The sequence below is a fragment of the Triticum dicoccoides genome, chromosome 1A, assembly GCF_002162155.2.
Source record: "Triticum dicoccoides isolate Atlit2015 ecotype Zavitan chromosome 1A, WEW_v2.0, whole genome shotgun sequence".
Lineage (NCBI taxonomy): Eukaryota > Viridiplantae > Streptophyta > Magnoliopsida > Poales > Poaceae > Triticum > Triticum dicoccoides.
In genome coordinates, this window is record NC_041380.1 from 406,034,277 (window position 1) to 406,178,455 (window position 144,179).

General features: G+C 49.4%; 1 pseudogene; it reads left to right on the forward strand.

Annotated features, from left to right (window-relative positions):
* The first annotated feature begins 2,607 nt into the window (after positions 1–2,607).
* LOC119353390 lies at positions 2,608–61,945 on the forward strand (annotated as a pseudogene).
* Positions 61,946–144,179: the final 82,234 nt, after the last annotated feature.

Consider the following 144,179-nt stretch of genomic DNA (forward strand, 5'->3'; position numbering starts at 1 on the left):
GGCAGGCGCGGTCGACAGCAAGGGCCTCCAATCACACCGCGACCACGACACCGTACACCCGCCGGGAGCAGGCGAACTCGAGGGCCGCGCTCACGGTGGCCCAAGAGCTGCTGCAGTGCAGGCCGCTGGAGGGTGGCCGCGACGTGCTGCTGGAGCGGGTGGCAGAGCTCCTGGGCTTCGCCGCCTCGGGGGCTCACCCCTTCTGCACCCAGCTCCCATCTCAAGCCCAGGGCGGCCCGCGCGGGGGCTCCGCGCGTGCCCGCGGGCTCCAAGGCTACTCCAACGCCAGCGAAGCTGTCAGCACCGGACCGGCGGTAGCGCTGCCCCCACTCACGGTCTGCGAAGAAGAAGGACTCGACAGACTCGCGGCCCCAGTGGACAGCCGCGCTGCCACCCCACGGTGGGCGCGTCAGGCAGGACCGCATGGCACGCGGAGCACTACGGCATGGCCTTCGGGATGACGGCACCAGAGGAATACGTGCCCCTCATGATGGACCAAGGACACCCTCCCGAGAGCGAACAAGGCTCGCTCCTCAGCCCAAGCTGGGGGGACGAGGCGCCAGAAGCTGAGCCCTTCCAGGATTCCACGAACGGTCCCGCTGGACACGCTGGAGGCAACGATTATCGGGTACCGCTAATTCTTCAGGAGCAGGCATACGCTAACCATGGATCGCAGGAGGTGCAGGTTGCCACAACGAGCAGCTGCCCCGCTCCCACAGTCTCCTACCCCTCGGGAGGAGGGCGCAGGGGGCTGCAGGAGAGGGGCCGAGATCCGACATCACCACCGCGGTGTTTGGAGCAAGGTGTTCTTAGGAGGTAGGCCCTCTGCTGGGGAGGTGCCTCAGGGCCTGCCCCTGGCAGAGGACCCGTGGTCGTCGGGGGAACCGCTGGCGACCGCTCTACCCCATCGGCGGCGTCCTGGTTTCCGGTCGTCGTTGATGGCACTAGAGTGTGGCGCAAGGCAGGGCCCTCATCTGGCGATATGAAGCAAGGCCAGTTCCCGATGAGTATGACCTACGATCAAATGTTCTCATTTGACTCCCCAGTCAATATACTCATATATAGATGATCTAGTCATCGCAAATTGCATGATAGATGTTGGAGTGATTGTGCATGCCTTGTCACATATTTCGTTTGCCATCTTATTGTGTGAGCATGTTGGTTGCATATTTTACTCATTCGAGGACATCCATTTGTCGCTTTGATTTTTTGGATTTTTCTCTTTTGCCAAATGGATGGACAAGAATGCCTAAGAACCTCCTCTAGCTATATATGCTTTTCTCGTCTCAAACTCTATTCATGCTACATCACAAAGTTTGATCAAGTCAGATTTGAACCACTCTGTGTGAGGAGCACTCAGAGTCCCCGATTCGTCATAGACTTAAACTTCCAAAACCTCTTTGTGCATTTTGGTATGACCGAGGCATCCACTTCGGTCACACTGAGTTCATTAAGTTGATCTAGGTTTTCAATCTCGGTGCAACCGATTTGAACTTTTCGGTCACACCGAGTTGCTATGACCGCTCGTGATTCTGCATCTCGGTGCCACCGAGTTGTTCCACTCGGTCACACCGACAGGGTCGGGATATATATACTCACGGGTCGAATTTTGGAAATTTCTCCAAAACTCTTCACCCCACATGTGTCCTGCTCTGCCCCTCGGGTCTCCGGATCGTCTCCTTGCCGCCAGCGAACTCCCGCCGCTGGTCTTCGTCGCCGTCAACAGAAATCTTCCACACCGTTATCGCCGTAGCGAACCCCCACCGAACTAGGGTATGGGTTCGACCTTTTGTGCTATTCTTTTACCTCTGATTCATAGCACATTGTTTTGCCATGATCGTTACCACGTATACAAACACTCTATCCACTGAAAACATCCTTTAGGTTAAATTCGATTTGAAAATTTAGGGTTAGGTCTCCACCGAACTCATCCCGGACCGACCGAGTTGTAGAAATCGGTCTCACCGATTTGGCTTAGGCCATAGCACATGCATTTTCGGTCTGACCAAAAATGCAAATCGGTGTGACCGAGTTAGATTCTTTGTGAAACCGTAGCAGTCTCGGTGCCACCGAACCGTGACTCGGTCTGACCGAGTTCACTAGTTTAGGTTCCAAAAGCTGCTTCGGTATCACCAAGTTTACAAATCGATAGCTCCGAAATACTTTCTGTGGAGAACTAAAACTAAGTTTTTAAGTCATCCGTTTTGCAAAATCTCTGCACTTTGTGATGCTCATCCACTCTACCTCATCTACATCTATTCACATGGTTTGCTGCCAGTAAGTTTGCAAAGATGTCTGATCAGAGTGACAGTCAGAACAGGTCTGAGGAACATGTGCAGCTGAGTGAGGGTTCAGATCCCTCAAGCACTTCTAATGATGGCAGCAGGAGCACTCCAAGTAACTTGCCAAAGGCAGCCACCAGAACAAGGAAGAAGAGAACCTCAGATTCAAAGGATGATGACTATGTGGCTACTGAGGAGGAAGTAATCTCCAAAAAGAAGGTGCTAAAAAAGGAGTATGGCACAACTGCTATAGTTAAGGCAGGGATGAATAAGAAGGCTCCAGCAAGAAGGATTCCTATGTCTAAGGCCCTCCACTCAAGAGACAATGGAGTTCACTCTTGAACCCAAAGAAGGTGGAGAAGGCAAGAAGAGGAAGGAGAGGGTCAATAAGACCTTTGCCAGAGTCATTGGCAAGCCCTCCATGATGAGAGATCCCTCTGACGATGATGAAGAAGAAGAGGATGCTCTAGCAACCAAAGCTCAGAAGCTTATGGGAGATGCTATAAATTCAGGGGCTGCAACATCAAAGCCCAAAGCTGCTCCAAAAGCTCAAGCTCAGAACCCTCCTAAGCCCAAGAGAAACTGTCGGTGTCAAAACCGGCGGATCTCGGGTAGGGGGTCCCGAACTGTGCGTCTAAGGCGGATGGTAATAGGAGGCAGGGGACACGATGTTTTACCCAGGTTCGGGCCCTCTTGATGGAGGTAAAACCCTACGTCCTGCTTGATTATTCTTGATAGTATGAGTAGTACAAGAGTTGATCTACCACCAGATCGGAGAGGCTAAACCCTAAAAGCTAGCCTATGGTATGATTGTATGTTGTCCTATGAACTAAAACCCTCTGGTTTATATAGACACTGGAGGGGGCTAGGGTTACACAAGGTCAGTTACAAAAGAGGATATATACATATCCGTATTGCCTAGCTTGCCTTCCACGCCAAGTAGAGTCCTATCCGGACACGGGACGAAATCTTCAATCTTGTATCTTCATAGTCCAACAGTCCGGACAAAGGATATAGTCTGGCTGTCCGGAGACCCCCTAATCCAGGACTCCCTTAGTAGCCCCTGAACCAAGCTTCAATGACGATGAGTCCGGCGCGTAGTGTTGTCTTCGGCATTGCAAGGCGGGTTCTTCTCCAAAATTTGAACATTTGTTAAGCAGTGTCCGGTCCCATAAATGTTGAGCCTCTTGGCTTCTGCGCCCAATAAGGGCTATCTTCCACGCATCGAATGAATGCGAGGCGCCAGGTCATTTTTACATTCGCCCCCTAGCCAGATAAATAAATTTTCTATTAAAGGGATGGGGATCCTTAGATCCAATCCATACCATCCTCCCCCAACGAGAATCCATCGGAGCGTGCTTCGAAAAGACCCACTCCAGCATGGCCGACCTCCGCAGCTCCTCCTCCCGCCCCCGCAGCCCTAAGCCCGGTGATTGGGAGAGGTGTTCAGTCCCTCACAGTCGATTAGTCGAACTGCAGACCAAGGGATTTCTCCCTTCGGCGTATATGGTGCCCGTCCGAGCTGGGCTCGCCACCTATAATGGCGGGGAGCAAGCGGAGAGCTTCCCAAGCCCCTCTACGGGGGAGCGGGTATGCCTTGTCCCTTATTTATTGAGGGGACTCAGATTTCCGATTCATCTGTTCCTCCGCGGGCTCCTGGAGTTTTACGGCCTCCAACTGCATAATTTCACCCCTACTTCCATTTTACACATCGCCGGCTATGTTGCCCTCTGCGAGTTATTCCTGGGTTGCGAGGCTCATTTCGAGCTATGGAAAAGGTTATTTCGCCTCGGCCCTTGCACACAGAAGGGGTCAATTTATCAAGTGGGCAGAGCCGAAATATGGCGCATCACCGAAACCGGATACCTGTCCGGTACTCCGAAGAAGATGTCTGAAGACTGGCCTTTGGAATGGCTTTATATGGAGGACGTCCCCCTTCCGGACCCTCTTCGGCGGGGTCTTCCTGAGTTCAGCAATGCTCCTCTGAAGAAACACCGAAGTTAGCGCCTGCGGAGCCCCTGGGAGGAAGACAATGGAGAAGTCCTCTACCTGATGAATCGGATTAAAGCACTGGCTCAATCAGGATTGACAGTAATCGAGGTTATGTCAATATGCATAATGCGGGGAGTGCAACCGCTTCAATATTGAGGGCACCCCTTGTGGTGTTTTAACGGGGAAGATGACGCCACCCGTTGCGGGTGTAAGGGCTCGGACAATGCTGCCGCCTTAGAAAATTTTTTGTCCGAATTGTTTAAGGGAGATGAAGAGGAGTTCATCCGCCTCAAGCCATGAGATGGATTCTCCATATACAACCCACCAAGCTGGGTGAGTTATATCTCCTTACTCCTGTTATTCCCGCATTCTCTGTCATAGGTACTCACCTTGTCATTTTGCAGCAGGAACTGCGAAAAGCCATAAGGGAGGTCAACAGCCCATCTCCTCAACAAGAGGACCCTGACCGGGCCCTCGGTCCCGGACTCGAAGAAGATCCGGACATATTCGTGGAGCTGATAAACCGGCAGTTCAATCAATGAAGCTGTGATAACGCCATCGTGGCCATTAGGCCGACTATCCCGGACTGCTTCCTGCGTCGCACGTAAGAAAAAACAAAAATCCCAACTCCAAAAAGTAGGATCCCCTTTTAGACACTTCTCCTACGATATACACATGGTGTTTTTACAGGGAAGGCATTCGGGGCGCCATGTCGAACCCGCAGCAACTCGCCAATAAGAGGCACCGAGGCCGGGCAGGCCAAAAGGGAAGGCGGTCAGGACGGAGACGCCGGCGCAGAGGTATGACAGAAACCCTGCTCCATGGTTGTCGTCTTTCTTAAAATGTAATGACGTCCATGTTTCTTTAACAGAAAAAACACTCGCCGGAATATGTCCGGTGAGGCTGCCGATCGCGCTTCCACCAGTCGGGCTCCAGGACTGGACCTAGAGGCGGAAGCCGACATGGGGCGGACGCCGGATACTCTCCCTACAGAGGATGCGGATAGGCTATCCGCTAGAAATTCAGAAGTGGAGAGCGCCATGAATCATAGGCGCCGCCGGGCCGTACTCCGCGATGCTTGCTTTTCACCAGAGGCATTTGGTGCCTTCAATTCTGGAGAGGCGTACCTCCGTGCTGCTCAAGATGGTCTAGCCAGAGCCACGAACCAGTATGTAAAGGATGTACGGGTAAGTAAATCTGACGATTATATGTATCAGTAGCCCCTGAGACTTGAAACAGTTAGCAGAACTTATTTAAGGATCATCGTATTGTGCAGGTTCTTACCGAGAAGAATAGTCGACTGTCATAGGAGCTGGAGGAATGCAAGATCCAACTTCGGGCCGCTGTTGCCACATTGAAGGAACCGAAAAAGTCCGCATCTGGTAACGTTTCTTTCAAAGAATAACAGGTACCGTATAGCGTGCGGCATGGCTACAGGTCAAACAATAGATGTTTGCAGATGAATCCGGAGAGAATCCGGAGGAGTAGCATGCCGTACGACAGCTAAAGGCTGGCGAACGCGTGCTGACTGAGGTCAGGCGGGAGAAAAACAATCTCCAAGACACCAATACCAAGCTGAGTGTGGAACTGAAAGATATTCGAGCCCAGCTTGTGGACTTCGAGAAGGAGAATAAGCGGTTTTGACGTGGCATATTTAGTAAGTTCTTGAACGAACCCTTAATAAAGGGGACGGAGGAGAAGCCGGCTAACAGAGTTATGTCTGCAGGTATGCTGATGGGTCGTCCCACGGAGGAGATGCCCGGGTCTGTGGGTGATCTTCTATCCGAGCTCTCACAACTACACGAACAAGTTCGGCAGGTGATGCAAGGCATTGCCCAGGCCTTGTGGCCATCCATCTCCCTGCCAGAAGGCATTGGAGAGCTTGTGGAGAAGCACAAGGGAGCGCGGCGGCACTTCCGATTATGGAAGATATCTGCCTGCCGTCAAGGTGCCAGGGAAGCCTGGGCCATGGTGAAGACGCGGTATACCAAGGCTGACCCAAATCACATGGCCGAGGTCAGACCCGTGGGGCCCGACGGAAAAGAGATCCCCGTTAGTTTAGTGTATGGGCAAGTAGAATTATCCGCAAAATATTCCCAATAGGATTGTAGGCTAGACCGCCTGTTAGTTTGTGGAAAGAGATCCCCGTTAGTTTAGTCTATAATGTGCAAGCGAGGCAAAAGGTGGCCCTTGAAGGCCTAGAGAAAGAGTAAAAGAAAGAAAGAGAACAAAGATAGATAATGTATATGCAAAAAATGGACAGAGGAAGGAGATGAACATAGAGTCCGGCGCTAAGCATAGAATCTTCAGAGTCTGGCTGCATTCCATGGGTTCGGCTCAAGTCGATTATTCGATGCATCCCGCAGACGGAATGCTCCACCAGTCAGAACTTGGTCAATAATGAAGGGACCTTCCAATTTGGGCTCGAGCTTGGACTTTTTCTTCTCCGGCAGGCGTAGAACTAACTCGCCAACGTTATAAGTTTTGGCCCGTACTTCTCTGCTTTGGTATCTGCTAGCCTGTTGCTGATAAAATGCGGAACGGGCTTTTTCCACGTCGCGCTCCTCCTCCAGGGTGTCCAGACTGTCCTGCCGATCGAGCTCGGCCTCTCTTTCTTCGTACATGCGCACTCGAGGTGAGTCATGAATTATGTCGCAGGGCAAAACTGCCTCTGCGCCGTACACCATAAAAAGGGTGTATATCCGATAGTGCGATTCGGCATGGTCCGCAGCCCCCAGAGTACGGAGTCGAGATCCTCTACCCAGTGCGTGTTAGACTCCTTTAAGGACCGCACTAATCTGGGTTTAATGCCGCTCATGACGATACCATTTGCTCGCTCAACTTGGCCGTTGGTTTGTGGGTGATAGACGGAAGCATAATCGAGCTTAATGCCCATGTTGCTGCACGAGAGTTTTACCTCGTCGGCCTTGAAGTTCGTGCTGTTGTCAGTGATGATGCTGTGGGGGACGCCATAACGGTGTACAACCCCGGATATGAAGTCTATCACCGGTCTGGATTCAGCTGTTTTAACAGGTTTGGCTTCTATCCATTTGGTGAATTTGTCTACCATGACCAATAAGTATTTTTTCTTATGGGTTCCCCTTTAAGGGGTCCAACCATGTCAAGCCCCCAGACTGCAAAAGGCCAGGTAATGGGGATTGTTTGGAGGGCGGTGGGTGGCATATGGCTTTGGTTTGCAAAAAGCTAGCAACCAGCGCAGCGTTGGACCAAGTCATGCGCGTCTGCCCGGGCCGTCGGCCAATAAAAACCGGTACGAAAGGCCTTGCTTACAAGGGCCCGGGCTGCGGCGTGGTGGCCGCCGAGTCCGGCGTGAATTTCTGCCAAAAGCGTCCGCCCTTCCTCTTCGGAGATGCACCTTTGAAGGACTCCGGTAGTGCTTTTCTTATATAGCTCTCCCTCGTGGACCCTGTAGGCTTTAGATCGCCGTACTATGCAGCGTGCCTCATTTTGCTCCTTGGGAAGTTTCTGCCTAATTAGGTAGGCCAGGAATGGTTCTGTCCACGGGGCGATGACGGCCATTATTACATGGGCTGAAGGTGTTATTTCGGTGGCAGAGCCTCCGATTATGTCAGAGTGTTCGGTATCGGGTGTGTTGGCCGGGTCCAGACTATTGTTACCGTGTCCCCTTCCCATACCACCGATGGCTTAAACAACCTCTCCAAAAATATGTTGCAGGGACCGCGTCGCGTTTTACGCCAATGCGGGCGAGGATATCGCCTGATTGTTTTCCCGAGCCACATGGTGAAATTCGAGCCCCTCGAACGGAGCTAACATCTTTAGGACGGCATTTCGATAGGCCGCCATCTTCGGATCCTTGGCATCAAAGTCTCCATTTATTTGGGATATTGCGAGGTTTGAATCCCCATGCACCTCCAGGCATTGAATGCCCATGGAGACTGCCATCCAAAGACCATGCAACAGAGCTTCGTATTCGGCTGCGTTATTGGAGTCTGTGTACAGTATCTGCAGTACGTACTGAACGGTGTCTCCGGTTGGGGACGTCAGGACGACGCCAGCCCCTAGACCAGCCAGCATTTTAGAGCTGTCGAAATGCATGATCCAATTGGAGTATGCGTCGTACTCTTTAGGGAGTTCGGCTTCCGTCCATTCGGTGACAAAGTCGGCCAATACTTGCGATTTAATGGCTCGCCGAGGTTTGTATGTTATGTCGAATGGGAGGAGCTCAATGGCCCATTTGGCAATCCGGCCCGTGGCGTCGCGATTGTTTATAATATCATTAAGTGGCACTTCCGAGGCTACTATAATTGAACACTCTTGAAAGTAGTGTCGCAGCTTCCGGGATGCCATGAATACTGCATAGGCTATCTTTTGATAATGTGGGTACCGTGATTTGCATGGAGTGAGGACAGTGGATACATAGTATACCGGCTTTTGAAGAGGGAATTTATGTCCGTCAGCTTCTCGTTCGACGACGAGCACTGCGCTTACAACTTGATGAGTTGCCGCAATGTACACCAGCATTGGTTCGCCGATGTTTGGCACAGACAGGATTGGGTTGGTTGCCAGTATGGCTTTTATTTCTTCCAATCCGGCTGTGGCAGCGTCCGTCCACTCGAAGTGTTCGGTGCGCCGAAGGAGGCGATAAAGGGGTAATGCCTTTTCTCCTAAGCGGGAGATAAAGTGGCTTAGAGCCGCCACACATCCAGTTAGTTTCTGGATTTGTTTGAGGTCCATTGGGATAGCCAACTGTGACAGAGCTCGGATTTTGGCCGAATTAGCTTCAATTCCTCTACTGGAGACAATGAAGCCCAGGAGCTTTCCGTCTGGTACGCCGAAAACACATTTTTCCGGATTGAGCATGATGTCGTATGTTCGGAGGTTGTCGAATGTGAGCCTCAAGTCGTCTATTAGGGAGTCGACATGTTTGGTTTTAACGACCACATCATCTATGTATACCTCTACTGTTTTGTCGATCTGTTTCTCCAAACATGTCTGGATCATGCGCTGATATGTTGCGCCAGCGTTTTTGAGCCCAAAAGGCATTCTGTTGAAACAGAAAGGGCTGTATGGTGTGATAAATGCCGTTGCGGCTTGGTCGGACTCCGCCATCTTGATTTGGTGGTAGCCGGAGTATGCGTCGAGGAAACACAATGACTTGAGTCCTGCGGTAGCATCGATAATTTGATCTATGCGGGGGAGGGGGAAGGGATCCTTTGGGCAAGCCTTGTTGAGGTCCTTGAAATCGACACATAGGCGCCAGGATTTATCCTTCTTTGGTACCATCACGAGGTTTGCTAGCCAGTCCGGGTGTTTTATTTCTCTAATGAATCCGGCCTCCAATAACTTGGCTAGTTCCTCTCCCATAGCCTGTCTCTTAGGTTCAGAGAAACGCCGAAGAGCCTGCTTGACCGGCTTGAATCCCTTTAGGATATTGAGACTGTGCTCGGCCAGCCTGCATGGGATTCCTGGCATGTCTGAGGGGTGCCAGGCGAATATGTCCCAATTCTCGCGCAGGAACTCTCGTAGTGCGGCGTCCACGGCGGGGTTTAACTGTGCCCCGATGGAGGCTGTTTTTGTAGGGTCCGTTGGGTGGACTTGGAATTTGACTATTTCGTCTGCTGGTTTAAAAGAGGTGGACTTGGATCTCTTGTCAAGTATTACATCATCCCTGTCCACTGTGGAGTGTAGCGCAGTTAATTCCTCGGACGAGAGGGCTTCGGATAATGCCTCGAGGGTCAATGCGGCTGTTTTGTTTTCGGCACGGAGTGCTGTGTCCGGATCACTAGCGAGAGTGATGATTCCGTTGGGCCCGGGCATTTTGAGCTTCATGTACCCATAATGGGGTATGGCTTGGAAGATCGTGAACGCCTCCCTTCCTAAAAGGGCGTGGTATCCACTACTGAACGAGGCCACTTGGAATGTAATTTCTTCGGACCTATAGTTCTCTGGCGTGCCGAATACCACATCTAGTGTGATTTTCCCAGCATAGCGTGCTTCCCTACTGGGGATGATTCCTCTGAAGGTTGTGCTGCATTGCTCAATGCGGTTCCAGTCTATTTCCATTTTTGAAGAGTTTCCTCATAGATGAGGTTTAATCCACTACCGCCGTCCATGAGTACTTCCGTGAGTCGAAAGCCGTCCACAATTGGGATGAGGACCAGTGCAGCTGGTGCTCGGGCAGTTTGGAATTTAGGTTCGTCACTGGCATTGAAGGTAATGGCCGTGTCACTCCATGGATTCATTGCTGCTATGTGGCAGATTTTGGCGAGGCTGCGGAGTGTTCGCTTGCGCCTATTATTTGATGCAAAGGTTTCAAAAACTGTTAATATCGTATTGTTATCCACGGGATGGTGCTCTGTGGTATTTGGGATGAGAAGATCCTCACCACTTTTGGCCACCTTCCGGAGTATCCAACATGCTCTAAGGCTGTGCGTTGGTATGGTATCCGCTGTGCTATGAATTTTGCAGGGTCCGTTAAGCCATCCCTCCAATGCGGTTCCATGCCCTGTAGAGGGTTTTTGCTTCTTTGAAATTAACTCGGGTGTCTTATGATAGTGCACCCTTTTACCTCGGACTGGGTGTATATTCGGGGCCGGATTATCCTAAAATTTCGTTTCGGTTTTCCAGGCACTCTCCATCGCACAGTACTTTCGTACTATGGAGGCCAAGTCGGCGAAGCGTGATATGTCATGACGACTTATGGCGTTAAGGATTCCCTTGTCCGTACAGTTATTGCAGAAAAGTGAGACTGCGTCTTCCTCATGGCAGTCCGTAACCTTGTTCATCACAAGGAGGAATCTGGCCCAATAACGATGTACTGTTTCATGGGGCTCTTGTCTGATGTGGGAAAGATCGTTTATGTCTGGGTGGGAGGGTGGTTTTGAGTCCGAACCCCTACCCGATCTGAGACCTAGGGGCCGAGCAGTTTCCGATCTTGGAAGTTCGGTTTCCGGGATGTTGCCCGACGAGTCTGGCCCGCTGCCTGACTCTAGGTTCAGGGTTTGGGTGATGTCCTCCCGTAAACGGGTATCCGGCTCGGAGAGCTCAGGAATTCAGACATAGTTAGTCCTCAAGATAGAGGAAGAATCACCGCATTGTTCCTCCACCACCGCAACATGATGGGTGAACGGTGGAGAGTTAATCTCCCTTTGATCGGGTATAAGCCCAATCTGATCATAGTCCGTAGCGACTCCCAAGGCGGCGATGCGATCCAAGAGCTTGTTTAGGGAAGAGAGCTCCATTGGATCCATCTGCTTGGCGAATTCCGAGCCGACGTGGAGGCTGTTTTCGATGACCCGAGAAGTCATCGTCGATGCAGCAGCCGAACAGGCGGCCATGATGAAACTGCCTAGCCGGAGAGTTTGGCCGACAGCCAGGGCTCCCCCCGGCGGTAATGTTGTTTTTAACAACGACATGAGGCATCCTTCCTTACAGCGACGTCACGGAGGAACTCTCAATGAAAGCACCAATGTCAGTGTCAAAACCGGCGGATCTCGGGTAGGGGGTCCCGAACTGTGCGTCTAAGGCGAATGGTAACAGGAGGCAGGGGACATGATGTTTTACCCAGGTTCGGGCCCTCTTGATGGAGGTAAAACCCTACGTCCTGCTTGATTATTCTTGATAGTATGAGTAGTACAAGAGTTGATCTACCACGAGATCGGAGAGGCTAAACCCTAAAAGCTAGCCTATGGTATGATTGTATGTTGTCCTATGAACTATAACCCTCTGGTTTATATAGACACCGGAGGGGGCTAGGGTTACACAAGGTCGGTTACAAAAGAGGAGATATACATATACATATTCCCTAGCTTGCCTTCCACGCCAAGTAGACTCCCATCCGGACACGGGACGAAGTCTTATATCTTGTATCTTCATAGTCCAACAGTCCAGCCAAAGGATATGGTCCGGCTGTCCAGAGGACCCCTAATCCAGGACTCCCTTAGGAACACCAGAAGTATTCCTGCTGAAGAAAAGAACAAGGCCCCAGTGCCTGAAGCTGAAGAAGAGGATGATGAGTCTCTTGTTTTGAGAAAGTTGAAACCCAAGATCCCAGACCACAATGATACTCATCCAGTGGCTGAAGACATGCACATCAGAAAAGATGCTGGACTGAGATTGTGGAGACAGTCTGATCCCTATGCTGTGAAGAGAAGCACTGCAGTTGACTACAGGTTCCACACAAAAGAACAACAAGATTTCTATGAAACTATTTTGCTTGACAAGAAGCCCACTGTGTGTGACATGAGATGGGTTGATTAGGAATTCATCAAGGAGAATGAAGATCACTTCCCAGGAGTATATGACGGTTTCAAAGCATGTGGAGTAGATGAGTTTGTTGGACAAAAGCTCACAAAATGGAATGATGAGGTGATCATGCAGTTTTACTCCACTGCTCACTTTTACCCAGATGGGAAGATCATTTGGATGTCAGAAGGTACTAGGTACCAGTCCACTGTTTTAGAATGGGCCAAGATGATAAATGCCCCAGAGGAACATGAGGATGACTTGGATGTGTATGCCAAGAAGAAGAAAGACCACAACTCTATGACGAACATGTACAAGGAGATCCCAGATAAAACTTTGGAGACTCACAAGCTTGGATCAATACATTATCTGTTGTCTGGTCTACCTACCATCAACTGGATCCTTAGGCACACATTGCTACCCAAGTCAGGAGATCACAAGATGATCAGAGGATATTCTATCAACCTGCTACAGCTTTTTGATGTCCCTCAGAAGTTCAAGGTCATGAGTCTGATTGTAGAGACAATCAAGAGGACTGCCGCTGACTAGAAGAGAAGCTGTGGGTATGCTCCACACATTCAGGAGCTCATCAACTCCAAGATGGGCACATGAACATATCTGTTGGATAAGGAGCATCTACCCTTATATCCTGATTTTGAAGACAACACTGTAGTGATGAATGAGGAGGAACCATCATCAGCTCAAGCACAGGAGAAGAGAGCCAAAGAAAAGGCTGAGAAAGCTGCCAAGATGCCAAGTGTTGTAGAGGCATCTCAAGTTTTCCTGAAGAGCAAGCAAGATCAACTTGCATATCTTATCCAATCTACAGTGAGGATTGAGAAGGGCTTGGCCACCCTGACTCAAAACCAGGAGAGCTTGGAGAGGATCTGGAAACCAAATTTTATGATCTTGATCTGAAGGTAACTGAGATTCAAACAGCAGTTGAGCAGCTCCAGGAGGAAGCAGAAGGGAAGAGAGGGAAGGCAACTACTGATGCATTTCAGCGAGTGCCTAGAGGACAGGGGTCTGCTGTAGTGCATGTACCTAATACAAGAGCAACAACATCAGCACCAGCAGCCACAGCCTCAGTACCACCTCCAGTAGCCACTCCACCAGCTCCAACTACATCAACGGATGCCTTCGTCCTTGGAGTTCTCTCTACACCACCTCCTGAAGACCAAGCCTGAGAGACGCATAGAACTATGCATATTTGAACTTTTTGGTAACTTGTTGCCAAAGGGGGAGAAATATGTATAGATCATAGGCTTCAAGAGTGTTTTGCTTCTTTGCCTTTTGGTTGAACTCTTTAGTGTATGCCTGTGTGAGATACTTTATGTCCTTGTGTGAGATACTTGTGTGATCATGTGATTTATCATATGCTACATTAATGCTTGCTTGGATGATACTATCTTTTATATCTCTATATGATCATTCACTTTGCTTCGGGATGAGTGCATGCTTTTAAGTTATATCATTTTGAGCGCTCCACCAAGATGTATGTGACATGGAAGAGTGACCCATGATCCTAATCGATTGTGCATTTGCATTCACAAGCAAAATTTAAATAATGCAGAAATTTAGGGGGAACTCTTACTTATCACATACTTCTCAAAGCGATGATGTATTTCAATCTTATAATCATTTGTCGAAGCTTTGATCTATATGTTGTCATCAATTACCAAAAAAGGGGAGATTGAAATTGCAACTATCCTTGGGTGGTTTTGGTAATTCCTAACAACATATAGCTCATTGAGCTAATACTATTTCAAGATAAATATTTCAGTAAAGCTCAATGATTGGCATGGCATGGATTAGAAATGTGGACCCCTCAAAATGCTAAGGACAAAAGATTGGCTCAATCTCTAAAGCTCAAGACTCTACATTTTACATTTTAGTAAACCAAGATCACATTAAGTCCATAGGAAAATCCAATACTATTAAAAGGGGATGAGGTTTTGCTTAATGGGTTACTTGCTCAAAATGCTTAGTGATAAGCTCCAAAGTCCTCAACCACTTTCTCATATCCACATATGTCCCAAACCAAAAGTCAAACTCGGCCCCACCGAAACTTTCCATCTGGCACCACCGAGTTCAGTTGACATAGCCACTGCCACAAAACCCTAGTCACTTCTGTCCCACCAATAGGGATCTCGGTCTCACCGTGATGGGATTGCAAACTCTCTATTTCCCTTCATAATGTTTCGATCTAACCGAGATGAGCGATCGCTCCCATCGAGTTTGCAATGCAAACTCTCTGTTTCCCCTTCGTAACGTTTTGGTCCAACCGAGATGAGCGAATCGGTCTCACCGAGTTTGCCTGACCAACTCTCTGTTTGCTTATTGCCAAAATCGGTCCTACCGAGTTTGTGTAATCGGTCTCACCGAGATTACGTTATGTCCTAACCCTAATGAAATCGGTTCCACCGACTTGACATGTCGGTCCCATCAAAAATCCTAACATTCACATTTTGAACTGAATCGGTCTGAATGAGTTTTCTGATTCGGTCCCATCGAGTTTGGTAAATTGTGTGTAACGGTTAGATTTTGTGTGGAGGCTATATATACCCCTCCACCCACTCTTCATTTGGGGAGAGAGCCATCAGAACATGCCTACACTTCCATCATACATTTTCTGAGAGAGAACCACCTACACTTGTGTTGAGGTCAAGATATTCCATTCCAACCATATAAATCTTGATCTCTAGCCTTTCCCAAGTTGCTTTCCACTCAAATCATCTTTCCGCCAAATCCAATCCTATGAGAAAGAGTTGAGTGTTGGGGAGACTATCATTTGAAGCACAAGAGAAAGGAGTTCATCATCAACACACCATCTATTACCTTTTGGAGAGTGGTGTCTCCTAGATTGGTTAGGTGTCACTTGGGAGCCTCCGTCAAGATTGTGGAGTTGAACCAAGGAGTTTGTACGGGCAAGGAGATCGCCTACTTCATGAAGATCTACCCTAGTGAGGCAAGTCCTTCATGGGCGATGGCCATGGTGGGATAGACAAGGTTACTTCTTTGTGGTTCATGGGTGGAGCCCTCCATGGGCTCGCGCAACCGTTACCCTTCATGGGTTGAAGTCTCCATCAACGTGGATGTACGATAGCACCACCTATTGGAACCACGCCAAAATCTCCGTGTCTACATTGCGTTTTCTCCCTCCAAACTCCTCCCTTTACCTTCATGTGCAATGTTTTACATTCCGCTGCTATACTCTTAGACTTGCATGTGTAGGTTGTTTACTTGACTAGTGCTAAGTTGCTAAAATCTACCAAGACTTAAAATTGGGAAAAGGCTAGATTTTTATTTGGTCAAGTAGTCTAATAACCCCCCTCTAGCCATACTTTCGATCCTACAAGCACCTTTGGTAAGTGGAATTTGGCAAGCAAAAATTTATATAGTGTGTTGAAATTTACTGTCACTTGTTACTATGGAAAGTAATCCTTTGAGGGGTTTGTTCGGGGTATCTTCACCCTGAACAGTAGAGCAAAGAGTTGCTCCTCAACCTACTGAACCTACTGAAAATGTTTACTTTGAAATTCCTTTGGGTATAATGGAGAAACTTCTAGCTAATCCTTTTACAGGAGACGGAACATTGCATCTTGGTTTGCACCTAATCTATGTGGACGAAGTTTGTGGATTATTTAAGCTTGCAGGTATGCCAGAGGATGTTAACAAGAAGAAGGTATTAGGACCCCGATTCCATGTCACATCGATCTAGCTGGTAACACCTCATATCACTTTGCGGCCTCACGCACGGTATTGCCACGGGTGTTGCCTTACCATGGCCCGGGACCGTTTGCGCCTTTTGGCTCACGTATATGATAGTGTCGCTAGCATCCATATGACAGAGAACCCGGGCTGACATGGCTAGTCGTGAACCCAAAGCGACACTAACCCATGGGGACATGCATACATGAATCAACTTCGAGCATGTCGGTCAGCAGCGTGTGAATCCGGGCTGTAGCACTGGGCTAACAGGACTCCGGTAACCCGGGCTGTAGCAGGCTAGGCAGGACTCCGGATGTCACCGCGTGACATTTCCCCGAAGGGACAGACACAGGAACGAAGTGAAACACATGCCGGCCAGTCAAGTGTCCTGAGCAGTAGTGCTGGGCTAGCAGGACTCCGGTGAACCGAGCTGTAGCGGACTACTATGGCTCATGGAAGCACTAGACTACATTTCCCCATAAGAGAGGCTGCCAAGGATAAACAACTAGATTGTCGGATCCAACACATACCAAGCATTTCAATCATACACACAATATGCTCGATATGTGTAAATACAACATGGCATCACAACATAACTCTACGACTCAAGTATTTATTCATTAGGCTTCGAGGAGCGAGAAATTACAAACATGGTTCTCATGACCCAACAATCATATCATACAAATCAAAACACATGCGGAAACTTAACATGTCTGAGTACAGACATCTATAAATGAAAAAGGCTAAGAAGCCTAACTATCTACCAGATCCTGCCGAGGGCACAAGATCGTAGCTGAGGTATCAAGCTAAACGTCGAAGTCCACACGGAACTACTAGCGAGACCGACGTCTCTCTGCAAAACATAAAATAGGCAAACGTGAGTACAAATGTACCCAACAAGACTTACATCAGAACTAACTACATATGCATCGGTATCAACAAGGGGGGTGGAGTTCAACTGCAGCAAGCCAGCTTTGACTTAGTGGCTAACCTGAACTACAACTGCAAGCAACTCTTTTGAGGTGGCGCACACGAGTCCACGTATTCACCATTCAATACACCACTATGGATCCGCTCCCGCCTCCCTACGAGAAGGCCATCCATAGCACTCACACTTATCTTGCGAGTTTTAGAGTATCCACTTTCACTTGTCTATGAACTGTTATAGGTAACCCAGAAGTCCTTTACCGCGGACATGGCTATTCGAATAGATCATTTATAACCCTGCAGGGGTGTATTTCTTCACACACGCTCTCGCCACTTACCACCATGTACATGTCGTGTATCTCGGCAACCTTCAAGCGGAAGCCTGGCGAGGGAGTCGGCCATGACCTGACTAACCACACGAGTCTCTAGTCCAGGTTTATCGCCTATTCGGGTTCCATCCGCGAGGAGATCCAGCCAGAGTTTCGCTCACAGCCCCAAACGATGTGTGCAGGGTTCCCGAGACACCAAACGGGCGCCCGGTACACCATGCCATGGTGTATCTACCGCATCATAGCCCACCCCTAGGATCAGCGCTATGCACGGCCGCCAACACATATCCTACAAACACCAAAAACTAGTTGCAATTCCTGGACAGAGGACAAGGGCAGTTAATAAGTCAAGAGGGTCCATTGGTTTCGGGCCCAATGCGTGGTAGTAGCTGGTCATGGATCACAAACACAAAACTCAGTTCCTTTTCAATGAGACAACCCACCATGTACTCCTACATGGCCTCTCACTGCTACCTTTATCAAATCATGTTCACACACTTAGCTCACACATAGTAGGACATGTTCATCACTGTTCCAATTCATCCCCGATGAAGCAGACCTGACACAACTCTAAGCAATAGCAGGCATGACAAACAATCATGAATGAGTAGGCACATCAGTGCTCAAACAACTCCTACACATGCTAGTGGGTTTCATCTATTTACTGTGGCAATGACAGGTCATGCAGAGGATAAGGGTTCAACTACCGCAGCAAGTAACAGTTGAATCGTTGTTGTCCTAATGCAGCAAATGAGAGCAGGAGTGAGAGAGTGGGATTGTATCGGAATGAACAAGGGGGTTTTGCTTGCCTGGCACTTCTGAAGATAATATAGCTCTTCATCGGTGTCATCGAACTCATCGTCGAAACCACGTCTATCGAGAGGGGACAAATACCGGCAACAGAGAAAGAAACACAATCAATGCAATGCACAACATGATGGATGATCATGACATGGTAAAATGAGTGTGTTGGGCTAATGCAACTACAACCAGATGGGTTTGAGCTATTTTGAACCAAAGATTCAAAGTTCAAACTCATTTGTGATCTTAAATAGTGCTTATGATGTTTTTGCACTAAACAGCAAGTTAACTTGTTTAAACATGCATGAAACCAGTATAGATGGATAGATTGGATTTTTCTGATCATTTTTCATATATAAATCTTTGCATATGGAGTTACAGATTAATTCCTATGAATTTTTGAAGTTTGCAACATTTTCTGGAATTTCCTATATAAAAATAAATCCAGAAAATACTTATTGCGTCAGCATAGCATCACTGTGACGTCAACAGGTCAACTGCGGCTGACCAGGTCTAACCTGACCAGTGGGGTCCACTGGTTAGTCACACTGTGCTATCCGGGTCACCGACAGGTGGGGTCAGGTCAACAGCCACGTCAGCAAGTCAGCACTGATGTGTGGGGTCGGTCAACGTGTGACATGGTCAGGTCAAACTGACATGTGGGGCCAGTGTGGTTAGTTTAATCTAAACAAAAACTAAACCAGAGTTAATTAGGCAGCGGGGCCCACATGTCTGTGAGTCTGTGGGTCATTAGCTTAGTGCTAATTAGTTGTTAGGCCGGCGTTTAGCCGCCGGCGACAAGCAAACGCGGCGGCGAGGCTCGGGTTTCGCCCACGGGCGACCAAACCCGCGGCGGAGGGCATCTACACGTTGCTCGTGCTCGTGTGCATCGAGCAGTGCAAGCGGCAGTGGCTAGGGCGGCCCGTAGCGACGGCAACGGCGACAAGTGCGGTGGCCGGAGCTCGGTGGTGCACGAGCGTAGGGCTACGGCTCGCCCTCGAGGGAACCAGGTAGCTAGCCCGCATCTAGGGGGGCCTAGGAGCATGGCGGACGACACAGCTGGGCCTGGTAAGCTCAGAGGCGAGCAGGAGGTCGGCCATGGCAGACGGCGGCCTCGGGAGCTCATGGGGTGGACGCTAGAGGAAGATAGCGAGAGGGGGAGGTGAGGGGAAAAGCTCAGGGGCTGACAGCGAGTGTAGGGGAGCAAACGGCGAGCTCGGGGAGGCACGGACGACAACGGGGTATCTCCGGCGATCTGGGGAGGCAGAAAGTTGAAGACGACGGCGTCGGCAGCGTTTGGAGGCGTCCGGTGTTGCTTGACTCAGCAGAGAGGGTGTTGGCGATGCGGCGATGGCCGTGGACACGTCGGCGAGGCAAGGGGGAGGCGGTGGATGCGGCAGCAGCGAGCGGTGGCGACGGCTGCGCTCGATGGACAGAACAGAGGAGGGGGAGACCGTTCGGGGAAGAGAGAAAGGTCCAGGGGAGAGGGTGAGGACGAGGGAGAGAGAGAGAGCGTCAAGGGGGTCGCGTGGCGTCCTCAGGGCGACGGGGAGACATGCAGGGAGGCAGGAGGTGGCCGGCGCGTGTTCGGCGCGCGGCGAGCATGCGCCCCTGCCTTCTGGCGCGAGGTAGGGGTGACTGGCTGCTGCGGGTGGGCTGGGCCGCCAGGTGGCTGGACTGTCAGGTGGGCTGCACAGGAGGTAAGCGCTAGGTAAGGTTTCCTTCTCTCTCTAACATTCCTTTTATGTTTTCTATTTTCTGTAATTGTGTTTGGCTTTATTAAAAATGACAGGGTATCTCCAAAAATCATGAAACTGCTCCATGTCACTATTTGGAATATTTCCAACAGCAAACATTTCAGTTTGTGATTATTTGAGAATTTAAAATATTATTAGCAATTAAATGCCCAAATGCAAATACTATATAATTTAATTCAAAAATCCAGAATGGCCTAGAAAATGTGCACCATTTTTGGGAGAGGTTCTAGACCAATTCAAAAATGATGAAATTTTGTGAAGGGCATTTTGGATTCATTGAAATGTTTTTCAGTTGAACCTGGTATTTTTAGGGGGGTGCTAGGGTTTATTGATCCCCATTTCAGATTTAAGAGAAATTTAAACATGATGCAACACAAGACTAGCTAACCCAGAGCAGACCAGAAGTAGGGATGTGACAACTCATCCCCACTAAAATAAGAATCTCGTCCCGAGATTCAAGCGTAGGGTAAGATGAAGGGGGACGCAAACTTAACCCAATCTTCACGATCCAAGTTGCACTTCATAAGAACGTTGATTCGATCACCATCTTTGTCTCGATGTCTTGCTCTGAGAACTCCAACCAACATGACAACGAGAGGGAAGGGAAAACTCTAGAAGGATCGATCTTCTCGAAGATCGAACAACTCAGGATCAACTCATGGAGTGAGACATAGGAACATCTCTCCAATTGAGACACAAAGTTCACATCAGGGTGATGGAAATCAGACGACGAGGATTCAAGTTGGTAGGTAGCAATTCCACGCTTGAGCAAGGTGGTGCAAGGTTTCAAAGTTGTGAGGAGATAATTGTCATGAACCCATAACAGGGCACCTCGGGGAAGGTGACTCGTTGAACTGTTCCCTTAAGTGGCAAAAAGAATTACTTTTGATCCATAAATCATTGAAACTCTTCATACCAGCTTAAGGCAATTTACAATTGATTGTTGGAAATAGCTCGAAGAAATGGCATACTCGGACTAGGATGGATGATGTGGACTACCTTGTTGAAGACAACACAATGGATTATTTTGCTTGCGCGTGCTCTCAAGAACTTGAGCATTTCCATATTCATCAAGGTTCTACCAACATCCGTATCGAGGATCCTGGCAACACATCTTACTACCTTGACGAATAAAGATGGACAATGCAGATGCATAGAAAGACAACCCTTTCTCAGATTTCACCTTAGCGAGGCCAAGGAAATGAAATCTGGATAATCGACCGAGAGACATTTAGCACTCCGCTTCTAATGTTCTTCTTGATGTACTGGTTACTACGGTCATGCTTAAAGCATCAACATAGTCATCAAGTAGTGGTCGGACTTCAAAATACAAAGGATCCATAAGAAGAACTCCTGGAGTAAATCCTACGAAATCCTTATGGGGAGGTGGCCAACTTCCTCAATCAAGATACTACAATAATAGGTCTTCCGGCTGGGTGTGTTGGCCACGACATTCACTTCACCGGTTACACAAAGACCAATATTATAGTTCTTGGAGTGTGTTCCAACCATCATATCTACCTGAGATTCAAATCTAGTTGGTAACATGATACTTCAGACGACATGTCTGAAAAGGAAAGTTTGCAACACAAACCGACGAGATGACGTTGCGAGATTCTCGAGAAATGAACTGCGATAGCAAGCTCCAAAACATGAGCTGGTTCTGCTACAAACCTGTGAACACGCTGTCCAAGACAAGCATGACCATGTAGTAGTCTTATAATAAAACACTATCGAGTTCTGGTCAGGAACCATCATCAAGTATTTTGAAGTCTTTACGCAAGTCCATGGATTAGATCCCAAGCATAGACTTCTTTTCCTTGAACAAGTCAATCAGTGGCTTGGTGTGCTAGGAACACATATGGAGTGGAGGTAATTAATCTACCAAACCATAGAGTATTTCGCACGTATGCATGACTAATTTGGGATGATTCCAAGGGAAACAAAACAAACCTTTCTAAAGTCCATGGCGGCAACTTACACCTAAAGCACGTGAACTTGGAGAAGGTCACTTCTTTTATCCAAGCATAAGCTTCATGAACGGAACACGAAGGCATTGCTTACAAAGTTTTCAACACTAGGTTGATGTTCAACATGAATCATGGGGAGACAAAATGCTGCTGATGGGCTCAACAACAACTCATCAGAATTTTCCATATCACTGGACTTCCACCATCATGTGAACACGGTGATAGCATTGGTCAGACCAAAAGATGTAATGGTGTATGCTCGAGGGATCAACCATGAGTAAGACAACATTATGAATATCGTTGGTTTTAACTTGATTTGATGATAGCCCACACACAAATCAAGGTTTGGACAAGAGAATAGGTTCAACAACTGATCACGAGGACCAATTGATGGATATATCATCTTTCTTCAACACACATACAAACATAAGGATATCCCTTTGGAGATGAACTAAGCGGGACAAGCTTTCATCTTCCAACTCTCCAAGTTGTTGTGTAGCTCAACCAACTAGCTCAGGGATATCCAGCACAGATTCTTGGAGAAGGGGTGGTTTATAAGAAAACCAACTTGATCGCGAGCTCAACATAACGGTCAGGGGACAACCTGGTAACACTTCTGAGAATACATTCGGAAAATGACGAACCACCGATATGTTACTAAGCTCGAGAACAAACTTGTTTTTTTATACAAGACGATATGATCAGGAGAGCAAGGGATTCAACCCTAACTCAAAGATCGAGGAGTGCACCAGAAATAAGAACAAGGTAGCACGATCAATCCTAGAATAGTGTTTCGATAACCAACACGCTAAGAATGATATTAGTGTCCATTAACTACCAAGCAACACAGTTGCTAGGAGTATTGATTTCACACATCATGGTTCACTTGCCGGCATTCCGGTTGCGGCAACACGGGACCAAGGAATGAAAAATGATGGCAAGAAGTATCACTGCGTCAAGAATTCATGAGAGATGGTGCAATTCTCATGAAAATCCTTACATAAAGGGGGTAATACTCCAGGGTAGAACAGAGCAAAAGCTGGATTGGCATCTGATCTGCAGAACACAACTACTTTGACCCAATCCTGGATATGGATGAGGTACTGGAGTTTGTTTCTCCTAGTCATTCTAAAATGGAATGGCTTAACGGACCACAATAATAATAAGCATCGATAAAACAGATGCACAACTACTCCTGACTATCAATTGATAGGAGATGGTCGGAATACAAATGAAGAGGGACAACTCAAGAGGACATATATCTTTCTGAGTTGTGGATGCATAGATTAACATGTCGAACCAAGTTCAACAGGTTTCTTCCAGATAACCCATGCAGAAAGGTAGAACTGGCAGAATCACAATTATGAATGGAGGACTCCTCAAGAGTACTCTGATTGTGATATTTTGGTTCAAAGAACTTTTGCCTTAATGGTTCATGGTATTTGGAAGAAGGAAATACCACGGACCTTGAGGACTGTCGCCAGGTTACTAATATCCTAAAGGAACGAGCAAACACTATCAACAAGAGGTAAGTAGTGTGAATCTCGGGTTCAAGAACCCAGGAACGGAATACCTACTACTAAATGGCATCACGGGATGCTTTCGAGAATGGTAGCCAGAATCATCACACCGGGAACACAAAACATGGCTAGATTACTAGGTGACTCCCTAAAACACCTAGGGTCATAATAATAGCTCTAACATATATGTCGAGGCAATAGAGTACCTCAACTGACCGATAGTGTGATTAATCTGGCCCAATGGACATCAGGAACAGGAGGAAGGGGTTTGCAAATGCATTAGACTACTTAGAAACCTGGCATGACTCGGACAGCATAACGGCTGTAAATGCTCAAAATTATTTTAGACATCCTGCAAAATAGTGGCATAACCACTCAACAACACAAAATCAAGGTTCCGAGATCAACTGTCAACATACTAAAAGTAGTAGAAAGTAAACTGAATCCTGGAACCAACAATCCTAAGATTCTACGGATTAGCAACACGTGATCCTGATAGAAAGATGAGAAGCCTAGTTCTTAAACCCCGTAGAAAAGAAGAGGATGACTCAGATCAGAAGGCATAAGGTATAAGGAGTAAAAAGAGCCTTATGTTCCCTTCCACAATCAATTCCCTTACATAACTAAACCATTTCTAGACACAACTTCGACCATTTGGCTTGGTAATCCTACAGGCAGTCAAGCTCTGATACCAACGCTGTAAGGACCCCGATTCCAAGTCACATCGATCTAGCTGGTAACACCTCATATCACTTTGCAGCCTCAAACACGGTATTCCCACGGGTGTCGCCTTACCATGGCCCGGGACCGTTTGCGCCTTTTGGCTCACGTATATGATAGTGTCGCTAGCATCCATATGACAGAGAACCCGGGCCGACATGGCTAGTCATGAATCCAAAGCGGCACTAACCCATGGGGACAGGCATACATGAATCAACTTCGAGCATGTCGGTCAGTAGCGTGTGAATCCGGGCTGTAGCACTGGGCTAACAGGACTCCGGTAACCCGGGCTGTAGCAGGCTAGGCAGGACTCCGGATGTCACCGTGTGACATTTCCTCGAAGGGACAAACACAGGAACGAAGTGAAACACATGCCGGCCAGTCAAGTGTCCTGAGCAGTAGTGCTGGGCTAGCAGGACTCCGATGAACCGGGCTATAGCGGACTACTATGGCTCATGGGAGCACTAGACTACATTTCCCCATAAGAGAGGCTGCCAAGGATAAACAACTAGATTGTCGGATCCCACACATACCAAGCATTTCAATCATACACACAATATGCTCGATATGTGTAAATACAACATGGCATCACAACATAACTCTACGACTCAAGTATTTATTCATTAGGCTTAGAGGAGCGAGAAATTACAAAAATGGTTCTCATGACCCAACAATCATAGCATACAAATCAAAACACATGCAGAAACTTAACATGTCTGAGTACAGACATCTATAAATGAAAAAGGCTAAGAAGCCTGACTATCTACTAGATCCTGCCGAGGGCACAAGATCGTAGCTGAGGTATCAAGCTAAACGTCGAAGTCCACACGGAACTACTAGTGAGACCGACGTCTCTCTGCAAAACATAAAATAGGCAAACGTGAGTACGAATGTACCCAGCAAGACTTACATCAGAACTAACTACATATGCATCGGTATGAACAAGGGGGGGGGGGGTGGAGATCAACTACAGCAAGCCAGCTTTGACTTAGTGGCTAACCTGAACTATGACTGCAAGCAACTCTTTTGAGGTGGCGCACACGAGTCCACATATTCACCATTCAATACACCACTATGGATCCGCTCCCGTATCCCTACGAGAAGGCCATCCATAGCACTCACACTTATCTTGGGAGTTTTAGAGTACCCACTTTCACTTGTCTATGAACTCTTATAGGCAACCCAGAAGTCCTTTACCGCGGACACGGCTATTCGAATAGATCATTTATAACCCCGCAGGGGTGTACTTCTTCACACACGCTCTCGCCACTTACCACCATGTACACGTCGTGTATCTCGGCAACCTTCAAGCGGAAGCCTGGCGAGGGAGTCGGCCACGACCTGACTAACCACACGAGTCTCTAGTCCAGGTTTGTCGCCTATTCGGGTTCCATCCGCGAGGAGATCCGGCCGGAGTTTCGCTCATAGCCCCAAACGATGTGTGCAGGGTTCCCGAGACACTAAACAGACGCCCGGTACACCGTGCCACGGTGTATCTACCGCATCCTAGCCCACCCCTAGGATCAGTGCTATGCACGGCCGCCAACACATATCCTACAAACACCAGAAACTAGTTGCAACTCCTGGACAGAGGACAAGGGTAGTTAATAAGTCGAGAGGATCCATTGGTTTCGGGCCCAATGCATGGTAGTAGCTGGTCATGGATCACAAACACATAACTCAGTTCCTAAGAATGGTTTCAATGAGACGACCCACCATGTACTCCTACATGGCCTCTCACCGCTACTTTTATCAAATCGTGTTAACACACTTAGCTCACACACAGTAGGACATGCTCATCACTGTTCCAATTCATCCCCGATGAATCAGACCTGACATAACTCGAAGCAATAGCAGGCATGACAAACAAGCATGAATGAGTAGGCACATCAGGGCTCAAACAACTACTACTCATGCTATTGGGTTTCATCTATTTACTGTGGCAATGACGGGTCATGCAGAGGATAAGGGTTCAACTACCGCAGCAAGTAACAGTTGAATCGTTGGTCTCCTAATGCAGTAAAAGAGAGCAGGAGTGAGAGAGTGGGATTGTATCGGAATGAACAAGGGGGTTTTGCTTGCCTGGCACTTCTAAAGATATTATAGCTCTTCATCGGTGTCATCGAACTCATCGTCGAAACCACGTCTATCGAGAGGGGACAAATACCGGCAACAGAGAAAGAAACATAATCAATGCAATGCACAATATGATGCATGATCATGACATGGTAAAATGAGTGTGTTGGGCTAATGCAACTACAACCAGATGGGTTTGAGCTATTTTGAACCAAAGATTCAAAGTTCAAACTCATTTGTGATCTTAAATAGTGCTTATCATATTTTTTTCACTAAAAAGCAAGTTAACTTGTTTAAACATGCATGAAACCAGTACAGATGGATAGATTGGATTTTTCTGATCATTTTTCATATATAAATCTTTGCATTTGGAGTTACAGATTAATTCCTATGAATTTTTGAAGTTTGCAACATTTTCTGGAATTTCCTATATAAAAATAAATCCAGTAAAAACTTATTGCGTCAGCATAGCGTCACTGTGACGTCAGCAGGTCAACTGCGGCTGACCAGGTCAAACCTGACCAGTGGGGTCCACTGGTCAGTCACACTGTGCTGTCTGGGTCACCGACAGGTGGGGTCAGGTCAACAGCCACATCAGCAAGTCAGCACTAACGTGTGGGGTCGGTCAACGTGTGACGTGGCCGGGTCAAACTGACCTGTGGGGCCCGTGTGGTTAGTTTAATCTAAACAAAAACTAAACCAGAGTTAATTAGGCAGCAGGGCCCACATGTCTATGAGTCTATGGGTCATTAGCTTTGTGCTAATTAGTTGTTAGGCCGGCGTTTAGACGCCGGCGATGAGCAAACGCGGCGGCGAGGCTCGGATTTCGCCCACGGGCGACCAAACCCGCGGCGGAGGGCATCTACGCGTTGCTCGTGCTCGTCCGCATCGAGCAGTGCAAGCGGCAATGGATAGGGCGGCCCATAGCGACGGCAACGGCGACAAGTGCGGTGGTCGGAGCTCGGTGGTGCATGAGCGTAGGGCTACGGCTCGCCCTCGAGGGAACCAGGTAGCTAGGCTGCATCTAGGGGGGCCTAGGAGCATGGCGGACGACACAGCTGGGCCTGGTAAGCTCGGAGGTGAGCAGGAGGTCGGCCATGGCGGATGGCAGCCTCGGGAGCTCATGGGGCGGCGGCTAGAGGAAGCTAGCGAGAAGGGGAGGTGAGGGGAAAAGCTCAGGGGCTCACGGCGAGTGCAGGGGAGCAAAAAGCTCGGGGAGGCACGGACGACGACGGGCCATCTCCGGCGATCTGGGGAGGCAGAAAGTTGAAGACGACAGCGTCGGTGGCGTTTGGCGGCGTCTGGCGTTGCTTGACTCAGCGGAGAGGGTGTTGGCGAAGAGGCGATGGCCGTGGACACGTCGGTGAGGCAAGGGGGAGGCGGTGGTTGCGGCAGCAGCGAGCGGTGGCGACAGCTGCGCTCGATGGAGAGAACAGAGGAGGGGGAGACCGTTCGGGGAAGAGAGAGAGGTCCAGGGGAGAGGGTGAGGACGAGGGAGAGCGAGAGAGCGTCAAGGGGGTCGCGTGGCGTCCTCAGGGCGACGGGGAGACATGCAGGGAGGCAGGAGGTGGCCGGCGCGTGGCTGGCGCGCGGCGAGCACGCGCCCCTGCCTTCTGGCGCGAGGTAGGGGGTGACTGGCTGTTGGGGGTGGGCTGGGCCGCCAGGTGGCTGGACTGTCAGGTGGGCTGCACAGGAGGTAAGCGCTAGGTAAGGTTTCCTTCTCTCTCTAACATTCCTTTTATGTTTTCTATTTTCTGTAATTGTGTTTTGCTTTATTAAAAATGACTGGGTATCTCCAAAAATCATGAAACTGCTCCATGTCACTGTTTGGAATATTTCCAACAACAAACATTTCAGTTTGTGATTATTTGAGCATTTAAAATATTATTAGCAATTAAATGCTCAAATGCAAATACTATATATTTAATTCAAAAATCCAGAATGGCCTAGGAAATGTGCACCATTTTTGGGAGAGGTTCTAGACCAATTCAAAAATGATGAAATTTTGTGAAGGGCATTTTGGATTCATTGAAATGTTTTTCAGTTCTGGTATTTTCAGGGGGGTGCCGGGGTTTATTGATCCCCATTTCAGGTTTAAGAGAAATTTAAACATGATGCAACACAAGACTAGCTAACCCAGAGCAGACCAGAAGTAGGGATGTGACAGAAGGACTTCCCTTTATCTTTGAAGGGAAAGGCATTGGCATGGTTTAGGCTATGTGATGATATTAGATCATGGAACTACAACCTATTTAAATTGGAATTTCATCAGAAGTTTTATCCTATGCATTAGGTTCAACGTGATCCTAATTATATATATAATTTTTGGCCTCGCGAAGGAGAAAGCATCGCTTAAGCTTGGGGGAGGCTTAATTCAATGTTATATTCATGGCCCAATCATGAGCTCTCAAGAGAAATTATTATTCAAAAAAATTATGCTCGGCTTTCTCTCAGTAATCGCTCCATGCTCGATACATCTTGTACTGGTTCTTTTATGATGAAGACTATTGAGTTCAAATGGGATTTATTGGAAAGAATTAAATGCAACTATGAAGATTGGGAACTCAACGAAGGTAAGGAGTCAGGTATAACACCTAATTTTGACTGTGTTAAATCTTTTATGGATACCGATGCTTTTCGTGAATTTAGCATTAAATATGGACTTGGCTCTGAGATAGTAGCTTCTTTCTGTGAATCCTTTTCTACTCTTGTTGATCTCCCTAAGGATAAGTGGCTTAATATCATTCTCCCATTGAAGTAAAAGTAGTTGAACCTATTAAAGTTGAATAAAAGTCTATCACTTATAATGTTGATCCTATTGTTCCTACCGCTTATATTGAGAAACCACATTTCCCTGCTAGAATAAAGGATCATGCTAAAGCTTCAAATGTGGTTCGTAAGAGTAATACTAGAACACCCACACCCTCTGAGCAAATTAAAGTTTAACCTAGTATTGCTATGGTTAAAGATCTCTTGTCCGATAATATTGATGGGCATGCCATTTACTTTTGTGATGAAGCTGCTAGAATTGCTAGACCCGATACTAAAAATAAACATAGACCTGTTGTTGGCATGCCCGTTGTTTCTGGTAAAATAGGAGATCATTGCTATCCTAGTTTATGTGATATGGGTGCTAGTGCGAGTGCAATACCTCATTCTTTATATGAAGAAATTATGCATGTTATTGCACCTGCTGAGATAGAAGGTATTGATGTTACAATTAAGCTTGCCAATAGAGATACTATTTCACCGATTGGGATTGTTAGAGATGTTGAAGTCTTGTGTGGGAAAGTTAAATATCCTACTGATTTTTTTGTTCTTGGTTCCCCACAAGATGACTTTTGTCCCATTATATTTGGTAGACCCTTCTTGAATACTGTTAATGCTAAGATAGACTACAAAAAGGATATTGTTTCTGTTGGTTTAGGGGATATGTCTCATGATTTTAATTTTGCTAAATTTCATAGACAACCCCATGATAAAGAATTGCCTAGTAAAGATGAAATTATTGGTCTTGCTTCTATTGTCGTGCCTCCTAATGATCATTTAGAACAATATTTGCTAGAACATGAAAATGAAATGTTTATGAATGAAAGAAGGGAAATAGATGAAGTATTCCTTAAACAAGGACCTATTTTGAAACACAACTTGCTTGTCAAAATTCTAGGGGATCCTCCTTCACCCAAGGGTGATCCCATGTTTGAGCTTAAACCATTACCTGATACTCTTAAATATGCTTATCTTGATGAAAAGAAGATATATCCTGTTATTATTAGTGCCAATCTTTTAGAGCAGGAAGAAAAGAAATTATTGAAAACTCTAAAGAAGCACCGTGCTGCTGCTGGATATACTCTGGATGATCTTAAGGGCATTAGTCCCACTCTATGCCAGCACAAAATAAAATTAGAGAAAGACGCTAAACCGGTTATTGATCACCAATGACAGTTAAATCCTAAGATGAAAGAAGTGGTAAGAAAAGAAATAGTAAATCTTCTGGATGCAGGTATAATTTATCATGTTGCTGATAGTCCGTGGGTAAGTCCTGTCCATTGTGTCCCTAAGAAGGGAGGCATTACTATTGTTCCTAATGATAAAGATGAATTGATCCCACAAAGAATTGTCACAGGTTATAGAATGGTAATTGATTTCCGCAAATTAAATAAAGCTACTAAAAAGGATCATTCCCTTTATCTTTTATTGATCAAATGCTAGAAAGATTATCCAAACATACACATTTTTGCTTTCTACACAGTTATTCTGGTTTCTCTCAAATACATGTGTCAAAAGAGGATCAAGAAAAGACCACCTTTACTTGCCCTTTTGGTACCTTTGCTTATAGACGTATGCCTTTTAGTTTATGTAATGCACCTTTTACCTTTCAAAGATGTATGACTGATATATTCTCTGACTTTTGTGAAAAGATTGTTGAGGTTTTCATGGATAATTTTTCCGTACATGGAACTTCTTCTAATGATTGCTTAAGAAACCTTGATCGAGTTTTGCAGAGATGTGAAGAAACTAATCTTGTCTTGAATTGGTAGAAGTGCCACTTTATGGTTAATGAAGGCATTGTCTTGGGGAATAAAATTTCTGAAAGAGGTATTGAAGTTGATAAAGCTAAAGTTGATGCTATTGAAAAGATGCCATGTCCAAAGGACATTAAAGGTATAAGAAGTTTCCTTGTTCATGCCAGTTTTTATAGGAGGTTCATTAAAGACTTCTCAAAAATTTCCAGGCCTCTGACTAATCTCTTACAAAAAGATCTTCCTTTTGTCTTTGATGACGATTGTGTAGAAGCATTTGAAATACTTAAGAAAGCCTTGATTTCTGCACCCATTGTTCAGCCACCTGATTGGAATTTACCCTTTGAAATTATGTGTGATGCTAGTGATTATGTTGTAGGTGTTGCTCTAGGACAAAGAGTTGATAAGAAATTAAATGTTATCCAATATGCTAGTAAAACTCTAGACAGTGCCCAGAGAAATTATGCTACTACTGAAAAAGAATTTTTAGTAGTTGTGTTTGCTTGTGATAAGTTCAGACCTTATATTGTTGATTATAAAGTAACTATTCACACTGATCATGCTGCTATTAAATACCTTATGGAAAAGAAAGATGCTAAACCTAGACTTATTAGATGGGTTCTCCTACTACAAGAATTTGATTTGCATATTATTGATAGAAAAGGAGCTGAGAACCCCCTTGCAGACAACTTGTCTAGGTTAGAGATGTTCTTGATGACCCACTACCTATAGATGATATCTTTCCTGATGAACAATTAGCTGTTATAAATGCTTCTTGTACTGCCCCATGGTATGCTAATTATGCCATTTACATTGTTGCTAAATTTATACCACCTAGTTTCACATACCAGCAAAAGAGAAATTTTTTCTATGATTTAAGACATTACTTCTGGGATGACCCACACCTTTATAAAGAAGGAGAAGATGGTGTTATTAGACGTTGTGTACCTGAGCATGAACAGGAACATATCCTACGCAAGTGTCACTCCGAGGATTATTGAGGACACCATGCTGGAGATAGAACTGCACATAAGGTATTGCAATCCGGTTTTTATTGGCCTACTCTATTCAAGGCTGCCCGTAAATTTGTCTTGTCTTGTGATGAATGTCAAAGAATTGGTAATCTTAGTAGACGTCATGAAATGCCTATGAATTATTCACTTGTTATTGAACCATTTAATGTTTGGGGCTTTGATTATATGGGACTGTTTCCTTCCTCTAATGGGTATACACATATTTTAGTTGCTATTGAGTATGTTACTAAGTGGGTAGAAGCTATTCCAACTAGTAGTGCTGATCGTAACACCTCTATTAAGATGATTAAAGAAGTTATTTTTCTGAGGTTTGGAGTCCCTAGATATTTAATGACTGATGGTGGTTCACATTTTATTCATGGTGCTTTTCATAAAATGTTTGCTAAGTATGATGTTAATCATAGAATTGCATCTCCATATCACCCACAATCTAGTGGTCACGTAGAACTGAGCAATAGAGAGCTTAAATTAATTTTGCAAAAGACTGTTAATAGATCTAGAAAGAGTTGGTCCAAGAAACTTGATGATGCATTATGGGCCTATAGAACTGCCTATAAGAATCCTACGAGTATGTCTCCATATAAAATGGTTTATGGAAAAGCATGTCACTTACCTCTCGAACTAGAACACAAGGCATATTGGGCCATTAAAGAGCTCGACTATGACTTCAAACTTGCCGGTGAGAAGAGACTATTTGACATTAGCTCACTTAATGAGTGGAGAACACAGGCCTATGAGAATGCCAAACTGTTTAAAGAAAAAGTAAAAATATGGCATGACAAAAGGATACAAAGACGTGAGTTTAATGTAGGTGATTATATATTGTTATAAAACTCTTGTTTAAGATTTTTTGCAGGAAAAATCCTCTCTAAATGGGAAGGTCCTTACGTTATCAAAGAGGTCTATCGTCTCGGTGCCATAAAAATCAACAACTTCGAAGGCACAAATCCGAGGGTGGTGAACGGTCAAAGAATCAAACATTATATCTCAGGTAATCCTATAAATGTTGAAACTAATGTTATTGAAACCGTAACCCCGGAGGAGTATATAAGGGACACCTTCCAGAACGTTTCAACCTCCGAAAAGGAAGAGGTATGTGGTACGGTAAGTAAACCGACTCCAAAATAGTTCTAATAGCATTTTTTCTCCGTTTTGGAATATTTAAGAAAATAGGAAAATAAGAAGAAGTCCGGAAGGACACGAGGCTTCCACGAGGGTGGAGGACGTGCCCTACCCCCTGGGCGCGCCCCCTACCTCGTGGGCACCTCGTGTGCCCTCCGGACTCCGTTTTCTTGCAGTAAAAAAACATTATATAATCTCCCGAAGGTTTTGACCACCGTACCATGCAAATATCTCATGTTTTTGTTTCAAGCTATTTTTCTGACAGATCTAGATCACCATGACGTCTTCAAGTGCCCCCAAGGACAAGTTTTTTGAGAGGGTCATCAACCCCTACCTCGCGGAGGTGCTGCAACACCCTCAAACCATTGAGTTGCGTGAGGAGGTGCTGCACATCTGCGATGTTGAGGGACCAAGGAGGACCGGAAGCGTGGAGACAAGACTCAAAGCAATGGAGCAACAAGTTTTCAAGTGCCAGGGGATGGTGGAACACGGACTCGACACCAACCACATGATGATCACGGAGTTCGCCAACAACCACAAGCTGGATGCCAAGAACATTGGGGAGACCATATTCAAGCTTCACGAGAAAATCGAGCACCTCCAAGCCTAGATCTATGACCTGCAAAACCAAAACTGTGAGTATGAATATAGATTCAAGAGGATGAGTTTGGCTGAAGATTTGAGGATCCCGGAGACTCGATCATACTTCTATGATGGCGAGTCTATGCCTTGGAAGATGGACGACAAGCCTACATCATCAATAACTCCATCATCACTACCACTGAAGGAGAATTGAGTATCGGGTATGGGTACTCCCCTTGGCAACTACCAAGCTTGGGGGAGTACCCCGGTATCGTATCACCATCACACTTTTATCTTTACCGTTTTTCTTAGTTCGATCCTTTTGGTAATATCTTGATTTAGTAGAATAAAGTTTTAGTATGATCTAGTTTGGAGTTTTGCTTTATGATCCTTCCATGTAATCGAGTCCGTGAGCTGTATATATAATAAATATTAGTGTTGAGTCAAGGGCTTTCCTATCTTGCTATGATCTTAAGGGAATAAAAGTAAGAATAAAAAGAAATAAAGAGATCATATTGATCTTATGGAGAGTAATGACTTCACATATAAAGAGTATGATGAATAAAGGTTGTTGAGAGTTGACAAACATAGTTTTGGTCATCGTTGCAATTAATAGGAAGTAAAAAACAAAGAGATGTTTTCACATATAAATACACTATCTTGGACATCTTTTCTGATTGTGAGCACTCATTAAAATATCACATGCTAAAAAGTTGATGTTGGACAAGGAAGACAATGTAATGGGTTATGTTTTCTTATATCCGAAATAAATTATATTGTCATGGATCATCCAACATGTTGAGCTTGCCTTTCCCCCTCATGCTAGCCAAATTCGTTGCACCAAGTAGATATACTACTTGTGCTTCCAATTATCCTTAAACCCAGTTTTGCCATGAGAGTCCACCATATCTACCTATGGATTGAGTAAGATCCTTCAAGTAAGTCGTCATTGTTTGAAGCAATAAAAATTGCTCTCTAAATATGTATGATCTATTAGTGTGGAGAAAATAAGCTTTATACGATCTTGTGATGTGGAAGAAATAAAAGCGACAGACTGCATAATAAAGGTCCATATCACAAGTGGCAATATAAAGGGACGTTCTTTTGCATTAAGATTTCGTGCATCCAACCATAAAAACACATGACAACCTCTGCTTCCCTCTGCGAAGGGCCTATCTTTTATTTTTGTCCTATATTTTATACAAGAGTCATGGTGATCTTCACCTTTCCTTTTTACATTTTATACTTTGGCAAGCATTGTGTGTTGGAAATATCCTGATATATATAGCTAATTGGATGTGGGTTTTCATAGACTATTAATGTTAACATTACCCTTGAGGTAAAAGGTTGGGAGGCAAAACTATAAGCCCCTATCTTTCTCTGTGTCCGATTAAAACTTCATACCCATAAGTATTGCGTGAGTGTTTGCAATTGTGAAAGACTAAATGATAGTTGCGTATGTGGACTTGCTGAAAAGCTCTTATATTGACTCTTTCCGATGTTATGATAAAGTGCATTTGCTTCAATGACTGAGATTATAGTTTGATAGTTTTTAATGCAGTTTCTGATTCATACTTGAAATTGTGAATGAATTGTTACTTTAGCATAAGAAATCATATGAATATATATATATATGTTGCTGTTCTAAGTATGATCATGATGCCCTCATGTCTATATTTTATTTTATCGACACCTCTATCTCTAAACATGTGGACATATTTTTCGTTATCGACTTCTGCTTGAGGACAAGCGAGGTCTAAGCTTGGGGGAGTTGATACGTCCATTTTGCATCATGCTTTTATATCGATATTTATTGCATTATGGGCTGTTATTACACATTATGTCACAATACTTATGCCTATTCTCTTTTATTTTACAAGGTTTGCACGAAGAGGGAGAATGCCGGCAGCTGGAATTCTGGGCTAAAAAAGGAGCAAATATTAGAGACCTATTCTACACAACTCCAAAAGTCCTGAAACTCCACGAAAGTCAGAATATATAAAAAAATATTGGGCAAAGAAAGCACTAGAGGGGGGCCACACACCATCCATGAGGGTGGGGGCGCATCCTACCCCCTGGCAGGCCTCCGGTGCCCATCTTTTTCTATATGAAGTCTTATGCCCTGGAAAAAATCATAAGTGTAGCGACCAGACCTCAAACAGTCTGATCTCTGTGTATAAGTGTCATCCCTGGATCGGTAATGCTGACACACATAGTACTCAAAGGATTTATAACAGAGTGGCAATCACACACTTATTACATCGAATGTCTCAAAAGATAACTTATTACAATAAATATGGCTTAAGGCCATCTAAATACGATAACAGCGGAAGGATTGGAAGATAAAGTGAGTCCATCAACTCCAACGGCATCACTGAGTGAAAGACCATGACCTAAGGCTCCTTACTCGTCGTTTGAAAAGTCTGCAACATGATACGTTGCAGCCTGAAAACGGGTCAACACATAGAATATGTTGGCAAGGTAACACAAGAGAGTAATGAACAGAATAAAGCTATCACTATATGCATATAAGGCTGGTGGAGGCTGTATGGTTGATATGGTTTTGCGTAACGCCAATTTTCCCTACTTCAAAGGAATAAATTTTATTTAACTATCATGGTAGTTGTTAAACATTGAGAAGGTTCACCCAACTCAATCCTAATTAAAAGTAATCATCATTAAACCCTATCAAATTATATTAAGAGTGATGAGATCCACATGATAATCCAAGAACTAGATACTCAAGATGTCCTTAACCGGGGACACGGCTAACCATGATTAGTTTATACACTCTGCAGAGGTTTGTGCACTTTTCCCCACAAGACTCGATCTCCTCCGTTGGAGTGCTCGCACTACATGATGTTTGAGAAACGGATGCTCGAGACACAGTCTTGCCGAAGAGGTCCCCTTAACCGATAGATAGGCCGGTACACCTACAATCCCCTACATCTGCTAGCCCATCATGGAAAGGTTTCCCACAACTTACTCAACTATGGTTCCCAAAGTTTCATGCAACTGATTCCAAAACTTTGAAGTAAACTGGGTTCCTCTATCTGATACAATGGTCCTCGGAACTCCATGCAGACATACGATCCTAGTCATATAGATCTTTGCCAACTTAGCACTGGTGCAAGTGGTCTTTACTAGGATAAAATGAGCTACTTTTGTCAGTCGATCGACTACAACCCATATCGAGTCATAGCCTGAACGAGTCCTGGGCAATCCCGTGATAAAATCCATGCCTAGTTTATTCCACTTCCATTCGGGTATAGGCAATGGCTGTAGCAATCCTGCAGGCTTATGATGTTCTGCCTTCACTCTCTGACATACATCACAAACTGCTACATACTCCGCAATATCCTTCTTCATACCGGTCCACCAGAAACTGTCCTTCAAATCCAGATACATCTTGGTATTTCTTGGGTGAATCGAATATGGCGAATCATGGGTGTCGGTGTCAAAACCGGCGGATCTCGGGTAGGGGGTCCCGAACTGTGCGTCTAGGCGGATGGTAACAGGAGACAAGGGACACAATGTTTTTACCCAGGTTCGGGCCCTCTCGATAGAGGTAAAACCCTACTCCTGCTTGATTAATATTGATGATATGGGTAGTACAAGAGTAGATCTACCATGAGATCAAAGAGGCTAAACCCTAGAAGCTAGCCTATGGTATGATTGTTGTTCATCCTATGGACTAAAATCCTCCGGTTTATATAGACACCGAAGAGGGCTAGGGTTACATAGAGTCGGTTACAATGGGAGGAGATCTACATATCCGTATTGCCAAGCTTGCCTTCCACGCCAAGGAAAGTCCCATCCGGACACGGGACGAAGTCTTCAATCTTGTATCTTCATAGTCCGAGAGTCCGGCCAAAGGTTATAGTTCGGCTATCCGAACACCCCCTAATACAGGACTTCCTTAGTAGCCCCTGAACCAGGCTTCAATGATGATGAGTCCGGCGCGCAGATTGTCTTCGGCATTGCAAGGCGGGTTCCTCCTCCGAATACTTCATAGAAGATTTTGAACACAAGGATAGTGTCCGGCTCTGCAAAATAAATTCCACATACTGTCATAGAGAGAATAATATTTACACAGATCTAATCTGTTGACGTATTCTGTAGCGTGTCATCACGCCACAGCCAAGCCTTTATTTGAACCATTTTTACTGTCTCACCTTAGCGCGTTTTGCGAGGTGGTTTCCTTGGCACGTCTTGTCGAAGCAGAGATCGTGTCCCCTTATCCCGGGATTCTCATCAATACGGGCGTGGGTAACCCAAGCGCGCCATTGATTACGGCACTTGGGAGATAAGCGAGTTTTACCAGGCTGGTGGGGACGCATAGTTTCGTTCGCCCATATAAGGGGATAAGGATCCGCCTTTCCATCCACACCTTCTTCCTCCTTTGCTCATCCATTTTCGCGCACTCAAGATCCAGCGCCCAAGTCCGCATTCCCCACCTCAACCTTCTCCAGCCATGTCCGGAGCGAGAGGCAAGTGGATGGTCTCCTCCGTTACGGAGGGACACATCAAGAAGCTGAGGAAAGCCGGATACTTGTGTGACGACATCGCGCACTGGCTCCCAGATGAGGGGCAGCTCATCCCCACCCCCAGGCCCCATGAGAGGGTGGTGTTCCTCACCCATTTCCTTCACGGACTAGGCTTCCCTCTCCACCCATTTGTCCAGGGACTCATGTTCTACTACGACTTGGACTTCCACGATCTGGCCCCAAACTTCATCCTCAACATCTCGGCGTTCATCATCGTGTGCGAGGCCTTCCTCTACATCCAGCCCCACTTCGGCCTATGGCTGAAGACCTTCAATGTCAAGCCGAAGGTAGTGGGTGGCTGCCAGGTGGAGTGCGGAGGCGCCATGGTGGGCAAGATGCCCAACATCCTATGGCTCGAGGGCTCCTTCATGGAGACCATAAAGAGGTGGCAATCGGGGTGGTTTTACATCACCGAGCTGCGTGACCCTGAATGGGTCGCAGCCCCCGAGTTCTGATCCAGAATCCCTATGCGGCTCACCTCCTGGAAAGAGAAGGGACTGCCGTGGGGTAAAAAAGGAGAGCTGACCGGACTCCAAACATGCGTCCAAAACCCGGTGAGCAAGAAGCTCAAACTTTTTAACGTAGTCCAGGTCATGCTCATCCGCCGGATCCTCCCGTGCCAACAACGGGTTTTCAGCTTGTGGGAGTTCAACCCGGCCCAGCACCGAACTCTGAGCAGGCTCTTCGACACAACATATGAAGATGCCTGGAAGGTGCTATTCAAGGGCGCCGAGGCTCCCGCATCCACTACCGAGGATCGCGGATTCAGCGCGCAGCGTCAAGCCAACGCGGTAAGATGTTTTTACCTCTTACAGGATATTTGTCTTTCATAGTTTGACTCTATGTGGGATCTAAGCCCCCATGCCTTTGACAGGACTGGCAGAGGACGGCCGAACAGATCAACTGTCTGGCTCCTTTGCCCGAAGACCCAGCGGACGCCCACTTGGCGGAGCTGCTGGTTCCGGCACCTTACGTGGTGCCGGAGAAGAAGGCCAAGAAGAAGGCCACGGGAACCCAGAAGAGTTCCTGGCACTCGGTGGAGTCGGACTCATCGTCCGATGACTCCGAGGCGCACTCCTCCCACGAAGATGAGGAGGAGGAAAGAGAGGTCTCTTCCCCATCATGGGGAGAAAAGAAAAGGAAGGCCGTCCCAACTGGGGAGGCCGGAGGGTCCAAGAAAGGGAGGACCCTCCCTACGGACTACTCCACCAACGCCGACGACGGCAAAGAGGAGTGGACTCTCAGGGCCAAGCCCCTGGCAAAATCGTAAGTATTCAGATACCTAAGTGACTCATGGCGTTCCTTTATTGCACAGCTTCTCCTGATGCCGAATATAATTATGCAGTCCGCCCAAAGCCCGGCTCGACGTGTCGTCGAGCGGCTCCCTGGATTCGTCGGATGTGAATAGTTTTTCACTTCTGACCGCTACCTCCCCCCGCCCTACGGACGACGCCGAGGTGTTGTCCCAAAAGGTTCCAAGCCAGGAGGAGGTGGTCCTGGAGGCGCCGCAAGGCGACCTCCCGGACTCCAGGCGCAAAGGGGAAAAATCCCCAAGGGCTCCAAGTCCGGCCTTGGGCCGGACACCGCACCGGAACCATCAATGGTTCCGGAGTCCGGCAGGCGGCCCCCTAGTAAGAAGGGAAAGCCTACGACGCTGGTGACCTCCGCCCAACCGGAGGCACCGGATAATTTGTTGGAGGTGCTTAACGGCGCCTCCATCGACGAGGAGCACCGCACTATTATGAGTGCGATGATCCAGAAGGTTCAGTCCGCCAAAAGCGGGCTGACTGAAGCCTATGCCAGCCTGCTAACAGGCTTTGAGGTATGTGAAAAATATGTGAAAATATTACTGCATAGACAGTAGCCCCTGATGCTCTGTTTGGCGTTCGGAAAGAAAAGCCGAATAGAGGATCTAACAACATTCGCAGGAATCTAACATAATTAAGTCAATATGCATATGTAGGCTTCGCTGCTGGCCTCTACCGCACTAACTGCGGAGGTGGATGCGCTGAAGCAGAGCCTCGAGCGGTCCGAGCAAGAGCTCGGCCTTGCTAAAAAGGAGCTCGAGGAAAAATAAGGTAAGTAATACCGTGTGGAGTATATTTAAAAAGATGCAGTTGCAAAAAATGACAGGATCGCTATTGGTGTCCTAGGGGCCACGACTGAGGTGGCGACCCTTAAGCAAGCGCTTTCTGAGGCCGAAAAGAAGGCGGCCATGGAGCGCACCGAGCGGGAGAAACATGAGGTGCGGCTTGGCGAGGTGCAGCAAGAGCTCCAGGCTCTCATGAAAAAACATGAGAGTTTGGAGCTTGACTCAAAGACGCGAGAGTCCGAGCTCGCGGCGGCCCTTGAAAGCGCCAAGTCTGCCAAGGCCAAAGCCCAGAAAGCCCTCCAGGAAGTTGAGGCGATGAAGAAGATAGCGGCGGGTAAGGCATTCTTTATGCAAAGCAAGCACGTGAAAGTGAATTACTTATTACTTACCTGAATCCGGAGTTCTCCAGGAGCATTCACAGATTTTCCCTATAGCGTGTTAGATGCCGCCGCCTTCTACCGGGCCGAGGAGGGCAGCTCGACAAAGAAGGTGTTCTGGTCTTAGTATGTTGAGGCCGGACACTCGGTGCCCTTGAGAGACCAGCTAAAGCAACTGGTCGACCTCCATAAGGTGGCCGAACAGGCCATGAAGGGCCTTACAGTTCGGCTATGGCCTGGAGAGGCCCTGCCTGGGAGCTACTTCGGGCTGGTGAGGCGGCTGGTGGATGCCTGTCCGTGGCTTGAAGTCGTCAAGCGCTCCGTTTGCATCGAAGGTTCCCGTAGGGCGCTTGCCCGTGCTGAAGTGCACTGGGGCAAGATGGATGCGGAGAAGCTTGTGAAGGACGGGCCAATGCAGGGCAAGGAGCATCGCCACCCTGAGATGTATTATGAGGGCGTCCTGAAGGGCGCCCGCCTTGTGGTGGATGAATGTTCCAAAGATGTAATATTTGAGTGAACTTGTTCGGTTTATCCTGTGCGCTGAAAACTTGTTCATATGCGCTATGAAACGCTTGTTTTAATTTAAAATATTACCTTCTATGCGGCCGTTTATCGAGTCTGAGAGATGGCGAGTCGTCGGCTTCTGCCCCTATGCCACGAGTGCTGGGGTGTTCAAGATAAACCTGAGCACTCTTTTTCCCATTCTTGGGTCCTTCGAGGGAGGTGCTCAGCACAACGAACAAGGCAATCGGACTATAATGCGTTATCACTCTCACTTAGCCAGAGAATTCTATAATTTTAAATTTCGGCGAAGCCCCTAGTGTTCGGAAGACCGAGTTCGGGGCGCTATACACGCCTAGGCCAGACAAAGCCGACTCCTCGCTCTAAGCGGCATAAGTCTTTAGGGACTCGAAACCTCCCGAACAGCGACCAGCTCTCGCCCTATCATGACAGTTAGTTTTAGCTTTCTCTACTGAGGTGCTTAGCCCGGCTCAACCGGGGCACAATCGCAATTGTTCTCCCAGCGCTACCTTAGCCGATATAGCGGAACGTAAGGTACCAAAACATGGGAGCCGGGCAAACCCAACTATTGACCAAAGACATGATTCGGAGCTGATGCATATAATGCTATAAGTTCGGAGGGCCACACTTTGTGAAAGTGTTCGGATTTCTCACGCCGTATTATGGGGTGCTTGAGCCCCTGGCGTATGGATCGTACCAAAGTGTACGGGTGCTAAATGTCATAACTGAGCATATGTATTGAAAAAGATATGAATAGAGAATGCAATAATAAGCTGAAGCTAAGCATTGTTTATTTTAAAAGGCTGCTGTGAAAGAAGAACGATACAAATAGTGCGATAAGCAAGAGATGGGACTATTTGACATGTCCCCCTCTAGGGGCGAGCTGCAAGACGGTATGTAAGACAGGTATTTTGCTCGTTATAGAGACCACCTGGGAATTCGACGTAGCTTTCTGCCTCCTTGGTTGTTGAATCGTGTGTTCGGCAGTTGTACTGCCGGACAGGCCTTCCGAAGAGTGGAGTCCTGAAAGTAGGAAATAATGACAAAATCGGGAGCCCCTAGTGCGGTTGCGCCGCATTTTTGGGCGTGTCATGGTTGTGCCCCTCCCCCTGTGCCCATGGTATTTCCAGAGCGTAGTTATGTACGTGTAGTACTGATTTCGCAGTTTCGCGAGGGCTGGGGTTGGGGCCGTATTGCTACGCTTGCTCGGAACGTGCCAGGCGGTCTTGTTGTAGGTTACTTCGGGCGCGCTTGACGGTGTCTGGACGTTTAATAGTCGGACTGGAGAATTGCCTTGAGAGGCTGCTTTGTACTTCTGCTGCGAGGGCCGCCGTGTGCTCCTCCGTTCGGAGAGAGCGTTCAGTGTTTCCATTGACCGTAATGACTCCTCGAGGGCCTGGCATCTTGAGCTTGAAATATGCGTAGTGCGGCACCGCATTGAACTTTGCAAATACGGTTCGTCCGAGCAGTGCGTGATAGCCACTGCGGAACGGGACTATGTCGAAGATTAATTCCTCGCTTTGGAAATTATTCGGGGATCCGAAGACCACTTCAAGCATAACTGAGCCTGTACAGTTGGCCTCTACACCTGGTATGACACCTTTAAAGGTTGTTTTTGTGGGTTTAATCCTTGAGGGATCTATGCCCATTTTCCGCACTGTATCCTGATAAAGCAGGTTTAGGTTGCTGCCGCCGTCCATAAGGACTCTAGTGAGGTGAAATCCATCAATGATTGGGTCTAGAACCAATGCGGCGAATCCACCATGGCGGATGCTAGTGGGGTGGTCCCTTCGATCAAAAGTGATCGGGCAGGAGGACCATGGGCTGAACTTTGGGGCGACTGGCTCCAACGCGTATACGTCCCTGAATGCACGCTTCCGCTCCCTTTTGGGGATGTGGGTTGCGTATATGATGTTCACCATCCGCACTTGTGGGGGGGAAGCCCTTCTGTCCACTATTGTTCGGCGGCCAGGGCTCTTCGTCCTCGTCGCTGTGCAGCCCCTTGTCTCTGTTTTCGGCATTTAACTTGGCGGCCTGCTTGAACACCAAAAAATCCATGTTGGTGTGATTGGCTGGTTTTTCAGGGGTGCCATGTATCTGGCACGAGTGATCGAGTATACGGTCCAAACTGGACAGGCCCGGAGTGTTCCTCTTAAATGGCTTTTTCCGCTGACCGGGCTTAGAGCCTCTGAATCCGGCATTAACTGCCGTATCTTCAGCATTGTCGTTGTTAATGCGGTGCTTGTGCTTGTTGCGACGCGACCTGCCATTGCTGTCCTTGGTATCCGAATTACCAGGGCTCTTTGTCATGTTATTGCTATGAGCCAGCCATCTGTCTTCTCCCGCGCAAAAGCGGGTCATGAGTGTCGTGAGGGCTGCCATAGATTTCGGCTTTTCCTGTCCAAGGTGCCGCGCAAGCCACTCATCACGGATGTTATGCTTGAAGGCTGCTAGGGCCTCTGCATCCGGACAGTCGACGATTTGATTTTTCTTGGTTAGGAACCGTGTCCAGAATTGTCTGGCAGATTCTTCTGGCTGCTGAATTATGTGGCTTAGGTCATCGGTGTCTGGTGGTCGCACATAAGTGCCCTGGAAATTGTCGAGGAATGCGGCTTCCAGGTACTCCCAACAACCAATTAATTCTGCTGGTAGGCTGTTAAGCCAATGCCGAGCTGGTCCTTTAAGCTTGAGTGGGAGGTATTTGATGGCGTGTAGATCATCGCCACGGGCTATGTGGATATGAAGGAGATAGTCCTCGATCCATACCGCAGGATCTGTTGTGCCATCGTATGATTCAATGTTTACGGGTTTGAAACCCTCTGGGATTTGATGATCCATTACTTCATCTGTGAAGCATAGTGGGTGTGTGGCGCCTCTGTACTGGGCTATATCACGACGTAGCTCAAATGAGCTTTATCTGCTGTGTTCGGCCCGGCCGGATTTACTGTATCCGGCGTGACGGTTGTCGTCTCATGTCATGGGGCGCCCGCGCGATCCGTAGATCGATCTTGTTTGCCTTGCCCTGTCTTCCAACATATCTCGCAGGTCTAGCGCATTTCCCCGTGCCTTGGTATTTTTTGAGCGACGCCGGGGTGCGGCTTGAGTGGAGGGCCGGGAGGACTCTCTGTCGCGGCCGTGAGCTGGCCGGTCAGCCGCATCATGCGCTGGTGATGTAGGCTTAAGTGCTTCCTCCTCTAAACGGGGTAGCAACCTACGCTTTGGGTAGCTCTTGGAGGGGCGTTCGAGTTCGTATTCCTCGGCCGCAAGGACTTCTGTCCATCTATCGGCTAGCAAGTCTTGATTAGCTCTAAGCTGTTGCTGTTTTTTCTTAAGGCTACTCACCGTGGCCATAAGCCTGCGCTTCAAGTGCTCTTGTTCGACGGGATCCTCAGGCATGACAAATTCGTCGTCTCCGAGGCTTGCCTCGTCTTCGGAGGGAGGCATGTAATTATCATCCTCTTCTTCTCTGTCTGCCGCTCTCTCAGGGGGGCTGGCTTCTCCATCCTCCTGTGCTGAATCTTGCTGGAGGGAATTGTCTTCGGCACTGTCTGGGGTGTTATTATCTCCCGTGCCGGCATCACCATTTTTGCTTTGGCGGGACTTAGAGCGGCACCGCTGACACCGGCGCTTGGGTTGCTTCTTGGAGGGGTCGTCCCCCGTTGTTCCGTCTCCATTTCCTTCTTTGGGTGTATCCACCATATATATGTCATATGACGAGGTGGCTTTCTAGTGCCCTATAGGCGCTGGTTCATGTTCGTCTCCAACATCGCCGTCCATACCGTCGATGTCTTCGGAGTCGAAGTCGAGCATGTCGGTTAGATCATCGACAGTGGCTACGAATTAGGTGGTGGGTGGGCGTCGAATTTCTTTGTCGTCCGCATCCCAATCCTGTTGGCCATAGTCCGGCCAGGGCTCTCCTGACAAAGAGAGAGACCGTAGTGAATTCAGAATGTCGCCGAAGGGCGAGTGCTGAAAGATATCCGCGGCGGTGAATTCCATGATCGGCGCCCAATTGGATTCGATTGGCAGGGGCGCGGAAGGTTTGGAGTCCGGAAAAGAGTCCAGCACCTTGTAGTCACGGGCTTCGCAGAGGATGAGGCTGGTGTTCGGCTCGATCACCATTGAGACTGCAGCCCCCGAGGCAGTGTCTAGCCACCCGTCCTCGATCAGCGCAGTTGGCTCCGAGCTAAGGGTCAGAGCTAATGCGGGCGCGGCCTCTAGGGTAATGTTCGGCGGCAGAGCTAGGTCATACCCATCGTGACAGTGTGGCGCGCCCGACTGTGGCTCGAATCCGTCGAGATCAAGTCTCCGCGGATGTCGGTCGTGTAGTTCAAACTTCCAAATCTGACCTGGTGGCCAGGGGCGTAGCTTTCAATCTGCTCCAGATGGCCAAGCGAATTAGCCCGCAGTGCAAAGCCGCCGAACACAAAGATCTGTCCGGGGAGAAAGGTCTCACCCTGGACCGCATCGTTTTTGATGATCGGAGGAGCCATCGGGCCTAAAGGTGATGAGACAGAGGAACTCTCAATGAAAGCACCAATGTCGGTGTCAAAACCGACGGATCTCGGGTAGGGGGTCCCAAACTGTGCGTCTAGGCGGATGGTAACACGAGACAAGGGACACAATGTTTTTACCCAGGTTCGGGCCCTCTCGATGGAGGTAAAACCCTACTCCTGCTTGATTAATATTGATGATATGGGTAGTACAAGAGTAGAGCTACCACGAGATCTAAGAGGCTAAACCCTAGAAGCTAGCCTATGGTATGATTGTTGTTCGTCCTATGGACTAAAACCCTCCGATTTATATAGACACTGGAGAGGGCTAGGGTTACACAGAGTCAGTTACAATGGGAGGAGATCTACATATCCGTATTGCCAAGCTTGCCTTCCACGCCAAGGAAAGTCCCATCCGGACACGGGACGAAGTCTTCAATCTTGTATCTTCATAGTCTAAGAGTCCGGTCAAAGGTTATAGTCCGGCTATCCGGACACCCCCTAATCCAGGACTCACTCAATGGGCCTCCTGCAGAATAAACTTCCTGATCTCCTGATCATTTGGTACATATACGCGGTCCTCAAACCATAAAGTATTGTGCTCAACCTCACGAAATCCCTTGGCTTTTCCTTTGCTCATCCTTTCCTTTATCTCGGCAATCTCCTTGTCCGTCTTTTGCGCTTCTCTGATCTTATCCATCAAAGTGGACTGAATCTCCAAAGCTGCTACATAACCTCTCGGAACTATCTACAAACATAGCTCACGAAGGTCTTCTGCTAACTCCCTGGGTAATCCTCTGGTCATGAGTGTATTGACATGACTCTTGCAGCTCAATGCATCGGCTACTATGTTAGCCTTTCTGGGATGATAGTGCAACTTCATGTCATAATCCTTAATGAGTTCCAAACATCTCCTCTGCCTGAGATTCAACTCCTTCTGTGTGAAGATATACTTCAAACTATTGTGATCCGTGTATACCTCACAATGGTTTCTGATGAGAAAATGTCTCCATGTCTTCAACGCATGTACTATGGCTGCTAACTCCAAATCATGTGTAGCATAGTTTAACTCATGGGGTTTAAGCTGTCGTGAGGCATATGAAACAACTCTTCCCTCCTGCATAAGTACGGCTCCAATTCCTCGATGAGAAGCATCGCAATACACTTCATAATCCTTGCGTTGATCTGGCAGGATCAACACTGGCGATGTAACCAAGCGTCTCTTCAACTCCTAGAAACTGGCCTCACATTCCTCAGTCTAATTGAACTTGGTGTCCTTCTTCAACAACTCCGTCATTGGCTTTGCAATCTTTGAGAAATTCTCAATGAACCTCCAGTAGTATCCCGCGAGTCCAAGAAAACTCCGGATCTCTCCAACTGTCGTGGGTGCTTCCCAATTTGTCACGGTGACAACTTTGTTGGGGTCTACAACTATTCCTTCTCCGGATATAACATGTCCAAGAAATCCAACTTCCTTCAACCAAAACTCACACTTGCTGAACTTGGCGTATAACTGATGTTCGCTGAGCTTCCCAAGTACCAAACGCAAATGTTCCTTATGTTCCTCTTCATTCTTCGAGTAGACCAGAATATCATCAATGAACACTATGACGAACTTACCCAAAAACTCCATAAACACTTTGTTCATCATGTTCATAAAGTAGGCAGGTGCGTTAGTCAGGCCAAATGACATAACGGTATACTCATATAGCCCATACCTTGTGGTAAAAGTTGTCTTAGGTATGTCCTGCTCTCGAATCTTCAACTAGTGATAGCCTGATCGCAGATCGATCTTGGAAAACACCTTAGCTCCTTGCAGCTGATCAAACAAATCATTGATCATTGGCAGTGGGTACTTGTTCTTGATCGTTACTTCATTTAATCCACGATAATCAACAACCATCCTTAACGATCCATCCTTATTCTCCACTAGAAGTACTAGTGATCCCCAAGGTGACGAGCTTGGGCGGATATATCCCTTATCCAGTAACTCCTTAATCTGCTTCTTAATTTCCTCTAAATCCTGTGCGGGCATCCTGTACGGTCTCTTAGATATTGGCCCAGTGCCTGGAAAAAGCTCTATCAAAAACTCTATGTCTCTATCCGGTGGCATGCCTGGCAACTCTTCTGTAAATATATCCGGAAATTCCTTCACCACTGGTACTTCCTCCTGTACTACTCCCGATAACCAATTTACTTGAGTCCTATTCGGCACATGCCGGGATACATACTTGATCCTTCTTCCTTCTAGGGTGGTGAGTAAAATCGTCTTACTAGCGCAATCGATGTTTCCTCCATACATCAATAGCCAATCCATACCCAGAATCACATCCAAAACTTGCGATTCCAAAATTATTAGATCGGAGGGGAAAACATGCCTACCTATGGCCAATGGCATCTGAAAACATCCATGGCTTGACATATACTCTGCTCCGGGTGAGGTTACTAACATGGATGTCTTAAGTCATCTAGTGGGCAGGTTATACTTATCCACAAATCCCCCTGATATGTATGAATGAGATGCACCAGTATCAAAAAGAACGACTGCAGTAAATGACGTAACCAAAAACTTACCAATTACTGCATCTGGCTGGGCTTCAATCTCCTCCACGTTAACGTGGTTCACTTGTCCACTGTTGAAAGGGTTTGGTTTCTTCCCAGAGCTTCCATTGCCATTTCCATTCTTAGCTTCAGGACATTCATTGGCGTAATGTCCAGTCTTCTGACACTTGTAGCAAGTAACGTGGCTTAGATCCTTCTTGGTGGGTGTTACTGGGTTGGAACGGTTCTGTCCGCTACTTCCTCCATTACCATTGCCGTTCTTGGGGCCACTATGATTGTGCGAACTTCCTCCATTATGAGTGTGGCCTCCATGGTAATGCACAAGTCCTCCCGAGTTCGGTGTGAAACGGGGTCTCTGCTGGGCTCCGGAATTATACTTCCCTTATGCATACTTCCTCTTGCGGCTATCAATCTGCTGCTGCTTCCCTTCAAGCATGAGAGCTCTATCCACCAACTCCTGGTAGTTATTGAAATTTGCTACCATCAACTGCATGCTCATCTCATCATTTAGTCCTTCCAGAAACTTCTCCTTCTTAGCTGCATCCGTAGCAACGTCATCTGGGGCATAATGTGCTAACTTACTAAACTCATCCACATACTGGCCAACAGTGCGTCCTCCTTGGCGTAAGTTGCGAAACTCATGCTTATTCATGGCCATAGCTCCTGCTGATACATGGGCAGTACGAAAAGCCTGCTAGAACTGATCCCATGTGACAGTGGCTATAGGATAAGTGACAGTGTAATTTTCCCACCATGAGGCTGCTGGTCCATCCAACTGATGTGCGGCAAAACGCACCTTCTCAGCATCTGTGCATCCTACAGTTGTTAACCCCCTTCCAATCCTACAGCGCCAATCATCTGCAACTATCGGCTCGGTGCTACTAGAAAACACCGGCGGCTGCAACCTCAGAAAACGGGCTAAGTTGTCAACTGGTGGTGGCGGTGGTGGGTTGTTGTTGTTGTTGTTGCCTTGGTTCTGAACTAACAACTGCATCAGGGTATTCTGCTGCTGGATCAACTGATTGAGCTCCGGTGGAAAGGTAAATCCGGGGTCACGTCTCGGAGGCATCTGAGGGTTTAGAGAGAAGAGAATAGAATAGAATGAGGTCTAGTGAGAAAACACTACCCATATGCACATGAGACAAACACAATCATATCACTCACTCAATCAAGCAAGGGCATACAATCGTTCTAGATCTATCATGAAAGTGCTTGGACTATACTATTTACATGCTAAACTACTACTACTGTTTTGGTGGTCAACTAGAAATATTGATCGGTCGAAGACTCCATGACATCTGCTCCAGCTTCATCAACATAGTCATCATCGCTTTCGTCGGGGTCCGAGTCGGTGTCATCGATGATGATGTAGTCATCCGAATGAATCTCCTTGGGTTCTTCGTCTTCTCCTCCTGGCGCGGGGTCTCCCATGAATACTCATAGCTTCCTTTCTAGATCGTCATTCCTCTCCACTAGTACGACGATTTCCTCCTCATAATCTTCGTGAGTTGCCTTGAGTTCTTCTTCAAGCTCCATGATCCTGGTCATTGCCTTCTTCAGGTCTATCATGTCTGTGCACATCTGGTTCTCCTGGTGGTGACTATGCTGGTTTAACTCCTGGATGAAAGCTGTAATGGATCTATCCTTCCTGGTGCTGATCATCTCCCATTGCTCATCTCGGCACCCACAAATCTGGTAGATAGTATCCTTGAGATCCTTGTGGTAAACTTCTCCAATGTGTCCCATGGTGATGTGAGCTACCATACTCTTTCCTAGACTCCAGGTTGGTGCATCGAAAGAAAACTCTATGGGCTCAGTGACTGGTGTGAATGTCCTTCCCGGAACTTGAACTTGAATCATCCAGCGCTCCTCTTCTGGTAAATTGGCATTGTAAGTCACGGTGAAGCTTGGTATTCCAATGTTCAGGTACCTAGTGACTTCCATCAAGTGTCTTCCAAAAGGGGCGTCTTCGTCCGGTTGTGCAAACTTGTTCTTTGCATCCGTCATCCTAAAGAGTAGAAAAAGGAGAGGAGTTAGAAATGAGAAGAGAATAGTGATCTAGGGCTTTAGCTTAGTGGTCGTGTCCTACAGTCAGCGTGTGCTCTGATACCATCTTTGTAGCGACCAGACCTCAAACAGTCTGATCTCTGTGTATAAGTGTCATCCCTGGATCGGTAATGCTGACACACACAGTACTCGAAGGATTTATAACAGAGTGGCAATCACACACTTATTACATCGAATGTCTCAAAAGATAACTTATTACAATAAATATGGCTTAAGGCCATCTAAATACGATAACAGCGGAAGGCTTGGAAGTTAAAGTGAGTCCATCAACTCCAACGGCATCACTGAGTGAAATACCATGACCTAAGGCTCCTTACTCGTCATTTGAAAAGTCCGCAACATGATACGTTGCATTCTGAAAACGGGTCAGCACATAGAATATGCTGGCAAGGTAACACAAGAGATTAATGAACATAATAAAGCTATCACTATATGCATATATGGCTGGTGGAGGCTGTATGGTTCATATGTTTTTGCGTAAAGCCAATTTTTCCCTACTGCAAAGGAATAAATTTTATTTAACTATCATGGTAGTTGTTAAACATTGAGAAGGTTCACCCAACTCAATCCCAATTAAAAGTAATCATCATTAAACCCAATCAAATTATATTAAGAGTGATGAGATCCACATGATAATCCAAGGACTAGATACTCAAGATGTCCATAACTGGGGACACGGCTAACCATGATTAGTTTATACACTCTACAGAGGTTTGTGGACTTTTACCCACAAGACTCGATCTCCTTCGTTGGAGTTCTCGCACTACATGATGTTTGAGAAACGGATGACCAAGACACAGTCTTACCGAAGAGGTCCCCTTAACCGATAGATAGGCCGGTACACCTACAATCCCCTACATCTGCTAGCCCATCATGGAAAGGTTTCCCACAACTTACTCAACTATGCCAAAGCCCATAATGGCATGTGGTTGCACACGGAAGTTTCCAGTATGAATAATCTTATGATTCCTTTGAGCCTGGGTGGCGGTCCATAGGAAAATCACATGGTACCCCGGGATTTCCAAAAATACAGGCAATCACTGGGTTCCCAAGGTGCCTCAATCCACCTAGATATGTATTAAAGTTGCCACCTTAAGTTGAACCATTAATTAACATCCCATATCTTTCATGAATACACTCAAACCCAATCCATGTCTACTAGCATAGCATAGCAATATAAGCAACGTAGATGTAACTCCCAGGGTTTGATAATAAATAGGTGAATAGGTACTACCTCATCTACTTCCCAAACCCCACAATTTAATTTAGATCCTAACCATGGAATGTTTGAGGGTTGATCTAATGCAATAAAACTGGGTAGTAAGAGGTATGATCAAAGTGTTACTTGCCTTGCTGATGATCCGCGAAACCTAGAGACTCGATGTAGCACGCTTCGCACTCCGGGTACTCTATCGCAATCAAAAAAGCATACAATAAGCAATCAAGCAAAAGCATGGGTAAAACTCAAATAATAGATCTAACCCGAAAGTTCAACTTAAGAACTCCGCTTTGCAAAAAGAATCAAATCAAACGAAGCAACAAAACTCAAACGGCAAGAGAAACAAACTTCGGTTACTAATCTGGACCTAGGTCAAATTTTACAGTGGCAAAAACTTGTTTGAGTTGGTTAAACGGAAAGAGGGTTTCGAGACGAAACTCTAGGCGCTTGAATCGCCTGATTCCGATAAACGAGCGAAAAGTTATACTGGAACGAAAATCGGATCAGGAATCACGATCGAAAATAATCGCGGAAAATCCAAGAAAAAGAAAACTGACGAACAGGCTAATGAACGGATGTTCGTTATCTGTAACTAACGGGCGAAAACCGTTTGTTAAAACCGAACGTAAAAACGGGCGTTCGCTAAAGAACTAAACCGAAAAAATAAACCGAACGGGATCTAATAAAAAAATGGATCTAGGGTTTACGAAATAAAACCGATCGTTTTTTTAAAACCGGCGGCTACCTTGAACTCCGGCTGGGTCCGGCAGCGGCGGCGGGTTCCAGTGCGGCGGCGCGGCAGCGGCGAGGCGGCGGGTCGGCGAGGCGGTGGTGCGGCGGCGGCGCGGTGCGGCAGCGGTGATGCGGCGGGGTGGTGCGGCGGCGGATCGGGAGGCGGCGGGGCTAGGGTTTCGGGTGGGCTGGGGGGCTCTGGGGTCTTAGGCTTTAAAGGGGCCGGCCCAAGGAGACCTGGCCGAGTACGGCCCTAAGTCGGTTGACATTTTTTTAATAATTTCGACATGCAGAAAAAGAAAGAAAAGAAATACTAACGGACTCCAAAAATCCTGAAATAAAATTTCCCCGTCCTCTAAAAATAAGCCGAACAAGTTGAACTTTTATTTGGGCCTAAAATTCAATTTTTAAAAACGCACCTTTTTTCCTAATTCAAATAAAATAGCGACAAAACTCCGAATAAAAATCTTATTTAATTTTAATATTAAATCTCTGATATTTCTTTACTTTGAGGAAGTCATTTTATCCTCTGTCTTTTATTTTTAATAAAAGAAATATTTCAGAGAAAAATAATTAAAATCAAACGATCCTCTTTTCATAATTTGAGAAAAACTCAAATATGAAAATAACGAAATCCCCAACTCTCTCCGTAGGTCCTTGAGTTGCGTGAAATTTCTAGGATCAACCAAAATGCAATAAAACATGATATGCAATGATGATCTAATGTATAACATTCCAAATTGAAAATGTTGGGTGTTACAATAAGCAAGCTTTCGGGCCGAAGTGCCGCCGCCACGAGGAGGAACCTTGGCGGAACCAATCTAGGGTTCCGGCGGAGCTGTTCTGCCGGGGAAACATCCCTCTGGGAGGGGGAAATCGTCACCATTGTCATTACCATCGATCCTGTCATCGGGAGGGGGTCAATCTCCATCAACATCTTCACCAGCACCATCTCATCTCAAACCCTAGTTCATCTCTTGTATCCAATCTTTGACTCAAAACCTCAGATTGGTACCTGTGGGTTGCTAGTAGTGTTGATTACTCCTTGTAGTTGATGCTAGTTGGTTTATTTGGTGGAAGATCATATGTTCAGATCCTTTATGCATATTAATACCCTCTGATTATGAACATGAATATGATTTGTGAGTAGTTACATTTGTTCCTGAGGACATGGGAGAAGTCTTGCTATAAGTAGTCATGTGAATTTGGTATTCGTTTGATATTTTGATTAGATGTATGTTGTCTTTCCTCTAGTGGTGTCATGTGAACGTTGACTACATGACACTTCACCATTGTTTGGGCCTAGGGGAAGGCATTGGGAAGTAATAAGTATATGATGGGTTGCTAGAGTGACAGAAGCTTAAAACCTAGTTTATGCGTTGCTTCGTAAGGGGCTGATTTGGATCCATATGTTTCATGCTATGGTTAGGTTTACCTTAATACTTCTTTTGTAGTTGCGGATGCTTGCAAGAGGGGTTAATCATAAGTGGGATGCTTGTCCAAGTAAGGGCAGTACCCAAGCACCGGTCCACCCACATATCAAATTACCAAAGTACCGAAGGCGAATCATATGAACGTGATGAAAACTAGCTTAACAATAATTCCCATGTGTCCTCGGGAGTGTTTTCCTTTATATAAGAGATTGTCCAGACTCGTCCTTTTCTACAAAAAGGATTGGGCCATCTTGCTACACTTTATTTACTTTTATTACTTGTTACCCATTACAAATTACCTTATCACAAAACTATCTGTTACCGATAATTTCAGTGCTTGCAGAGAATACCTTACTGAAAATTGCTTATCATTTCCTTTTTCTCCTCGTTGGGTTCGACACTCTTACTTATCGAAAGGACTACAATAGATCCCCTATACTTGTGGGTCATCAGCTAGCTCTGTTTAATTCCTGAACTTGTTCGATTAAGAAGTGTAGGTGTGTTGTAGTCTCCTTTGTGTACCCAAATTATGCAATGACGTGGATGACCACTGTAACCATGGAAATTCGAACCAAAACTGTTGACGTTCAAACTCATCACACACGGGTGAAGCTATCTGAATCGTTTGTGATGTCCACATATCGTACATAGTTCTGAATAAGGGACCGTGTCTGATGACACTTTGTGCGCCAGTTTATTTGGCTGAAGCGATTCCAAATTTTGGGCTTCCGCGGAAATATCTACCTCCCCGCCCCTCCCCCTTACCAAAAGCCACATTTCCCCTCTTTCCGCCTTCCTTTCCAAGTTGAAACCTTCACTCCTTGCTTGCAGCGCCGCCTCCTCGTCGGTGACCCTCCTTCACGCTGCTCGGCCTTGTCTATCCAGGCAGGTAATCCACACCCGACCCCCATCATCATCCTCCTTCCACATCCCACATGCCCCGACCGCCTGCGCGAGCGCGACACCTTCCACCCAAATCACCGACCCGTCGACCAAATAAGCGCCGCCCTTAGCCATGGTGCCCGCAGTACAGCCAGGATCTCAAGGAGCATTTGGCAGCGGAGACGCAAATCGCGGCCGCATGTGTGGATAAGGTCGCGATGGCTGCCATTCATGCCGACCCCTAGATCTTGGAGGAGCACCTTGCCATTTTGCCAGCTAGGCCGGTTAAGCATGCCTGGTTTACCCGTTGCGTGTGCTACTCCTGCCTTTCCTTCACAAATTATAGTGAATTGTGCTATCTAATTTTACCATGCAATCTGGTGCTCTAGTGTATATGTTCAATATGTCGTGTAGTGTGGTGCTCACTTATTAACTGTTTTGTTAATTAGTTGTTGTCTTCAGTTAACTGTTTGGTTCAATTATGCAAATGTGATGTTCAATTCTTCAGGCTGCAATTTTGTATTGTCTTCCATGTGAGAAATAAATCAAATTTATCTTTACAAAATACATGAGAAATGAATACAATTGCTATAGTTCCAAGTTGTCAAGCATGCTTGGTTTGGTTATACATTGTGCAATGTGGTGCTCAGTTAATGTTTGGTTCATTTGTGTAGTGGTGCTTAGTTAACTGTTTGGTTCAATTCTGCAATGCGATGTTCAATAGTTGTGGGTGCATTATGTTATTGTATACCATGTGAGGAATAAATTGAATTTGGCTGTAGTAAATACATGAGAAACAAATACAATTGCTACAATTGGCTGTAGTTAACTATTTAGTTAACTGTCTGATCTTCTATTAGGAGTATGTTATATTGTGCAATGTGGTGCTAAGTTAATGTTTGGTTCATTTGTTGTGGTGTTTAGTTAACTGCTTGGTTCAATTCTGCAATGCATGTCCAATTGTCATGGGTAGAATTTTGTATTGTTGCGCATGTGAGGAATAAATTGAATTTGGCTGCACTTAATACATGAGAAACATATACAAGTGCTATATTTCCTAGTTCTTAATCATGCTTGGTTTGGGTAAATGGGTTTTCTATGTGGCTTGAATTAATCTGATGAATCTGCAATGTGCTTATTTTTCATCAACATATTTTATTGATAGCATGTGAACCCTTACTTAACCTGATGACTAACTACCTTATATGTGTTGCAGGGAAACAATGGGAAGCAGTGAGGTTTACAATCGAGGTTAGCACGTGCATGGTCCGTTCTCTAATAGCACATTATTGTGCAATTGCAGGAACCATTCTAATATTTTGGTTTTTAACATTTTGGTCTTGCACATGTAGGTCCCGCTGTCAGAGGTTTTGACCCACTGTTCAACCCTTTTGCATATGGGGAAATGGGTTGTCCATGAATATCAATCAAATCAAGAAACTCAGAAAGATTGTTAGGATAAAGAAATTAGCGACAAAAAACAACAAGATCTTTGTCGGCACAATGAAGAAGACATCAGTTCACTACAAGATGGTACTAACTATTATACCTTGCCTTTTTTTATTCCTTTGCCCCATTTCCAATATAGAGAAGATATTTATGCACATCCTTGTTTTCAGGCCTTTCTAAAGCAGTTCACTGATGATTACCTCTCAAACCACCTCTATGGTCAGGAGGCGAGGAAGGTATTCATACAACACCCATGGTTCAATATTAAAGTGTTCATGAAGAGGACGAAGGACGAACGGTCAATCATCCAGAGGCACTGGCCTAAAGTTGCAAAGACCTTCAACATGAATGAAGGCTCAATATTCGCCTTCCGCTTTAGCAGTTTTCCAGATGAGATGCATTTGTCTATATACTATCTATGATGCTAATTTTGAAAGGTTCTACAAGTTGCATGTGGAACTTGCTGCTGGTGCAGTTGTGTAATGGGGTAGCTGAGTGCTGAAGCTATATCATGTTGTACTCTGATGTATTTCAATTATGAAATTTTGCTTCCTTAATATGGAAATGAAATATATTGTGTGCTTAATATGAAATGTCAATTAGATTAATAAATGGATTATGAATAATCGAATAATTAGCCTGCTAATTGGGTTTTGCTATTCCAAACGGTTGTTGAAAAAATACCGTGGGCGATGACCTCAGGCAACGCAGACAATTTCTAGGAATAAAACGTGCTGGATCAACGAACACTCACACACGACTTTCTATTGAAAACTGTTTGTGTCGAGGGGATGGACCCCAGGCAGGCAACGGAACCCGGATCCTTTTCAAAAACAACGGGGCCAGCATCGCCCCTCAACCCGGCTCGTGCTTGGCCGGGTCACTCAACCCGGCCAAGCCCCTGCGACCCGGCCAGACTCCTCAACTCGACCCCAACGACCAAGCTCAAGATGTCCCCAGCAAGCCAGCACCACCCTTGGTGTGTTCTCCAAACCCGGCCGAGGGTCGGTGGTCGTCCCATCCCAGCCGTACGATGGGAAGAGTCTCCACCAACTGATGACTGAAGGCACAGTACCCCGCCCATGCCTCTGGTCAGCCGGACGAAGCAACAACGCCTCTCACCTACCCGCAGACCAAGGCTGGCGTAGCAACAGTGCACCCGGCGTGACCCATGACGCCAACAGGCGGCGACAAGACGGAGCACCACTGTAGGCGACTCAACTCGGCCACGCCCTGACAATCGACAAGAAGGTGCACAGTGCCCCCTAGGCGCATGGGGCCCGCGCCCGGAGAACCTGGCGAGCCATGGTACCCGGCGGGTCCCAGCACCGGGTTCCTGGACACTGACAACCCGACCCTACGGCCTGGTAACATTACCCTTGTACCCCTGGGAGCCCCCATGCATACGGGTAGCCACTTCATTCGCACAGAAATCACACACACACCTAGCAAGCAACACCCGAGGAGAGGGAGCAGCCTAAGCCTTGGTCGGACCTCCTTCTTCCTCCATACAACTCTAGGAGCAGCTCTGTACTGTTACATATAAACCACACTCCGTAGGACTAGGGGTGTTATCTCTCCGGAGAGCCTCGAACCTGGGTATGTCTTGCATCACGCGCTCGCTCATGCCGACCTCGCCTTTGGAGCCCACCAGTGGCCTCGAGCCTCCTCCTATCTTTAGCCATCCCTTGGCATCTGCCGTGCACCCACCACGACAGCTGGCGCCCACCGTGGGGCTGCTCGAGGTCCTGGCCGGGAGCATTATTCAGACGGGGATCTTCTCCGACTCCGACGAGCCTGTCACGCTAGCGGGCGTCATCATCAACGCGCTCGCCGCCTCCTTCACCACGCTGCGCATCTCCGACGCGCCTACAGATGACGAGTACCCCCGTGAGGTACTTAGCTTTTCCGACTCCCCAGTCCCCATCAACGACGGTGCTCCCACCGGCGCGATGGACCTCTGCGTGGAGGTTTTTGTCACCGACATGACGCCTTCTCATCGTCAAGCATGACAAGGAAGGCCGATGAAGCTAAGGTCGTGGAGGATAGGGCCGGCTCACCCAACCCGCTGCGCGCCACGATATAGAGCCTCTGCGTTCCCATCGGCACCAACATCGACGCCTCCAACATCGCTGAGGCCCGGACTTGCCTCAACGACGATCGCCAGCGCCTGCTGGACCTCACCGAGACACTCACCGCCATGCAGCATCGCCTCGACTCCGCCCAGCGGGAGCGCGCCGGCTCCTACGGCTTCATGTCTACCGCCCCCGAGCCAAGCCGGGTCGCCGACGTGCGAGCCCGGGGTGGCGCGATCGGGCGCGCTTTCGGCACCCTTCCTCCCGTCTACGAGACTCCCGTGAAGAACAAGCGCGCCGCCCAGGTGGCCGCGGCCGGCATGGATCAACTCGCGGGTGAGGAGCTGCATGATCGCCTCAAGAGGGTTAACGACCTCCTCGCCGCAGCCAACATGCAGCAAGACCACCTCAAACAGCTCACCAAGCTGGCCGGCTTTGGGTCCCAGCAACAACCAGCACATGGCGTCTTCCCCACACGGCGAGGCGCACTCTGGCCGCACCCGGACCCGGTGCAACCCCGCCCCAACGGCCGCTGGCGGCTTGGCGGACGAGCTGACCTCCGAGTCCTGGCGCCGCCTCGACCCCCTGCTCCAAACCGGCCGACGTCCGGCTGCAGGCGACCCGGCCCCCCACGGCGCGGTCGCCGACCGGCTGGGCCCGCGCGCCATTGACAATGCCGACACTCGTCACCGCCTCGACCGACTCGCCCTCTCCCAGGAGCTGGAGGAGACCGGCCCTGTTGGACTGGCATGCTTCGAGCAAGCTCCCTCGTGACACCCCCAAGTACAACGACATTGTGAAGCTGGAGGACTAGCTCACCAACTACACCACCACCATCGGCATCGCCGGCGGCAACCACCGCCTCACCGTGCGCTACACGCCTCTCATGCTCCAAGGGTTGGCCCGCACCTGGTTGAACAGCCTGCCGGAGGGCAACATCAATGCGTGGGTCGACTTCGAGCAAGGCTTCATGTGCAACTTCACCGGCACGTACAAGCGACCCAGCTGCCCCAGTCATCTCACCATGTGCGTGCAGTGGCCGGCGGAAACCGGCTGCGAGTACCTCGCACGCTGGACCGAGCTCCGGAACAGCTGCGAGGGCATCCACGAAGTCCAAGCCATCCAGTACTTCGTCAACGGGTGCCGAGATGGCACCCTCCTCAAGCACAAGCTCTTGCGCTCCGAGCCGGCCACCATTGCCGCGCTCATGGTGACAGCGGACAAGTACGCCAACGCCGACTCCGCCATGAAGATCTAGGTGGCACTGGATGAAGCCGGCAAGGCAAAGCCGGTGCCGCCTCCGAAGCCGGCCGGTGAGGGAAGCCAGCAGCAGCACAACCAGCAGAACAACAAGCGCAAGGCTGATCAGCCGGCTCAGCGCTACGACAACCGGCTTGTCGCAGCCACCGAGCAGGCGACCACGACCGACCCGGCCGCCAAGTGCCGGGAGACCGGGAAGACAACATGGCAACCCGCCATGAGTTTCGAGGAGATGCTCGACACTCCCTGCAAGCACCACAGCGGCGCAAGGCCATCCACGCACACGCTCCGACAGTGCGCCATCACCAAGCGCATCGCCAAGGGCGACATCCCACCGCCTCCGGCTCCGGCTCCGGGAGCAGGGCAGACACCTCCGCCTCCGCCACCACCTCCAGCCGGTGGCGCAATGCGCGACGACCCCTACCCGGCCCAGAAGGCAACCTACATCGTCTTCACCAGCCTCGGCGACGACAAGCACAGCGAGCGCCTCCTTTGGCAGGAGGTGAACACCGTCGTCCCAACCAAGACGGAGTACATGCATTGGTCGGAGCCCCTGTTCACCTGGGCCCGGGAAGACCACCTGGCCGTCATGCCGAACCCGGGTGGTTACGCTCTCTTCCTCGACCCCACCATCGTCGCGCCCCAGCGCACGTGCAAGTTCTCCCGGGTTCTCGTCGACGGCGGCAGCAGCATCAACATTCTCTACCACAACACCATGACCAAACTCGGCCTCGAGGCCAAGGACCTGGAGCCGACCCGGATGATCTTCCACGTCATTGTTCCCGGCCTCTCCTGCTCCCGAATCGGCCGGATTCGGCTTGACGTCCTGTTCGGCGACAACAGCCACTTCCGACGCGAGCCGATCTGGTTCGAGGTGGTGGACCTGTCCAGCGCATACCACACACTTCTGGGTAGGCCCGCGCTCGCCAAGTTCATGGCGGTCCCCCACTACGCCTACCTGAAGATGAAGCTGCCGGGTCCAAAGGGCCTCATCACCATCACCGGCGACCACTGCAAGTCCCTAGACTGCGCTCGAGACGGCGCAAAGCTAGCCGAGTCGCTGGTCGTAGCCGAGGAGCGGCGCCAACTTGACTGGATTGTCGCCTTGGCTCAGGAGGCGTCGGCCACTCAGATCCCAACCGAGGAGCCGGCCGATGAGGCCGCATTCAAGCCCTCCAAGGAGACCAAGATGGTGAAGCTGAACCCGGAAGACCCCAGCTGCAGCAAGTACGTTGTCGTGGGCACCCGCCTCAACACAAATAGGAAGGCGAGCTCGTCGACTTCCCCCGTGAGAATCGGGATATTGTTGCATGGACCCCCAAGGACATGTCGGGTATCCCAAGGAAGTACGCAAAGCACAAACTCCACGTCTACAAGGACGCCAAGCCTGTCCGTCAACCCCTACGCCACTTTTTCGAAGAGAAGAGAAGGACCATCGGTGAAGAGGTCGCCAAGCTCTTGGCGGCCGGCTTCGTCATGGAAGTATTTCACCCCGAGTGGCTGGCCAACCTAGTCCTCGTCCTGAAGAAGAACAAGACCTAGCACATGTGTATCGATTACACCAGCCTGAACAAGGCCTGCCCCAAAGACCTGTTCGCCCTCCCGCAGATCGACGAAGTCATCGACTCCACCATCGGGTGTGAGCTCCTGTCATTCCTGGATGCTTACTCCGGCTATCATCAGATCGAGATGGACCCGGCCGACGCCCTGAAGACATCCTTCATCACGCCCTTCGGGGCGTATTGCTACATCACCATGTTGTCCGGCTTGAAGAACGCCGACGCCACCTTCCAGCGCTGCATGCAGAAATGGGTGAAGACCAAGTCGGCCGCAACTCAGCCGCAACATCCACATCTACATGGACGACATCATGGTGAAGACCAAGCAGCACCTCACGCTCCTCGATGATTTGAAGGGAACCTTCGCCAACCTGCGCGAGTACAAGGTCAAGCTCAACCCAAAAATGTGTTTTCGGCATCCCGGTCGGAAAGCTACTAGGCTTCCTCGTCTCAGAGCGCGGCATTGAGGCGAACCCGGAGAAGATCAAGGCCATCGAGCACATGAACAAGCCGGCTTGGCTGCGTGATGTCTAGAAGTTCACCGGCTGCTTGGCCTCGGTCAGCCGGTTTCTCAGCCGGCTGGGCGAGAGGGCCTTGCCCCTGTATCAGCTGATGAAGAAGATGACGCCGTTTGAGTGGAACGACCAGGCGGACGAAGCCTTTCGGGATCTCAATCGCATGCTCTCCACCGCACCAGTCCTGGCTGCACCGGCCGAGAAGGAGCCGCTATTGCTCTATGTCATCGCGACCTCACAGTCGGTCAGCACGGTGATGGTGGTCGAGCGACCAGAGAAGGACAAGGTCCAGGCCGTCCAGCGTCCCGTCTACTACCTGAGCGAGGTGCTCTCCACCTCGAAGCAGAACTACCCGCAATACCAGAAAATGTGTTACGGTGTGTACTTCACCACCAAGAAGCTGAAGCAGTACTTCCAAGAGCACGTCATCACCGTGGTCAACACAGCCCCTCCCAGCGAGATCATCGGGTGCCGAGACGCCTCTGGCCTGGTTGCTAAGTGGGCGCTTGAGCTAGCCGGCCACACCATCCTCTACGACCCCAACACCACGATCAAGTCCCAGGCTTTGGCCGACTTCCTCGTCGACTAGACCGAGACCCAGTACCCGCCGCCGCCGCCGGACTCGAGCACTGGCGCATGCACTTCGATGGCTCGAAGATGCGACTCAGGCTGGGGGCCGACATCGTGCTGTCCTCCCCCATGGGTGACCGGCTCAAGTACGCGCCCCAAATCCACTTCGCCGCCTCCAACAACGTCGCCGAGTACGAAGCCCTTGTGCACGACCTCCGGCTTGCCAAGGAACTCGGCATCCGGCGCATCTTCTGTCATGGCGACTCGGACCTGGTGGTGCAGCAGAGCTCCGGCGAGTGGGACGCCCATGACTCCAACATGGCGAGCTACCGTTTCCTTGTCTAGAAGCTGTCCGTTTCGCCCATGACGTCCCGCGCACAGAGAATGAAGTAGCCGACAAGCTCGCCAAAATCGCCTCGACCCGGCAGTCCATTCCGTCCGGCGTCTCCCTCGAGCACCTGCATAAGCCGTCCGCCAAGCCGTCTCCGGATTACGAGTCCATCCATGTCCCAGATGACCCGGCCGCGCCTCAACCCAGCCCGAGGACTGCTCTGACTGACCCGGCCGCGCCTCAACCCGGCCCGGGGACTGCTCCAATCGACCCGGCCGCGCCTCAACCCGGCCCGAGGACTGCTCGGACTAACCCGGCCGCACCACAACCCGGCCCTGGGGCCACTGAACCCGGCTCAGGGGCTGCCACCCCGGAACCCATCGCGATGGCCGTCCTCCCCGGGGCCGCGGCACCATCCTGGGCCCTGCCCATTTCAGAGTTCCTGGAAAATGGGGTCCTCCCCATGGACGAGACCGAAGCTCGGCAAGTACAGCGCCGAGCGTCCGCCTTCAGCATCATCAACAACGAGCTCGTCAAGCGCAGCTCCACCGGCGTGTTCCAGCGCTGCGTCGAGCAGGACAAGGGCATTGAGATCCTCCTCGACATACACCAGGGCGAGTGCGGGCACCACGCCTCCTCACGGTCCCTGGTGGCCAAGGCTTTCCACCATGGTTTCTACTGGCCCACGCCTCTCGAAGACGTAGAGTCGCTCGTCCTCAAGTGCGAGGGATGCCAACGCTTCAGCAAGCGTAGCCACCAGCCGATGTCGGCACTCCAGACCATCCCGATCGCCTGGCCCTTCGCGGTCTGGGGACTCGACATGGTGGGACCCTTCAAGACCGCTCGAGGCGGCATGACGCACTTGCTGGTGGCGGTGGACAAATTCACCAAGTGGATCGAGGCAAAGCCAATCAAGAAGCTGGACGGTACAATGGCCGTTCGATTTATCAAGGACATCGTGGTGCGCTACGGCATGCCGAACAACATCATCACGGACAACGGCGCCAACTTCGCCTAGGGCGCGCTCGCGCAGTACTGCTCCGTCTCCGGCATCCACCACGACCTAGCTTCTGTTGCACATCCACAGTCCAATGGCCAGGTCGAGCAGGCCAACGGCCTCATCATATCCGACATCAAGCCACGACTCATCGAGCCGCTCATCCGTCGCCCGACAGCTGGCTTGACGAGTTGCCAGCCGTCCTCTGGAGTCTCCACACCACGCTAAACAGGTCGACCGGGTTCACCCCGTTCTTCCTCGTCTACGGAGCGGAAGCCGTCATCCCAACCAACGTCGAGTTCGACTCGCCACGCGTCATGATGTACACGGAAGCCGAAGCAAAGGAAGCCCGTGAATACGGTGTCGACCTACTCGAAGAAGTACGTCTCCTAGCGCTTAGTCGCTCAGCCATCTACAAGCAAGGTCTGAGGCACTACCACAGCAAGAAGATCAAGCCCCTCGCTTTCTGAGAGGGAGACCTCGTCCTCCGACTCATCCAAGAGCAGACTGGCCAACCCAAGCTGTCGTCCCCATGGGAGGGCCCCTTCATTGTCAGCAAGGCCTTATGCGACCGCAACGCGTACTACCTCATCGACGCCTGCAAGACAAGCAAGCGCAAGAGGGACACTGCCGGTGAAGAAACAACCCGGCATGGAGTGCAGAGCTCCTCCACCTGTTTTATAGTTAGCCGAGTGCACGTATGTATCGCTGCCTTTTGTAACCATCTGAAACTATGGGGTCCCCGAACAAAGCTCGGGGGCTGCCCCTTTGGCGACCAAGCTATTGTGTCTCCTACATTTGTGCACTACTTTAAATCTTAAGCCGAACCCGGCCACCGGGTCGACTCACTCGATCCGGGGGCTCGGGGATGGCCGGCTTGGCCACTCGCCGTTTCTTTTTTTCTTAGCGGTTTTTGACGCGTTGGATCGCCATAGCTTCTCGCTTCTCCCTAAGCTGCAGATCCAGCTTCGGCTATGGGCTGGCAAGCGCATGAGAACAAAAGCACCAACGCGCCACGAACAGTAAGTCAAGAACCGTTGGGTCGCCCAACCCGGCCCTGCCACTTTAAGTTGCCACACGACTGGCTGCTCGCCAACCCGGCCCCGTCAGATGGCAGCCAGCTGGCCTAGTGGGTGTTTCGCTCGCACTCAACATTTTGAAAGACTAAGTATTTAACGCTCCTCTCAAAAGTCAAACCCCTTCTCACGGACCAAAGCCTTGGCCGTCAGACTCGCGGGGGGGAGGCCCAAAGAGGGAGAGTTAAGAGAAAATGGCTATAAAAATGAAAAGCGAAAGCGCAGGCACCCACGAAGTTTCTGCATAATCGCCAGATCGCTCGACCCGGCCCCACCACTTTAAGTTATCGCATGACCGACTGCTCTCCAACCCGGCCCGCCGGATTGCCGTCAGCCGGCCCAGTGGGTGTTTCGCTCACACTCAATGCTTCAAAATCCCAAGTACTGCGCATCCCTCTCAAAGGCCGAACCCCTTGTCACGGACCAGAGGCCTGACCGTCAGATTCACGGGGGTGAAACCTAAAGGGAGGCAATCGCAAGAAAACAGCTCCAAAAACAAGAAGCAAAGGTGCAAACATTCACACAGCTCATACATCATAAATTTAAAATAGGCCCAAGGCCAGAATTCATTACACCCAGTCAACCCCCAGTAGGTGGGTGGACCTACTACCTAACATAAATTTTCTACAAGTTAAAAAAAATCAGGAATCGTCTCCGCCAGAGCGCGCAGCCGCCAGGTCCGCCGAGGTGCCGGTATCCTCCTCCTCGGCGTTCGCTTCGCGGTAGACATCCATCTCCATGGAGCTGTCCTCCGGGTCGTCAAGAAGCAGGCCATAGTCATCGGCAAGCACGACTCCGCCATCCTCCGCCCGCTCCGGCTGGAACTCATTATGAAAGGCGAACTCGGCAGGCACGACTCCGTCCAGCCTCCGCCTGCAGCTGGCTCTCCGAGCCGGCTCGCTAGCCCATCAACGCATCCAGCGCCAAGTCCAGATGCCATGACATCGTGAACCGAAGCACCATCTCGGCGCCGGCACGAGCAGCGGAAACCCGCCACTCGTGAAGGCGGTCCGGGCCCGCCTCCAACCACCGCGCCAGCCGCGTGAAGCTGGTCGGCGCAACGGCACCCAGCCAGAGGGCCGCCATCATCGCCGCGCCGGCCTCAGAGAGCCTTCCCATCTGCTCGCTCAAGACTCGTAGACGGGCCTCGGCAACGGCAATGATCTTCGGGAAAGTCCAGGCCACCTGCAGGTCGGTCCCAGAGCCGACGATCCCTTGCGAGTCGCGCTGGAAGCGGACCGCCTCCTCCGCCAGTGGGCACGTTTCCGGAAAGGCCCCTGGCAAGAAGAAAAGCAAGTCAGAAGAAAATTACTAATGAAGAGAAGCCGGAGTCCCAACCCAACAACAACAACAAAACCAAAGGAAAGGACTTACTGGAGAAGGACTCTTCCAGGTGATGCGCTTCGAGCAACGTACCATGCGGCTCCCGGGTGATGGTGCGGTCACGCTCCTCTAGCGCCTTCTCCAGGTCGGCGACCTTGGCAAGGGCCGCCTTTAGCTCGGCGTCCTTGTCCTCGGCCGCCTTCATGGCCTCCTCATGGAGCTGGGTCTCCCCCTGCCTGGTCTCCTCCACCGTGGCCACCAGCGCCTTCAGGCGCTCCACCTCGGCCTGGAGCTGCCCCTTGTTGCCGGCCAGCTTGCCGCGCTGCTGGTCCGCTTCGGCAAGGGCCTACTATGCCTCCATGACCTTGGCGGCCTCCGCCTTGAGGCACTCCACCTCGGCCTCGAGGCGGCTCTTGTCGCCCGCCAGTTGCTCCAACAGCCGGCTGGCTTCGTCAAGTGTCTGCCGGGCTCCCGTCGCCTCCGCCTTCGCCGTCTCCACCTCGGCCCCGAGCCGGCCGACGTCTGCGACGAGCCGGTCATAGTGAAAACCAGCCCGAATCAGCCGGGTCCTCCAAGACAGCACCTCGGCTACAGAAGAAAAAACTCAGCGACGAAGTACTGTTTTAAGATTCGACCCAACTGCTACGCAGTTGGCCCAAATCTCGGGGGCTACACCCAGTGGGTGCGCTAGCGTGCCCCCACTAGAAAAGAGCATGAAGGAGAAATACCTGTCGCGACGTGAAGCTCCTCCTCCTTGGGGTGAGCCTCTCCTTGAGACGCCGATGCGTCTCAAGGAGCCGGTTGAAGACGTTGACCCGGTAGGAGTCAAGTTGCTACAAGAGGAAACAATCAGCGCAAGACAGCAAGATAAGATTCGACCCAACTGCCATGCAGTTGGCCCGAATCTCGGGGGCTACACCCAGTGGGTGCGCTAGCGCGCCCCCACAAAGAAGAAAATGATGGAAAAAGAAAAAGAAGAGCACAAACGGAAACTTACAAAGACGGCGCTGAGGGAGTCCTGGACTAAGGGGTCCTCGGGAGTCCGGCCTGTTATCCATGGGCCAGACTGATGGGCTGTGAAGAAATGAAGGCCGAAGACTGTACCTGTGTCCGGATTGGACTCTTCTTGGCATGGAAGGCAAGCTTGGCAACCGACTATGAAAATTCCTTCTTATGTAACCGACTCTATGTAACCCTAGATTCCCCTCCCGGTGTCCATATAAACCAGAGGGGTTAGTCCGGAAAGGATATATTCATGACCATAGTCATATAGGCTAGGCTTATAGGGTTTAGCCATTATGATCTCATGGTAGATCAACTCTTGTAATACTCATATTCATCAAGATCAATCAAGCAGGAAGTAGGGTGTTACCTCCATAGAAAGGGCCCGAACTTGGGTAAACATCGTGTCCCCCGTCTCCTGTTACCATCGATCCTAGACGCACAGTTTGGGACCCCTACCCGAGATCCGCCGGTTTTGACACCGACATTGGTGCTTTCATTGAGAGTTCCACTGTGCCGTCAACAAAAGGTTCGATGGCCCCTTCAATCATCTATAGTGACGCTGTCCAAGGAGAAACTTCCCTCCCCGGACAGATCTTCGTTTTCGGCGGCTTCGTACTGCGGGCTAACTCGCTTGGTCACCTGGAGCAGATCGATAGCTATGCCCCCGTCCACCAGATCAGATTTGGGAGCCTGAACTACGCCGCGGATGTCCTTGGAGACTTGATATTCAATGGATTTGGGCCCGCGGTGATCGCTCCCCTTCACTCCGATGAATGTGACCTAAATCTGTCATCGGACCAGATTCAGGAGATGGCTCCTGTTGCTGCGATGGCCTTAGAACCAGAGTAGATCGTGCCATTTGAGGCCACAGATTCCGCGGCGCTGGATCCACTCGCAGACTCAACACCCTACAATATTTGCGTAAACGGAACTCCGGACTCGTCTCCGGCTATAAGTTCCGGACCATGTACGCTTGCGGACACCGAGCTAGATCGGTTGTCGATCTTTGAATTCAGCGCTGCAGACGTTTTTCAGCACTCACCTTTGGGCGATGTGCTAAACTCTTTAAAGAATTTGTCCTTGGAGAAGGACTCACAGCTGAACTATGTTCAGTTCGAGCCAGAGGCTGATGACGGGAAATTTTGCTTCCCACCCGCCACCCACTTCATAGCCACTGTCGATGACTTAACCGACATGCTTGATTACGGCTCCGAGGACATTGACGGTACGGACGACGATGCCGACAAGGAGCAAGGCCAAGACCCGCCATTTTACTAGACGTTGGACGGCCACCTCTTTGTACGATGTGTACATGGTCGACACACCTAAAAAAGCTAGTGACGATGACAAAGGAAATCCAGTTGCGAATAAACCTCCCGAGACACAGTCCAAGCGTCGGCGCCCTAAATGCCGCTATAAGCCTCATCGCTCAAAAGATGGCAACACTGGTACCGAAGAAAATAGTACTACGAGTGACGCTGAAAACAATGAAAACCCTGTCATGGTCCAAACAGGAGGAACATGACAACGGGCAAGATAACCTTGATAAACAGGCCATGCCCAATGACCCAGATGATGGTAGCTACCATCAAGTCTCCGAGGATGATGAGAGCCTCGGCAATGAGGAATTCATCATGCTTGAGGCACCCCTCAAGCAGGAGCGCTTCAAGCGCCAGCTAATAGCTACTGCAAGAAGCCCGAAGAAAAAGTAGCAACAGCTCCAAGTCGATCAAGACCTACTCATTGACAGATAAACCGATGTCCTGGCAGCCGAAGAAAACGGCCTCAAGCGCCCAGGCAAGAGTTACCCAAAGCGTACACTGCTACCTCAGTTTGATGAGGAGGTACCAGGTCCCATACCTCCCTCACGCAATGCGGACCGACCACCATGTGGTCGGGATAGTACGGCGGACCGACCACCCCGCGGTCGAGATACAACGGCAAATCAGGCCGAACAATAGCACGCCCCACCGCCTCGCAAAAATAGGGACAGAACAGTTCGGGACCATACATACGGCCTTCGGCGGGATCTGGATAGTAGAGCAGGACACACCAGCTCAATTTATGGATCACCAAGACGCTTCCCAACTCGGGATGACGGCTACCTATTCGGACGTGACAAACCTAGTCACACCCGGGCCGATAACCATAGACGGACTTCATCGGAGGTGCGCCATGACGCAGCCAAATATAGAGGCGCCGCACACCCTCTCTACTTCACAGATGAGGTGTTGGATCATGAATTCCCCGAGGGGTTCAAGCCCGTCAGTATTGAATCATACGACGAACAACCGATCTCGTAGTATGGATTGAGGACTTTATTCTCCACATCCACATGGCTCGTGGACCCGACCTCCATGCCATCAAATACCTCCCACTAAAGCTCAAAGGGCCAGCTCGACACTGGCTGAATAGCCTGCCCGAAAACTCCATCGGCAGCTGGGAGGAATTGGAAGAATCCTTTCTTAACAACTTCCATGGCACTTATGTCCGGCCACCTGACGCTGATGACTTAAGTCACATAGTTCAACAACCTGGAGAGTCCGCCAGAAAATTCTGGACTAGGTTCCTAGCCAAAAAGAACCAGATCATCGACTGTCTGGATGCCGAAGCCCTAGCGGCCTTTAGCATAGCATCTGTGACGAATGGCTCGCCCACCACCTCGGCCAAGAAAAACCGAGGTCCATGGCAGCCCTCACGGCACTTATGTCCTGCTTTTGCGCGGGAGAGGATAGTTGGCTGGTTCGCAGTACAAACACAGCCAACGAAGTAGGCCCCTCTGAGGCCAAAAACAGCACCAGCAAGCGCCGGCGCAACAGACACAAACGCCGAAGCAATGGTGATAACACCGATGACACTACAGTTCACGCCGGATTCAGCGGCTCCAAGTCTGGCTAGCGAAAGAAGCCCTATAAAAGGAACAGCGGAGGACCATCTAGCTTAGACCACATACTCGATCGTCCGTGCCAGATACATGGCACCCCAGACAAACCGGCCAACCATACTAACAGAGATTGTCGGGTCTTTAAGCAAGCCAGCAAGGTAAATAGCGGAAACAAGGAAGGGGAATCACAGAGCGAGGACGAAGAGGAGGAGCCCTGACAGCCAAACTTTGGGGGGGGGGGGCAGAAGAAATTCCCGCCTCAAGTCAAAACGGTGAATATGATATATGCTACACACATCCCCAAAAGGGAGCGCAAGCGCGCACTCAGGGACGTTTATGCGGTAGAGCCAGTCGTCCCAAAATTCAACCCATGGTCGTCACTCCCGATCACCTTTGATTGTCGTGATCATCCAACTAGCATCCGTCATGGCAGTTCGGCCGCATTGGTACTCGACCCAATCATCAACGAATTTCACATGACACGATTCCTAATGGACGGTGGTAGCAGCCTGAACCTGCTCTATCAGGAGACAGTACGCAAAATGGGCAGGAGTACAGAGTGGCCTTCTCAAGCGGCACCATAATCCAGCCGCCGAGCCCCTGGACATCGTCAAGAAGGTCCAGACTACACTGCAACAGGGCAGATCGGTTTGTCAAAAGCTGAATTAGTAAATTCGGCCTCCGCCCCAGCCCCGATGAGGAAAGGGCATCCGTACCGCGCGTACATAACTACACACTCAAAACCCCATGGGTACTGACGAAGGCATAACTCACCCTAGATCCACAGTGCGGCTTGACTGACCCTGGGATTCGCACGCCTTTATTTTTTCTTTTCATTACGGGTTTTTTCTATTTTCGAGGTCTATGCGGATGACCCATTTGTAGAACACACCAAGGAGGCAAGGAGCACTGGCGTACAAGGGAATCCCCAGGTGGTCTCTATTAAACGATTGTCGTACTTGTTTTACATACCCGCACGCAGCTCGTCCTTGGTTGCGGCATGTTAAATAGCTTTACTTGCTTATCACATTACTTGCACGAAGTACGCCTCGACGTACTAATTACATCACATTGGTGAATTAATGGTGGCGTCAGCTTATTACTTAATTTTCCTGTTTCCTCACCTTTGTATATATTACTTATTGCACACGTACACCATGGTACGTATTACAGTGCCATGGCCTTCATTACATCCCGCATTACGGCAATAAAAGTCCGAACACTTTTCCAGTATAGTTCGGCACCCCGAACTTATAGCAATATATGCATCGACTTCGAATCATGTCTTTGGTCAATAGTTGGGTAGCCCGGCTCATGTGCTTACTACCTTATGTTACACTATATCGGCTAGGGTAGTAAAGGGAGAACTACTGCGATTATGTCCCGGTTCTTCCGGATGAGCACCTCAGTAGAGAAAGCCAAAAACTGACTATCACGATGCGGTGAGAGCTGGTCAGCTGTTCGAGAGGTTCCAAATCGTTAGAGATTTTTTCCACTTCTTGTGAAGAATCAGTTCCTCCGATTAGGCGTGTACAGCGCCCCTAGTTCGGCCTTCCGAATACCAGGGGCTTCGCCAACTTTCTTAATTGTCAAACTCCTATGGCTAAGTGAGGGCGGTAAAGGTCGCATAGTCTGATTGCCTTGTTCGTTGCGGTAAACACCTCCTTTAAGGACCGGAATGTGGAGTAAAGAGGGTTTAGATTTATCCCGAACACCCCCGTACTATCTATGTGGGGGCAGAAGCCGACGACTGGTCTACCCTTAGATTTCATAAACGGCCGCACAGGAGGTAAAATGTAAATCGCAAGCATTATAATACATAACATCATTGTTCCATATTACAGGACAGGTTAATACAAATGTTCTCATGGGAATATGACATCCTTCGAACATTGCTCCGCCACAAGGTGGGACCCCTCTAGGACGCCATCAAAATAGAGCTCGGGTCGACGATGCTCCTTCCCTCCGGTGGCCCCTCGGTCATCAGCTTCTTGGCATCCAGCTTTGCCCAATGCATCTTGACACGGGAAATTGCCATACGCGCACCTTTAGTACAGACTGACCGCTTCACGGCTTCGAGCCGCAGACATGCACTTACAAGCCGCTTAACAAGTCCAAAGTAGCTGCTAGGTATAGGCTCGACAGGCCACAACCAGACTATCAGGTCCTTCATGGCTAGCTCTGTCGACCTATGCAGCTCGACCAACTGCTTTAGCTGGTCACTGAAGGGCAACGGATGTTCGGGTCCAAGATATTTGGACCAGAATAGCTTCTCCATAGACATCCCTTCTTCGGCTCTATAATGCCCGGCAGCATCTGTTATACTGCGTGGCAGATCCGTAAACGCCCCTAGAAAACCCAAATTCAGATAAGTACAAGGAACGTTTCTTCTACATACTTGCTTTGCATGGTGAAAGAATTACCCACCGCAATCTCCTTGGCTGCCTGAATTTCCTGGAGGGCGTTCTGGGCTTCGGCTCATGCGTCCTGTGCGCTCTGGCAGGCCTTCTCCAGTTCGGACTCTTGCGCCTTACAATCGTGCTCCAAGGACTCAAATCTATCGATCGCGCCCTGGAGTTGTTGTTGCGCCTCGCCAACCATGGCCTCATGCTTCTCGCGTGCGGCGTGTTCCTTGGTCGCTTTGTCCTTAGCCTCGGCTAACGCCTTCTTGAGGGCTGCCACCTTGGTCGTGCCCCTAATAAAGTTTATGACACCTCAGTCCGGACGGACTATTCAATTTTTTCTTAAAATGTACCCGCAGGTTACTGCATACCTTGGCTATCCTCCAGCTGCTTCTTCACGAGGCCGAGCTCTTCCTTGGCCCGCTCCAGTTTCCGCTTTAGTCCATAGACCTCCGCAGCATGAGCGGTGGCAGGCTGCAGCGATACCTACTTATTCACACAGGCAACTTATGTTAGACTCCTGCGATATTTCTTCTCGATCCTCTGTTCGGCTTTTTCTTCCTGAACACCAAACAGAGCAACAAGGGCTACTGTCTATACTATGATATTCTTCCTACAAACACATTACTTACCTCAAAGCCCGATGGAAGGCTAGTGTAGGCTTCGGCCTGTCCGCTTTTTACGAACTGGACCTTCTCTATTATCGTGCCCATAAGGGCGCGGTGTTCATCCACAATAGAGGCGCCTTGTAGCGCCTCCACCAGATTATCCGGTGCCTCTGGTTGGATAGAGGTCACCGACGGAACAGGCACATTCCCTCCTTTTGGGGAATGTCATTTGCTGGACTCCGGAGCCGCATAGATCTCCGGAATGGTATCCGGCTCAGGTCCGAAGGGAACTCGGCCCCGGTCACCAGTCCCCATAGGGGCTTTTTTCCCCATGTGTCCGGCGACTGAGGAATCATCCTGGGGCACCACCCCGACGATCTATGGAAGCCCCCCGGTCGGGGAAGGTCTTTTGCGACACCACCTCGTCGTCACTCTTGGGAGAGACGGAATGAGCAGGTGGCGGAGACATGCTAGCTAGCCATCTCCTTTGAGTCTAGCGATCCCTCTGTCGAGGATCACGGGGAGCCATCACGTGCTGGACTGCAATAACAAGGTTTAAGGTATATCAACAATACAAACCGGGAAGGCTAGACGTTTTCGGATTCTCGTACTTACGAGGCGGCCCGAGGCTTGGTCCGGCGAGGTCGCTCCGGACTGCTATCAACATCCCACATGAAGTTATCTGCGAGGGAGCCTCGAACCCTCTTAGGCACTTTCGCCTCCGGATTTGTGGGGGCCGCTCTCTTCTTCCTCCCCACTTTAGGTGGGGAGTCACTTTCTTCTTCCTCTTCATCGTCATCGTCAGCGGACGAAGAGGAAGTCTCGTCTTCGGACATCACGTCCGGAGCGCCTTTTTGGTGAGGGCCCTTCTTGATCCCTTTGGCTGCTTTCTTGGCCGTCTTGTCTGGCACCTCATAAGGTGCTGGAAAAAGCATTTTCGTCAGTAATGGGAATTCTTGGTCTTCGGGCAGTGGAGCCGGACAGTTAATCCCCTCCGCTATCTTGATCCAGGCCTGAAAACACGGGTAGGAAAGCTGTCAGGACCCCGACTCGATGTCACATCGATCTAGCCGGTAACACCTCATATCACTTTGCGGCCTCACGCACGGTATCCCCACGGGTGTCGCCTTACCTTTGCCCGGGACCGTTTGCGCCTTTTGGCTCACGTATATGATAGTGTCGCTAGCATCCATATGATAAAGAGCCCGGGCTGACATGACTAGTCGTAAACCCAAAGTGGCACAGACTTACAGGGACAGGCATCCATGACCCAGCTACGAACGTGTCGGTCATCAGCAAGTGGGTCCGGGCTGTAGCACTGGGCTAGCAGGACTCCGGTAAACCGGGCTGTAGCGGGCTAACAGGACTCCGGTACTCAAAGCGTGACATTTCCCCGAAGGGACAGACACAGGAACGAAGAAGGACACATGCCGGCCAGCCTAAGTGTTCCAGAGCAGTAGCAAGCTACCATGGCTCAGCGGTAACACTAGGAGACGTTTCCCGGTAAGAGAGGCTACTAAAGATAAACAACTAGATAGTCAGATCCCACACATACCAAGCATTTCAGTCATACACACAATATGCTCGATATGTGCAAATACAACGTAGCATCACAACATGACTCTACGACACAAGTACTTTATTTAAGGCTCAGGGAGCCATTCATAACATACACGAAGGTACGGGTCTCACGACCCAACATACAAGTCATACAGTCATACAAACCAGCAGCGGAAGTTACTTGTCTGAGTACAGACAACTAGTAAAATAAAGGAGGCTTGGAAAGCCTAACTATACTACATGGTCCTTCACAAGCTCAGGGTCACCACCTGGGTCTTTAGCCTACTCGTTGATGTCAACGTCTACGTAGAACCCATCAGAAGGGGTTGCAGCGTCTTCTGTAAAAATGTAAATTATAGCAACATGAGTACAAAGGTACTCAGCAAGACTTACATCAGATCCTACATACATGCATATTATCAAGAAGGGTTGGTGGAGTTATTGCAGCAAGCCAGCTTTGACTCTTGGCTAGACTATCCTACGATACTCCAACTTGAAATGGTTTTGCGCACACGAGTCCACTACTCACCAATTCAATACACTACCGAGGATCCACCTCCGTCTTCCTACGGAAGAGCCATCCTCGGCACTCACACTTATCTTGAGGCTTTTAACAGTTTCCATTTACTTGTCTATGAACTGTATAGGCAACCAAGTAGTCCTTTACCGCGGACGCAGCTATTCGAATAGATCATGTTAACCCTGCAGGGGTGTACTTCTTCATACACGCTCTCACCACTTACCGTCGTTTACACGACATGTACTCGGCAACCTTCAAGCGGAAGCCCAACGTGGGTGTCGGCCACGACCTACCTAACCACCTAAGCCTCCAGTCCAGGTTTATCGCCTATCCAGGTTCCATCCGCAGGGAGTCCGGCCGAGGTTTCCCATACGGCCCCGAACGATGTGAACAGGGTTCCCGAGATACCTAACGGGTATTCGGTACACCGTGCCACGTACCTACCGCATCACAGCCCACCCCTACGGTCAGCGCTGTCCATGGCCTCCAGTAGGCTACAAACACCAGAAACTACTTGCAACTCCTGGACGGAGAACTAGGGTGAATAAGAAGCCGAGAGGGTCCATTGGTTTCGGGCCCAATGCATGGTAGTAGTTGATTCTTAAATCACACATACAGATCTCAGTGCTTAGGGTCGGCTTCAATGAAACAACCCACCATGTACTCCTACATGGCCTCTCATCGATACCTTTACCAAATCGTGTTCACCACACCACTCTCATTACTGACATAAACATTTCACTCTAGCCCATCACCCAGATGAACCAGACCTGACACGACTCTAAGCATAGTAGGCATAGCAAGGTAGGAACAACACATACATATGGCTCAATCAACTCCTACACATGCTAGTGGGTTTCATCTAGTTACTGTGGCAATGACAGGTCATGCAGAGGAAATGGGTTCAACTACCGTAGCACACAGCAGTTTGAAACGCGTTGTCTTAATGCAGTAAAAGAGAGCAGGAGCGAGAACATGGGATTGTATCGATATGATCAAATGGTTGGTTGCTTGCCTGATGGTTCGATGCACTGGTATTGCTCTTCGTCGGGGTTATCACGGTACTCCTCGGGGGCAGAACCTGCCGCAGAGAGCACCGATACACAAACATTACCAAACAGTGTGCAACAATATGATGCATGCATGAAACATGGCAATATGAGTGTGTTGGGCTAATGCAACTAAAACCAGAAGGGTTTGAACAAATTTGAATCAAAGATTCAAATTTCAAACTCAAACATGGCCTTTTAAAGTGCTTTTCCTTGTTCTGCTTAAAACATCAATTTAACTTGTTTGATCATGCATGAAAATAGTACAGATGGATAGATTGGATTTTTCTGATCATTTTTCATATATAATTTGTCCAATTTGGAGTTACAGAATAAAAGTTATGAATTTTTGAAGTTTAAATAATATTCTGGAATTTCCTGATTTAAATTAAATCCAGAAAATCAATTACTGCGTCAGCCTGACGTCAGTGTGACGTCAGCAGGTCAAGGGAACAGGTCTGGGTCAAACCTGACAGTGGGTCCCGCATGTCAGGGTGATTATTTTAATTAAAATTTAATTAAAACTAATCCCGTTTAATTAACAGGGCTGGGCCCCACCTGTCATTGACTCAGGGGAGTCAACCAGGGCCCACCCGTGGTCAAAGTCAAAGCCAGCGACGCCGGCGTTTAGCCGCCGGCGAGCCCGACGCGGCGGCGGGAGTGGTTTTGGCCATTTCGGCCACCAAATGGGCCGCGGAGACCACCGGAGTGGAGCTGAGGACAAACCGCAGCTCTTGGCGGAGTCCGTTGGGGTCGGGGTGGCCGGAGTTGGCGCCGGCGACGACTTTGGCGGCCACCGGGGCTCGGTCGAAGATGAACTTGGCGCTAGAGGGGTCGGTGAGGCTCGTGGAGTAGCTAGCTAGGTGTTGCGGGACTCGGTGAGTAAGATGGACACCATCTTGTGGCCGGAGTGTGGCCGGAAGCACGTCGGCGACGAGATCCGCGGCGGTGCGGGCGTGTGATCCTCGTGCGGTGGCTACACGGCTCAGGAATGAGAGAGAGAGGGTCGGAGGAGTAGCTAGGCTCACAGCGCTCCCGTAGAGGCCACCGGCGAGGTCGGGGACGAGCTGAGGCGGCGACGGCGTTGAAGGGGATCTCCGGCGACGGTGAGCTCGGGCGAGGTCGGTGCGGTGGTCTCGGGCCGCATGAGCACACGGGGCTCGGCTAGCTCGATGAAGTGGACGGCGGCGGAGCTTCTGGACACGGTGGCGCGGCGTGGAGACGAAGGGGAGCACGGCTACGACAGAGGTGCGGCGACGGTGGCGCCGGCCATGGCGTGGGAGCGCGAGGGAGAGGAACTGGGGGCGAATGGAGGTGTCCAGGAGGGTCGGGGCGCAACGTGGAGCTCGTCCAGGCCATCAGGGCGGCGAGAGGGGGAGGCAGGGCGGCGTGCAGCTGCGTGGCGAGCTGCGGTGCCGCCGCCGAGCACCTTGGCTGCCTGCCTGGCGAGCCAAGCAGCTCGCTGGAGCGGTGGCCGGGCTGGGCCGGCCAGGTGGGCTGGCTGGTGGGCCTGCGGTGGCGCCAGGTAAGTTTTCCCCTTTTTTTCTGTTTCTGTTTTTATTTAATATATCTGCAACTTTGTTGAATTTAATAAAATACCTAGGCAACTTCAAAAATCACCAAACTATTCCTAGCCCATAGTTGGATTAATTCCAACATGAAACATTTTAGTTTGGAGATATTTGAGCATTTAAATATTTTATATAATTTTAAATGCCCAAATTCAAATATTTATGATTTAATTCAAAAACCCTAAGATGGCCTAGGAAAATGTGCACCACTTTTGGCAGAGGTTCTGAACCAAGACAAAAATGATGGGCATTTTAGAAGGGCATTTCAGGTTCATTGAAAATTATTTTAGTAACCCTAGTTGGTTTCAGAGGGGACTGGGGGTTCTGTCATCCCCATTTCAAGTTTCTGATGAAAGAGTAAACATGATGCAACACTCTAATGCATGACTAGCTAGGGTGTGACAACTCACCCCCACTCAAAAGAATCTCGTCCCGAGATTTGGGTTCCTCCAGAAAGAAGGCGGGGTACTCGAGTCGAAGACGATCCTCCCTTTCCCAAGTTGCTTCATCCTCAGAATGGTGCGACCATTGAACCTTGAGAAACTTGATATTATGACGTCGAGTGGTACGCTCGGCCCGATCGAGGATACGAATGGGGTACTCTCGGTATGTAAGATTATCTTGGAGATCAAGCGTTTCGTAGTCCACTCCACGGATAGGATCCGAGAAGCAACGCCTGAGTTGAGAAACGTGGAAGACATCGTGGACTCTGGAGAGATGCGGAGGTAGTTCCAACTGGTAGGCAACTTCTCCTCGTTTGGCAAGAATGCGAAAAGGTCCAATGTAACGAGGAGCCAATTTGCCTTTGATACCGAAACGATGGGTTCCCTTCAGAGGGGTGACCCAAAGATAAGCCTTCTCGTCAACCTCGAAAGTCATAGCCTTATGTTTTCGGTCATATTGACTCTTTTGACGAGATTGGGCTGTTTTCAACTTTTCACGAATGATGCGAACTTGTTCTTCTGCTTCCTGAATCATATCCGGGCCAAAGAATTGTCTTTCCCCGGTCTCTGACCAGTTAAGGGGTGTTCGACACCGTCGTCCATAGAGAACTTCAAAAGGGGCTTTACCCAAGCTAGATTGATAGCTGTTGTTGTAAGCGAATTCGGCAAATGGAAGGCACTTTTCCCAGTCCATTCCGAATGAGATAACAGAGGCTCGAAGCATGTCTTCTAGAATCTGGTTGACACGTTCCACTTGACCACTTGACTGAGGGTGGAAGGCGGTGCTAAAGGAGAGACGGGTTCCCATAGCATTTTGGAAACTTTCCCAAAATCGAGAGGTGAAAAGACTTCCTCGATCCGAGTTGATTTCCAAAGGAACACCATGGAGGGGCACTATTCGGGAGATGTATAAGTCTGCCAGCTGACTAGCGGTTATACTCTCACGAACAGGTAAGAAATGGGCTACTTTGGAAAGACGATCGACCACGACGAAAATAGCATTATTCCCTCTCTTGGTCCTGGGAAAACCGGTAATGAAATCCATACCAATTTTATCCCATTTCCATTCAGGAATAGCTAGGGGTTGAAGGGTGCCAGCAGGCTGTTGATGCTCTGCTTTTACACGACGACAGACGTCGCAATTAGCAATATACTGAGCAATTTCTCTCTTCATCCTAGTCCACCAGAACCTCTGGCATAGGTCCTGATACATCTTAGTACTACCGGGATGAATGGTGAGAGGAGATTCATGAGCTTCCTTAAGGATCAAACGCCTCAGGTTTCGCACTTTGGGAACCACTAGTCGATTTCCGAAGTATACGACCCCTTGATCGTTAATGGAGAAGCAATTCGCAATTCCTTTCTGGATGTTTCTTTTGATGCGGGAAATTCCCGGATCTACCTTCTGTGCTTTGATAATCTGATCCGTAATGGTAGGTTTTACCACCAAGGTGGAAAGAAAACCTTGAGGTACAATGTGAAGGTTAAGCTTCCGAAATTCCTCATGGAGAAGCGGTTGACTTTGTTGTAACATCAGGTTGTTACAATAAGATTTACGACTTAGCGCATCAGCCATGACGTTGGCTTTCCCTGGGGTGTAGGTTATTCCTAGGTCGAAGTCTGTGATCAATTCAACCCAACGTCTTTGCCTGAGATTTAGATCCGGTTGGGTGAAAATGTACTTCAGGCTTTGGTGATCAGTGAATACTTCGCAACGGTTACCGAGGAGGTAATGTCGCCAGGTTTTAAGTGCATAGACTACGGCTGCAAGCTCTAGATCATGAGTGGGATAATTCTCCTCATGTGGGTGCAATTGCCGTGAAGCGTAGGCAATTACATGTCGATCTTGCATAAGGATGCAACCTAGTCCTTGTCGCGAGGCGTCGCAGTAGATAACAAAGTCTTTGGAGATGTCTGGCGGTACCAGTACGGGAGCAGAAGTCAGGCGTCTTTTCAGTTCCTGAAAGCTGTGCTCACATTGTGGAGTCCATTCGAACTTTTTATCTTTCTTGAGGAGTTCGGTTAAAGGTTTAGCAACTTTGGAGAAGTTTTCGACAAAGCGATGGCAATAGCTCGCTAAGCCTAGAAAACTCCGAACTTGCTTGACCGATTCAGGTGGAGTCCAATTAAGGACGGCTTGAACTCGCTCAGGGTTAACAGCAATACCTTTACCAGATATTACATGACCCAGATAGGTCACTTCTGACAACCAGAATTCACATTTAGAAAATTTGGCATAAAGGCGATGCTCTCGAAGTTTCTGCAACACTAGCCTTAGATGTTCGGCATGTTCTTCCTCGTTCTTGGAGTAGATGAGTATATCATCGAGGTAAACCACGACGAATTTATCCAAATACTCCATGAAGATTGAGTTCATTAACCGAGAAAAGGTGGCTGGAGCGTTGGTTAAACCGAAGGACATGACGGTGTACTCGTATTGGCCATAACGAGTAACAAAGGCCGTTTTAGGAATGTCCCCGTTTCTGATTTTGATTTGATGGTAGCCCAACCTCAAATCCATCTTGGAGAAGACTGAGGATCCAGCGAGCTGATCGTACAGGTCGTTGATCCTGGGAAGTGGATATTTGTTCTTGATTGTGACCAAATTGACAGGTCGGTAATCTACAACCATCCGGTCCGTACCATCCTTCTTCTTGAGGAATAGGACGGGGCAAGCCCACGGAGAAGAGCTAGGTCGGATGAAACCCTTTTTCAAGGACTCATCGAGTTGTTTCTTAAGCTCGGCTAGTTCTAGGGGTGCCATCTTATAAGGTCTTCTAGCAATCGGAACGGTTCCTGGAATGAGGTCTATTACGAACTCAACATCCCTGTCAGGTGGAACACCTGGCAATTCCTCTGGAAAGACATCCGGGAAGTCACGGACTACCGGAACGTCCTCAAGGTCTGGCAAAGGGCTGGCGTTAAGAGAATATAATTGTCGCTTGGCTATTCGGGTCAAGACATTGACTATCTTGCCCGAAGGGTGAGTGAGTTGAACAGTCCTAGAGAAGCAATCAATTTTGGCTTGATGAGCTGACATCCAGTCCATACCCAAAATGATATTAATATCTGAAGATTTAAGGGCTATCAAAGACGCGAGGAAAACAAGTCTGTCTACTTGGATTTCATTTCCATGGCTTACTCTAGAAGTTTGCCATTTGGATCCCGGAGTTTGAATTACCATGGAGGTTGGCATATCACCGAATGCGACGTTGTGCAAACGAGCATAATTTTCAGATATAAAAGAATGAGAGGCTCCTGTATCGAAAAGAACAGATGCCGGGTGGCAATTGACAAGAAGCGTACCGAGAACGACGTTGGGATCCTCTTGAGCTTCTTCGGCAGAGATACAGTTGACATGGCCACGTGAAGCGGTGACCGGCTTGGCGTGGAATATTTTTCCTGTCGGCTTGCCACGGCCAACAGCTTTAGCAGACTGGTTGGGGTTGGTCTGGGGGCACTCACGCATATAGTGACCAGATTCCCCACACTTGAAACAAGTCACGGAGCTGGTACGTGGAGGAACATTGTTGGTTGGACCCCCATAGGGCTTGGCCGGTGCAGACTGTTGAACGGGGCGAGGCGCCTGGAAGGATGGCCTCGGTGTGAACCTGGGTGGCAGGGCGGTGTTGGGTACCCACACGCGGCGCTTCTGAGGACCAGCACCGGATGAGGAACCCACATCACGGCCATGCTTGCGTGTTGCGTCATAGTCAGTCTGACCAGTTTCAGCACTGATGGCTTTGTTGACCAGTTTCTGAAAAGATGTGCACCCATGCAGACGGAGGTCACGACGAAGCTCAGGACTAAGTCCCTTACGGAACCTTGCTTGCTTCTTGGCATCAGTAGACACTTCCTCAGTTGCATATCGTGCGAGATTACCAAACTCCCTGCTGTAAGCATCCACAGAAAGTCGGCCTTGGGTGAAACTGCAAAATTCTTCACGTTTACGGTCCATGAGACCCTCCGGAATGTGATGTTCACGGAAAGCCTCACTGAACTCAGCCCAAGTAGTGACATGGCCCGCCGGGCGCATAGCTCCATAATTCTCCCACCATAGACTGGCGGGGCCTTCAAGATGATATGCAGCAAAGGTGACCTTGTCAGCCTCTGCTACCAGCGCGGAACGCAGTTTGTGAGAGATACTGCGAAGCCAGTCATCAGCGTCGAGAGGCTCGACGGAGTGGTGGAACGTGGGTGGATGTAATTTGATAAAATCACTGAGTGACACCACGTTAGTCCTCTGATGGTGTGTTGTGTTCTGTTCAATACGCTCCAACAAACGATTGGTCTCCCGCTTGTTTCTCTCAGCTTCCATCATAACCTCGGCTAGTGAAGGAGGATGAGGCAGATTTGCATCCCTGGCTTCACTGCCTTCGGCCTGCTCTTGAGAAGCAGGGTTAGCGCGCGTGTTGACCATCCTAGGTAAACAAGACAATGATTTAGTCAGGATGATAAAATTCCGACATAGGGTAAAATGTAAGGAATAACTCGAAATGCAAGATGACCATCCGTATGACATGGTAGATACAGAAACTGCTTCTTTATTCCATCGTCATACACACCATACAGGGTTTAGTACAAGACCAAACAAAGTACTATTACGGTGAAAGAGGATTACATCTCATCGAAGGCATTCCAAGCCCCTATACATTATTTTTCTACACCTCCGGAAGGAGTACAAACTAGGTCATATCCCACGAGTCACGCGGGACGATAGACGACACAGCTAGTGCGAACTAGTGATACTACCACTAACTCAGACCGATCCGTAGTAGTCCTCGTAGAAGTCACCTCCATAGCCTGGAAGCTCAACATGATCATCCGGAAACAGACGATCTCGCGGAGCTTGTGGACCATAGGGGCTAGGATGGGGTCTTGGACCAACAGACGGTGGCCTGCGGGGCCCGCGAGGTGGGGTGATGCCTCCTACATCACGCCAAACCATCACGTCTGGCAGAGCAGATCTCACAGGATAGAGATCGCGCATATCTGAGAATCCAGCTTGCACCGCCGGTGCAAACCGAGTCAAAGTGGCCCAGTGGTCAGCACGGGTATTGAAGAGCTCTAACCTCAAGGCCCAATTTTCACGGTCCTTATCCTCGAGCATCTCAGCAGTGGTGCGAGTCCGTGAATCCTCCTGGGTGGGGTCAGCATAGATAGCCTGGAGATACCCTTGTGCTCCCGGAAGTGATCCTGGCATATACCGGAAATCAGAGTCCCGAAATAGACCAGATCTGACTCGCATAATGGTCATCATAGAGTAGGCGGCGTCCTGCACAGCCATCTCAATAGTAACCCCGAGTCCATAGGAGCAGTGAAGAGGCTCGGTGGATCCAGGATAAGATGGAAATATCCTGACAGTGCAGAGATACTGGCTTTGATTGAAGTCCCGAAATTGCTCTTCGACCGTGTACTCAGGATACCAGCGGTATCCAGCCTCAGTCATTACCCTGACCAACTTGGCAGTATGGCCGGGTACATCTAGGCATCGAGTCAGGCGAACCACTTGATTGAGGTCGCGAGTGGCCATCTTAAAGCACAATCATAATGCAAGGGCATTAGAGTTTCTAGCAAAATTTCGGCAGCATAACAGCTGTAAATGCTCAAGAAGGATTTTGAGACATTTGACAAAGGATTTCATACACACTCAACATCATCATATCAAAGTTCTGAATCCATTCTAACAACATAATGTGGTAGTAGAACTGAACTAGGCTTGTATCCATCAAACTTATAAGGTACTACTGATTAGTAACACGTGATCCTGATAGAGAGAATAGATCCTAATTCCTTAACCCCCGGTAGAAGAATGGACTGACTCAGATCAGAATGTCATAAGATAAAGGAGTAAAAAGAGCCTTACGTTCCAACCCACAAACAATTCCTCTACATATAACTAAAGAATTTCTAGACTCAACATCGACCAGTTTGGCTTGGAGAACCTACAGGCAGTCCGGCTCTGATGCCAACGCTGTCAGGACCCCGACTCGATGTCACATCGATCTAGCCGGTAACACCTCATATCACTTTGCGGCCTCACGCACGGTATCCCCACGGGTGTCGCCTTACCTTTGCCCGGGACCGTTTGCGCCTTTTGGCTCACGTATATGATAGTGTCGCTAGCATCCATATGATAAAGAGCCCGGGCTGACATGACTAGTCGTAAACCCAAAGTGGCACAGACTTACAGGGACAGGCATCCATGACCCAGCTACGAACGTGTCGGTCATCAGCAAGTGGGTCCGGGCTGTAGCACTGGGCTAGCAGGACTCCGGTAAACCGGGCTGTAGCGGGCTAACAGGACTCCGGTACTCAAAGCGTGACATTTCCCCGAAGGGACAGACACAGGAACGAAGAAGGACACATGCCGGCCAGCCTAAGTGTTCCAGAGCAGTAGCAAGCTACCATGGCTCAGCGGTAACACTAGGAGACGTTTCCCGGTAAGAGAGGCTACTAAAGATAAACAACTAGATAGTCAGATCCCACACATACCAAGCATTTCAGTCATACACACAATATGCTCGATATGTGCAAATACAACGTAGCATCACAACATGACTCTACGACACAAGTACTTTATTTAAGGCTCAGGGAGCCATTCATAACATACACGAAGGTACGGGTCTCACGACCCAACATACAAGTCATACAGTCATACAAACCAGCAGCGGAAGTTACTTGTCTGAGTACAGACAACTAGTAAAATAAAGGAGGCTTGGAAAGCCTAACTATACTACATGGTCCTTCACAAGCTCAGGGTCACCACCTGGGTCTTTAGCCTACTCGTTGATGTCAACGTCTACGTAGAACCCATCAGAAGGGGTTGCAGCGTCTTCTGTAAAAATGTAAATTATAGCAACATGAGTACAAAGGTACTCAGCAAGACTTACATCAGATCCTACATACATGCATATTATCAAGAAGGGTTGGTGGAGTTATTGCAGCAAGCCAGCTTTGACTCTTGGCTAGACTATCCTACGATACTCCAACTTGAAATGGTTTTGCGCACACGAGTCCACTACTCACCAATTCAATACACTACCGAGGATCCACCTCCGTCTTCCTACGGAAGAGCCATCCTCGGCACTCACACTTATCTTGAGGCTTTTAACAGTTTCCATTTACTTGTCTATGAACTGTATAGGCAACCAAGTAGTCCTTTACCGCGGACGCGGCTATTCGAATAGATCATGTTAACCCTGCAGGGGTGTACTTCTTCATACACGCTCTCACCACTTACCGTCGTTTACACGACATGTACTCGGCAACCTTCAAGCGGAAGCCCAACGTGGGTGTCGGCCACGACCTACCTAACCACCTAAGCCTCTAGTCCAGGTTTATCGCCTATCCAGGTTCCATCCGCAGGGAGTCCGGCCGAGGTTTCCCATACGGCCCCGAACGATGTGAACAGGGTTCCCGAAATACCTAACGGGTATTCGGTACACCGTGCCACGTACCTACCGCATCACAGCCCACCCCTACGGTCAGCGCTGTCCACGGCCTCCAGTAGGCTACAAACACCAGAAACTACTTGCAACTCCTGGACGGAGAACTAGGGTGAATAAGAAGCCGAGAGGGTCCATTGGTTTCGGGCCCAATGCATGGTAGTAGCTGATTCTTAAATCACACATACAGATCTCAGTGCTTAGGGTCGGCTTCAATGAAACAACCCACCATGTACTCCTACATGGCCTCTCATCGATACCTTTACCAAATCGTGTTCACCACACCACTCTCATTACTGACATAAACATTTCACTCTAGCCCATCACCCAGATGAACCAGACCTGACACGACTCTAAGCATAGTAGGCATAGCAAGGTAGGAACAACACATACATATGGCTCAATCAACTCCTACACATGCTAGTGGGTTTCATCTAGTTACTGTGGCAATGACAGGTCATGCAGAGGAAATGGGTTCAACTACCGTAGCACACAGCAGTTTGAAACGCGTTGTCTTAATGCAGTAAAAGAGAGCAGGAGCGAGAACATGGGATTGTATCGATATGATCAAATGGTTGGTTGCTTGCCTGATGGTTCGATGCACTGGTATTGCTCTTCGTCGGGGTTATCACGGTACTCCTCGGGGGCAGAACCTGCCGCAGAGAGCACCGATACACAAACATTACCAAACAGTGTGCAACAATATGATGCATGCATGAAACATGGCAATATGAGTGTGTTGGGCTAATGCAACTAAAACCAGAAGGGTTCGAACAAATTTGAATCAAAGATTCAAATTTCAAACTCAAACATGGCCTTTTAAAGTGCTTTTCCTTGTTCTGCTTAAAACATCAATTTAACTTGTTTGATCATGCATGAAAATAGTACAGATGGATAGATTGGATTTTTCTGATCATTTTTCATATATAATTTGTCCAATTTGGAGTTACAGAATAAAAGTTATGAATTTTTGAAGTTTAAATAATATTCTGGAATTTCCTGATTTAAATTAAATCCAGAAAATCAATTACTGCGTCAGCCTGACGTCAGTGTGACGTCAGCAGGTCAACGGAACAGGTCTGGGTCAAACCTGACAGTGGGTCCCGCATGTCAGGGTGATTATTTTAATTAAAATTTAATTAAAACTAATCCCGTTTAATTAACAGGGCTGGGCCCCACCTGTCATTGACTCAGGGGAGTCAACCAGGGCCCACCCGTGGTCAAAGTCAAAGCCAGCGACGCCGGCGTTTAGCCGCCGGCGAGCCCGACGCGGCGGCGGGAGTGGTTTTGGCCATTTCGGCCACCAAATGGGCCGCGGAGACCACCGGAGTGGAGCTGAGGACAAACCGCAGCTCTTGGCGGAGTCCGTTGGGGTCGGGGTGGCCGGAGTTGGCGCCGGCGACGATTTTGGCGGCCACCGGGGCTCGGTCGAAGATGAACTTGGCGCTAGAGGGGTCGGTGAGGCTCGTGGAGTAGCTAGCTAGGTGTTGCGGGACTCGGTGAGTAAGATGGACACCATCTTGTGGCCGGAGTGTGGCCGGAAGCACGTCGGCGACGAGATCCGCGGCGGTGCGGGCGTGTGATCCTCGTGCGGTGGCTACACGGCTCAGGAATGAGAGAGAGAGGGTCGGAGGAGTAGCTAGGCTCACAGCGCTCCCGTAGAGGCCACCGGCGAGGTCGGGGACGAGCTGAGGCGGCGACGGCGTTGAAGGGGATCTCCGGCGACGGTGAGCTCGGGCGAGGTCGGTGCGGTGGTCTCGGGCCGCACGAGCACACGGGGCTCGGCTAGCTCGATGAAGTGGACGGCGGCGGAGCTTCTGGACACGGTGGCGCGGCGTGGAGACGAAGGGGAGCACGGCTACGGCGGAGGTGCGGCGACGGTGGCGTCGGCCATGGCGTGGGAGCGTGAGGGAGAGGAACTGGGGGCGAATGGAGGTGTCCAGGAGGGTCGGGGCGCGACGTGGAGCTCGTCCAGGCCATCAGGGCGGCGAGAGGGGGAGGCAGGGCGGCGTGCAGCTGCGTGGCGAGCTGCGGTGCCGCCGCCGAGCACCTTGGCTGCCTGCCTGGCGAGCCAAGCAGCTCGCTGGAGCGGTGGCCGGGCTGGGCCGGCCAGGTGGGCTGGCTGGTGGGCCTGCGGTGGCGCCAGGTAAGTTTTCCCCTTTTTTTCTGTTTCTGTTTTTATTTAATATATCTGCAACTTTGTTGAATTTAATAAAATACCTAGGCAACTTCAAAAATCACCAAACTATTCCTAGCCCATAGTTGGATTAATTCCAACATGAAACATTTTAGTTTGGAGATATTTGAGCATTTAAATATTTTATATAATTTTAAATGCCCAAATTCAAATATTTATGATTTAATTCAAAAACCCTAAGATGGCCTAGGAAAATGTGCACCACTTTTGGCAGAGGTTCTGAACCAAGACAAAAATGATGGGCATTTTAGAAGGGCATTTCAGGTTCATTGAAAATTATTTTAGTAACCCTAGTTGGTTTCAGAGGGGACTGGGGGTTCTGTCATCCCCATTTCAAGTTTCTGATGAAAGAGTAAACATGATGCAACACTCTAATGCATGACTATCTAGGGTGTGACAAAAGCTTAGGCTTTTTCTCAAAATATGCTAGTAAAGGGTACGCCTTGAAAACATTAAAAGAACTTACCGAGTTAGCCTGGTGTTTTAAGCTAAGCCTGCGATCTTCAGTCGTGGGTGGTGTCATCTCGCCGGCCTTGAAGAGCACTTTCTAGATTTCTTCGTGCGTCGTGCCGAAGAGCCATAGTAGCGTCTGGTGCTTGGCCGGATCGTACTCCCACAGATAGCAAGTCCGGCATTGGCACGGAAGGACCCGATGAATGAGCATGACCTGGACCATGTTGACAAGCTTGATCTTCCTATATATCATGTTCTGGACGCACGTTTGGAGCCCAGTCAGCTCGTCCGAGGGACCCCAGGTTAGGCCCCTCTCTTGCCAGGAGGTGAGCCACATCGGGATTCCATATCGGAATTCAGGGGCCGCCACCTAGTTGGCGTTGCGCGGCTCGGTGATATAGAACCACCCCGACTGCCATCCTTTCACCATCTATGCGAATGAGCCTTCAGGTCAGGTAACATTGGGCATCTTGCCCACCATGGCGCCTCCGTACTCTGCTTGTTGGCTGCTCACCACCTTCGGCTTCACATTAAAAGTCTTCAGCCATAGGCCGAAATGAGGCGGGATGCGGAGAAAGGCCTCGCACACGACAATGAATGTCATGATGTTGAGGATGAAGTTGGGGGCTAGGTCATGGAAGTCTAGCCCGTAGTAAAACATCAATCCACGGACGAAGGGGTGAAGAGGGAAGCCCAGTCCGCAGACGAAATGTGTGAGAAACACCACCCTATCATGGGGCTCTGGAGTAGGGACGATCTGTCCTTTGGCCGGGAGTCGGTGAGTGATCTCCTTGGCCAGATATCCGGCCTCCCGGAGCGCCTTGATATCCCTCTTCTCGAAGGAAGAGGCCATCCACTTACCCCCAGCTCCGGATCCAGACATCTTTGGAGTGCTTTCTCGGACAAGGGAAAAGCTAAAAGCTTGGGCCCTGGAGCTCAGGCAAGGAAGGACTGAGGAGGAGCTGAGGTGTGGGTGAAGAAATGGAATCCTTATCCCCTTATAAAGGCCATGAATATCAAGGGTCTCCCCACTCGCCTTAAACTCGCCTATTCCCAAGGGTCGTGCAAACAGCACGGTTGGGTCACCCACGCCCGTATTGATGAGAATCCCGTAATAAGGGGACACGATCTCTGCTTCGACAAGATGTGCCAATGGCAACCGCGTCTTGAAACATGGAGCGGCAGACGAAAAATGGTTCAAAATTATGACCAGACAGACATGATGTGATATTGTAAAAAGCTGTCAACAGATTAGACTCGCGTAAAAATATATTCTCTCTGCGGTTATGTGCTACGTCTTGAGCTTGCATTGGTTTTCCCCGAAGAGGAAGGGATGATGCAGCAGAGTAGCGTAAGTATTTCCCTCGGTTTTTGAGAACCAAGGTATCAATCCAGTAGGAGGCCACGCTCAAGTCCCTCGTACCTGCACAAAACGATAGCTACTCGCTACCAACGCCATTAGGGGTTGTCAATCCCTTCACGGTCACTTACGAGAGTGAGATCTCATAGATATAATATTTTTGGTATTTTTGATATAAGGATGCAAAGTAAAAAGTAAAGGCAAAGTAAAAAAGCAAAGCAAGATTAAAGTGATGGAGATTGATATGATGAGAATAGACCCGGGGGCCATAGGTTTCACTAGTGGCTTCTCTCAAGAGCATAAGTATTCTACGGTGGGTGCACAAATTACTGTTGAGCAATTGACAGAATTGAGCATAGTTATGAGAATATCTAGGCATGATCATGTATATAGGCATCACATCCGTGACAAGTAGACTGAAACGATTCTGCATCTACTACTATTACTCCACTCATCGACCGCTATCCAGCATGCATCTAGAGTATTAAGTTAAAAACAGAGTAATGCCTTAAGCAATATGACATGATGTAGAGAGATAAATTCGTGCAATATGAAATAAACCCCATCTTGTGATCCTCGATGGCAACGATGCAATACGTGCCTTGCTTCCCCTTGTGTCACTGGGTAAGGACACCGCAAGATCGAACCCAAAGCTAAGCACTTCTCCCATGGCAAGAACTACCAATCTAGTTGGCCAAACCAAACGGATAATTCGAAGAGACTTGCAAAGATAACCAATCATACATAAAAGAATTCAGAGAAGAGTCAAATATTATTCATAGATAGACTTGATCATAAACCCACAATTCATTGGTCTCAACAAACACACCGCAAAAAAAAGATTACATCGAATAGATCTCCACAAGGGAGGGGGAGAACTTTGTATTGAGATTCAAAGAGAGAAAGAGAAGAAGCCATCTAGCTACTAACTATGGAGCCGAAGGTCTGAGGTAAACTACTCACACTTCATCGGAGAGGCTATGATGATGTAGAAGCCCTCCATGATGAGGGCCCTCTTCCGGCGGAGCTCCGGAATAGGCCCCAAGATGGGATCTCATGGATACAGAAAGTTGCGATGGTGGAATTAGGTTTTTGGCTCCTGTTCTGATCGTTTGGGGGTACGTGTGTGAAAGGATCGATATGGTTGACTAGAGGGGGGTGAATAGGCAACTACCAATTTTTACTTTTCTTTACCAAATTAAACTTTGCATCAAAGTAGGTTGTCTAGATGTGCAACTAGGTGAGAAACCTATATGATGCAATAACAACAAGCATACAAGCAAGCAAGGGAAGAAACACTAAAGAGCTTGCACAAGTAAAGGTAAGAGATAACCAAGAGTGAATCCGGTGAAGACGAGGATGTGTTACCGAAGTTCCTTCCTTTTGAGGGGAAGTACGTCTCCGTTAGAGCGGTGTGGAGGCACAATGCTCCCCAAGAAGCCACTAGGGCCACCGTATTCTCCTCACGCCCTCACACAATGCGAGATGCCGTGATTCCACTATTGGTGCCCTTGAAGGCGGCGACCGAACCTTTACAAACAAGGTTGGGGCAATCTCCACAACTTAATCGGAGGCTCCCAACAAGACCACGAAGCTTCACCATAATGGACTATGGCTCTGTGGTGACCTCAACCGTCTAGGGTGCTCAAACACCCAAGAGTAACAAGATCCGCTAGGGATGAGTGGGGGAATCAAAAATCCCTTGGTGGAAGTGTAGATCGGGGCCTTCTCAACCACTCCCGAGCAAGTCAACAAGTTTGATTGGCTAGAGAGATAGATCGGGCGAAAATGGAGCTTGGAGCATTTAATGGAGCTTGAGCAATAAATGGAGCTTGGGGGAGGAAGAGGTGGGTCAAAGAGAAGAAGGGGACTCCCTTTTATAGTGGGGGCAACAATCCAACCGTTGCCCCCCACCAATGAGCCCCGCTCAGGGCGGTACTACCGCTGAGAGGGGGCGGTACTACCGCCAGGACAGCGGTACTGCCGCGCCAGCCAGCGGCACTGCCGCGCAGAGGAGACTAGTAGGAAAGGACCCAAACACGGTACTACCGCGGTGGTAGGGACGGTACTACCTCTCCTAGAACGGTACTACCGCCTCTACAACCGCGACTAGTGCCGCAAAACCCGACACGAGAAAAAGACCTCTCGAATCGAGGCGGTAGGAGCTAGACTGCCCAGCAGTACTACGGTAGCGGGGTCACGGGCGGTACTACCGCTGTGGAGCGGTACTGCCGCTTGTGACCCTTCGGCCGTACTACCGCTGGCAGTGCGGTACTACCGCTGGGGCGTGAAAGAGAGAGAGAGAGAGAGAGAGAGAATCTCTCAAAGATGCTGAGGACGAGGCGGAGGTGCTAGGCACCCCAACGGTACTATTGCTATGGAGCCACGGGCGGTACTACCGCTGTGGAGCGGTACTGCCGCTTGTGGCTCCTCAGCGGTACTACCGCTAGGTTGCGCGGTAATACCGCTTGGACCCAGACAGGACAAGGAAGAGAGGAGAGATCTCTTCAATGGAATGGAGACGCTCGGAGGGTGAGAAGCTGTTGTGTACGTGATGATTCCACCCATGCAATACCCCAGCGGACCCCCTCTTGATAGTACGGTGCCCTCTACGCAACTAGTCCACCAAGAAAGAAACGAAAGAGCTACACCGTCTTGAAATACACTCCGAGGGGAAGAAAGCATCTCGTGCCAGGGGAGAATCTGTGAATTATTCAATGCACAAGATTACTCCGCAAACATGTTGTCATCAATCACCAAAACTACCTTGAGAGAGATATGCCGTAACAATCTCCCCCTTTTTGGTGGATTGATGACAACTAGGGATTTGCGCAAGGAAAAGAAATAAAACGAAGAAAACTAAGAACTACAAAATATAGACGGGCTCCCCCAGAATGTGTGCACCTAGATATGGCAAGACACACACATTCGGATCAACACTCCCCCTATATTTTATAGTCCAACAATACTAAGCACAAGATATATGAGAGAAGAGAATAAACAGGACAAGCATGCATCTCATAATAAACTACAATACTCTGAATAGACATAAGTAATAAGGTAGCGATAGGGAGCATATGTCTCACACCATATGTCTAGAACTTAGGTCTCACACCAAACCAAACCAAATAAAGACACCGAGAAAACACACAAGAACCCACAAGACGACTCAAAGCACGGCAACAAACACAAATCCCTACACTCTCTCCCCCTTTGGCAGCGAGACACCAAAAAGGGTAAAGAGTGACGCTACGACTCCAGGTGATGGGAAGATGAAGATCTCGAACATCACATCTCTGCATCTTCATCGTGGGTCGAAAACTGCTCGGCATCGGAGTCGGTCCAATGGCAGTTCTGACGAATCCAGTCCTCCTCTTCAGTGATCTGACCCTCAGACCCACTAGCAACTGTTGCTCCCATCTGACACATGAGCTCCTTGTGGCGCGTCCTGGCATGCTTCTTCGCCACATGAGTCATGTACTGACCATGAGACTCCATGCAGAAAAGCTTCTTCATCTTGCACTTAAGCTTCTATGCCCACGATGGTTCTGTACTAGAGGGGCCAAAGTCGTCCTCACGATCATCAGTAGCAGCCCCACCCTCGGTCCCCATGGCAGTAGCAGCAGACGGACCCCCTGTGGCAGCAGTAGCAGATGGACCCCCTATGTGAGGCACTGTCCAATTGTCCTTCTTCCTCAGACGCTTGATCTCATGAGAAACCAAGTCTCCAGTTTCTAGCAACACTCTGGGATAAGTCTGTGCCCAGGCCCTCTTAATGAGCCTCATGATGAATGGACCATATATAGGGCACTTGCGCTCAGACACGACAGAGAGAAGTTCAGACCACATGACATGAGAAATATCCAGGCTCTCTCCAGTGCTTGCTTCCTTCTCATGCTGACAGAAAAGGAGCATGTCCACGAGGTAAGAGTGGACCATATCCAGATTTCTGATCCGAGGGAAGAGAGTCTCATGGAAGATGCGATGAAGAATGTCCAGATACGGAGACAGCTCATAGGTCTTCTTCTCAGTTACTGGTTGAACTTTCATAGTGCAGTAGGGCCAAAGGGCTTGCTTGTGGGTGGACGTAGCGTTGCGGTGAGGGCGGAAACCGACAGGAGTCTCAAGCCCATGATCCACCACATCAAGTAACTCCATGAAGGCCTTCCACTTGACCGATAGCAGCTTGCCATTGGTCATCCATGTCAGAGTCCTCTCGACATCCGTCCCAAGATGGACGGTGGCATAGAATTGAGCCACTAAATCTGCATCGAAATCCTCGTTGAATTGCATGATCCTGAGAATGTTCAGCTGTGTGCACATCTAAAGGGCTTACCCAAAGTACTCCGGGTCCTTCTCCATAGCATCAGTGTCAATGGAGCGAACATCAACAAAAAGATTCTTCTTGGCCTTGATCACATCAAAGTAGATGGCAAACTGAAAACGGTTCCAGAACGGGCGGTTGACCAAAGTGGGTTCTTGGTCCACCGCATAGGGGTTGCGGCGACGCTTCTCCCAAAACTCCTTGTTGGTCATCTCAGTCACAGTCTTCCCCTTTGGCTTGTTGGCGGATCGCTTCGATTGCTGAGGAGGTGGAGGAACACTTGCAGATGCACTTGCTGGAGGCGGTTGGGTGCTTGAGGAACCACCGGCTGGCTCTGAGGTGCGGTAGCGTTTTGATGTAGCACGCCCGGGGTTGATACGGAGACCTTGCTGCTCGGAATGGTCATCACCTGGAGCCAAACACAAGAACACGCAAAACAACCAGAAAGAACGAGCATAAGCCAACGAACTCAACAAAAAAGATCAAGGTAAGGCAGGAAAATGATGGAATTTGGCATGCAGTGGTAGTACCGTGACATGCCCGCGGTAGTACCGCCCGAAAGGGAGCGGTAGTACCGCTCCAAAGAGAGCGGTAGTACTGCTCGAGGCGGAGAAATAGCAGTTTCCTACAGTACGAGGCGGTGAAACAGCGGTTTCCTACTACCGTGGTCAGATCCGGCACTACCGGCCTACCAAATTCAAAAATAATCCTACCAAACTCTAATCGAGATAGTCTAGTTGCCTTCCCCAACCAACTCAAGCCTAGATTTAGCCAAAAATCTAGAGATGTAACCACCATTGCCCCTAAGAAACAAGATCTGAAAACGAGACAAAACGAAAGAAGGAATGGGGGCAATACCGGCATCCATGGCAAGAGAACGAGGTGGGGATCGACTCCACCAAAGGAAATGGAGAGGGATGCCCCGGAGACGCAGATCTGCCGAAGCCCTCCCGCGGCGAGTGGAGGTTGGAGAGAGGAAGAGGAAAGAGGGGGCGAAGTGAATGGTTATGGGGGAGAAGAAACCTCCCCCTGCCTCGACTTAACCCCTGGTCCCGTCCCTCAGCGGTAGTACCGTGCTGGGGGGCGGTAGTACCGCTCATGAGCGGTAGTACCGCGCACCACCAGCGGTAGTACCGCCCAGCACACCATGGCAACCAAACCAACAAGGCTTTTGCTCGAAGGAACGACAAAAACGGCAAGAGAAAAAAAAGAGCCAGCAAAAACACCAAGACACACCTGTTCAAACGAGGGCGGTGGCCGAGGCCACCTATGTTTGAGTCAAAAGGTATGGCGCCGCGAAGATTTTAACCTTGGGCCCATGACCAAAACTCGTCTTTGAAGCACAAGTACCATCAACAATGGCTAAAGTGAAAGACTTGATCAATTTATGCATAATGGGGGGAGGGAGAGTTCATTGAGAGAACAACACTCCCCCTATGTCCATGCCTACACCTAAACTAGACAACAAATTGAGCGTGGTAGGGTGTGCAAGGGTTCAAGACACATTGCTCGAATCAATGATATTTAGCTCATGCCTTAACTCGCGAAATCTTGCTTCATCCAAGGGCTTCGTGAAAATATCTGCAAGGTTGTCATGAGTGTTGACATAGTTGAGCTCGATCTCTCCTCGCCTAATGTGATCCCGGATGAAGTGATACCGAATCTCAATATGCTTCATCTTGAAGTATTGCACCGGGTTGAGAGAAATCTTGATGGCACTTTCATTGTCACACCAAAGAGGCACTTTGTCACAACTGACACCATAATCCTTTAAAGTTTGCCTCATCCATAGGAGTTGTGCACAACAACTACCGGCGGCAACATACTCCGCCTCAGTGGACGAGAGAGACACACAACTTTGCTTTTTGGAAGACCAACTTACCAGAGATCAACCAAGGAATTGGCACCCTCCGGAAGTGGACTTCCTATTCACTTTGTCTCCCGCCCAATCGGAATCCGAGTACCCTACAAGCTTGAAGTTTGATCCTCTTGGATACCATAAGCCAAAGTTTGGGGTATGAGCCAAATATCAAAAGATTCGTTTGACCGCCACATAGTGACTTTCCTTAGGTGCGGCTTGAAACCGTGCACATATTCCCACACTCAACATGATGTCCGGTCTAGATGCACAAAGGTAAAGCAAGGATCCAATCATGGAGCGATATACCTTTTGATCCACCACTTTACCATTGGGATCTAAGTCAAGTTGGCACTTGGTGGGCATTGGAGTGGAGGCCATCTTGACGTCACTTAGCTTGAATCTCTTGAGCATGTCTTGAGTGTATTTGGATTGATTGATGAAGGTTCCTTCTCTTCTTTGCTTCACTTCGAACCCTAGAAAGAACTTCAACTCTCCCATGGAGGACATCTCAAACTTTGAGGTCATGAGAGCGGCAAATTCCTCATTGAAAGCTTTGTTAGGGGAACCAAAGATAATATCATCAACATATAATTGGCACACAAACAACTCCCCTTTGACCTTCTTAGTAAAAAGAGTGGGGTCGATTAGCCCAACTTCAAAACCACAGTCTTGTAGCAACTCGGTAAGGTGGTCATACCACGCACGTGGGGCTTGTTTAAGACCATAGAGTGCCTTATCGAGTTGATACACATGATCAGGAAAGTAGGGCTCCTCGAACCCGGGGGGTTGCTTGACGTAAACCAATTCATTAATAGGACCATTAAGAAAAGCACTCTTCACATCCATTTGTTGTAACTTAAAGTTATGATGAGAAGCATATGCAATCAACATGTGAATGGATTCAAGACGAGCAACGGGAGCAAATGTTTCACCGTAGTCGATACCCTCAACTTGGGAGTAGCCTTGTGCTACCAAACGAGCCTTGTTGCGAATGATAATCCCATGGGCATCTTGCTTGTTCTTAAATATCCACTTGGTTCCTATGACATTGTGATTCCCAGTCGGTCTTGGCACCAATCTCCACACTTTGTTGCGCTCGAAGTTGTTGAGTTCTTCATGCATGGCATTGAGCCAATCCGGATCTTCTAGCGCTTCATATACCTTGTGGGGTTACACACAAGAGACAAACGCGTGATGCTCACAATAATTTGCTAATTGTCTATGAGTGCTTACCCCCTTTCTTAAGCTTCCAAGCACATTCGTCATGAGATGCTCCTTGGTGGAGAGCTTGGAAGCAACCTTGGCGGCACGACGCTCTAATTCCTCCTCGTGGGTGAGACGAGGAGTGGTCACTTGATCATCTTGAGCATCGTTTTGGGCTTGTTCTTGTACTTGAACTTGCTCGGAGGAGAGAACTTGACCTTGGGCATCACTTGATGTGTCAACACCGTCTTGAGCGTGATCTTGCCCTTGGTCATGTTCTTGAGGATGAGGGCCTTCATGTTGTTCTTCGGAAGCGTGTGGGCCTTGGGTCGGTGATGGCTCCACTTGAGTGGAGCTTTGTCCTTCTCCTTCGGCCACAAGGGGTTCCTCAATGGGTAGGATAAAGCCAACACCCATTCTTCTTATGGCTTGGGGAGGAATTTCATCACCTACATCACAAGTGCCACTTTGCTCCACTTGGGAGCCGTTATTCTCATCAAACTCCACGTTACACATCTCCTCAATAAGTCCCGTGGATTTATTGAGGACACGGTAAGCATGAGAGTTTGTAGCATAGCCAACAAATATTCCCTCATAAGCTCTAGCCTCAAATTTAGACAACCGAACACCTTTCTTGAGAACGAAACACTTACACCCGAATACCCGGAAGTACTTGAGGTTGGGCTTGTTACCGGTGAGTATCTCGTATGGAGTCTTGTTCAAGCCCTTGCGGAGGTAGAGCCGATTGGATGCATGACACGCGGTGTTGATGGCTTCAGCCCAAAAGTTGTATGGAGACTTGAACTCCGCCATCATGGTCCTTGCCGCATCCATCAACATTCGGTTCTTCCTCTCCGCAACACCGTTTTGTTGAGGGGTGTATGGTGCGGAATATTGATGCTTGATTCCCTCATCACTAAGAAATTCATCCAAGGTGTAGTTCTTGAACTCGGTGTCGTTGTCACTTCTATTGTCAAGATCTTTGCATTGTGTTGACGTTGTGCTTCATTTGCAAAGTCAATGACGGTTTGTTGGGTCTCGCTCTTCCTTTTGAAGAAGTACACCCACGTGTACCTTGAGTAGTCATCCACAATCACCAAGCAATACTTCCTACCTCCAAGACTATCGAAGGATGGGGGCCCAAAGAGATCCATGTGAAGGAGCTCCAAGGGCCTCTTTGAATAAATGATAGCCGTGGGAGGGTGAGCCTTCTCATGTAGCTTTCCTTCGATACAGGCACTGCAAGCACGATCTTTAGCAAAACTAACATTCGTTAGTCCACAGACATGGTCCCCCTTGAGGAGACTTTGCAAAGATCTCATATTGACATGGGCTAAACGGCGATGCCAAAGCCATCCCACATCAACTTTAGCCATTAGGCATGTCGCGGTCTTAGTGGGTCACTCTGAAAAGTTAATCACATATAGACCATTCTCGACATGCCCAACAAAAGCTACTTTAAGAGTCTTTCTCCACAAGAGGGCCACGGTATCGATATCAAAGAACGTGGCAAAGCCCATGATTGCAAGTTGATGAACAGAAAGTAAATTGTATGCAAGGGACTCAACAAGCATGACCTTCTCGATCGTGAGATCATGAGAGATGACCACCTTGCCAAGTCCCAATACCTTAGAAGATGAGGCGTCACCCCACTCGACATTGGTGGGCATAGATGGAACTTTGTGCACGTCCACCACCAAGTCCTTGCTTCCGGTCATATGATTTGTAGCTCCACTATCGAGCAACCATGATCCAACACCGGAAGCAAACACCTACAAGAGATCAATGTTTGGTTTTAGGTACCCATTTTGTAATGGGTCCTTTGATGTTAGTAACAAGGGTATTAGGAACCCAAATAGACCATTCAATGTACTCATGAAGAGAACCAACAAATTTGGCATAAACATGCCCATCACTAGCATGGCATAAGACATGAGAAGGGTTAAAATCACCAGCTTTGTTGAGAGGGGTGACATTGCCCTTATTGACATTGTTCTTCTTCTTCTCCTCGGGGGCACTCTCTCCCTCCCTCACAAAGGTTTGCATGAGGGGAGGAGGTCGTTTGGTCTTGTCATTGTTCTTCTTGTTCTTGGAGTCGGGCACGTATCCAACCCCTTCCTTGACCATACTTCCCTTTTGGTTGATCAAGAGATCGTTGAGGTTCTTCTTGCCTTGTATGCAAGTCGCAAGTCCTCTCTCAAGTTGCTCCTTCAACTTAGCATTTTCCTCAACAAGATGTATATGCTCACAACACGGGTTAGTAGCATTTGCATTATCAATTAAAACCATATGAGGAAAAGTTGCTTTCTCCTTAGTTAGCTTCACTTGGAGTTGATCATGAGACTCCTTGAGACTAGCATGAATACCCTTCAAGGCCTTGTGGGCCTTGTCAAGTATATCAAACTCGTTAGAGTCTAGAAAGATCAACCCCGAGTTTGGCCTTCTCGGAATTTAGCGCACGAGAAACAATGAGGACATGATCATAATCTTTATTTAACTTAGCATGATCAACGTTGTGTGACTCCTCAAGAGCCAAACGAAGACCACGCTCTTCCTCAAGAACATCGGAAAGATCCGAAATCTCATCGGCATGGTCACGACTATGCCCTTCCATCTTAGAGATGGTGTCTTCGTGAGCCTCGATCATGTCATTGTCTTCACCAAGTTGTTCCAAGAGAGCAACAAAGTGCTTCTTGGATTTTCCCTTGAGTTTGCCCATAAAGGCCTCAAACTCATTAGCCTCCACATTAGCTCCCTCAAGTTCATTAATGCTATCCGTCGGGGAAGGATGATTAATGATGGTAGTTTTGATGTTGGAGGTTACCTTGTTGGTGGCTTTAGCCATGAGGCACTTGGCGGTGATGCTCTCATTGGGTGAGTCGAAGAGAGACGCTCGTGACGTTGTTGCAATGGCAACGGAGGCCATGGCAACCGACTCATCATCGTCATCCTCCTCATTGTACTCTTCTTGCACAACCAAAGCCTTGGGAGGAGTCTTCTTGGTGAAGTTGTTCTTGTTGGGGAACGACTTGGCCTTGTCCTTTCGGATGAGCTTGCCACCATTGTCTTCCCTCTTCTCATACGGGCACTCCGCAACAAAATGACTCAGGTTGCTGCAATTGTAGCAAGTCCTTACACATTGCTTGCGCCTTGTGCCACTCGAGTTGTTTTTGCTAAAGTTTGGCCTTGAGTTTTTTTTGCTCCAAAATTGCCTTGAAGCAAGTGCCATGTGTTCATGATATGCATACTTCGTATCTTCGGGGTTGCTATCCTCTTCTTCCTCTTGTTCTTCTTCCACGGTGAGCTTGGCATTCAATGCAAGGTTAGGCTTCTTTGCCCGTTGAGAACGGAGCACCGCATTGTCGGCGGTCTTGTCCAAAATGTTCATGGCCACAAACTCATCCAACACTTCGCTTGAGGTTAAAGTGTGGAAGTCCGGCCTCTGACGAATGACGGAGGACATGGCCTTGTGATAGGGAATCATTGCCTTGAGGAATTTGTGCTTGATCCAATTGTCATCCGTGTCCTTGCTCCCGTGATCTCGTAGTGAGACTGCGAGTTTGGTTACTCTCCGATAAAGCTCACGAGGTTCTTCATATTCTTTCATTGCAAACAAATCAGACTCATCTTGTACCACTTCATAATTGGAGCGTTGAATGCTTGCGCTTCCCCGGTAGAGAGAGACAACACAATGCCATGCATCTTTGGCCAAGGCGAAGGGACGAAGATGAGGTAGGCCTTCGGGTGGAATTGCATCTTGAATGATGGAGAGAGCATTCTCATTGAATTGATTGTCCGCGGCTTCCCGAGGAGTGAAGTTGCTTGGATCATGTGGATAGAAACCTTCTTCAATGATTCTCCAAAGGTTAGTGTTCACATGATTTAAATGATGTTTAAAGCAGTAAACCCAAGAATCAAAATCCTCATTTTTCACAATCTTAGGGGGAGGACCGGCATGATTCAAATGAGTAGAAGGAACCGGTCCACCATAAACAAGTGGTGGTTCCACATGGGCAAAGATGTCGGTGCCATTCTTACCACTAGAAGAAGGAGCCTTTTCACTACTAGCTTCCCCCTTGTCGGGGATAGCATCCGTCACCTTGTTGGCGGGCTTACCCACTTTCAACTGTGCGGTGGATAGTTTAAGCCCCTCAAGAAATTTAGTAAACATGCTTTCAACTTCGGTCATCATGGAGGTTTTCAATGTCTCCAAGGCCACATTGAAATCCTCACGAGAGACCGAGGTTCCCCCATCTCCCGTAGACGAGATCGGATTCACACGGGAGTGTTCCTCCACACCGTCTATGGTATCAACCATACTCTTTGGATGGTAAAGTCCTTAATAAAGAAACCTGGCTCTGATACCAATTGAAAGGATCGATATGGTTGACTAGAGGGGGGGTGAATAGGCAAATACCAATTTTTACTTTTCTTTACGAAATTAAACTTTGCATCAAAGTAGGTTGTCTAGATGTGCAACTAGGTGAGCAACCTATATGATGCAATAACAACAAGCATACAAGCAAGAAAGGAAGAAACACTAAAGAGCTTGCACAAGTAAAGGTAAGAGATAACCAAGAGTGAATCCTGTGAAGAAGAGGATGTGTTACCGAAGTTCCTTCCTTTTGAGGGGAAGTACATCTCCGTTAGAGCGGTGTGGAGGCACAATGCTCCCCAAGAAGCCACTAGGGCCACCGTATTCTCCTCACGCCCTCACACAATGCGAGATGCCGTTATTCCACTATTGGTGCCCTTGAAGGCGGTGACCGAACCTTTACAAACAAGGTTGGGGCAATCTCCACAACTTAATCAGAGGCTCCCAACAAGACCACGAAGCTTCACCACAATGGACTATGGCTCCGTGGTGACCTCAACCGTCTAGGGTGCTCAAACACCCAAGAGTAACAAGATCCGCTAGGGATGAGTGGGGGAATCGAAAATCCCTTGGTGGAAGTGTAGATCGGGGCCTTCTCAACCACTCCCGAGCAAGTCAACAAGTTTGATTGGCTAGAGAGATAGATCGGGCGAAAATGGAGCTTGGAGCACTTAATGGAGCTTGAGCAATAAATGGAGCTTGGGGGAGGAAGAGGTGGGTCAAAGAGAAGAAGAGGACTCCCTTTTATAGTGGGGGCAACAATCCAACCATTGCCCCCACCGACCAGCCCCGCTCAGGGCGGTACTACCGCTAAGAGGGGGCGGTACTACCGCCAGGACAGCAGTACTGCCGCGCCAGCCAGCGGCACTGCCGCGCAGAGGAGACTAGTAGGAAAGGACCCAAACGCGGTACTACCGCAATGGTAGGGACGGTACTACCGCTCCTAGAACGGTACTACCGCCTCTACAACCGCGACTAGTGCCGCAAAACCCGACACGAGAAAAACACCTCTCGAATCGAGGCGGTAAGAGCCAGACTGCCCAGCGGTACTACGACAGCGGGGTCACGGGCTGTACTACCGCTGTGGAGCGGTACTGCCGCTTGTGACCCTTCGGCCGTACTACCGCTGGCAGTGCGGTACTACCGCTGGGGCGCAAAAGAGAGAGAGAGTCTCTCAAAGATGCTGAGGACGAGGCGGAGGTGCCAGGCATCCCAGCGGTACTACTGCTATGGAGCCACGGGCGGTACTACCGCTGTGGAGCGGTACTGCCGCTTGTGGCTCCTCAGCGGTACTACCGCTGGGTTGGGCGGTACTACCGCTTGGACCCAGACAGGACAAGGAAGAGAGGAGAGATCTCTTCAATGGAATGGATACGCTCGGAGGTTGAGAAGCTGATGTGTACGTGATGATTCCACCCATGCAATACCCCAGCGGACCCCCTCTTGATAGTATGGTGCCCTCTACGCAACTAGTCCACCGAGAAAGAAACGAAAGAGCTACATTGTCTTGAAATACACTCCAAGGGGAAGAAAGCGTCTTGTGCTAGGGGAGAATCTGTGAATTATTCAAAGCACAAGATTAGTCCGCAAACATGTTGTCATCAATCACCAAAACTACCTTGAGAGAGATATGCCGTAATAGTGTGTATGTATAGGAGGAAGGGGTACGCCGGAGGAGCACCGAGGGGCCCATGAGGCAGGGGGCGCTCCCTAGGGGGGGCGCGCCCCCCACCCTCGTGAGCACCTCTTTTGTTCCTTGGAGTAGGGTCCAAGTCTCTTGGATCACGTTCGGTGAGAAAATCATGTTGCCGAAGGTTTTATTCCGTTTGGACTCCGTTTGATATTCTGTTTTTCGAAACCCTAAAATAGGCAAAAAAACAGCAATTCTTGGCTGGGCCTCCGGTTAATAAGTTAGTCCCAAAAATAATATAAAAGTGGAAAATAAAGCCCAATATATTCCAAAACAATATATAATATAGCATGGAGCAATCAAAAATTATAGATACGTTGGAGACGTATCAGGCATCCCCAAGCTTAATTCCTACTCGTCCTTGAGTAGGTAAATGATAAAAAGAGAATTTTTGATGCCGAGTGCTACTTGGCATAATTTCAATGCAAATCTTCTTAATTGTGGTATGAATATTCAGATTAGAAAGATTCAAGGCAAAATTTTATATTGACATAAGAATAATAATACTTCAAGCATACTAATTAAGCAATTATGTCTTCTCAAAATAAGATGGCCAAAGAAAGTTATCCCTACAAAATCATATAGTCTGGCTATGCTCTATCTTCACCACACAAAATATTTAAATCATGCACAACCTCGATGACAAGCCAAGCAATTGTTTCATACTCTAACTTTTTCAATCTTCACGCAATACATGAGCGTGAGCCATGGATATAGCACTATAGGTGGAATAGAATGGTGGTTGTGGAGAAGAAAAAAAGGAGAAGATAGTCTCACATCAACTAGGCATATCAACGGGCTATGAAGATGCCCATCAATAGATATCAATGTGAGTGAGTAGGGATTGCCATGCAACGGATGCACTAGAGCTATAAGTATATGAAAGCTCAAAAAGAAACTAAGTGGGTGTGCATCCAACTTGCTTGCTCATGAAGACCTAGGGCAATTTGAGGAAGCCCATCATTGGAATATGCAAGCCAAGTTCTATAATGAAAAATTCCCACTAGTATATGAAAGTGATAACATGAGAGACTCTCTACTACGAAGATCATGGTGCTACTTTGAAGCACAAGTGTGGTAAAAGGATAGTAAAATTGTCCCTTCTCTCTTTTTCTCTCATTTTTTTATTTATATATTTTTTTGTTTGGGCCTTCTCTCTTTTTATATGGCCTCTTTTTATTTGGGCTTCTTTGGCCTCTTTTTTTTATTTTTCGTCCGAAGTCTCATCCCGACTTATGGGGGAATCATAGTCTCCATCATTCTTTCCTCACTTGGGACAATGATCTAATAATGATGATCATCACACTTTTATTTTTCTTACAACTCAATACTTAGAACAAAATATGACTCTATATGAATGCCTCCGGCGGTGTACCGGGATATGCAATATGAAAATGATGGAGTGTGTCATGATAAACGGAACGGTGGAAAGGTGCATGGCAATATATCTCGGAATGGCTATAATGCCATAATAGGTAGGTATGGTGGCTGTTTTGAGGAAGGTATATGGTAGGTGTATGATACCGGTGAAAAGTGTGCGGTATTAGAGAGGCTAACAAAGGTGGAAGGGTGAGAGTGCGTATAATCCATGGACTCAACATTAGTCATAAAGAACTCATATACTTATTGCAAAAATCTAGAAGTTATCAAAGCAAAGTATTACGCGCATGCTCCTAGGGGGATAGATTGGTAGGAGAAGACCATCGTTCATCCCTGACCGCCACTCATAAGGACGACAATCAATAAATAAATCATGCTCCGACTTCATCACATAATGGTTCACCATACGTGCATGCTACGGGAATCACGAACTTTAACACAAGTATTCTTTAAATTCACAACTACACAACTAGCATGACTTTAATATTATCACCTCCATATCTCAAAACAATTATCAAGCTTCAATATTTCTTAGTATTCAACACACTCAAAAGAAAGTTTCACAAATCTTGAATACCAAGCATATTATTATTAAGCAAATTACCATGCTATTAAGAGACTCTCAAAATAATTTAAGTGAAGCATGAGAGATCAATAGTTTCTTTAAAACAAATCCACCACCGTGCTCTAAAAGATCTAAATGAAGCACATAGAGCAAAATCATAATGCTCAAAAGATATAAGTGAAGCACATTGAGCAAAACTACATGGCTCAAAAGATATAAGTGAAGCACATAGAGCAAAACTACTTAGATCAAAAGATATAAGTGAAGCACATAGAGTATTCTATCAAATTTTAATTCATGTGTGGCTCTCTCAAAAGGTGTGTACAGAAAGGATGATTGTGGCATACGAAGACACAAAGACACAAATAATACAGGACACTCCAAGCAAAACACATATCATGTGGTGAATAAAAATACATCTCCAAGTAAATTACCGATGGAAGTGGACGAAAGAGGGGATGCCTTCCGGGGCATCCCCAAGCTTTGACTTCTTGGTGTCCTTGGATTATCTTGGGGGTGCCATGGGAATCCCCAAGCTTAGGCTCTTGCCACTCCTTGTTCCATGATCCATCAAAAGAATTCACCCAAAACTTGAAAACTTCACAACACAAAACTCAAAATAGAAAACTCATGAGCTCCGTTAGCGAAAGAAAACAAAAGACCACTTCAAGGTACTGTAATGAACTCATTATTTATTTATATTGGTGTTAAACCTACTGTATTCCAACTTATCTATGTATTATAAACTATTTTACTAGCCATAGATTCATCAAAATAAGCAAACAACACACGAAAAACAGAATCTGTCAAAAACAGAACAGTCTGTAGTAATCTGTAGCTAGAGCAAGATCTCGAACCCCAAAAATTCTAAAATAAATTTATGGACGTGAGGAATTTATCTATAAATCATCTTTAAAAAGAATTAACTAAATAGCTCTCTTCAAATACAAATTACAGCATTTCTCGTGAGCGCTAAAGTTTCTGTTTTTTACAGCAAGTTCAACAAGACTTTCCCCAAGTCTTCCCAACGGTTCTACTTGGCGCAAATACTAATTAAACACAAAAAACACAACCAAAACAGAGGCTAAATAATTTATTTATTACTAATCAGGAGCAAAAAGCAAGGAATAAAAATAAAATTGGGTTGCCTCCCAACAAGCGCTATCGTTTAACGCCCCTAGCTAGGCATAAAAGCGAGGATAGATCTAGGTATTGTCATCTTTGTTTTTATAGAAAAAGAGAGAAAACTTGTTATCTATGGAATTAATCTTTCTATTTTGACAGAGTACATGTCCATTAATGGTAGAAGAAAGATTAAGAATGTTGCGGAAATTGGCATCTAGGCTAGCTTTTATCTCTTTAATAGATTCATTTTGGTAAGAAAGCAAGAGAGATGTGATTTCAGTTTTCTCATTAATGGGGTGCCCAAATATAGTTTTCATCCTCTCATAGGTATCTATGGGGTCCCCTTCAAGAAAACCCCCCTCGAAAATAGAATCTAAGACTTGTTTGAATGAAACGGGTAGCCCAACATAAAAGCTTTTTAAGTAAACCTCAATTTGATATTGGGGTACATAGCTAGCCCGGATCCTTAACAGCCTATCCCAAGCATCTTTCAAAGATTCATCAAGTAAATAACAAAAAATTCCAGAATCATCTTCATCAAAATTACTAAGGTTCTCATTGATAACTCTGGCAAGTTGTTCTATAGCATTCCGATTTATGAGTTTAGATAAGATAGCAGGATTGTCTAATGCACTAGAACTTGGGAGAGAACCCCCAACTCTTTTTGGTTCTGACATGGCGAGGGAAAAGATGCAAATAGAGAGGGAGGATAGAGAGAGAGGGCGAATAAAACGGCAAGGGTGAATTGGGGGGAGAGGAAAACGAGAGGCAAATGGCAAATAATGTAATGCGAGAGATAGGGATTGTGATGGGTACTTGCCATGTTGACTTTTTGCGTAGACTCCCCGACAACGGTGCCAGAAATCCTTCTTGCTACATCTTGAGCTTGTGTTGGTTTTCCCCGAAGAGGAAGGGATGATGCAGCAGAGTAGCGTAAGTATTTCCCTCAGTTTTTGAGAACCAAGGTATCAATCCAGTAGGAGGCCACGCTCAAGTCCCTCGTACCTGCACAAAACGATAGCTACTCGCAACAAATGCGATTAGGGGGTTGTCAAGCCCTTCACGGTCACTTACGAGAGTGAGATCTGATAGATATAATATTTTTGGTATTTTTGATATAAAGATGCAAAGTAAAAAGTAAAGGCAAAGTAAAAAAGCAAAGCAAGATTAAAGTGATGGAGATTGATATGATGAGAATAGACCCGGGGGCCATAGGTTTCACTAGTGGCTTCTCTCAAGAGCATAAGTATTCTACGGTGGGTGAACAAATTACTGTTGAGCAATTGACAGAATTGAGCATAGTTATGAGAATATCTAGGCATGATCATGTATATAGGCATCACGTCCGTGACAAGTAGACCGAAACGATTCTGCATCTACTACTATTACTCCACTCATCGACTGCTATCCAGGATGCATCTAGAGTATTAAGTTAAAAATAGAGTAATGCCTTAAGCAAGATGACATGATGTAGAGAGATAAATTCATGCAATATGACATAGACCCCATCTTGTTATCCTCGATGGCAACGATGCAATATGTGCCTTGCTGCCCCTTCTGTCACTGGGTAAGGACACCGCAAGATCGAACACAAAGCTAAGCACTTCTCCCATGGCAAGAACTACCAATCTAGTTGGCCAAACCAAACAGATAATTGGAAGAGGCTTGCAAAGATAACCAATCATACATAAAAGAATTCAGAGAAGATTCAAATATTATTCGTAGATAGACTTGATCATAAACCCACAATTCATCGGTCTCAACAAACACACCGCAAAAAGAAGATTACATCGAATAGATCTCCACAAGAGAGGAGAACTTTGTATTGAGATTCAAAGAGAGAGAAGAAGCCATCTAGCTACTAACTATGGACCCGAAGGTCTGAGGTAAACTACTCACACTTCATCGGAGAGGCTATGATGATGTAGAAGCCCTCTGTGATGACGACCCTCTTCCGACGGAGCTCCGGAACAGGCCCCAATATGGGATCTCGTGGATACAGAAAGTTGCGGCAGTGGAATTAGGTTTTTGGCTCCTATTCTGATCATTTGGGGGTACGTGTGTATATATAGGAGGAAGGGGTACACCGGAGGAGCACCGAGGGGCCCATGAGGCAGGGGGCGCGCCCTAGGGGGGGCGCCCCCACCCTTGTGACCGCCTCTTTTGTTACTTGGAGCAGGGTCCAAGTCTCCTGGATCACGTTCGGTGAGAAAATCACGTTCCTGAAGGTTTTATTCCGTTTGGACTTCGTTTGATATTCCGTTTCTTTGAAACACTGAAATAGGCAAAAAACAGCAATTCTGGGCTGGGCCTCCGGTTAATAGGTTAGTCCCAAAAATAATATAAAAGTGGAAAATAAAGCCCAATATAGTCCAAAACAGTACATAATATAGCATGGAGCAATCAAAAATTATAAATACGTTGGAGACGTATCATTATGTATGGTGTGTGTGACAGGTCCGGATACTATCATCGCATCCAAAAGACTATCTTGAAGTTCGGATAGCAGGGAACCCGCCTTGCAATGCCGAAGACAATCTGCACGCCGGACTCCTCGTCATTGAAGCCAGGTTTAGGGGCTACTGAGGGAGTCCTGCACTAAGGGGTCCTTGGGCGTCCGGCCTGTTATCCATGGGTCGAACTGATGGGCTGTGAAGACATGAAGGCCGAAGACTGTACCTGTGTCCGGATTGGACTCTCCTTGGCATGGAAGGCAAGCTTGGCAACCGACTATGAAGATTCCTTCGTATGTAACCGACTATGTAACCCTAGATTCCCCTCCCGGTGTCCATATAAATCGGAGGGGTTAGTCCAGGAAGGATATATTCATGACCATAGTCATACAGGCTAGGCTTATAGGGTTTAGCCATTACGATCTCATGGTACATCAACTCTTGTAATACCCATATTCATCAAGATCAATTAAGCAGGAAGTAGGGTATTACCTCCATAGAGAGGGCCCGAACCTGGGTAAACATCGTGTCCCCCTGATACGTCTCCAACGTATCTATAATTTTTGATTGCTCCATGCTATTTTATCTACTGTTTTAGACATTATCGGGCCTTATTTTCCACTTTTATATTATTTTTGTGACTAACCTATTAATCGGAGGCCCAACCCAGAATTGATGTTTTTTGCCTATTTTAGGGTTTCGAAGAAAAGGAATATCAAACGGAGTCCAAACGGAATGAAACCTTTGGATACGTGATTTTCTCATCAGATAAGATCCAGGAGACTTGGACCCTCCGTCAAGAAAGCCACGAGGTGCTCACGAGGGTAGGCCGCCCCCCTAGGGCACGCCCCCTGCCTCGTGGGCCCCTCGAAGCTCCACCGACGTACTTCTTCCTCCTATATATATCCACGTACCCCCAAACGATCGGGGACGGAGCCAAAAACCTAATTCCACCGTCGCAACTTTTTGTATCCACGAGATCCCATCTTGGGGCCTATTCCGGAGCTCCGCCGGAGGAGGCATTGATCACGGAGGGCTTCTACATCATCATCCAAGCCCCTCCGATCAAGTGTGAGTAGTTTACTTCAGACCTACGGGTCCATAGCTAGTAGCTAGATGGCTTCTTCTCTCCTTTTAGATCTCAATACAATGTTCTCCCCCTCTCTCGTGGAGATCTATTCGATGTAATCTTCTTTTTGAGGTGTGTTTGTTGAGATCGATGAATTGTGGGTTTATGATCAAGTCTATCTATGAGTAATAGTAGTAGATGCAGAATCGTTTCGGTCTACTTGTCTCGGACGTGATGCCTATATACATGATCATACCTAGATATTCTCATAACTATGCTCAATTCTGTCAATTGCTCAACAGTAATTTGTTCACCCACCGTAGAATACTTATGCTCTTGAGAGAAGCCACTAGTGAAACCTATGGCCCCCGGGTCTCTTTCTCATCATATCAATCTCCATCACTTTACTATTGCTTTGCTTTTTACTTTATTTACTTTGCATCTCTATACCAAAAATACCCAAAAAATATCATTTATCATCTCTATCAGATCTCACTTTCGTAAGTGACCGTGAAGGGATTGACAACCCCTAAGCGCGTTGGTTGCATTGAGCTATTGTTTTTGTGTAGGTACGAGGGACTCGAGCGTAGCGTCCTACTGGATTGATACCTTGGTTCTGAAAAACTAAGGGAAATACTTACGCTACTTTGCTGCATCATCCCTTCCTCTTCGGGGAAATCCAACACAGTGCTCAAGAGGTAGCAAGAAGAATTTCTGGCGCCGTTGCCGGGAGTCTGCGCAAAAGTCAACATACCAAGTACCCATCACAATCCCTATCTCCTGCATTAAATTATTTGCCATTTGCCTCTCGTTTTCCTCTCCCCCACTTCACCCTTGCCATTTTATTCGCCCTCTCTCTCTCTCTATCCTCCCTCTCTATTTGCCTCTTTTGCCCGTTTGCTCTTTGTTTGCTCGTGTGTTGGATTGCTTGTTTGTCGCGGTGGCTCTACCTAGATTTGGTGATCTTCACCTTAAAAGGTTAGAGGAGATCGAAACAACGTTAGGAAGTTTATGGTTTTGCAATTTGAGCATAATAATTTCTTTAGAAATGAGCTTAAGGAACAAAAAAGTTTCATGAATTATATGAATAAAGGGCTCGATTATATGTCTAAAGAATTTGATGGTATAAGATCCCAAATTTCCCATCTTGAAAAATTAACTGCTGAAATTTCGGATATGCAAGCTACCTTAGTCAATAAGATGGCCGCTAAACCGGATTCCTACAAAAATAATGATGAAGATCTAAAAGTTATTGATGTGTCCCCTATTAAATCTTTGTTTTGCAATATGAATCTTGATAATGATGGGACTGAATATGATCCACCTTTACCTAGAAGGTTTTCTAAGAATTCAGAATTTGTTGATCTTGATGCTAAATTTGATAAAAGTGGGATTGAAGAAATTAAAACCCTAGATGTTGCTAAATCCACTATTATGGATTTCAAGAAATTTAACTATGAAAATTGCTCTTTGATTGATTGTATTTCCTTGTCGCAATCCGTGCTAAAATCTCCTGACGCTTATAGTCAAAATAAAGTGTTTACTAAACATATCGTTGATGCCTTGATGCCATCTTATGAAGAAAAACTTGAATTGGAAGTTTCTATCCCTAGAAAACTTTATGGTGAGTGGAAACCAACTATTAAAATTAAAATTAAAAATTATGAGTTTTATGCTTTGTGTGATTTGGGTGCTAGTGTCTCTACTATTCCCAAAACTTTGTGTGATTTACTAGATTTTCGTGATTTTGATGATTGCTCTCTAAACTTGCATCCCGCGGATTCAACTATTAAGAAACCTATGGGAAGAATTAATGATGTTCCTATTGTTGCTAATAGGAATTACGTGCCCGTAGATTTTATCATTCTTGATATAGATTGCAATCCTTCTTGCCCTATTATTCTTGGTAGACCTTTCCTTAGAACGGTTGGTGCAATTATTGATATGAAGGAAGGGGATATTAGATTTCAATTTCCATTAAAAAATGGCATGGAACACTTCCCTAGAAAGAAAATAAAATTGCCATATGAATCTATCATGAGAGCCACTTATGGATTGCCTACCAAAGATGGCAATACCTAGATCTATTATTGCTTGTTATGCCTAGCTAGGGGCGTTAAACGATAGCGCTTGTTGGGAGGCAACCCAATTTTATTTTTATTCCTTGATTTTTGCTCCTGTTTAGTAATAAATTAATTATCTAGCCTCAGTTTTGGTTGTGTTTTTTTGTGTTTAATTAGTGTTTGTGCCAAGTAGAACCGTTGGGAAGACTTGGGAAAGTCTTGTTGAACTTGCTGTAAAAAACAGAAACTTCAGCGCTCACGAGAACTGCTGTCATTTTTATTTGGAATGTGATATTAGTTAATTATTTTTGCAGTTGATTAATAGATAAATTCCTCACGTCCAGAAATTTATTTTAGAATTTTTGGGGTTCCAGATCTTGCGCTAGCTACAGATTACTACAGACTGTTCTGTTTTTGACAGATTCTGTTTTTCGTGTGTTGTTTGCTTATTTTGATGAATCTATGGCTAGTAAAATAGTTTATAATCCATAGATAAGTTGGAATACAGTAGGTTTAACACCAATATAAATAACGAATGATTTAATTACAGTATCTTGAAGTGGTCTTTTGTTTTCTTTCGCTAACGGAGCTCACGAGTTTTCTACCTTAAGTTTTGTGTTGTGAAGTTTTCAAGTTTTGGGTAAAGATTTGATGTATTATGGAACAAGGAGTGGCAAGGGCCTAAGCTTGGGGATGCCCATGGCACCACCAAGATAATCTAAGGACACCTAAAAGCCAAAGCTTGGGGATGCTCCGGAAGGCATCCCCTCTTTCGTCTACTTCTATCGGTAACTTTACTTGGAGCTATATTTTTATTCACCACATGATATGTGTTTTGCTTGGAGCGTCTTTTATGATTTGAGTCTTTGCTTATTAGTTTACCACAATCATCCTTGCTGTACACACCTTTTGAGAGAGCCATACATGATTTGGAATTTGATTGAATACTCTATGTACTTCACTTATATCTTTTGAGCTTTATAGTTTTGCTCTAGTGCTTCACTTATATCTTTTAGAGCACGGTGGTGGATTTGTCTTATATAAACTATTGATCTCTCATGCTTCACTTAGATTATTTTGAGAGTCTTAATAGCATGGTAATTTTCTTAAAATCCTAATATGCTTGGTATGCAAGATTAATAATAAAATTTTTGTATGAGTGTGTTGAATAGTAAGAAGAAATTGATGCTTGATAATTGTTTTGAGATATGAGGATGGTGATATTAGAGTCATGCTAGTTGAGTAGTTGTGAATTTGAGAAATGCTTGTGTTAAAGTTTGTGATTCCCGTAGCATGCACGTATGGTGAACCGTTATGTGATGAAGTTGGAGCATGATTTATTTATTGTTTGTCTTCCTTATGAGTGGCGGTAGGGGACGAGCGATGGTCTTTTCCTACCAATCTATCCCCCTAGGAGCATGCACGTAATACTTTGCTTTGATAACTTCTAGATTTTTGCAATAAGTATATGAGTTCTTTATGTACGCACTTCCCTTCCTTCCACCATTGCTAGCCTCTCTAATACCGCACACTTTTCACCGGTATCATACACCCACCAAATACCTTCCTCAAAACAGACACCATACCTACCTATCATGGCATTTCCATAGCCATTTCGAGATATATTTCCATGCAACTTTCCACCGTTCCGTTCATTATGACACGCTCCATTATTGTCATATTGCTAGCATGATGATGTAGTTGACATCATATTTGTGGCAAAGCCACCGTTCATAATTCTTTCATACATGTCACTCTTGATTCATTGCACATCTCGGTACACCGCCGGAGGCATTTATATAGAGTCATATTTTGTTCCAAGAATCGAGTTGTAATTCATGAGTTGTAAGTAAATAAAAGTGTGATGATCATCATTGTTAGAGCATTGTCCCAGTGAGGAAAGGATGATGGAGACTATGATTCCCCCACAAGTCGGGATGAGACTCCGAACGAAAAAAAGAGGCCATAAAAAAGGAGAAAGGCCCGAATAAAAAAATGAGAGAAAAAGAGAGAAGGAACAATGTTACTATCCTTTTACCACACTTGTGCTTCAAAGTATCACCATGATCTTCATGATAGAGAGTCTCTCATTATGTCACTTTCATATACTAGTGGGAATTTTTCATTATAGAACTTGGCTTTTATAGTCCAATGATGGGCTTCCTCAAAATGACCTAGGTCTTCATGAGAAAGCGAGTTGGATGCACACCCATTTAGTTTCTTTTAAGCTTTCATATACTTATAGCTCTAGTGCATCCGTTGCATGGCAATCCCTACTCACTCACATTGATATCTATTGATGGTCATCTCCATAGCCCGTTGATACACCTAGTTGATGTGAGACTATCTTCTCCCTTTTGGTCTTCTTCACAACCACCATTCTATTCCACCTATAGTGTTATATCCATGGCTCACGCTCATGTATTGCGTGAAGATCGATTTTTTTTGAAAATGTCAAAAGTATGAAACAATTGCTTGGCTTGTCATCGGGGTTGTGCATGATTTAAATACTTTGTGTGGTGAAGATAGAGCATAGCCAGACTATATGATTTTGTAGGGATAGCTTTCTTTGGCCATGATATTTTGAGAAGACATAATTTCTTTGTTAGTATGCTTGAAGTATTATTATTTTTATATCAATATGAACTTTTGTCTTGAATCTTTTGAATCTAAATATTCATATCACAATTAAGAAGATTTACATTGAAATTACGCCAAGTAGCACTCCGCATCAAAAATTCTGTTTTTGTCATTTACCTACTCGAGGACGAGTAGGAATTAAGCTTGGGGATGCTTGATACGTCTCCAACGTATCTATAATTTTTGATTGCTCCATGCTATATTATCTACTGTTTTAGACATTATTGGGCCTTATTTTCCACTTTTATATTATTTTTGGGACTAACCTATAAACCGGAGGCCCAGCCCAGAATTGTTGTTTTTTGCCTGTTTTAGGGTTTCGAAGAAAAGGAATATCAAACAGAGTCCAAACGGAATGAAACCTTCGAAAACGTGATTTTCTCATCAGATAAGATCCAGGAGACTTGGACCCTCCGTCAAGAAAGCCACGAGGTGCTCACGAGGGTAGGACGCCCCCCTAGGGCGCGCCCCCTGCCTCGTGGGCCCCTCGAAGCTCCACCGACATACTTCTTGCTCCTATATATATCCTTGTACCCCAAACGATCGGGGACGGAGCTAAAAACCTAATTCCACCGCCGCAACTTTCTGTATCCACGAGATCCCATCTTGGGGCCTGTTCCGGAGCTCCGCCGGAGAAGGCATCGATCACGGAGGGCTTCTACATCATCATAGCCTCTCCGATGAAGTGTGAGTAGCTTACCTCAGACCTTTGGGTCCATAGTTAGTAGCTCGATGGCTTCTTCTCTCTCTTTGAATCTCAATACAAAGTTCTCCCCCTCTCTTGTGGAGATCTATTCGATGTAATCTTCTTTTTGCAGTGTGTTTGTTGAGACCGATGAAATGTGGGTTTATGATCAAGTCTTATCTATGAATAATATTTGAATCTTCTCTGAATTCTTTTATGTATGATTGGTTATCTTTGCAAGTCTCTTCGAATTATCAGTTCGGTTTGGCCTACTAGATTGGTTGTTCTTGCCATGTGAGAAGTGCTTAGCTTTGGGTTCAATCTTGGGGTGTCCTTTCCCAATGACAGAAGGGGCAGCAAGGCACATATTGTATTGTTGCCATCGAGTATAACAAGATGGGGTTTTTATCATATTGCATGAAACTATCCCTCTACATCATGTCATCTTGCTTAAGGCGTTACTCTGTTTTTAACTTACTACTCTAGATGCATGCTGGATAGCAGTCGATGATTGGAGTAATAGTAGTAGATGCAGAATCGTTTCGGTCTACTTGTCTCGGACGTGATGCCTATATACATGATCATACCTAGATATTCTCATAACTATGCTCAATTCTGTTAATTGCTCAACAGTAATTTGTTCACCCACTGTAGAATACTTATGCTCCTAAGAGAAGCCACTAGTGAAACCTATGGCCCCCGGGTCTCTTTCTCATCATATCAATCTCCATCACTTTACTATTGCTTTGCTTTTACTTTGCTTTTACTTTATTTACTTTGCATCTCTATATTAAAAATACCAAAAAATATCATTTATCATCTCTATCAGATCTCACTTTCGTAAGTGACCGTGAAGGGATTGACAACCCCTAAGCGCGTTGGTCGCATTGAGCTATTGTTTTTGTGTAGGTACGAGGGACTCGAGCGTAGCCTCCTACTGGATTGATACCTTGGTTCTCAAAAACTGAGGGAAATACTTACGCTACTTTGTTGCATCATCCCTTCCTCTTCGGGGAAATCCAACGCGGTGCTAAAGAGGTAGCAGCCCCGTCTCCTGTTACTATCGATCCTAGATGCACAGTTCGGGCCCCCTACCCGAGATCTGCCGGTTTTGACACCGATGGGCGCGCTCCAGCTCCTACGTCACCTCGACCTTGGCCTGGTCGAAGGCATGGATCTGGTCCGTCTGCCCTCACAGGCGACGGGTCACGGCGGCCATCGCCGCCTCCTCCTGGGTCAGAGGTCCGAAGGGGGCCTTACTGGTCCCGCTCCGCGACGACCGCGGCTCAGCAACCCGGTGTCCTCCGGCCCTGATCGCCAGGGCGTGCCCTCCGCTGGCCGCCTCCCCTGAAGCCGGCAACTTCTCCAGCGCCCTTTGTCGGTGTCTAAACCAGCGGATCTCGGGTAGGGGGTCTTGAACTGTGCATCTAAGGCTGATAGTAACAGGTGACAGGGGACACAATGTCTTACCCAGGTTCGGTCCCTCTCTATGGAGGTAATACCCTACGTCCTGCTTGATTGATCTTGATGAATATGAGTATTACAAGATTTGATCTACCACGAGATCGTAATGGCTAAACCCTAGAGGTCTAGCTTGTATGGCTATGATAATGTATCTCTCCCTCTGGACTAAGTCCTCCGGTTTATATAGACACCGGGAGGATCTAGGGTTACACAAGGTCGGTTACAAGGAAAGGAATCTACATATTTGGTCGCCAAGCTTGCCTTCCATGCCAAGGAGGGTCCCATCCGAACACGGGTGTAGTCTTCGGTCTTCATATCTTCACAGCCCATCAGTCCGGCCCATGGCTAACAGGCCGGACGCCCGAGGACCCCTTAGTCCAGGACTCCCTCAGTAGCCCCTGAACCTGGATTCAATGACAAGGTATCTGGCGCGTAGGCCTATCTTCGGCATTGCAAGGCAGGTTCCTCCTTCCGAACTCCAAAATACTCTTTGGGCGTATCGACGTGTCCGGACCTGTAACACACACCACACACAACCACAGAGAGAATATAATTTTATACGAGTCCAATCTGCTTTCAACTTTCCGTAACATGACATCACATCTGTCCGGTCATAATTTCGAACCGTTTTTCGTCTGCCACTCCATGTTTCGAGACGTGGTTGCCATTGGCACGTCTTGTCAAAGCAGAGATTGTGTCCCCTTATTACGGGATTCTCATCAATACGGGTGTGTGTAACCCAACATTGCCATTTACACAACCCTTGGGTATAGGCGAGTTTTAAGGCGAGTAGGAAGGCATTTGACATTCGCGGCCTTTATAAGGGGATAGGGATTCGTCCTCACTCACCCCTGTTGTCGGTGTCAAAACCGGCGGATCTCGGGTAGGGGGTCACGAACTGTGCGTCTAAGGCGGATGGTAACAGGAGGCATGGGACACGATGTTTTACCCAGGTTTTGGCCCTCTTGATGGAGGTAAAACCCTACGTCTTGCTTGATTATACTTGGTAATATGGGTATTACAAGAGTTGATCTACCACGAGATCGGAGAGGCTAAACCCTAGAAGCTAGCCTATGGTATGATTGTCTGTTGTCCTACGGACTAAAACCCTCCGGTTTATATAGACACCGGAGGGGGCTAGGGTTACACAAGGTCGGTTACAAAGGAGGAAATATACATATCCGTATTGCCTAGCTTGCCTCCCATGCCAAGTAGAGTCCCATCCGGACACCAGACGAAGTCTTTCAATCTTGTATCTTCATAGTCTAACAGTCCGGCCAAAGGATATAGTCCGGCTGTCCGGAGACCCCCTAATCCAGGACTCCCTCAGTAGCCCCTGAACCAGGCTTTGTCGAATTTCGGGTTCCGGCAGACCCTTGAGGTTCGAACGCTGGGGTACGCGCGGAGATATCTCCCCTACCGATCTACGTCCAATCTCCTCGCGTGATCTAAACTGGAAACAATGAACAACACAAGGGACACGAGGTTTATACTGGTTCGGGCCACCATTGTGGTGTAATATCCTACTCCAGTGTGTGGTGTGGTGGATTGCCTCAGGGGCCGATGATGAACAGTACAAGGGAAGAACCGCCTCGCGAGAGGTGTTCTTGAGCTGATGCGCTGAACTGCTTTGGTGAGTTTAGTCGCCTCTCTCTCTGCTAGAGCTCTACCAGATCTTTAGATGTCTAGGTGTGTCCCTCCCCCTCTACCCTGTGGTGGCTAGCTCTATTTGTAGAGGCCCTGGGCTTCTCCCCAAATAATGAGCGGGAAGGGCGCCAACAATTGGCCGTTTTGAAGGGGAACACCTAGTACAAGTTATCCTGACCAAAGGTGGTCTTCGGCTGCCAAAATAACTGGTGATGACGCCGTCTTGGGCTCCACGGTGACCTCCGTCCTGCTACTCTGTTGGTCTTGGTCTCGTTGCACCGGAATGGTAACCTTTGCCCGATGCCTTGGCCTGTGCTTCCCCCCTTTGCACCAAAGGGGAAACAAGGACACAGTATAGGCCGGCGCCCGCCTGGCGCCCGCCTGGTCTCGATCATCATGGCTTGCGTCACGGGCTCCTCGCGAGGTACCCTTGCCTTGATCTATCCGCCTCCTCGCGAGCCCGCCTGATGAGGCTGCCTCTGAGGAAGCTTTCTGCCGTCCGCCCCACGAGGCTCGGCCCCTCGCGAGGGTCTTGAGCTTGAGCTGATGAAGATGGGCCACGCTGGGCCCCCACTTGAGCCATGCCGCAGGCCGCAGGCAGGCAAGTCTGGGGACCCCCGTTCCCAGAACGCCGACAGTAGCCCCCGAGCCCAAGGCGCGCCCGGGCTTGGCCTGGCAAGGAAGCGAAGGGGCAAGCGTGAAGTGCCGCGGGCCCCAACGGCGTGCGGCCTTGGGCGCCGCGTGGCGATTGATTGGATGTGGGCGTCTGCGCTTCCCCATGATGCCTCGGCGGCCGCACGACTTGACAAGTCCCTGCATGCAGAGAGACCGGTCATGATTACCTGCGATCGTGGTGCTCGGCGGTTGGCCTCCTCTGGCTATAAGTACGGGGCTGCGTGAGCCCCTTCAGCCCATCCCTTCTTGCTGCTCCTTTTCTTCTTCTTGGCTACTCGACGTTCCCATGGCTCCAAAGAGATTCTCAGCCGCGGAGAAAGGAAAGGCCTGCCAGGCAGGGCCCGACTCCCCCCCCCCACCGACCAAGCACGGCCGAGGCCGCCCTCGTAAGTATTCCGCGGTCCCCGTAGTGGCCTCCTGCGGCCATGGAGGTGGTTCCCTGCGCGGTGGTGAGCGCCCGGTCGCCGATGGGGGGCATGCCGTGGCTGCGCACCCCCCTAGGCCACGTTTTCGCTCTGCGGAGGTGCTGCCGGAGTTCGTGGGGTGGTCAGCAGACCCAACCAGCACCCGGCTCCAGCTCCCCCATTTCTTCGTAGGTGATCTGCCGGCCAGCGCCCGATGTGGCTTCTCGCTCCAGGCAGACGGCTGCTGCAGCAGGGCCTCCTGGGCTTCGCTGGAGGTCTCCGTTTCTGGGAATGGGGCCCTGACCCGTGGCTGGCAAACGTTTGCCCGCGCGCGCGGCCTGGGCCGGTGGTGCACCCTGCACTTCAAGTTCAATGGCGACACCACCTTCTACGTGAGGGTGTTCGGGGAAGATGGTCGCCGTGCTGGTGCTGCCCCGAAGACGACGACCGCGGCCACCTGCCCAGCCCCGGTACTGACCAGGATGAAGACGGCGACAGGCGTACAGGCAGTGCTGCTCGGGGTTCGCTGAGCTTCGGTGACTCCCTCTCAGGTAGCAGCTCCTCCAGCAGTGGCCGCGACCAGCCCCCGCGCTGTCGCGCCCACCTGGGTGAAGGTAGCGGGTCAGCCCGCCGTCGCGCCCCGGCGAAGCGAGAGGAGGGATCCGCCTGAGCCCAGGAGCAGCTCGAACCTTCGCTGTGGGTTAGTGCAGGACGAATTGTGACCATTTTGTTTTCCTTCCTTTCCTGCGCAGAAATAGAAGGTAGTATTGGGCCCCGCGGGGGCGTGTTACAACTGCTGCTGTTAACCATCGTGATGCTTCCGCTATTTCTGCGCTGTCTTCCCGCGCCGTGCACCCATGTGCGGGAATTATTTTAGCTCAGTTGGGCTTGACGCGGTCCTCGCCTCCAGAGGCCGTGGCTTCGCCGTGCGCTTTGTGCCCTGCAAGGATCAGTAGGAGGGGTAACTTTTGGTCTTGGTTGTGGGGGCGATTGGCCCAGGTCCTGCGCTCATGTCGCGATGCCTGTGAGGCACGGACTGGGAGGGGTGCTCCCGCAGAGGACTCGGACAGGAAAGCTCCAAACTATCGGGGCAGAAAACACTTGCGAGGGCGCCCGTGAACCTCCCTCGCGAGGCTTGTGCGAGAGAAAACAAGGCAAGCGAGTGAAAAAGACAAAGAGTCACAAGCCAGGAACGTCAACAGCTTCAATAAAACTTCAAACGGGAATAAACAAGCCAACTACAGAAATCAAATGAAAAAGCCGCGTCCGGCACCTATTCTAGTCTTCGGCGTCTTCTCACCAGCGCGGAGCTAAGTGCTGCCACTGGGTGTGGGCGGGAGCCTCCGAGGCCCGAGGGCGGCACTTCGGAGACTCCGGGGTGTGTACAGCCCCACTCAGTATTATGTGAGAGTGTCACGGGCGGCGAGCTTCACAGGCATTGGCCTTCTTCACAGGCATCGGGCCTTTTCCGAAATGCAACAGCTTAACAGGCATTTGCCTTCTTCACAGGCACTGGGCCTTTCCCAAAACACGGCAGCTTCACAGGCATTTGCCTTCTTCACAGGCACCGGGCCTTTCCCAAAACACGACAGCTTCACAGGCATTTTCCTTCTTCACAAGCACCGGGCCTTTCCTAGGTGCTAGGCCTCCCTCAGGGATAGAACCTTCGGAGATGTTGAATGTTCCACGCGTTTTGGATGGGTGCCCCCTCCGTAGTCTCCAAGCGCGCGGAGCCAGGCCTGGAGACATGAACAACCTTGAATGGGCCCTCCCACATGGGAGAGAGCTTGTGCAGCCCCTCCCTGGAGAGAACGCGTCTGAGTACGAGATCCCCTACCTCTAGAGTTCTGGGCGGATGTTGCGGCAGTGGTATCGTCGCAGCGTCTGTTGATACCTTGCCGCTCGCAGCGCAACTTCTCGGCGGCGTTCCTCCCCCAGCACGAGATCCATCCCCCGCATGGCGTCCTGCTGCGTCTCGTCGAATGCCAGGACCCGGGCGGAGCGATGTCTGACCTCGTAAGGGAGAACAGCCTCTGCTCCTTAGACGAGGAAGAATGGGGTCTCACCAGTTGGCTTGGTCGCAGTTCTGCGGATTAACCACAGCACGGACTGGAGCTCGTCGTACCAGCCCCTGCCACAGGCCTCAAGCTTCTCCTTAAAGGTCCTGGCTTTGAGGCCCCTTAGGACCTCCGCGTTGATCCGCTCGGCCTGGCCGTTGCTCCGGGGGTGTGCTACCGAAGTGTAGCGTATCTGCGTTCCAAGGTTAGCATAGTATGTTTTGAAGAGATTACTGGTGAATTGCAAACTGTTGTCGGTGATGATGCGGTTGGGTACGCCAAATCGACTCACGAGGCCCTTGATGAACTTGACTGCGGAGCCTGCCGGGATTGTGCGGACGGCTTCCACCTCAGCCCACTTGGTGAACTTGTCCACAGTGACGTAGAGGTAGCGATAGCCCCCTGGCGCCCGAGGAAACGGGCCCAGAATGTCCAGCCCCCAAACTACGAACGGACATGAGAGGGGTATAGTCTGTAGACCCCCCGCAGGCTGATGGATCTGCTTAGCGTGAAACTGGCAGGCCTCGCAAGCCTTCACCAGCTCAACGGCATCGATGAGCACTGTGGGCCAGTAGAATCCATTACAGAACGCCTTGCCGATGAGAGTTTGTGACGATGAGTGATGCCCGCAGTCTTCGCCGTGTATGTCCGCCAGTAGCTCCTTCCCTTGCTCTCGGGAGATGCAACATAGGGACACGTCATTTGGTCATCTCCTGTAGAGCTCTCCATCCTTGATGCAATAAGCTGTGGCCTGCCATGCCACACGCTCTGCTTCCTCCTCGTTCTCCGGCAGAGTCCCTTGCATCAGGTAGTTCTTGAGCTCCAGGATCCAACACCCTACCCGAGGCTCTAACGCCAGGAGCAGGCGTGCCCCTGAGGTCGGGCCGCAGACCGGGGCTCCTGAGGCAGGCGGCTGAGGGAGCTCCTCCCTTGGTTGCGCCGTGCTCGACAGTGACGGCACCGCCGAGGGTTTGAAGAGCCGCTCCTCGAAGACGCTAGGCTCCTGAGGCAGCCACTGAGATGCCCTCTTGGCAATGTCATCAGCTTCCTGATTGGTGCCCCGGGGCACGTGTTACAACTCCAGCCCCTAGAACTGTTTCTCCATCTTGCGAACCTCAGCGAGGTAGGCTTCAATGTGCTCGTCCTTTGGCTCGTATATCTTATTGCAGAAGTTGACGAGGAGCTATGAATCGCCCTTGATGATGAGGCGCTTTACCCCTAGGGCAATTGCTGCCTTCAGGCCTGCTATTAGGCCATTGTACTCCGCTATGTTGTTGGAGACCTTTTCTCCATGCTGGAAGCAGAGTTGTACGGTGTAGTAGAGTTTGTCCTGGGTAGGGGATACAAGCATTGCGCCAGCTCTCGCACCGTGTCGGGAGAACGCCCCATCGAAGTACATGACCCAACCGTCCGGTGCTTCACTTCCCGGGGAAAGTGATCGGTCTTTGCCTGCCTCGAGACCCGGCGCTTCTTCCCATTCTGCCATGAAATCTGCAAGTGCGGCTCCCTTGATGACTCTGGTCACTAGCTGAAATGCCTGTAGTTCAATGTTCCATTTAGTGACCCTCCCAGCTGAGCTAGGGCTCCTGAGTACTCTTTCCAAGGGGTATGCTGAGAAGACTTTGATGGGATGGCCTTGGAAGTAGTGGCGCAGCTTGCGTGAGGCCACTAGTAGCGCGAGGAGGAGTTTTTGAGGCATGGGGTACCATGCCCTTGCGTCCCATAGCACCGTGCTGACGAAGTACACGGGATGCTCGACGAGGTTGAGGGTGCTGGTGCAGCTTGCGTCCTCTAGAGGTCGAGGCGTCTCTTGAGACGACGGAGCCCCCAGTGCTTGGTCGCCTGAATAGGCCTCTCCTGCTTCGGGTGCGTTCTCCTACTACGGCTGTTCCTTTCTGGCTGTGGTTGCGGCCTTCGCGAGGCCCTCCCAGCTCTGCTTTGCTTCAGTTCGGACGGTCGATGCGGCCTTGGCACAGCACTCCTCCCTGACCGCCACCAGGGCTGCGCTAGCGGAGTAGGGGGTGGCCGCAAGGTAGAGCACCAGGGGCTCCCGAGGATGCGGAGCTACCATCACTTGTGGGCTGGTAAGGTACCTCTTGAGGTCTTGGAATGCCTTGTCAGCCTCTTCAGTCCATTCGAAGGGGCCCTTTTTCTTCATTAGCTTGAAGAAGGGCAGCGCTCGTTCCCCCAGCTTGGAGATGAAGCGCCCCAGCGCAGTTACACGCCTGGTGAGCTTCTGCATTTCTCTGAGGGTCCTTGGCGGGCTCATGTCTTCGACTGCCTTGACCTTCTCCGGGTTGGCCTCAATGCCCCTATGGGACACGAGGAAACCCAGGAGCTTGCCCGAGGGGACTCCAAACACGCACTTCTCCGGGTTGAGCCGTAGGTCCACTTCGTTGAGGCTCGCAAAGGTTTCTTCCAGGTCCTGTATCAGGGTTCTTGCCTCACGAGACTTCACCACAATGTCATTGACGTAAGCTTCGGTGTTCCTCCCAAGCTGTCGGCCTAAGGCGATGTGCATCAGCCGCTGAAAGGTCGCGCCCGCGTCGCGCAACCCAAATGGCATGCACGTATAGCAGTACACTCCACACGGGGTCAGGAAAGCCGTCTTCTCCATGTCTTATACCGCCATCTTGATCTGGTGATAGCCTGAGAAGGCATCTAGGAAACACAATAGGTCACACTCTGCAGTGGAGTCGACTATCTGGTCAATGCAGGGAAGCGGAAATGGATCCTATGGGCAGGCCTTGTTGACGTTGGTGAAGTCGACACACATGCGCTCCTTTCCTACCTTTTTTGGCACAACTACCGGATTAGCCAGCCAATCAGGGTAGCGGACCTCGCGGATAACTCCTGCCGCCTCTAGCTTCCGGGTATCTTTAACGATGAAAGCATGTTTCTCAGTGGACTGCCGCCTCGCCTTCTGCTTCACGGGGCGCACATTGGGGCACACGTTGAGGTGATGCTCAATCACTTTCCTTGGGACCCCTGCTAACTGATCAGGTTCCCACGCGAACACCTTCTTGTTCGCACACAGGAACCTCACCAGGGCCTCCTCCCGCTCGGGCTCAAGGTTGGCCCCTATGGTGAAGGTGGCGCCAGTGGTCCCGTCCTCGTCGACTGGTACCTGATTGGTTTCCGCCTTGTCTTGGGTGAATAGCTGCTTCTTTTTAGCCAGTGCAGCCCCCTTGGGCTCAAGGGCGTCGGTGCTAGTGGGTTGTGCCACCGCGGTTGCCCTGAAAACAAGCTGGAGCACCTGCAGCGCATCCCTTGTGTCTCCTGACACGGTGAGGACGCCGCTGCTCCCAGGCATCTTCATGAGGTTGTACGCCGGGTGAGTTGCTGCCATGAACTGAGCCAAGGCCAGATAGCTGAGGATGGCATTGTACGGGAGGCCAATGGGGGCGATGTCGAAGTCGATCAGCTCCGTGCGGAAGTTGTCGTAGGTGCCGAAGGTCACTGGGAGGCGGATCTGTCCCAAGGAGGCGGTGGAACCGGCTCCGACGCACGAGAAAGGCCTGCCGGGTTGGAGCCGCTCCAGCGGCACGTGGACGAGGCTGAAGGCCTCCACCGAGAGCATGTTGAGGCCGGCACCATCGTCGATGAGGGTCCTGGTGATGGCCACTTGGCAGATGGTGGGGGTGCACAGCATCGGGAGCGCGCCCGAATCGATGGGGTTGAAGGGGCGGTCCTCCGAGTCGATGGTTAGATCAACCTCAGGCGCCACCCAGCCTGGGGGGGCTTCTCGACGCTTGGAGGCGGTGCTAATCCGGCGGGTGAACTGCTTGACGTGTTGGCTCGAGGGTGGTGCCTGGGAGCCACCCAGGAGAGCTGCGACGACGGGCAGCGCTGGTGCGGCGAAACGGGCGGGGAAGAGGTCGCGTAGCTCCTCCCAGGAGGTGACAGAGGCAGTCGGCAGGTGGAGGAGCCATGCGCGTGGGACGCCGGTGAGGGCCATGGGTAACCAGTTGGCCATCACCCGGTCATCGCCCTCGGCTCTGAGGACGGCCTCCTCGTACGCCAGTAGGAAAATCATCGGGTCTGTCGCGCCTTTGTAGCGCAACGGCATCTCGGGCTTGAACTTGTGTGGCCACTGCACCTGTCACAAGGTGGGGGCCAAGGCCCGGAGCCCCCTGGCCCCAGTGCCGGCATCCGTTGCTGTAGTGGGCGGCGCGTTGTCTGCCATGAGGGCGGGATGCGGTGTTGGGGGAGAGCGGGTTGTCAGGAGGGAGAACTCCGGTGCACCCCCTACCTGGCGCGCCAAATGTCGGATTTCGGGTTCCGGCAAACCCTTGAGGTTCGAACACCGGGGTACGCGCAGAGATCTCTCCCCTACCGATCTACGTTCAATCTCCTTGCGTGATCTAAACTGGTAACAACGAACAACAAAAGGGACACGAGGTTTATACTGGTTCGAGTCACCGTTGTGGTGTAATACCCTACTCCAGTGTGTGGTGTGGTGGATTGCCGCAGGGGATGATGAGGAACAGTACAAGGGAAGAACCGCCTCACGAGAGGTGTTCTTGAGCTGATGCGATGAACTGCTTTGGTGAGTTCAGTCGCCTCTCTCTCTGCTAGAGCTCTACCAGATCTTTAGATGTCTAGGTGTGTACCTCCCCCTCTACTCTGTGGTGGCTAGCTCTATTTGTAGAGGCCCTGGGCCTCTCCCCAAATAATGAGTGGCAAGGGCACCAACAATTGGCCGTTTTGAAGGGGACATCTAGTACAAGTTATCCAGACCAAAGGTGGTCTTCGGCTGCCAAAAGCACTGGTGATGACGCCGTATTGGGCTCCACGGTGACCTTCGTCCTGCCGCTCTATTGGTCTTGGTCTCGTTGCACTGGAATGGTAACCTTTGCCCAATGCCTTGGCCTGTGCTTGCCCCCTTTGCACCAAAGGGGAAACAAGGACACTGCACAGGCCGGCGCCTGCTTGGCACCCGCCTAGTCTCGATCGTCATGGCTTGCGTCACAGGCTCCTCGCGAGGTACCACTGCCTTGATCTCTCCGCCTCCTCGCGAGCCCGCCTGATGAGGCTGCCTCTAAGGAAACTTTCTGTCATCCGCCCAGCGAGGCTCGGCCCCTCGCGAGGGTCTTGAGCTTGAGCTGATGAAGATGGGCCGCGCTGGGGCCCCAATTGAGCCACGCCGCAGGCCGTAGGCAGGCAAGTCTGGGGACCCCCGTTCCCAGAACGCCGACCGGCTTCAATGACGATGAGTCTGGCGCGCAGTGTTGTCTTTGGCATTGCAAGGCGGGTTCCTCCTCCGAATACACCACGGAAGAATTTGAATACAAGGATAGTGTCCGACCCTGCAAAATAAGTTCCACATACCACCGTAGAGAGAATAATATTACCACAAATCTAATCTGCTGACACGTTTTGGTAGCATGACATCACGCCATGGCCCGGTAATTATCCGAACCGTTTTTCCTCAACCAGCCCCCGCACATAACGCGAGGCGGTTTCTTGACATGTCTTGTCAAAGAAGAGATCGTGTTCCCCTTATTACGAGATTCTCATCAATACGGACGTGGGTAACCCAACCGCGCCATCAATTATGACGCTTGGGGGATAAGCGAGTTTTACTAGGCAAGTGGGGGGCGCATAGTTTAGTCCGCCCTTATAAAGTGATAAGATCTCACCTTTTTCTACGCACGCCTTCTTCCTCCTTGCTCATCCATTCTCGTGCACTCGAGCTCCAGCGCCCAAGTCCGCACCCTCCTCCTCAACTCTCTCCCACTTCATCCATGGATTGGGGTTTCCCCTCCATCCATTCATCTACGGCCTCATGTTCTACTACGGGCTGGACTTTCATGATCTGGCCCCGAATTTCATCCTCAACATCTCGGCGTTCATCGTCATGTGCGAGGCTTTCCTCCGCATCTAGCCGCACTTCGGCCTATGGCTGAAGACCTTCAATATCAAGCCGAAGGTTGTAGGCGGCCAACAAGCGGAATGCGGCGGAGCCATGGTGGGAAAAATGCCCAACGTTGCATAGCTCGAGGGCTCCTTCGTGGAGACCGTAAAGGGGTGGCAATCGGGGTGGTTCTACATCACCGAGCCGCGTGACACCAACTGGGTGGCGGCCCCTGAGTTTCGATCTGGAATCCCCACGCAGCTCACTTCCTGGAAGGAGATGGGCCTGTCCTGGGATTCATCGGTGGAGCTGGACGGACTCCAGAAGTGAATCCGGAACATGACAAGCAAGAAACTTAAGCTTGTCAACATAGTCCAGGTCATGCTCTTCCGCCGGATCCTCCCGTGTCAACAACGGGATTTCAACTTATGGGAGTTCGACCCGGCTCGGCACCAGACTCGAAGCGAGCTCTTCGACACGACGCACAAAGACGTCTAGAGGGTGCTGTTCAAGGGCGCCAAGGTCCCTCCCTCTCTCACCGAGGACCGTGGGCTAAGCGCGAAGCGCCCTACGAATCCGGTAAGTTCTGTACACCTGGTAGGATATTTATTTCCCATAGCTTAACCATGTGCGGGGTCTGAGCTCCCATGCCTTTAACAGGACTGAGTGGAGGCATCGGAGTAGATTGACTGTCCGTCCCCTCTTCCCGAAGACACTGCGGACACTCTCCTGACGGAGATGCTGACTCCAGCTCCTTATGAGGAGTCGGATAAGGCGAAGAAGAAGGCCAAGGGAACCCGAAAGAGTTCTCGGCGCCAGGTGGTATCAGACTCATCGTCCGATAACTCCGCGACGCACTCCTCCCGTGAAAACAAGGAGGAAGATGAAGATGCTCCCCCTCCAGCTGGGGGAGACAAGAAAAGGAAGGCCGCCCCAACCGGGGAGGCCGAAGGGTCCAAGAAGGGAAGGACTCTCCTTCCGTACTGCTCCACCACTGCCACCGAAGGCGAAGACAAGTGGCTGCTCAGGGCCAAGCCCCTGGCAAAGTCGCAAGTATTCGGATACCAGAGTGACTCATAGCATACCTTTGTCACAATGCTTCTCCTAACGCCGAATATGATTATGCAGACCGCCCCAAGCCCGTATCGACGTATCCTCATTGGACGGCTCCTTGGATTCGTCGGATATGGATAGCGATCCACTTCTGGCCGCCTCCTTCCCTTGCCCTACGGACAATGCCGAGGTATTGTCTTAAGGGGCACCGAGCCGGGGGGAGACAGTCCAGGAGGCGCCTCAAGGCGACCTTCCGAACTCCAGGAGCAGAGGGAGCAAGGCTCCCGGGGGCTCCAAGTTCAGCTCTCAGCCGAAGACCGCGCCGGAACCTCTAGTGGTTCCGGACTCGGGTAGGCGGCCCCCTTCCAAAAGGGGCAAGACGCCCGTGCCGGTGACCTCTGTCCATCCAGAGGCACCGGACAACCTGCTGGGAGCGCTTCGCGGCGCTTCCATCGACGAAGAGCACCGCACTATTATGAGTGCGGTGATCAAGAAGGTTCAGTCCGCCAAGACCGGACTGACTGAAGCCTATGCCAGCCTTCTAACAGGCTTTGAGGTAAGTATTTAAAATATAGGAAAAATATTACCGGATAGACAATAGCCCTTGATGCTCTGTTTGGTGTTCACAAACAAAATCCGAATAGAGGATCAATAATATCTGTAGGAGTCTAATATGAGTATGTCTGTATGCGTACGCAGGCTTCGATGCTGACCTCTATCGCACTGACTGCGGAGGTCGCCGCACTAAAGCAGGACCTCGAGGGGTCCGAGAAAGAGCTTGGCCTTGCCAAGAGGCAGCTCGAGGAGAACAAAGGTAAGTAATACCTTGTCTATAGATATATATATATATATACAAAAAAAGATGTGATTGCAAAATGACAGGATCATCATGAATTTGCCAGGGGCCACGATCGAAGTGGCGACTCTAAAGCAAGCGTTGTCCGAGGCTGAAAACAAAGCGGCCCAGGAGCGCACCGAGCGGGAGAAGCAATAGGCACGGGTGGGCGAGGTGCAGCAAGAGCTCCAAGCTCTCGTGACGAAGCATGAGGCGTTGGAGCTTGACTCGAAGACGTGAGAGTCTGAGCTTGCCGCGGCCCTTGAGAGCGCAAAGAATGCCAAGGCTGAAGCCCAAAAGGCCTTCTAGTAGATTGAGGCGATGAGGAAGATAGCGGCGTGTAAGGCATTGAATATGCATAGAAAGCATGTAAAAGTAAATTACTTGTTACTTACCCAAGTCCGGAGCTCTCCAGGAGCATTCGCAGATTTGCCCCGCAGTGTGTCAGATGCCACAAAGTTTTACCAGGCCGAGGAGGGAAGCTCGACGGAGAAGCTGTTCTGGTCTTAGTATACTGGGACCGAACACCCGTTGCCTATGAGCGACCAGCTGAAGCAACTGGTCGAGCTGCACAAGGCGGCCGAACAGGCCATGAGGGGCCTTATAGTCCGGATGTGGCCTGGCGACTAGCTTGCTAACAGCTACTTTGGCATGGTGAGGCATCTTATGGATGCATGCCCACAGCTGGAGGCCATAAAGCGGTCCGTCTGCATCGAGGGTGCACGCCGGGCCTTTGCCCATGCGAAGGTGCATTGGGCCAAGATGGACGCTGAGAAGCTGGTGAAGGAGGGGCCGCCGCAGGGCAAGGAGCATCGCCACCCCGAGATGTATTCTGAGGGTGTCTTGAAGGGTGCCCGTCTTGTAACGGATGAGTGTGCGAAAGATGTAATATTTGAGTTAACTTGCTCGTGTGACCTATAGTATGAAAACTTGTTCATATGCGCTATGCAATGCTTGTTTGAATTTAAAATATTACCTTCTGTTCGGCTGTTTATCAAATCTGAGAGATGGCTAGTCGTCGGCTTCTGCCCCCATGCCACGAGTACTGGGGTGTACGGGATAAACCTGAGCACTCTTTTTCCCATTTTTGGGTCCTTCGAGGGAGGTGCTCAGCACAACGAACAAGGCAATCGGACTATAATGCTTTATCACTCTCACTTAGCCATAGAATTCTATAATTTTAAATTTTGGCGAAGCCCCTAGTATTCGGAAGGCCGAATTCGGGGTGCTATACACGCCTTAAGTCGGACAAAGCCTACTCCTCGCTCTAAGCGGCATAAGTCTTTAGGGACTCGAAACCTCTCAAACAGCGACTAGTCTCTCGCCTTATCATGACAGTCAGTTTTAGCATTCTCTACTGAGGTGCTTAGCCCAGCTTAACCGGGGCATAATCGCAGTAGTTCTCCTAGTGCTACCTTAGCCGATATAGCGGAACGTAAGGTACCAAAACATGGGAGCCGGGCAAACCCAACTATTGACCCAAGACATGATTCGGAGCTGATGCATATAATGTTATAAGTTCGGGGTGCCGCACCGTCAAAGTGTTCGGACTTCTCATGCCGTATTATGGGGTATGCTTAAGCCCCTGGCGTATTGGCCGTACCAGAGTGTACGGGTGCTGAATGTCATGAATGAACATATATATATAAGAAGAAGAATAGAGAATGCGATAATAGTCTAGCTCTATGCATTGTTTATTCAAAAAGGTGCGTTAAAGTAGAATGATACAAGTAGTGTGATAAGCAAAAAGTAGGACTATTTGACATGTCCCCTCCAAGGGCAAGCTGAGGAATGGTATGTAAAGCAGGTATTTCACTCGTTGTCAGAGACCACCTGGGAGTTCCATGGTGCAACATAGCTTTCTGCCTCCTTGGTTGTTGCATCGTGTGTCCGGCAACCGTACTGCCGGGCGGGGTTTCCAGAGATTAAAGTCCTGAAAGAGGGAAAAAATTATAAGGAGGGAAGCCCCTAGTGCGGTTGAGCCGCGTCTTGGGGCGTGCCGTAGTCGTGCCCCCCTCCCCACCTATGCCCATGATATTTTCAATGTGTAATTATGTACGCGGGGCATGGATTTTGCCGTTTGGCTGGGACTGGGGTGGGGCCGCATTGCTATGCGAGCTCAGAACATGCCAGGCGGTCTTGCTGTCGATTACTCTGGGCGCGCTTGAAGGAGTCCGGGTCTTTAATCGCCGAACTGGTGGATTGCCTTAAGAGGCTGCTTTGTGCTTCTGCTGCGAGGGCCGCAGTGTGCTCCTCCATGCGGAGAGAGCACTCTGTGTTTCCATTGAATGTGATGACGCCCCGAGGTCCTGGCATCTTGAGCTTGAGGTAAGCATAATGTGTTACCGCATTGAATCTCGCAAATGCGGTTTGCCCGAGTAGTGCAGGATAGCCACTGCGCAACGGGACTATATCGAATATTAACTCCTCGCCTCAGAAGTTATCCGGGGATCCGAAGACCACTTCCAGCGTAACTGAGCCCGTGCAATGGGCCTCTACACCTGGTATGACGCCTTTAAAGGTTGTTTCTGTGGGTTTGATCCTTGAGGGGTCTATGCCCATTTTGCGCACTGTGTCCTGATAAAGCAGGTTCAGGATGCTGCACCGTCCATAAGGACTCGAGTGAGGTGAAATCCGTCGATGATTGGGTCTAAGACCAGTGCGGCATATCCGCCATGATGGATACTAGTGGGGTGGTCCCTGCGATCAAAGGCGATCGGACAGGAGGACCATGGGTTGAACTTTGGGGCGACTGGCTCCAACGCATATACGCCCCTTAGCGCACGCTTCCGCTCCCTCTTGGGGATGTGGGTTGCGTATATCATGTTCATCGTCCGCACTTGTGGGGGGGGACCTTTTCTGTCCTCCGGTGTTTGGCCGCCGGGGCTCCTCCTCGTCATCGCTATGTGACCCCTTATCTTTGTTAGGAACCATGTCCAGAATTGCCTGGCCGATTCCTCTGGCTGCTGAATTATGTGGCTGAAGTCATCGACATCTGGTGGTCACACATAAGTGCCCTAGAAGTGGTCAAGGAATGCGGCTTCCATATCTTCCCAACAGCCAATGGATTCTGCTGGCAGGCTGTTGAGCCAATGTCGAGTTGGTCCTTTGATCTTGAGTGGGTGGTATTTGATGGCATGTAGATCATCACCGCGGGCTATGTGGATGTGCAGGAGGAAGTCCTCGATCCATACCGCAGGATCTGTTGTGCCGTTGTATGATTCTATATTTACGGGTTTGAAACCCTCTGGGATTTGATGATCCATTACTTCGTTTGTGAAGCATAGGGGGTGTGCGGCGCCTCTGTACTCGGCTATATCGCGACGTAGCTCAAATAAGTCTTGTCCGCTGTGTTCGGCCCGGCCGGACTTACTTTTACTATATCCGGCGTGACGGTTATTATCTCGTATAGTGGCGCGCCCTCGCGATCCGTAGATCAATCTTGCGTGTTTTGCTTTGTCCTCCAATATGTCTCACAGGTCTGGCATATTTCCCCATCCCTTGACATTTTTATTTGAGTGGTGTCGGGGTGCGAGCTGAAGTTTTGGCTGGAATGCCTCTTTGTCGCGGCCACGAGGTGGCCGATCAGCCACGTGATACACTGGAGATGTAGGTTTTGGTGCTTCCTCCTCTAGTCGGGTTAGCAACCTGCGCTTTGGGTAACTCTTGGAGGGGCGTTCGAGTTTGTATTCCTCGGCCGCAAGGACTTCAGTCCATCTGTCAGCTAGCAAATCTTGATCAGCTTGAAGCTGTTGTTGCTTTTTCTTAAGGCTATTTGTCGTGGCTATAAGCCGGCGCTTGAAGCGCTCTTGTTCGATGGGATCCTCAGGCACGACGAATTCGTCATCGTCGAGGCTTGCCTCATCTTCGGAGGGAGGCATGTAATTATCATCCTCCGCCTCTCCATATGCCGCTCTCTCGGGAGGGCTGGCTTCTCCATCTTCCTGCTCTAAATCTTGCTGGAGGGGATTGTTGTTGTCTTCGGCATTGTCCGGAGTGCTATTATCTCCTGTGCCGGTGTCACCGCTTTTGCTTTGGCAAGACTTAGAGTGGCGCCGCTGACGTCGGCGCTTGGGTTGCTTCTTGGAGGGGTCATCCTCCGCTGTCTCGTCGCCATTGCCTTCTTTGGGTGTGTCCACCATGTATATTTTATATGGTGAGGTGGCTGTCCGGTGCCCTATGGGCAGTGGTTCCTCTTCGTCTCCCGCATCGTCGTCCATACCGTCGATGTCCTCGGAGTCGAAGTCGAGCATGTCGGTTAAGTCGTCGATAGTGGCTACTAAGTGGGTGGTGGGTGGGCAGCGAATTTCTTCGTCATCCACATCCCAATCCTGCCGAACATAGTTTGGCCAGGACTATCCTGACAAGGAGAGAGACCTTAATGAGTTCAGTATGTCGCCGAAGGGCGAGAGCTGAAAGATATCCGTGGAGGTAAACTCCATGATCGGCGCCCAGTCGGATTCGATAGGCATGGGCGCAGGCGGTTCGGAGTCCGTGGCTGGAGAAGGATCCGACAGTTTGGCATCACGGCTCTCATGAAGGGTAAGGTCGATAATCGGCTCGATCGCCGCTGAGGATACGGACTCCATGGTGGGGTCTATCCACCCGTCCATGGATGGCGCAACTGGCTCCGAATTGAGGGTCGGAGCGATTGCCGGTGCGATCTCCTGGACACTGTCTGATGGCAGAGCTAAATCATGCTCATCGTGACTGTGTGGCGCACTAAGTGGGGGCTCGAATCCGTCGAAGATCAAGTCTCCACGGATATCGGCCGTGTAGTTTAAGCTTCCAAACCTGACCTAGTGGCCAGGGGCATAACTCTCGATCTGCTCCAGATGGCCAAGCGAGTTGGCCCGTAGTGCGAAGCCGCCGAATACAAAGATCTGTCCGGGGATAAAAGTCTCACCCTAGACTGCATCGCTATCGATGATCGAAGGAGCCATCAAGCCTAACGGCGAAGACACAGAGGGACTCTCAATGAAAGCACCAACGTCGGTGTTAAAACAGGCGGATCTCGGGTAGGGGGTCCCGAATTGTGCGTCTAAGGCAGGGGACACAATGTTTTACCCATGTTCGGGCCCTCTTGATGGAGGTAAAACCCTACGTCCTACTTGATTATACTTGATAATATGGGTATTACAAGAGTTGATCTACCACGAGATCAGAGAGGCTAAACCCTAGAAGCTAGCCTATGGTATGATTGTATGTTTTCCTACAGACTAAAACCCTCCGGTTTATATAGACACCGGAGGGGGCTAGGGTTACACAAGGTCGGTTACAAAGGAGGAAATATACATATCCGTATTTCCTAGCTTGCCTTCCACGCCAAGTAGAGTCCCATCCGGACACGGGACGAAGTCTTCAATCTTGTATCTTCATAGTCCAACAGTCCGGCAAAAGGATATAGTCCGGCTGTCCGGAGACCCCCTAATCCAGGACTCCCTCACCTGCCTTCTCCTTCCTCCGCCCATCCATTCTTGAGCTCCAGCGCCCAAGCTCTAGCTTCCCCCGCCAGAGAAAGCACTCCAACCATGTCCTGATCCAGAGCTGGTGGCAAGTGGATGGCCGCCTCTGTTAAGAATTAAGACATCAAGGAGCTCCGAGAGGCCGGATGCCTGGCCAAGGAGATCGTTCACCGTCTCCCGGATGAGGACAGATCGTCCCTAGCCCAGAGCCCCATGAGAGGGTTGTGTTTCTCACACATTTCGTCCACGGGCTGGGATTCCCTCTCCACCCGTTTGTCCGCGGACTAATGTTTTACTACGGGCTGGACTTCTATGATCTAGCCCTCAACTTTATCCTCAACATCTCGGCATTTATAGTCGTTTGCGAGGCATTTCTCCGTATCCTACCTCACTTCAGCCTATGGCTGAAGACCTTCAATGTAAAGCCGAAGGTGGTGAGAGGCCAACAAGCAGAGTGCGGAGGCGCCATGGTGGGAAAGATGCCCAACGTCACATGCCTGAAGGCTCCTTTGTGGAGATGGTGAAGGGGTGGCAATCGGGGTGGTTCTACATCACCGAGCCGCGCGACACCAACTGGGCGGCGGCCCCCGAATTTCGATCCGGAGCTCCGCTGCGGCTCACCTCCTGGCAAGAGAAGGGCCTAACTTGGGGTTCTTCGAACGAGCTAACTGGGATCCAGACTTGCGTCCAGAACATGATAAGCAAGAGAATCAAACTTGTCAACGTGATCCAGCTTATGCTCATTCGCCGAATCCTTCCGTGCCAACACCGGACTTGCTATTTGTGGGAGTTCGATCCGGCCAAGCACCCGACGCTGCTAGAGCTCTTCGGCACGACGTACGGAGACATCTTGAAAGTCCTCTTCAAGGCCGGTGCGACACCACCACCTACGACCGAGGATCGTGGGCTCAGCTTAAAACGCCAGGCTAATTCGGTAAGTTATTTCATGTTTTCAAGGTATAGCCTTTACTGGCATATTTTGAGAAGGAGTCTAAGCCTTCCTATCAATTTTTTAGGCCTGGATCGACATAGCGGGGCAGATAACTGTCCGGCTCCGCTGCCGAAGACCAAGAAACCCCACTTCTGACGAAGATGCTGTTTCTGGCACCTTATGATATGCTGGAGAAGAAGGCTAAGAAAACGGCCAAGGGGGCCCGGAGTGGCCTTCGCCAAAAAGGCGCTTCAGACGTGACGTCCGAAGACGGGACTCACTCTTCGGCCGCCGAAGATGATGACGAGGAGGAGGAAGAGAGCGACTCCCCCCTGGGGGGGAGGAAGAAAAGGGGGGCCTCCCCAAATTTGGAGGCGAAGGCGCCCAATAGGGAGAAGGGCTCCCTTGCGGATAAATCCGCGTGGGATGTTGATAGCAGTCCGGAGCAAATGCCCCGGACCAAGCCTCCAGCCACCTCGTAAGTAAAAAAACTTATGGACATCCAAATGCATGGCCTTTCCATTTTGTAATATTAATATGTTTAAATTATGCCATGACAGTCCATCCCACGACAGCTCCTTGCGATCCTCCACAGAGGGTTCGCTAGATTCAAAGGAGATGGCCAGCGTGTCACCACCGCCCGCTCACTCCCCCAAGGCCAAGGACGACACGAAGGTGTTATCCTGAAGGACTTTCCCGGGCCGGGGAGAGGCTCAGGAGGCGCCAGAAGGCGATGCCTTCATCGTCGGACACCAGCGGGAGCCGATCCCCATGGAGACTGGTGGTGAGGAGGGCCGTGTTCAGTCCGGCCCTCAGCCGGACTCGATTCCGGAGACTGATGCGGCTCCCGAATCCAGCACACAACCTCCTTCGAAAGAAGGGGCTATGCGTATTCCACCGGTGACCCCTGTCCAACCCGGGGCACCGGATAATCTGTTGGAAGCACTGCAAGGCGCTTCCATTGTGGATGAGCACCATGTCTTTATGGGCATGGTAATGGAGAAGGTTCAGTCCGCCTACCGAAGCCTACGCTAGCCTTTTAATAGGCTTTGAGGTAAGTAATGTAATTGTAGAAAGGATATCACAGTGTAGACAGTAGCCCCTGATGCTCTGGTCGGTGTTCAGAAAGAAAAAGCCGAACAGAGGATCAAAATAATTTTCGCAGGAGTCTAACATAAGATGTCTATGGGAATAAGCGGGCGTCGCTACTGGTTGTTGCCGCTCATACTGCCGAGGTCTCCGGCCTGAAGCAGAGCCTGGAGCGGGCCGAAGAAGAGCTCGGCCTCATGAAGAAGCAGCTGGAGGACAGCTAAGGTATGCAGTGACCTGCGCGTGTATTTAGGAAGGATGAATGTTTCGTGCTGACTAAAGTGTCATGAATTTTATTAGGGGCCACGATCGAGGTGGCGGCCCTCAAGAAGGCGTTTGCCGAGGCCGAGGACAAAGCGGCGAAGGATCGCGCCGCACGCGAGAAACACAAGGCCCGGGTCAGCGAGGTCCAGCAAGAGCTCTAGGACGCCATCAAGAAGTACGAGCCCTTGGAGCGTGATTCTAAGACGCAAGCATCCGAACTTGCGAAGGCCCGCCAAAGCGCACAGGAGGCTCGAGTCGAGGCCCAGAGCACCCTTCAGGAAATCCAGGCGGCTGAGAAGATCGCGGTGGGTAAGGCTTTCATTATGCAAAGCAAGTCTGTGAAGGAAACATTCCTTTTACTTACCCAAATTTGGAGCTCTCCAGGGGCGTTTACGGATTTGCCGCGCAGCATATCAGATGCTGCTGAGTTCTATCGAGCCGAAGAAGGGAGTTCTACGAAGAAGCTATTCCGATCTCAATATCTTGGACCAGAACATCCGGCGCCCTTCAACGACCAGCTGAAACAGCTGGTCGAGCTGCACAAGGCGGCCGAGCTAGCCATGAAGGACCTGATAGTCCGATTATGGCCTGCCGCGCCGATACCCAGCAGCTACTTCGGACTTGTGAAGAGGCTTATTAGTACCTGCCCACGGCTTGAGGTCATAAAGCGATCGGTCTGCATTGAAGGTGCCCGGATGGCCTTTGCCCGTGTCAACATGCACTGGGCGAAGATGGATGCCAAGAAGCTGATGACCGAGGTGCCGCCTGAGGGCAAGGAGCACCGTCGTCCCGAGTTATATTTTGATGGTGTCCTGGAGGGATCCTGCCTTGTGGCGGAGCCATGTGCAAAGGATGTTATATTCCCATGAAAATATTTGTATTATCCTGTCCTGTAACATGAATCAACGATGTTGTGTAATATAATGCTTGTTATGTTTTAATTTTTTCCTCATGTGCGGCCGTGTTGTATGAAATCTGAGGGTTGGCCAGTCGTCGGCTTCTACCCCCACATAGGTAGTACGGGGGTGTTCGGGATGGAATCTAAACAATCTTGATCCAATTATATGGTCCTTGATGGAGTTGTTTAGCGCAACGAACCAGGAAACCAGACTATAAGCCTTGAATGCCCTCACTTAGCCATAGGAGTTTTACAATAAAAACATGGGCGCAACCCCTAGTATCCGAACTAGAGTGCTATAAGCGTCTGATCGGGAAGTACCGATCCTTCGCGTAATGCGGAAGAAATCTCCAGCGATTGTAACCTCTGAACAGCTGATCGGCTCTCGACGCATCATGACAGTCAGTTTTCGGCTTTCTCTATTGAGGTGCTCCTTTGGATAAACCAAGGCACAATCACAGTAGTTCTCCCTTTACTACCTTAGCCGATATAGCGGAACGTAAGGTAGCAAGCACAGGAGCCGGGCGACCCAACTATTGACCAAAGATATGATTCGGAGCCAATGCATATAATGCTAAATTCGGGGTGCCGAACTATACTTACAAAAAGTGTTCGGACTTTTGTTGCCATAATGTGGGGTGCTATGAAGCCCCTGGCAAACATCAAACGTACCAAAATGTACGGGTGCTACCTGATAGGGTTATCCACAGGGGAGCTGAAAAAGAGAAAGAAAACAGAAAAGGTAAAAAGCTAAAAAGGAGGGGTCCTAAAGCTCCAGCCACAAACTGTTCTCATTGTAATTTAATTAGTACGTCAAGGCGCATTGATATAGGTAGTGCGATAAGCAACAGGCTATTTGACATGCCGAGACCAAGGGAGAGCTGCATGTGGGTCCTGAGAAATAGGTAGAGTTATCATTAATGAAATCACCTAAAAAGTCCCCCATATGTCTGTGTTTCTCACCGTCTTGGTGTGTTTATCCGTCAAGAGGACCGATAAACAGACCACCAGATGGGGCCTTTGGGATTGAGACCTGAAAAGGAAACAAGTAAAAGTGAAAGTATGTGTGTATCCGATGTCGGTTGAGCCATGCTATGGACCACAAGCTAGCTATGCCTCCGTCGATGCCCATGGGATTTTGAGTGCGTAGTTATGTACGCGCGGCACGAATGCCACCACTTTATCGGGACTATCGGAGTAATTGGCCACGGATACCCCGAATACGGCGAGACAATAAATCAAGACATTGGGGCTAGGAAAGACCCTTAGTCCGACTGCCCGGTCGCTCCTGTCGGCTTCCTGTCCGACTGCCATGCCCGGCCGGCTGCTGACTGCATCTACCATCCGGCTAACGACTGCGCCAACTAGCGGACTGCCGACTACAGCCCGACCCGACACCGACGAGACGGCTATACCTGAGCACTGTTCATGTGTCACCCCAGCCATCATGTATAGTGTCACTTGTCCCCTGGCACTATTTATGAAGTGACCCAGGGGACAAGCATGACACCCCACCATGACTTGCCCATGCCACCACTTAGCTTAGATAGTAAGCTAGCCACACTATATATATGAGTATCCATCTATCCAGGAAGGAGACACCCTCACACATGCATACTAGCTAGCAAGATAGCTAGCTAGCACACACACACATACCATTTGGCCATTGGAGCTTGCATGCTCATCCGGCCATCCACATATATACGAGGCCAGATGCCTACGGCACTAACCTCAGATACAGCTCCAGGAGCACTCTGTATCAGATATACCAGATATACTCAGACAACCCACCATGTACTCCTACATGGCCTCTCACCGCTACCTTTACCAAATCGTGTTCACACACTTAGCTCACACACCATAGGACATGTTTACACACCTCCGATTCATCCCCGATGAACCAGACCTGACACGAATCTATGCAATAGCAGGCATGACAAACAAGCATGAATGAGTTTGCACATCAGGGCTCAAACAACTCCTACTCATGCTAGTGGGTTTCATCTATTTACTGTGGCAATGACAGGTCATGCAGAGGATAAGGGGTTCAACTACCGCAGCAAGTAAAAGATGAATCGTTGTTGTCCTAATGCAGTAAAAGAGAGCAGGAGCGGGAGAGTGGGATTGTATCGGAATGAGCAAGGGGGTTTTGCTTGCCTGGCACTTCTGAAGATAGTATAGTTCTTCACCGGTGTCATCGATCACATCGTCGGAACATCGTCTACTGAAGGGGGACAAACACCGGCAATAGAGAAGAACACAATTAATGCATATGCGACAATATGATGCATGATCATGACATGGCAATATGCTGTGATTTGAGCTAATGCATCTAGTTATGATTTAAATGAAGTTGGTTTGAATACATGATTCAAATTCCAACTTCATATATGATTATTTAAATGACCTTTATTTGTTTTTTCCAAAACATAGGACAAACATTGTTCAAACATGCATGAAAATGGTACAGATGGATTCCTTGAATTTTTCTAATAATTTTTCATATATAAATCTTTTCATTTGGAGTTACGGTTGAATTTCTATGATTTTTAGAAGTTTGGGGGTAATTTCTGAAAATAATAAATCATTTAAGATTTATTTAAATTCCAGAAAGGAATTATTGCGTCAGCATGACCTCACAGTGACGTCAGCAGGTCAATGGCTCGGTCCAGGTCAAACCTGACATGTGGGGTCCACACGTCAGTGACACAGTTAACTAACAGGGTTAATTAAAATTAAACTAAACCAAATATAGTTTAGTTAAGGCCTGGGCCCATATGTCAGTGACTCTAGGGGGTTAGTTAGGCGCTAATGACGGTGCCACGTCACCAGCCACCGGAGTTGGACGCCGGCGACCAAACCCGACGGCGGAGGATCGCCGGAGTTGCCCGATTCGGCACTACAGGGGTCGGCTTGACGCGCTGGAGGCACCAGAGCGGGGCGGGCTCGTCAGGACGTCGCCAACTCTGATCTGGATGGGGTTGGCGCCGGTGCTCGACGGCCCACTGTTGATGATGGCGTCTTTTGCAGGGGCGCGTGTAGTTAGCGTCCTTTTAGGATTTGTTCCCTGCGAGGAATCAAAGACGCGTCTCGTGGGGTCTTGTAAGGTGCATGTGATCATGTTTTGTTAATATAACCCTTGTCGTAGAACTGCGCGAGTTGCTCATTCCGTCTTAGCTCAGTTATCCCTTTCGAACCTCACGAGGGCTTGGTGCTCTGCGCCGACAGGTCCCAGTCCCAAGGCGGCTTCAGCCGTCGCTGGTATGCCAGGTCGCGATGCCGTGGACAAGGCCAGAGGGTGAGGTCTGGAGAGCCAGTAGGAGCCCTGAGTCGTGATGCTCAGGCACCCCCCCTTTAACGTGCAAGCAGTTCGCGCGGATGAGAGTGAAGGAGAAACCGCAAGCGCCTCGCCTGATGTAGCTCCTTTAGGAGATCCTGTAGACCCATCATAGAAAGAACAAGGGGTTGCCATGACAATTGACAGTCAGCCGTTGGTTGCTTCCGAGAGGCGATGAGGCACTGAAGGCTTGACGAGGTGGCGCCATGCGGGGCTGCCGCGGCCAGAGCTCAGCCATTCAGGTTTGTCGGCGTTCCAGGGACGGACCCATGCACAAGCGTCATGCCGTTTGGGAGCAGATCCGTCAGTTGGCGTCAGTTGAGCGGGCAACTACATCAAACACATTAGCCGCGAAGGAGTGGATTCATTCAAATAGATGCTGGGAAGGCGGACATCACTGGGTCAGGCCCAAGCGACTTGGGGATAATGCAGCCCGTGGGGCGCCCCTAACAAAGTAAGCTAACAACATGAAATAAAAGGGATACATGCCGCAGGGACGGACCCACGCGGCCTGGGAATAATGCAGCCCTGGGGGGCGCTCCCAGCTGGAAATGAAACTTGAAAGATCTCACCTGATGATGTTGAGGACGAAGGAGTGTTGGTGTACCAGACTCGGTGGGCTGCGGAAGCCGATCCTCACGAGCCCCCAGGCCCAGGGGCCTCGGGAGGCTCTGGAGGCGCTGGTGGCTCCTCACGGACCATCTCCATCTCCGCCAGGGCTGCGGAACGCCTGGCCTCTTGAGCCTCCATGATACCCCTCATGAGGCGCTGGCACGTGGCAGCTGTGTTCGGCAAGCCGTAAGGCATGCGAACATAGCAGTGGGGTGGACCTTCGCAGCGCCCCACTCGCGAGGGCCAGAGGCGCTCCAGAGAGGCGACTCGATTGAGCCCTGGTATGTCGATGCAGACGCGCAGCCCACCATCCTCGCCTGGATGGGGAGCCATAGCTGGTAGGCGGCGGCCGCCTTTCATGACTCTTGACTCCTGTAGCTCCTGAATGGCCTTGCTGACGAACTCCTGAGGGTCTGGCTCTCCTTGCCTTACTCCTTCTTGAGGGAAACGTGCTTCGTAACACGCCTCCATGTGGCGCCCAAGCGCCTCCCTCGTGAACTTAGCCAGGTCGGTGGCCCTCCAGGGGAGAGCCCCCGAGCCCTGCCTGAGGAGGGCGCCGGGCGCGCTTTCCTATGCGATGGAAGGAGGTTCCCCCTGGGGAGGTGCAGGCCCCTGCCTCCTGAGAGGCCAGGCCGGACGATGTCTTCTTCTTGGGGGCGGTCTCGGGAAGCCTCCTGCTTCCGCGATCCGGGTCTTCCAGTGATGCGGCCTAAAAGGCTCGTTCCAGGGAACACACCGCGTCCTTCTCTTCACAGGGTACCGTGATGACTCCGCCACTTCCTGGCATCTTGAGGACGTTGTAGCCGTGGTGAGTTACGGCCATGAACTTGCCAGCGCTGGGTACCCAAGGATGGCGTTGTACGGCAGGCGAATGTGGGCGACGTGGAAGTCGATGAGCTCGGTGCGGTAGTTGTCGCGTGCCCCGAAGGTGACAGGGAGGCGGACCTGCCCAATTGGGACCGCGGAGCCGTCGATGACTCTGGAGAAAGGCTTGGTTGGCTGAAGCTGGTTGTAGGGCACTTGGAGATTGTTGAACGTTTCCATTGACAGGATGTTGAGCCCTGCCCCGCCATCGATGAGGGTCCTAGTGACCACCACATTGCTGATGATTGGGGAACAAAGCATCGGGAGGACTCCAGCTGTGGCCGCACACTTGAGCTGATCTGCTGAGCTGAACGTGATGGCGCACGCCGACCACCTGAGAGGGCGCGTGGCTTCGAGCTTGGGGAGGACTGCATTCACTTCGCGGGCGAACTGCTTGAAGATGCGTTGAGGGGCTGGGGCTTGAGCCCCGCCCAGGATGCAGGCGATCGCGCGCGGCTCCTGGAAGCCCCCAGCCCCCTCGTCCTGATTGTGGTCCTCGTTTCTCCTTGGCTGCGGCGGCAGCGGAGGGAGGCCTGCGTTGCCTTGCAGGCGATCCTCGCGAGGCTGATCCCTCCAGTCTCCCTGGTGAGGTGGGTCTTCCCAGCGATCCTCGTGAGGTTGATCGCGCCACCCTTGGGGCGGGCAGCGGTCTTCCCAGCGTCCTGCGTTCCTTCCTCCTCCTCGACCATAGCCCTGGTCACCGCGGTCGGGGCGACGGCCGATCCTTCCTTCTCGCACGGCTCGGAGCTCTTGACATTCGTTGGTGTTGTGGGTGTGGAGGTCATGGTACACACAGTACCGACTGCCCTTGGAAGGTTCGGGCTGATCTTCTGCCCCGCTTGGTGTCTGGTTCTGCCGCGAGCACGGCAGCCCCCTTGTGCTTCACATCCTTGGCCTTGGGTTTCTTCTCTTCTGGGTCTGCGGCAGGCAGCTCGAGGAGGGACAGACGCCCTTCTTCAGCCCTGGCGCACTTGGTTGCCAAGTTGAACAACTCCAAGGAGGTGCACAGGTCTTCATGCATCGCCAGCTCCTCCTTCATCTTGACATCGCGCACGCCGTCGGAGAAGGCTGAGGTGATGGCCTCCTCGGTCACCTTGGGAATCTTGAGGCGTGCGTTATTGAAGCGCTGGATGTACTTCTGCAGGGTTTCTCCGGGTTGTTGCTTGATGCGGCGCATGTCGCTCACGGCGGGTGGCCGGTCGCGAGTACCTTGGAAGTTGGCGATGAAGCGGTGCGCATCTCGTCCCAGGAGGAGATCATGCCTGGAGCCAGGTTCAGGAGCTAGGTGCGGGCCCCGTCCTTGAGCGCCATGGGAAACCAGTTCGCCATGACCTTCTCGTCTCCATTGGCAACTTTGATGCCCAGCTCATAGAGCTGGAGGAACTCCGGAGGGTCGGCCGTGCCGTCGTAACAAGGAGGCAGGTCTGGCTTGAACTTGCCGGGCCACGCGACGCCGCGTAGCTCGGTGGTGAAGGCACGGCAGCCAGCTGTGGCCACGGGAGGCCTTGGGTGATGGAGAGCTTGGTCTTGCATGTCCCCACGCGCTGCAGCTGGGAGCAGCGTGGGGTCTTGACGTGCGGGAGCAGGAGCGTGGCCGCGATGTGCTGGAGCAGGGAGCGCCCGGGCAGCTTCTTGTGGGCGAGGGACTTCTTGGCAGCTCTGCTCTTACCGCGCTAGCACCTGACGGAGCGGGTTCCGCCCAGGGGCAACGCGCCTTGGAGCCATGGCGCCTTCTTGAGGAGGAGGCGGCCGGGGCGCCGCCGGAGCTTCGTCGCCCGTGCGGGGCGGGGTGCGGTGCAGCGGAACGGACGGCGCAGGAGAGCCCCCTGCGGCGCGGACGAGCTCGGCGACGCGGTGGAGCCATTCTTCGTAGATGTCGTCGATGGGACGGTAGCGCAGGAGCTCGTTTTCCGCGATGAGCGCAGCTCGAGCCTCCATGGGTGCGCGGAGTGAGCGGGACGAAGAACCAGCTGGGGTGAGTGAGGGAGTAGCGGTGCGGCTGTAACACCCTCGATGCGACTATATCTCCCATGTGTCGAGGCACGACTTAGAGGCATAATCGCATTGAAGGCATATGTCGCAAGTTAGGCAATCTTCACAACATCCCATGTAATATAGATAATAAAAGGGGAGATAACATA